Source organism: Puntigrus tetrazona, chromosome 9 (genome assembly GCF_018831695.1).
Source record: "Puntigrus tetrazona isolate hp1 chromosome 9, ASM1883169v1, whole genome shotgun sequence".
Lineage (NCBI taxonomy): Eukaryota > Metazoa > Chordata > Actinopteri > Cypriniformes > Cyprinidae > Puntigrus > Puntigrus tetrazona.
The window spans coordinates 24,963,996-25,108,174 of NC_056707.1; the positions used below are offsets into that span (position 1 = coordinate 24,963,996).

General features: G+C 36.9%; 1 protein-coding gene and 1 long non-coding RNA gene across 8 annotated transcripts; one reads left to right on the plus strand and one right to left on the minus strand.

Annotated features, from left to right (window-relative positions):
* Positions 1 to 6,097: 6,097 nt before the first annotated feature.
* Positions 6,098 to 66,974, plus strand: tns1b (tensin 1b). Of its 7 annotated transcripts, none has more exons than XM_043248924.1 (31): positions 6,098 to 6,312; positions 8,731 to 8,780; positions 11,556 to 11,727; positions 11,946 to 11,996; positions 12,096 to 12,218; positions 14,329 to 14,393; positions 14,790 to 14,873; positions 17,281 to 17,393; positions 18,440 to 18,500; positions 18,832 to 18,907; positions 21,443 to 21,572; positions 21,737 to 21,802; positions 21,904 to 22,020; positions 38,630 to 40,057; positions 41,697 to 41,780; positions 44,660 to 44,844; positions 44,941 to 45,016; positions 48,929 to 49,024; positions 50,626 to 50,643; positions 50,875 to 51,043; positions 51,594 to 52,636; positions 53,068 to 53,154; positions 54,583 to 54,711; positions 55,272 to 55,367; positions 57,527 to 57,604; positions 58,513 to 58,584; positions 59,398 to 59,424; positions 60,537 to 60,705; positions 60,810 to 60,878; positions 61,332 to 61,361; positions 63,590 to 66,974. In XM_043248924.1, the coding sequence occupies exons 1-31, from the start codon at positions 6,232 to 6,234 to the stop codon at positions 63,729 to 63,731; spliced, it is 5,187 nt and encodes a 1,728-aa protein (XP_043104859.1). In that variant the 5' UTR covers positions 6,098 to 6,231; the 3' UTR covers positions 63,732 to 66,974. The 7 variants fall into 7 exon arrangements, with proteins under 7 accessions (XP_043104859.1, XP_043104856.1, XP_043104858.1 ...); XM_043248921.1 differs by having other exon boundaries at positions 6,099 to 6,312; positions 44,941 to 45,079; XM_043248923.1 differs by lacking the exon at positions 59,398 to 59,424 and having other exon boundaries at positions 6,099 to 6,312; positions 44,941 to 45,079.
* A 61,666-nt stretch (positions 66,975 to 128,640) lies between these two features.
* LOC122351187 lies at positions 128,641 to 130,804 on the minus strand. Its single transcript, XR_006251708.1, has 3 exons — positions 130,719 to 130,804; positions 130,360 to 130,584; positions 128,641 to 129,165 (listed from the first exon to the last, which is right to left on the minus strand). It is a non-coding gene; the product is annotated as an uncharacterized LOC122351187 (long non-coding RNA).
* Positions 130,805 to 144,179: the final 13,375 nt, after the last annotated feature.

A 144,179-nucleotide genomic window follows, 5' to 3' on the forward strand; every position in this document is an offset into this window, starting at 1 on the left:
TCTGCTCTGTGTTGTTCTGCCAGCGGTTGGACTGTGTCTGATGGACTGACGTGTTTGTGTGACCGGCTGGAACCATAATGGGTTTGGTGGTGGTCATGCTGGATGGACATAACGAGGCTCTCAGAAGCACACAGAAAGTTGAGGTTGCCAAGCGTTCTCGCTCGGTGTCGGATGCGCTCTAGTTAGCGGTCGAGCCTCAGCTCTGGGAGGCCGTTTCGGGGGCTTCAGTAGTGCAAACTCTACAGCTGGGGTATAATTTCCCTCCAGGCTTGTTTTTTTCTTCAGGAATTGAGACAGACATGTAGGGTCTCTTATGGAACTCAGAGATTTGATGATTCACATTACATCACTGACCACTCGAACCTCAAAAACCTGAGGTTTCGCCTTACAGCGGAGGCTGTTTTGAATCTCCTTTAGGTTTTGAACAATTCCCAGGATGCCGGTCACATCTTTTTTATGCATTATATCAAAAAGCATAAATATTTTTAAATAAAAGCTTTTATATACACTGCCAGTCTAAAGTCCAAAGAATTATTACATATATATATATATATATATATATATATATATATATATATATATATATATATATATATATATATATATATATATATATTTTATATATATTAAGTCTTGCATATTCAACAAAGCAACATTTATTTGATTAAAAAAACAAACAAATCAATATTTAAAAGTAATATTTGAAAGTAATATGAAAAGTTAAACTTTTTTTAACTTAATTGATACTATTAATAAATGTATTTAAATATACATCCAACTGTTATTAATGTAAAATTATAAATTTAAATATAAAAAATTTTATGATTGAAAATAATTCTATTTTTATATATATATATATATATTTATGTACCTATGTATATGTGTGTGTGTGTGTGTGTGTGTATATATATATATATATATATATATATATATATATTGATTCCCTGGATGCCACTGACATCTTTTATACACATTATATGTCCTGACTTCTTTAACCTTGCCGTTGAGTTCAGCGGTAGTTCGGAGAACCGCAGAGTTGCCTGATACCGGAAAACTAAAGCAGGACATAGCGATCTCAACGCTGTCTTGCCATGTCTTGCCGTCTCTTCGTGGTGATTTCTTGTGTTCTTGTGCCATCCCAGACTTACATGGGTATTCTGAGGCTAGCCAGACTCGAGCTGGCCAATGACATCATGGATTCCTGGGGGCCAGAGGCCTCATAAATAAATGCCTTTCTCTGGCTCAGGATCGACGGGGAAATAAACTGAGCTGTGGATCCTGTGCTAAACTTCTGTATATGGTGCTTCTCGGCCACCAGGCAGATTCACAGTAACGCTGGAGCTATGCGCTCTTGTCTAAATATTTACCCAGGCTGTTTAGTGATGCACCTACACACTGGAGCCAGCCCATGTCTTCTCTTTCACTGTTTGATGCTGGTTGATCTACCTAACCAATAATGTGCATTTTGTATTTACATTTGTGCATTTGGTAGCAGCTTTCTTTGTTTTACTTTTGATTGTTCATGTAGTTATTATTAGTTTATTTGCATGAATAGGATTAAGATTATAGTGATTTTTATTGCACTTTTTGCTCTTGGATTATTATAAGACTACATTGTTACATTAATGAGCGATGTCCTACTGGAATGTAATGCGGATGGGTTGCAGGAAAGCAGACTTCCTGAAGCCTTTTCAGCTTGTCAGTGAATGAACTGTTTCCTTCTTGTCTGTTTCTTTCACCTCAGGCCCCCAGCAATGACCTCCCACTGAAACATATAGAGACAACAGTGAGTATTGCAATCAATCTTTTACAACTTTATTACACATTTTGAATACATGCATTGTATGTGTGAGTAAAATTACAAAAAAGTGTGTGTATGTGTGTGTATATATATATATATAAAATGCATCTGTGTGTGTGTGTGTGTGTGTGTATATATATATATATATATATATATTTTTTTTGCATTATTTGCATTTATATTTGAGAATTGTTAAAATAAAATGTTATTTTAAATGTATCATTTAAATACAATACAATACATACAATTTTATAGCAATAGTTTCATTTAATAGTTTCATTTAATAAAACAGTATTTAGTTTTAAAGACATTTATATTTCTATTTTATATTTTTTAAATGAAAATAATAGGCAATAAACACATATATACACATATGTACAGAAAGATAAAATGTATAATATTTATAATAGTTTAATTTATAATAAGTCATTTTATGTATGTTTTATTGTGTATGTGTGTGTGTGTAATTACTATTAATTTATGTATTATTTCTGTACATTTATAGATACAATTTTGAGAAATGAAATTACTTTAAGCTAAGGTTTCACCATCTTAAAAGCGAACACTGACAAGCCTGTTGGGTCAGTGTGAACATGATGGTTATGTTTCCAGTGTTCCGAGTACAACAGCCAAATGCAGAATGTTTGAAGTTCTGGCGTTTGTTGGGTCAGTGTGAACACAGTGTAAAGTCATTACTGACACTGCTGCAGAAATAACGGCTTTAAGATATAAATATTTAGGTCTTTAGAGAACACTGTTGCTATGCAGCTTCTGTAGTCTAAACTTCACTAGTCTAAACCTCACAGAGTGCTGAAGCTCAAATTATTGGTTGGATTAGCTAAACACAGCCTCACTGGGGCTAGAATGACCGCCCAGTGAATGTGCTTTAAAGGGGCGGTACACTAAAAACCCTCAAGATGTTTCAAACCAGTACAAGTTTGACACAAAAGAAGATATTTCTTCACAAAAAGTTGCTAGTAGCTATCGATTTCCATAGTCAATGGCTACCAGCAACTTCACGGTGTCCGACGTTCTTCTTTTGTGTTCAGCAGAAGAAAGAAACATTGGAACAACTGTAGTAAAGGATGTTCATTTCTGGGTGAACTGTAGCTTTAAATGATTAGCAGAGGAAGAGATGTCGTAGCTCGAGCATGTGTGTTCAGTTGTGCGGTCACCCCCCTCTCAGAAGCCCCTTCGTCCACCCCGTTCCTCACCCCCCTCATGCCTGGGTGAAGAACACTCACACCAGATGCAGCTGTGGATGACTAACTGCCTTGATCCAAATAAAATTCAGACTTTCGTTTGGAGCCGTCCATATGAGCACGAGTACGTTCAGAGATTTAGGGACAGAGAAACAGACTCTTATAATCCCCCTGAAACATCATTAGATCTTTTTATTGATACAATATTGAGCTGGAGTGTAGCCGAAGGAAGTGCTGTAAAAAGTAAAGCCCTGCATGTACCCAAGGGTGTATGAACCATCTGAGGAATTGGGGGACATTAGAAACCTTAACCAACTTGGTGATTTAGCAGTCACTGAGTAATCCAAAAGTTAAATGCGTTACTGGTAAGTCTGTGTCACTTAGAGTAGAATTACTTGATCACTTGACAACCAGTTGGTAGAGTATGTATATATATATATATATATATATATATATATATGGATTTTCTGCATGCATATGTTCTGTGTAAGACTGGCTGTGACTTTGTGATTTTCTACTGTATGTGTGAGTAGGAACTTTGCGTATAATGTCCTCTTTGAAATGAGTTTGCCACGGTCCAAACGCATCATCCACGCAGCTTATTCGGTGTAATGATTCACTTACATATCAGCATAAAATATTTGCCAGATACTCCTGGATCTTACTTAGCTTGAGAAAGGAAGCATCATTTTACAAATCAGGATTTTGGATAGAAAAAAAAAGTAGTCAAATCTTTGACTGATGAGTTTTCGCTATTTTGACTGGCATGTGCATAGCACTGATGTAAAGTTTGTAAAAATATTTACCTGGATATAGTTTTTTTGTACAACTGCAAGCAACCTACTTGTCTTTGAAATTCATGAACGTGGTGCTGTGTATAACCCCCTAATTCTCTCCATACACTTCTGGTTGTTGTTGCTGTGTTGGAGTGGAAGTCATTTTGGGTGGTTAACATGCCATATACAAATTGGTCGGCCCCTCTAAACAACTGGACAGAAATATGCCACCCAAAGCATTGTTTCAGAAACCTGCGCAGTTGTAGAAACCTTGAAATCACAACCATTTTCTCCTTATGAGGTTTAACAAAGCAACCTTAAACAGAACACGAATGCATTCATGTGTTGACTTGTTTGCATTTTTATTATTTTGACTGATTTTTTTATAGGCTCCTGACGCGAACCGCCGGATATTTCTGTGAATGAAAATATCTCGTTAGCCACTCATCATGCTACATTGTTCTTGGCATTTTGCATTTCTGTAAATAACGCGAAATATAGAGCTCTAGATGTTTAGAGCCATGTGTGTTTGCAGCTGTGTCAGGCATTATTACTCATTCTTGAGGCATCATGGGAGATGTGCACCACCCTCACCTCTAGGGTCTCTCACGATCAGTTGTGGTTCTATGGACGTCTTTGATTCACAATAACAAACCCTTTGAATCTGTAGATCAGTTTGTCATATGACTTCCTGTGGCATGCTTTTTCGTTTTAGTTTGATAACATGCTTGCCTTTTCCTATCGTTTAGACCATAATTCCTTTCTGCAGCAGTGACTGTGATAGAAATATTTTGAAAACGTCTTTGGTTTGAGTGTAGTCATTGGACTTCTAATTCCTTCTGGCTCTGATTTAGATGAGTCATATTATGAGGAATCACATTTTTCCTCATCTTTTGAGATAAAGGGTTCATTGTGCTGTGAAAGCGTACTGTTACTGTGAGAATTCAAAACTTTCTCCCTAGTACAAAAAGAGCATTTATTGAAGAAAAATTGGTCCTGAACTTATACAATATTATGACGTCAATCCGGTTATCACATTAGCATACAGCTGCCCACATTTACACGTCAACAACTTCTATTCAGGTTTTGTTGTTTTTGTGCATTTTGTCAACTTTTAAGTGTGCACTAGCATATAAGTGACTTTGAAGCTAATCAAAATGGGGTCTAATTGTGTGCACAGCACGTTTCGGTGCAGATGTGTTTTGCGAATATGTCTGTATGATGCAGGCTTTTGGAAAGACCGTTGTTGAAGGACAGGCAGTTAAAGGCAGTTAAAACCACTTCAGACTTGACAGAAAACGCGCAACCGAAGTGTAAGTGCAGAAAATCATGGACATTTTTTTTTTTTTTTTTTTTTTTTTACAGTAAGTTTCTGGAGTTCTTATAAGCGGAAGTCATCAGAATTGGTTTACTTCTGTGTTTTCTGTTCCCATTTACTTCAGTAGAAATAGTGCAATGGCGTTTTCCTTCAGCCGTTGCATTATAATCACTCACAAAGTAATTTAATGTCAAGGTAGAGTAACACAAAGTGTAATATTACAAATGTGCAATACTTTTTTTAAATGAAAATTTACAATACAAATTCACTCCATTTAATTTTAACTTGTCGTTCCTCTGTAATTATTTGTGAAATGTATAAGCAATTTCTAAAGTTAAAACTGTTTCCAAGTAAACCATAAACCGTTTTTTTCTTCAGCGTAGGAAAGTAAAATATTTTTTGCATTCAGTTCAACTTCAAATGAACAGACTGTAAAATACCATTATGTAATAACTGTGGAAACATCATCACATTCTGTAAAAGGGGTCCACTTCACATGCACATGAACGTTTACATAGAAATCTCTTTTAGACATTTCAGAAAGCAGCATAGCTTGCTTCAAGGTCAGCGAGAGGATGGAAAACGCTCATGAAAAACTAAATTACGGCTATTTTTAGCATCCTAAGTGGACCTCGGGGATAAAAACTATGCATAACAAAAAAAAAAAACAGCTTGACCACTTTAAATGAAAAAGAAAACCATAAGTTTGTATTCCAGTGAAAAAGGAGGTGATAGGTCGTGGTTTACTGGAGGTGACACAACTGTGAGTGGCTGAAACCGTTAAGTTGGGATGATCATCTCTTCCAGTCAGCTGCTGAGTGTGTGACCCGGAGAGAGAGCAAAGGCTAGACCGAAGATCCAAACAAACGCGGGTGGCAGCACACACACATATACACAGCATGGGAAAGAGGGAGGGAAGAGGTGCCGAGGAAAAGGGAGGGGCCGGAGAAGGAGGCGGGAGGGAACAAAACAAGGGAAAGAGTAACTCTGAAAGTGGGAGAAGGAAGAAAGCTGCGGTCCGCTTGAGTTTGACGCCAGGCATGTGGCATCCTCAGCACAGCGCAGAACCAAAATAGAGCCGGGAACTTCAGGAAAAGGGGACTGCAAGGAGAAGGGAAGCGTTAATTCCCAGCCATGAATCCCAGCGGCTCTCTACGGAGGCGTTTGTCCTCCATTCGCGATGCTTGGAGGTGGAGTACAGGTTACCTGTTCAAGGTAGGCCTTCGGGTTCCCGCCGAACTTTGGCTCCTTTCCCGATTGTAGGTCTCGTTGGCGACTTTTTACTCAAAGCTCTCCCTCGCTTTAGTCCCCGCACTCTCTGATCGTTCATTTGTCAGGCCCGCTCGAAAGCAGCGTTTCCAGCTGGTTTTGATCAAGCCTGGCTGAGACCCTCCAACCCCCCCACCCACCCTTTCTTGGCTGTCCTTCTGGGGTCGCAATTATCGGCTGATTAAGGGAATGTTTTTGGGCCGGGCACCGTGTGGCGAGAGATGGAAGGTGGACCTGCGGATGGATAGAGGGAGTTTGCAATGCCAGGGTGTTTTACTCGAGTGTGTCGCAATGGCTTTCTCCGGCTATGAGTGAGCAACTTTGGCAGTCTCTTAGTGTGGCTTATTTGTATTTCCGTGTGCTTTATGATGGTTCGTAACGGCCTGGCCCAGTAATCTATACACACAAAAGTGTGTTACACTACAAAATGTGTTAATGGTCTTTTACAGTCTGTTCATTGAAAGCTTGATTGGGCTCTAAACATATAATGCAAACAATATATTGGTGTATTTCACTGGATTCTTGGAAAGGAGAATTATGTATGACATTGAGCATTTTACTTTAATTAATACTCTTTAAGGGGACAGCTCACCCAACAGTTAAAATTCACCCTCATGTCGTTTCAAACCTGTATGACTTGCTTGCTTATGTGGAAAGACGATATTTTAAATTGGTGTTTTTGAGTGTACAACTGCAGTGTTTTGGACTTGAGTTTCACTGTATGGTAAAAGACACATTCTTAAAAATGTCATACAGGGTTGGAATGACTTGGTGATGAGAAAATAATGACATAATTTCATTTCTTAAAGTACTTAGAGAATTCATTTAATAAAATGATGAAGGTTTCTAATTTTTTAATTTCAAGACCTGGAAAATCCTAGTAATTGGGTGTGTGTTTTTGGATCTTAAGCATCGACCAATGGCAAGAGTTTGGAGTAGGACTGCTTGTTAACCAATGGCAAATTGGTTCAGGAAAACTGTTTAGAAACGGTCACGTTGCTATGCCCTTTGCATTTGTATTCTCAACCAAATGACATTCCAAATGGGTTTTGTTAAGACAGTATATTCTTTGTAATTTCTGTAGTAAATTAGTTTTATGTACTTCTTTCCTGGTTTCCAGCAAATTCCCCGGATTCAAACCTCAAACCTGTGTTGTTTTCTTATTGCCGACATTTGAACTTGAAATTTTCCCATCATTTCATTTCCTTTAAGTTGTTTTATACTATTCTAAGACTTCTACATATGGGAAACCACATGCGAAGTCCATACTGTTTCTAGAAACGGCCCCAGCACTGTGTGTAATTATACGTTGGATTCTGGGTTTTCTTAGTAAGCATTGTTCCTTTTTAGTCATGTCCATCATGTACTAGTATGTCATTTAGATGGTGAGTGTAAACCACGCATCTTTCCAGGCTTATCCTTCTTTTGTGAGAATATTAACACTTTGACTTTTCTTGGCATCTAAATGTGATTTTACAAGTGAAAAGTGTATTTTTGTTCCACAACCCACACCAAACCAATTATAGTGCAGAAATTGCCTTTGTTGTCATTTAAATTACACTACTGTATATACAGCTAAGAGGACGCGCTCAGTGTTAGATATTAGTTATTAGATATTAGACTCGCATTAACTCTCTGTATCAACAAAGTTTTACGTACAGATGAACACAAACTAAAAGTAACTGTCCAAACAAATGGCCTTTTCATTGGTGCAATCAGCAGAACAGCCTGAGCTCTGGAGATGAACAGTAAACCTCCCCTGAGGATAACCGGTTTACGGTCATTTTTAAACAGGAAATGGGCTACAAACATCTGGAAACTGTCTTATTTGTGCGATCGTTATTAGTGATAAACTACTTTATCAGCCAGGCTGAATAATTGGACATGAATTGGTCATTTCGAGATTATCTGCATAGGCTAAACACAGAGGTTGTCGACTGTTGTGTAATTTCCAAACCACACACACACACACACACACATATATATATATATATATATATATATATATATATATATATATATATATATATATATATATATATACACACACACAGCTTTTTATAGAATTTATAAAAATGATTGTTTTGAAAAATTTATGAAAAATTGTGTTTTGTACAACTTTATGGTCATTATATAGTCTAATCATTTAGTTTAAATCATTTAGCTCCCTTCAGGCGCTTTTTAAGATTATTTTAAAACATTGTTGCGCTTAACCAACAAAAAACAATGGGAAGTCTGCTCTGATGCCATACAACTTCTTTTTTTTATCTGACCATTTCCTTCAAGTAGCATAAATTAAGTTCATACGCTGGCTTTACTCGACCACATTTTTATGATCCTAACCACAATTTTCTTTTCTTTCAGGGCTCAACCAAATCCTCCAAGAGCATGGAGTCTCGACGTAGACCATCTAGGTAAGAGATGCCTTTGTCTTCATCAGAAATCAGTTCAGTCAACATCTCATGCGTTGCTGTGTGCTGCTATATTGAACATCTCAAGGGATCTTCACAGCATTCCTAAATCCAGCGCCGGTTGACATTTGACTCTGCATGGATCAGTCTCATTCTTTATTGCAGTTTATGAGTACGATGAATAAACATTCTTTAAAGCATCTACACAATCTCTAGAGATAAGTTATGATGTCCTAATAGGGCTTCTCTCCCACATACAGTATAGCAGATAAATAATGGCACGTTTATCTTGAGTGATCATTTGTTATAGATACAGGCAGTAAACAAAACCTTGTTACCATATTTACACGTTCATTTCTATAAGGAAAAAAAAGAAACCTTTGGTAAAAAACAAATCAAACAAACAAACAATAGAGATTTGTGCACATCTAAAAAGGGGTAAAATATTAATAAAACAACTTAAAATAAAATTAAACGATTCAACCAAAAGTTTTGGGTTGTTTATCTTTTTAAAAACGAGTAAATATATTTATTTTCATTTTGACTAGATAAATAAATCAGCGGTAAATTAGCTTGATTTGTTCGTACCCTTGTACACAATTGTAATCATTTATATCTTAGTATTTATGGCATAAAGTTGATACAGTATATTACATAAAAATGTGGTAATGACTACTTTTGGATTCTAACACAAGTTAAATGTACTTCATCTCAATTAATTATTCTGTTATTCGTTTTATTGGGAAAATCAAAAGATAAGAATATAAAAAAAAACAAAAACTTACAAAAGATTAATCTTGTGTTATGTAATGCTAAAGTTGATCTCTGATCCATTCCGATGGTCTTATGTTTCTCAGCTGTTGGGTGTGTTCATGCCGGGCTGTGAGAAGACGCTTTGTAAATTTCACCACTACAAATAGCTCCCATTTCAGCTACCAGGGGGAATTTTTGCTTTTTATTTACATGGGCTGCTATTTTATTTGTCTCTTGTTTTGTTTGGACGCAACCTTAAAAAGAGGTCCTTTGGGACTCTTTGTTTTTCCGCCAAAAAGCGCATTCCTGTTTTCATTGGTATGGAGTTTGTGCAGCAGATACTGTACTGTAGATCAGTTCTGGAGAATGAATTGCACCCGCTGATAGCCCCGTTTCATTTGCATGCGTTTTCTGTGTTGTTTCAGCTACCATTCAGCTCAGAAATTATGCAAATCAGATAACAGTGCAAATATGCCCACTGAAGCTATGAAAAGCATTTGAGATGCGCACAGTTGAAATCATTTATTCCTTTGCCGTTATTTGATTGACTAAAGGGTTAGTTCTCCTCAACATAAACATGTCCCTCATATCATTACAAAGACCTATGGAACACAAATTAAGATATTTTTGGATGAAATTGGAGATATCTGACCCTCCATAGATGAAATGTTCCCAGGTCCAGAACTGTAATTAAACGGTCCAACTTTCAAAATGAGGGAGAGCAATTAATGACAGAATTTTCATTTTGGGGTGAACTAACCCTTTAATAAATAACTACTTCCAATTTTAGTATGAAAGTAATAGACTTAGGACCTGATGAAGATGGATTATTTGTGCTTGTTGAAAGAGATGAATACGTTTGTTTAAAAGTCAACGAATGGACAAAACCTTTGGGCTTCCAAAATGATTGTGGGATAAGGGAAATCCTTGCCATTAAAAGATTGTTTAGGGGTTGCTACGCCTCGTATTTTCCACACACAGAGATCAGTCAGAATCTCCCGAGAGTTGTGCAATGTTGTGCATGTTTTCCCAAGCTGCGGTGCAAGTACAATGTTTATATGTCATGTACCACTCACAATCATGCGTTATTTACATTTATTTCTCCAACACGCAATGAATGCAAACCGCTTTTCAATTAAAATCAGCTGTAGAGAGATTTACATGATTTACTGTGGCTGCAATGCCTAGAAAACATGACGAAATCCAGATTTTCAAGGCTAAAAAAAGGCCTCACCAACAGTTATCTTTTCTAAAGCAGAACTGGCCGAGTTCAAATACTTTGTATGCTCTCCTCCAAAATATAGTGAGCTGCCTTACTATATTTATATGTATACATATAATATATATATATGTGTGTATATATATATAATATAAAATACATGACAGATGTAGTGTTTTGAGTTTTTGATTTCATATAAATAAATGTTTTTTTCTCTATTTTCTTTTAAGACATTCATTGCAGTAGAGCTTGTCACGATGCATTCTAACTTTTTGAACTGTTTTTGGGAGCACACTGAAGTGCTGCCTTCTTAGAATCTCACTAGCTTTTGGAACAAAGCCCTAGATTAAAAGATGGCTGTAGTTCTCTATGATTGTCTTGAAATCCAGACCTGAGGAGAGAGTGAGGTCACAGATGGTTGGGGTGGGGGGGCTGATTGTGGTTACATCCTTGGCTGGCTTAGGCCTCACCAGTGACCAAATTGTTTTCTTTGGTCTGCCCTGCTGCACACAGGGAATGCGGGATATTTTCATATCTCCTTTGTTTATCTCTGCGATCAATCTTTCCCCACTATATTTTATTCAAGCCATACTGAACATCAGATATGCTTTAATAGACTGTTCAGCGCTGACATGTTTGAGGTGAGGCGTCCTTCAGGAGATGTGATGATTTCGTGATGTCATGTGCTGAGATACAAGACTTGCTCGTGCTTGAGCGAATGATGCGAGTTGTGCATAGTTGTGCATAGCAAACTAAGGGTTGTAGACGTGAGTTGTAAGTGCTGAAAATCTTCTGTTCTTTTACAGGAGCTTGAGTTTGATCCAGGCCATGGAGGAAAACTATGAGGTGGACCTGGTCTACATCACAGAGCGCATCATTTCTGTGACCTTCCCCAGTAATGTAGAAGAGCCGAGCTACAGCGCTAACATAAAGGAGGTCGCCACCATGCTACGCTCCAAACATGGTGACAACTACTTGGTGAGACATCAGAACTCAATAGCCTCGGGCACTAAAATAAGCGTATTTGTGGTTGCAATGCTGTCAAGGACTTGTAAAACATAATTAAAACTAAAAAATATATATATTAATTTATTTATTATTAATATATTATTAGATATTTATTCATTATTAATATATATTATTTCCAGTTTTATTATTTTTATTAACTTAAAAAATATTATATTTTTTTTTTTTAGCTCTTCAACCTCAGTGAAAAGCGCTATGATATCTCCAAGCTAAATCCCAAAGTAAGTAGTATTTACTTTCACTTTTTTTACGTTATCTATTGTGGAGATGTTTGTTCTTTGCTCTTGCTCATGCTCCGGTGTGTTTTATTTCGGCATAAGGTGCTGGATTTTGGCTGGCCGGACCATCATGCTCCAGCCCTGGATAAGATCTGCAGCATCTGCAAAGCCATGGACACTTGGATGAACGCTGACAGTCACAATGTGGTGGTCTTACACAATAAGGTACTGTTTTATCCGTGCTTTTTCTGTTTTAGGAATGGGAGACATGTTAACACTAGCAACAAACATCACAGTGTCACACAGTATGTAAAAAAACCTAGTGAGATGGGATTTAAGATTTTATAAGTGCACTACTGATCCAAAGGCTGCTCCAAAAATCATATTCAATTATTATATGATATTATATAATGAAATTAATTTTATAAATAAAACATTTAACAGACAATCACATAATTACTTTGTATATAAATGTAAATATATTTTTACAATGCAGTTTATAGTAGGCCTATATATTTCATTTAATTAAAAAAAATCTGTAGTTTTTAAATGCTTATTAAAATATTGTATTGTTAGTTTAGCGACATGCTAACTCTGTTGAAATCAACTGTGATTCGAATCTTATGAGAGTTATGATGTTCCCTAGGTAGTATACAGCAGGACAGCTCACTAGGTTTGGAAACAGTCTTATGTTTGCCTTATACATTTTTCATCTGCACATTACAGTTACTGTAAATAGCAGCCATAGTGGTTTGTCAGTAGATGGCGTTCTCAGGCAATTCTTAATAACCCGGGGCGGTGTGGGGTCAGTAAAGGTCATGGTGGTCTGGGCAGTGTGATTTATGATGCAATTGCAGGCCCTTTGCGTAAGAAAACATGCCCGATTTTACTTTTTAAAGTTAATACTAAGGCCACTGTTTTGAAAGCCTTTGCCTGACCCTTTCTTGAGGTTCAAGCAAATCTGTTTTCTTAAACAATTCATTTGAATGTATCCTTCTGATCTGGTTAAGTCGCATAGCTGGTTCCCACTTACAAACATTAGAATGATGACAGCACGTTTTGAAGTTAGATTGTTAAATGTTTCTTGTTATTTTTGAGGATAGCGGTATCGTTAAGTGCCTCTCTAATGAAAGGGATTCTGTCTGAGAATACAAACGTCAGAAAAACAGCCTCTGGTGGAGTTTGCAGCTTACCTTCTCAATGGCTCGCAGGTCTGTCCTGAAATGGGTCTTGTGCTTTTAGAAATGCTTTTCGCTATATTTCCGCTTGATTTCAAACAGACCCGACTCTTTCCACACCCTCAAGATGCATCTTACCCATTACTAGCGCTCCGTGAGAGCTTTAAGAAGTGTAGTGCTGCCAAGAGAGGTTGTGATCTGGATTTATAAATGCCAGAAATGGCTTAAACCAAATATGCTGCCTTTTTAGCAGGAAACCATAAACATTGCATTGTTATGGCAACTTGTGTTGTTCTTTGTAACAGCAGAAACACGAGGTGATGGCTTGATGGTGGAAATGTTCACTCATTCAGAAAGAACACATCTTTAAAATGACTCAAACTATGCATGAAATAATTTGTTTTAAGTTCTTTGCTGACCCGATGGATAATAAAGTTTTGTTTATTCGTGCTCTAAAATACCTTTCGAACTTTGGAACAGTGTTGCATCAGTATTAGAACATAATGTAGCATTATAGTATTTATTAATGTTTTTATTTCAAATGTTTTTTTATGCATATTCCATTTACATTTTCATATTTAGTTTAGTTTCATTTTTGTTTTGTGTTTTAGTTTGTTTTATTACGCATACACAAAACTAATTAGCTTTTATTGTTAATATTTTTAAATGACAGTTTTAGTTTAGTTCTTTTCAGTTATAGCTTTAATAATTTTACTACTTTAATTAAAAAGTAGAAATGCTACCTTGGCGAGTAACTGAAATAAAACTAGTTTTTATTTCAATTTTTTTTTACACAGCCCAATTTAATGTTTTGAGAGGTAAAATCAATTGATACATATACTCATAACTTATCAAATTCTAATATTTGTGGGACGTTTATATGACTATATAATATTTAAAGGATTTAAATGCTAATTTATTAAATCTTTATTTTTGAGAATGTTTTTTATCCTTTCGGTTATAAGAAAGAAAAACAAACAGATAAATACATATTTTCTCGTTTAGTTTTTCATGTTAGAGGTTATCCTAATTGCAACATGTGTAAAAATAAACTAATATGATCTTGAATTTGAAAAACAGTTAAATAATAATAATAATGGGTACATGAAGTAATGTATTTCATTGACCGATAATCTCATCTTTCTCTCATCCTGCAGGGAAACAGAGGTCGAACAGGGGTGGTTGTGGCTGCGTACATGCATTACAGTAACATATCAGCGAGGTGAGACACGTAGACTGTGTACTTTCTGTGTTTATTGAATTAAAGATGCTCCTCTGAGCGCTTATTATGGAAAGACTTTAATCCCATATCACAAGACCGGCCACGCGTTAGGTAACACATGAGCGGGAAAAACAACTGCCAAATCTCATCATTTTACAAAGGCCGATTTGTCTCAAGACTCAAATTAAGTGCTGATCAAATTCGTCCCCGATTGCAAGTGTATTCATGCTATTTTTATGGATAAAATGCTTCCAGTAAATTCGACAAGCACATGTAAATGCTTCTCCTGGAAACCAAGACAAAGATGCTTATTATGAATATGATTTTGTTGTATTGGAGAAAACGACTTTTTTGTTTCTATTTTGACCTAACTAAGTGTTTCCTTCAACTCTGCAGTGCAGACCAGGCTTTGGACAGGTTTGCCATGAAGCGCTTTTATGAAGATAAAGTGCTTCCTGTAGGTCAACCCTCCCAGAGAAGGTCAGTGGTGCTTTGTTTTCTCCATCTGACCTCTTATCTTTGCGTTTTATGAGTTTGACCCTCATTGTTTAGATTTATGAGCTTCACCCTCCTGATAACAAAGCCCCAAACATTCAAACCACCCCTGTATAGTTTTGTTAGATTAAGTACGATTATGTGTTGTTTATATAACCTTACCCTATGGGAGTGTGTAAAATTGATCTCATGTTTATACGCAGGTATGAATATGTAACATTTACATTTTACTGATATTAAAACACACAGTTTAGATGCATTTCGTTGTTTAAAACATTAAAATCGCTACATATTTTTTGTTAAAAAAGTCAAATATTGGCATATCTTTTATATAAAATTAAGTTATTCGTATCAGTGCATTTTTACCGTTTTTATCGATAAGCGATTTAGATTTTTAAACCACTTAACCAACCCCCAAACCTAAACCTACCCATTTTATATCGAATATATATTTATACCTGCATAAATATGTGGTTATTTTACTTTAGTAAGTGGCAAGTAATAATTTGTACTATAATGTTTTCATCTCGCCAAATTTCTCCTAATTTCACAAAGGCTCAAATCTGCACGTACTAGCTGTGGAAGATATATACGTCGGGATTGCTAAAGAATGATAATTTCACAAATATGTGCTGGAGAGACTCTGGAAAGACATGTTTGTTATTTCCTGAGTTATAATTAGACATAAGTGGTTGTCAGTTTCATCTATCCTGCTGCTTAGCTTTAAATGTACAGTGGAGTCAAAAACTAAACCAAACTTTCTAAAGAAGGATAACTATGAATTGAATTATGTGCAAAAAATAATATTTTATACTCCATTATTAGGTCACTAACCAATAAGCAAAATAAATGGCATTGATCATATGACTCTTTGCTTGGACAGTCAGATGCTCCCACTTCCTTTGAACCAAGATTGCAATGGCAATTGGTAATGAAAATATATATTTGAACTCACAGTTTCACAGATTTTTGACCCCTATTGTAGAGCGTCATACCCAAAGGCTCTGATATAAGTGTATGCACGCTTTGTGCTTCAGTACACAACCCTACACACCCATTTATGCCTCATAAGGGAACACTTGGCCACGGATGTGCTGCTTTTACAGAATCAGGCATTCCATCCGTGTATGGAAGGACTGGCACTTCAGGCTTCATTAAAACTAGATTTCATTGGGGAACATACTTGCGCTTCATGGAAAATGGAAAGGCAGAGTCATGGTAAGAGCTTTGCTCCAGGAGGAAAGAAGCAGCGCATGATTTCTCTTGATAGAGGCCCAGGAACAACCGAATGTTCATGGGAAACCAGGCCTCGGGCGTTCAGCCAGGAAGATGCAGAAGTGCTGGCCACTGCTCCTCTCCGGGACACGGCATCAACCTTCAAGAAGAAACATGCTTTTTCCTGTTTATAAAAGCTAACATCTGGGCTTAGGATTGGACACGACTGCAGATCAGAACGTCCAATGACCCTAAATGGTCGTCACGACAGTGTAGATAGCATGTTATGTAAAATGACTTTCATGAATGTGTCTTTGCTTGAAACCCAAGACTTTCACACTCTCAGTGAGATTATGCTGTACAACAGGTGCATCTACGTATCCTAAATGGAATACCATAATAGCATACTTTAGCAACGTTTTCTACAGCAAAACAATTAGCTTATTAAAAAAACTTTACAAATATAAATATTCTTTAAATATAATTTTTATAAACGTACTGTAAGCATACACATGGTAACATTGCAGTATGATTCATATTGTTAACATTACGTTCATTTATACAATGTTAAATAAAAACAAAATGTATCAATATATGTAGAAATCAGCAATAACCTATAATAATACATATTATTATTGTGTTAGTTCTAATGCCTTAACAAATGCTAACAAAGTAAAACTTAATGTGAAGTTTTATTGTGTTATTGTCATAATTTTATTTTGCTGCACATTTTTATTATATTATAGTATATTTAGAAATTAAGATCAATCTAACTTTATACATTTTTTAACATTTTTAGTTCATGCATTAATGCCAATGTCTTAACGAACTTATGTTAAAAAATCAAAACGTATTGTAAAGTTTTGTATACACACACACACACACACACACAAACACCTGTTTACTTAGTTAGTTAGTCAATTAGCTAGTAGGTTAGTTATCACAAAAAAGAAGAAAATAGCCTAAGATGCTGTAATTAAATAAATATATACTACTACTTCTGCACTTTTGGTAATACCATCATATCCTTCTGATTGCTTATTTTTTTAATGACTAAATTTCCTATCCCTGTTACAGACTCCTATCTCCGTCCTCCCTAGCTGTTTCTAATCATGCGTGCAGTGTGGTCCGCTAATTTATTTTATGTTATTTATGATCATCTTTTGTTTCGCTATAGGTACGTGCAGTATTTCAGCGGTCTGCTCTCTGGTCACATCAAGATCAACAACAAGCCCCTGTTTCTGCACCACGTCATCATGCACGGGATCCCAAACTTCGAGTCCAAAGGAGGTGAGCTGACATGCTCTGACCGCTGGCTGTTCGTCAGCGACTGCTGGGGGCGTTGAAGGCAGGTTTCAGGGGTTTGTCTGGACTGCCGCCGCTTTTGACGCCTCTCTGTCAGACTGACAACATGCTGCTCTATTACACACGTCTCGGGTCAACGCTAAATACAGGTGTCGATGGGGTCCAGAATGTTTTGTGATCTGATCATTGAAACCAAAGTCAGAGGTAGTCAGAAACATGTGACCAAATCGCATTTGTAGTGTAAATGAATCCATCCTCCCAGTGGTCCTTAAAGGTGCTGTATGTAGGATTGAACCAGAGCGGTTGAACTAGGTATTGCAGTCCAAATTCAAAATATTGGAGACTTTTTTTTTTACCCGGCCCCTCCTACTCAGACTTGGCGCACACGAAGGTTGCCAGATTCCCTCTCAGACTCCTTTCGTTTGCCGGCTTCCACGACTGAAATGAAATCCGCTCTTTTTTCCACCAACTAGTATCTCCGAAAAATGATTGGGTGGGTTTCACAAACCAAAAGGCCGACATGCCGGAACGCACATTTTCAAAGGAGAACAACAAACTGTAGCGTTGTTTTTCAGATAAAAAAACTATGTTAACTTAGCATGTTTCTTAACTATCTGCAAAGTATTTTTTTATGCTTTAATAGAGTCATAATCCAACACACAGCGCCTTTAAAGGTTTCCAAGCGGTCCACAGAATAAAAAACAGAACAAGAAAAGATTACAAATAAATAAATAAAACCCTTGCGCTTCAGGTGTCCTGATCCCGCCCCCCTCTCTTTATTCCATTTCACTTCCTTTCTAATTCAGTAGGGTCTAAAACAACTCTGGTGTGATCTATTAATTAACCTATGTAATGGCAATATACTGACTTTACATTAACAATTTACATTGCAAAATATTTTAAGTCTTGGAGAAACATGTGAATACTGGGTATAAACAGGAATTAAAGAGACAGTTTTACTAGATACTCCACTTCTAGAGCTCTAGTAACACCTTCTTTGTTCTCTTTCACTTTCTCTCATGGTTTCTCAGGTTGCCGCCCTTTCCTCAAGATCTACCAGGCTATGCAGCCCGTCTACACATCTGGGATCTAGTAAGAAACGCCCCATGTTTTCCTACACGGTATTGCTCATGCTTCCCTGGCATGTAGCCCAGCCTTCAAAACGTCCAATCACAGGCGTCCCTCTGAGTCTGGGGGGTTTCTCAATCACACACATGTGCTTTTCCCATACATCACAGAACTAGGCCGCTGTAGCTTCCTGCATGCTCTCAGACTGCAGCTGTGTTGTTATCAGTAGGGATGACCCTTTCTGTTAAATGCAAGTACAATGTTTGGCAGCCATGCATCGATAAGTTTAGGATGTTTATGTTTAATGGGGTTTTTTGTTATGGTTAACGGTTGTGTGTCTGACTGATTTTTGCAGTAACGTCCAAGGAGACAGTCAGACCAGTATCTGCATCACCATTGAACCCGGCCTGCTTCTGAAAGGAGACATCCTGGTAAGAAGAAGGAATCTGTCACAAAAACATCAAAGTCATATTTCACCCCAATAAATTTAAATAGTTTCATTATTAGTTATTAATAATAATGAAAAAAAAACTTGATTACACTCATTTTCACTTATAAAGTCCTAAAATTGTCATACATACAAATATAATTTCTCATTGCTTTTCTTTGATTTTTGGTTAAATATGATCTGTTCAGTGTTGAATTAAGACCACAGAAAGTGGAGGAAAGCAGCTTGGCACATGTTCCTTCCTCCATTTATGGGCATTTCTCAGAGCAACACGGCAATAATAAAGCAGGATGTCTAGAGGGGCATCCATCAGACCTTCGTTCTCTGCATGGATTTATTTGCATTTTACCTCAGAAAGCTTTTTGGAAGAGAAAGCCAAAAAGAGCAGAGTGCTTTATCATCTGCCATAATGCTGCGCTTGTAGAGCGGCTCTTTCTCTGATGGGCTCGATTTCGGAAGTCCTTAGTAAGCAAAATCAATCAGAGCTGATCTATAGAGGACTCTAACCTGAACACGAACCACAACATCGCACTGCACTTCTGCCAAAGAATGTTGTAGATCAATACACCTCCCTTGAGGAACAAAGGGGTCCGAATGTTTAAAATAAAAACTGCGAAAATACTTTTTGAACATTTCTCAATATTTAGTACTGTATGCATCCATTTCCATCATGGTTTTATCTTCGTGGTCTAATAGCATAAACGTACCTTGGGGCACTTTTTAATGATACACGAAATACGTACCAACAAGTACATATCACTGCAGTTTCCGAAAGAAATGACAACTAGAGTTTCGATTACTGAAACATAATTTTCACACAATTACGTGAAGAATATCAAACAATATTAATGTGCTGGGAGATTTGAGAACATTAGCATCACACATATCCAGCTTCATATCTATGGGTTTTCATAGACGGTAGGTTTGGAGTTTGGTAGCTCACGGAGTACATAGGTGTACTTGAGAGACGAGGAGCTCTGGTTCGAATACTGTCGCGTCAACAAATGTGTTTTTATATCAGTTTTGCATTTGTTAACACTATCGGGTAGGTTTAGTGTTGGATTTGGTGTAGGGCATATTTCCAATATGACAGAGCATTAGCTTTTAGCAGTACAGCGATAAAAATGTATCGAAGCTGTGTTTTAGCGTCACTCGGTGGAAACCGCAGCGAAACGTTCTGTGAGGTACATAAAAACGGTGTCACATATTTTTTTATTACGCCAGGTTAGATTTATCTGTTTATTTATTTTTCATTCTCAGAGAAATGGCTTTTAAATCAAGCTTCATTTCGTTAATTGCGACTTTTCCCGAGGCGGACCCCCCATGAGTGTGGCTGAGCCTCTGCTGCAGTTTGGGAAAACCGCAGGATGCTCTGCCAGCCCCCGTCTTCCTCAGTTCGGTCGTGTTTGTTTTGTTTCACTCTTCGAACTGAAAGGCTGTACATTTTTTTTGTCCATCTGCCCCAAGTTAAGTAGGTTAATTATAGTTATTTTGGGCAACAGAAAGAGGGATACAGTTTCCTCGGTGGCCAGTGAGGACATTTTTATGTCCTTGTCTGGGTTTTGGAGAGGCTCTGTTGTTTTACATACTTTCACTATACTGACATCTCTGGCACCGCTGCACCATGGGAAGGCGAGGTGACCAGCATCCAAAACCTCTCAAACAATCCGTTCCAAGCCCATGAATAGACCTTTCTGTGCTCAATGTGCGTGTGTCGATGCGAGATTACGTTTGAATGATTTGCCATGCTCTAAAAGGAATGTTCTGGGTTCAATACAAGTTAAGATCTACTGACAGCGCCATTACCACAGAAAGTCATTTTAACTCACCCCTCAGCTGAAAACAAAGAAGCATAAATTGTGGTTACAAGTTTAAGTGAAGCAAACTCCTCTCACAGGAATTATACCAGCAATGCAAACCAGAAATTTGTCCTTTTAGAAAAGTGTTAAACAATCTTTTTCTGACTTCAGACAACTTATATCTAGCAAAATGATCTATTTTCGTTGTGTAAATATTTGAAAGTTTTGCTACATTTGTATTAAAGCTACTGTTGGTATAAATTTTATATATTCATTATTTATTATTTATTTTCATTATTTGTTGTTATTATATTATGTTATATTATATTATATTATATTATTATTACTTTTACTAATACATAAATGGTATGTATTATATGTATTGGATTCATTTATAGCTATAATATTGTTAAAAAAAAAAAAAAATACAACAGTTATTATTATTATTTGTTAGTGATTCCAAATTATTTGATTGTAATTGTTTATGAACTATTTATGTACGTATGTATGTATGCATTTGATTGATTTGTAACTGTTATTAATATTTTATTTCTTTTTTTTGGTAATCAATGCTATCATTAATCAAACTTAACATTTTAACCTGGAACATTTATGGTTGTTTGTAGCTGTAACGCTACGGTATGACCTTGACTTTTTTGCCTGGTTGAAAAGCAGCATATTTTCAGTTAGTGAAATGTGGTTTCTCGTGTGGTCCACAGCTCAAGTGTTATCACAAGCGCTTCCGCAGCCCATCCCGTGACGTCATCTTCAGAGTGCAGTTTCACACCTGTGCTGTCCACGATCTGGGCATCGTCTTCGGCAAAGATGAGCTTGATGAAACATTTAAAGGTATGCTAGATTCTCCTCAGTTTAGTCAGTCTTGTATATTCAGACGTTTGAATACGCTCTGCCATCTCAGACTACGTTTGGTTGGTTTTGTGCGTTCTTGCGTTCGTTTGAATGAAATGAGCTGCACCGATGACACTCGGGTGATCAGTCCTTGCTTTTTTCAGATGACAGATTTCCTGAATATGGAAAAGTGGAATTTGTCTTTTCTTTCGGCCCAGAAAAAATCCAAGGTAAAAACGTTATTCGTTGTCATTCGTGTTCAGATGTTAAAATAAATCCCCGAAATGTTGTAAATAGAACATAAACTGAACCTAGCAGCTTTCTGTCGTAGGAATGGACCACCTTGAGAACGGGCCCAGTGTTTCTGTGGACTACAATACCCAGGATCCTCTGATTCGCTGGGATTCTTACGAGAACTTCAACCAGCGCTGTGAAGATTCAGCGGAGGGTAAGTGACGCTGTTGTCTTATTATTAACAAATGACTGGAAATGACTAGACTTTCTGAAAAGTGGAGCCAGAATGATAGTAAAACACAAATAGTTTTACATTTCTGCTTGTATCCTCATAATTTTGTATTTTTTTATGTGTTTATTTTTGAATAAGAAATAAATTATCTATTTTTACTTTATTATAAAGAAATTGTAATTGAATAATATATATTATTTAAAATTAGTGCACTGAAACGGTTAATCACAGTAAATCAAGTCCAAAAAAAGTTTTTGTTGACATAAAATGTTTGTGTACTGTGTATATTTATTATTTATGTATAAATTCACATACATACAGTATATATTTTGAATATATTTACATGCATATACAATTATATATTTATATTCTTATATTTTAATATCATAAATATATTGAATATATAAAGTAACATATATATTTTTAAATATATATATATATGTATGTATGTATGTATGTATGTATATTATATAACCCACATTATATAAACAAAAACCTATTTTTGATGTGATTAATCACAATTAAATAATTTGACATAACTAGTTGTTATAAACACATTCTTTCTAAAGAAATAAATAAAATAAAATAAAATAAATAAATAGTGTTTTCTTTCTTTTTGTTATGTATTATAAATAAATAGATAAATAAATGATAATTTTATTTATATATATTTTTCATTATTATTTCATTATATGCTTTCCTAGTAAACATCTGCCCGGTCTTCTTGTTTTAATTAACTACTGATGGACTCTTAGAGTTCAAATACTGTAGAGTTTGTGTTCGGGTCGTCTGTCGGTCCGGCATCAAATCATCAGAATTAGTCAGAGTTTTGTGACAGGGCTGTTTGTGTACAGGTCTCTGATAATCTGTCTGTGCGATGCGACAGAGACTGATTTAATCAGATGAGTTTGTACTGCTGATCGCAGAGGTCGAGCTGAGTTCACACACACACACATACACACACACACACACAGCGCCGCGTCACTGGAATTGTCCTCACACCCTTGCGGTCTAAGCTGCAAGCCTCCTTATTTTAAGTTGTGGTGTGCTTCTGGTCTTCAGATATGTGATTTGTTGTCCTTTTTTGAGACATCCTCGTTTGGTGGGTCAGATCTCTGGAGAGCGAAAGTCAGAGTGAGGAATGCAAAGAGGAAATGTATGCAATTCTGTTGAGGTTAGGCAGTACTGTGTAAGTTTTAGTTTATGTACATTTCATCTTATTTGTGATTAAATATTTTTGTGACATATAATAAAGTCTGCTCCAACATTCTAATTTTGGACTACCAGTATTGTGCAAGATTCAACCGCTCGTAAAATACACTAGCCATTTGTAATGCAGAAAAAATTCCACTGATTTTTATAAAAGTTCTTATTACTATAAATCTTGGAAACAGTTTTGCTAATGAACATTTATGTGGAAACTATACATATATGTACACATACACTGTGTATACATACATCTGTGTATATATATATATATATATATATATATATATATATATATATATATATATATATATATATATATATGTGTGTGTGTGTGTGTGTGTGTGTGTGTATATATATATATATATATATATATATATATATATATATATATATGTATGTGTGTATATATATATATATATATATATATATATATATATATATATACATATTCACGTTTTTCTTTTTCTTTTTTCTTTGTCTTTACTGTCACTTTTGATAAATTTAATGTATCTTTGCTGAAGAAAAGTATTAATTTCTATCTTTTTTTATTCCTCAAACTTTTTTTTTAAATAACTGTTTTTAACATTGATAATAATAAGAAGAAATATTTCTTATTCAGCAGTATAATTGAATGATTTCTAAAGGACACTGAAGACTGGAGCAATGATGCTGAAAATTCAGCTTCGCATCACAAAAATAAGTTACTCAATTACTTAAAATATTTTAAAATCGAAAGTTAAGGGGTTTTACAATTGCTTTTTTTTTGTGATCAAATAAATGCAGCTCTGGTGAGTGTCTCAGGAAGATTAAAAAATCTTACTTTAAAATCTTCACTTTACTAAGACCGAGTCTAATCATGTATTATTATTATTATTACATGTTATATGTTGGAATATGTTTGGAGAACAATATAATCTGTTCACCAGCACCCATAAATCAGACCAAAAATGGTGATTTTAACCCTATTTTGTGTGTGCGGTATGCATCAGAAAGGACTGTGGGTAGTCTGGAGGTGGCCTGGAGGCTGGTACGATCCCAATAACAGAGCCCAGTTTCCCCGTGGGCATTTGACCACAGTCACTCCATCCCAAGCCTGCGTTTCCCTCTTCAGCTTCCAGTGGCATTTCACGAAATATTCTAGGCGTTGGCTGAGAATTGTGCAATTCATGCCGCGAGGAGACGGTCCGACCAATCCCGTCCAGTCACAATGTCCAAAACTGCAAATTATTTTGTCTCAGAAAACACCCAAGCGGCGTGTTTATGTTATCTGTTCAACAAGACTACGTTTTGATTGCTGCGATCCAAAAAATACTTTTAAAACTGTCGAGACTATATGGCCGTGTTATTTTTAACATCCCTGGGGTCGAATTTTAGGAGCTCCAGTCAGTTTAGCACACATTTAAATTCTACTCTGTTCTCTGTTGAAGACATTTGAGATGACGGGCTATAAAGGCTATAAAGTCTGCCACCCTCTTGACCAGTCCCTGCTTTAAATAGAGCGGGCAGAAATAGGAAGCCCTTGCCTTCCACCTTTAAGAGGGGTGTAAACTAATCTAAATCTCCGGTCAAGAGGCAAGACCCCAAACTGCCCCCTGGCAGTGTTTTATGAGATGCCCACATATATTTACCATTTCAAGGTTTGGGGTCAGTAACATTTTTAAATCTTTGAAAGAAGTCTCTTATGCATTTATTGGATTAAAATTTTTTTTATTATTGTGAAACAAGTTTATTTATGTTTTTTCAGGTTCATATATTTTAAAATATAATTTATTCTTGTGTGCTGAAGCTGAATCACTCCAGTCTTCAGTGTCACATGGTCCTTCGAAAATCGTTCTAATAAGCCGCGTTCGAAACAGCCTGTCTTCAGTCAGTAGGACTGCTGAATGAAAAGGGCACATTTGCAAATGAATTTAGATGCCTATCACACAGTCAAACATCTCCATTGAGTGACTGCAGCCAGAGGACCGACTCCAGAGACGTGATAAGCAGCCAGACATTATGCCTTTGTGCTGGAGTTCATGCGTTCCGTCTGCTGAGACTGAAGATAGACCAAGAACAGTGAACTCAAGCCATTCCTTCCATGACTCTTTGTTTGCCTCATCTGCTAAAGTCCGAAGGATTTTAAAGACTAGACGGTGAAAATGATTAATATGCAATTGTGGCAAATTCCCATATTCGTAAAGAAATAGTTTACCCACATCATTTTCTTTACAAATCCCCTATTGTGTCTTTTTTTTTGCGTGATATTCACGATTCTTGTTTCAATGCAATGAATGTAAGTGGTTAACAATTGGTTTAAACCAATGAACAGACATTTCTTTGTTCATTCATTAATTCAGTAAGACGCTAGAGGTGAATAGGCTAAAATGATAGATATCATACTTTCCTTATCGTTTAATTACAGACAAATGTTCTATTTTACTAATTTAATGATTAAAAATTTTATTTCAGATTTTAAATGTTCCAGACATTATGTTTGGGAAGTATCTTTAGGGCGCTCGGAGTCCAGTTTTCTCACACAAAGCTATTTCACGACTGTGATGAGAATCTGTAATTTGGAATTTTGGAGGTTGATTGTAATACATTGTAAACCATCATCCATGTTAATAAAGAAATAGTAATGATGAAAAACACATTTTTGGGTGAACGATCTTAATGCATCTTTTAAACTTGTAGCATTAAAGCCATTCAGCGTTCTTCCCATACAGTATTCGAGAAGCAAACCGCTATCTTAAAACTGGCTCGATTTGGACTGAGCGCCATAATTAGAGTGGCCCACAAATGAGAGGGCAGCATTTTAAGATAATAATGCTTTATCTCTTCTTGGATGTTAATAGCTCAGTAATTGATGTCTTATCTGTTTCATGCCGCGACCACAGATAGCACTTTACTGTTTAACAGGAGCTGCTGGCAAGGTTAGAGCAAAACAAGGCCAATCTTTGCTGGTCCACTGATATTTGTACACCTCAGAAACCACAGACACTGCATTGCCTGCTTCAGCGCTGGGCTGGAAGCCATCAAAAAAGCTTTCTGTGTCTTGTTTTCAAAGTTTTCTGTCATGAGCATTTAGAATAATATGCATTGTTTCGTTTAATACGTTCTGGAAGTCCATACAAATTGAATTGTGATAATGTGTTGTTTCTGAGTGAAATGGAAGGTCGAATTTTGAAAGGGAATGTGAAAAGTGAACATTTTCTCGCATAGCATTATTATTATAGGTCAGTATTAATAGATTTTTATTTTTTGGATTGTTCACACACACACATATATATATATATATATATATATATATATATATATATATATATATATATATAGATAGATAGATAGATAGAACAATGATATATATTATACACTGAAAAACATGATGCTAAATATTTATTATTATAAGATAAGTGGTTACAATCAATTTATTTTAGCTACTTAAATATACAAATTTAGTTGAAAGTTAGTCTACTAAATTTATTTAAATTGCATATAAAATAAAATATGCAACCACCTAAAAAAAGATGATTAATCAATAATATGTGTATAATATGACAAAATCATGCAGATTATAGACAGCATGTAAATATATACATTTTAACCTATAATTTCAAATAATTGTGGCCTAAAATTCACATGACTAATCCACAAACTCCATCTATTTGAATATTTGGACTTTGGATATTTTTTACAACAAAATCTTGTATGCTCACCATGGCTCACGATTACTATGTAGAAATATTTTTCGTCATTGCTAATGAAAAAAAAAAAAATATATATATATATATATATATATATATATATATATATATATATATATATATATATATATATATATATATATATATATATATATATATATATATATATATATATATATATATATATATATACATAATACATTTGAATCCAAACTTTTCATGTTGATTACAAAAAGCGAATTCAGTTCAGGAAGACAATAAAAATTGACATCGAATTGCAACATTCAGTAACCATCCAAACACAGTTCCATGGCAACATGAAACAAGTGAAAGGTGAGGACAGGCGTTAGGACTATAAAAACAATCCCTCTGTCCATCAGAGTCTTTGCGGTGGCTCTGACTCATGGGGTTCAGCTTGAAGCACTGGAGGGGAGTCAGGAGACAGAGCCGAGGCCTTGTTTACATGGCCTCCCCATATTTGGCCGGGGCCCTGCCCACAGCATTTTTGGGATGGTTGGGTAAGAAAAGTGTGACGACGGGGAGATGGGATTGGAGAGGCGCTGACAGAGATGGTGTGCGAAAAAGAGCCAACTCCTCCAGCCTGGATACCAAAAAGACTTTTTGTTATCAGTCACTAGAGGGAGAGTGACAGAGCGAAGAGTCTCTGTTCACTGCACACACACGGATCAGACTGGATCGTATTGTCACTGCGTTTTTTGGACCGTAAAAACCCAGAAGAGGTAGAAGAATTGTTTGGGGAGGACTGTTGAAGCTGATCTGCTCTAGGTAAAGCTGTGTGAATGATTTGTTCTTCACAACTTCATCGTCAGAAATGGATTCTTCAAGGAACGTTTCTGTAAGGTTTAGGGAAAAATACAAGTTTAAAACTCAATTTTTTGTTGTGTGTAAATGATAGGTTGTAATAGTTTGAAACTTTTATTGTAGTTAATTAATGTCTCCCTTTAACTATTTGTTGCAGGTGACATTTATCTATATATCCTCTATATTGATCCAATCAGAATGTTAGAAATTAGAAATATCACTTTTTGCATAATTTACAAATTATTTGGTTACATTATCATTTTGCTTTATTTTAGAATATTGCATTTCTTTGACTTTATTTTTTATTTAATTTGTGTATTTTGTTCATTTATTCATTTTATTTTATTTAATAATTGTATTTAAAATATTTTATATATTTCTTTTTTTCTTAAAAAAATAAGTCACGTATATATATATATATATATATATATATATATATATATATATATATATATATATATATATATATATATATATATATATAGGCACAGGCACCATGATCAGGTCTTTATTTTAGTGATATAATGTGACACATTCTTTAATATGCATGAAACAGATAACTTATTTTTCTAAATTTGAAGTCAAGATATTTAAGTCATAAGTGCAGATAATTGACAAATCATGTGCCAAAAGTACGATTACACCCTCACTATTTTTGTTAAAGAACAATGTGACGTTTTAAGACTGCTTAAATTCCAACAGTTTAAATGTGCTTTCAAGACTCTAATATACTTAGTTTGAATTAATAAGGACCCAACAGCTTTTGATTGTGCCTTTAGAAACATCGCAGAGATTCGAATGAATCTCACTGGCTGCATTTAATTTCATCAACCCGTATTAAGTATGTATTTTTTGTCCAAGGTTTTGCAGGCACAGCTGATTTCCTTATTACGAGTCTAAGTGCGGTTAGCGCATATTTAAGCTAAGCTCTTAAGCAGAGCGTCGACTGCAGTTTCATCACAGTTGTTGCAGAATTGGTGTTTGAATTGCGTTTTGGAGTTCAGCTGTGCAAAGCTGAACTTTATTATGGTCTATTTGTGCGGCTGGCAGTCTAACTATTATGTAATAAACGTGTCTACACATCAAGCTGGCTTCAATTAAACCTTCTTGTGATGGGAGGCTGGGCCTCTCCATTTTGAATGTCGTTTAATTTTGTGGCTATAAACCAGTAGCTTTGCCAGCAAAATGAGACGGTTAACCGTTTCAGCAGGCTGTAAGTTCAGTTCTCGGCTGTGTCGTCAACAATGCTAGGTTTTTACTGTCACCATCTGTTAACACATGACACCAGAGGTGCACTTTTCGTGTTTCCCCTCTGACGGATTTAACTACCTGAGGCTTGTTTGTTCACATGTGTGGTCTCCGGATGTTTTTGTCACGTTGTTTTGACACAGTGGCAGAAGCTTAGGTTTGTGCACAGATGAGTTGGAATTGGAAATATGGAAGTGTCTACTGCATATTATTCCCGATCACATTCTGAGTTTGTGGACAGTAGAAAGAGGACAGAGAGATGATGATGATGATGATGATGATGATGAAAAATGCTTGAACACCTGTCACCTGTAGGAATGTAATAAACACTTACTCCTGGTAAGTAATGCCTTAAAACCCTCAATGGGTCTCATAAAAACTCATAAAAAACTACAATAAATTAAACTTTGACTTGAAAAAGGGAGGCATGTTTTAAGGACCATTAAGATTTATTTTATAATGAATATTATTCTTATTACAGTAGTGCAATGATTTATGTTTATTTGTATATTTTGTATATTATTATTTGTATATTATGTATTTTATTATGTTTTTTTACTTTCTATTTTTGTACTTTGCAAATTTATCAGTACATTACATTTTCACTGCATTTCATTTCACATATACATATACATATATATATATATATATGTGTGTGTGTGTGTGTGTGTACTAAGTGTACTATTAATTTCATAAATTGTAGCATGATGCTCTAATGCAGCTGCAGAACAGGTGCAGTTCTCAATAATGACTTTTGTCATAATACTTCACGGAAGGTCACAAGAAAATGTTTTGTTGTATTTATGTAGAAATACGTTTGATAGTAGTTGGGTAAATGTTTACTGAGATTGAAGCTGTGTGAAATTTCTGTTCCTTGAAACATTTCTTTACAGGTAAATCAGTATTAGACAGTATTTTTTAGCTAAAAAAAAAAGTTTTTCATTTGAGGAGTAAAATGTTCTTGACTAGTTTTATCCAAACACAAAAGAAACACACTGTGCTGCGTCCGAACCGTGATGCACATCTGACGCCATTGCTCTCGTGTTTAATGAGAAGTGTTGCTGTTTTGTCTGCTTTTTTGCATACAGTACGGGTCCTTATCATGTCAACGGGGCTTTAGATTTGTCTCTCTGTATCTCAGGGATTAGACTGCTTTGACTCCAAACTCATTGCGTAATATATAGCAAATGTCAGAGCTTATGAAAGGCCCGTGTGCACACCATGCCCAGAATGCTCCTGAATCGCTCCTCCAGTTTTATGAACACAGAGGCTCAGTTGTTCAGCGCGGGTCCGCCGTAGGCTGTTTTGTCAGGCTGCGTCCAGGGCCTTCAGGAGGATTCACATTTAGCCAATCATAACATTTGACCTCTGCCTTCACACCCACGACATGCCCGCAGCTGCTGTCCAGACCCCTCTCGCTGGATCTGTGTTTGTCTTTAGGTTTAACTACCGTTCAGAGAAGAAACGCACTCTCGTGAAGATCAAAACTCCACCTCTCCTCTCCTCCGCTTTACAAGACAAGATTGTCCCGTTTCTCCTGCATTCCAGAGACCTACGCACATAGCTCAGCACGGGTCAGATATTCCCCCCTAAATAGCTCGCACTGACCTGTGACAGATGGCAGTGATGATATTTATGAGCCCCAGAGTCCAGTTATGTGCATCCGTCTCTCATTAACGCTGACTGAGAAACCCAGTGGGGTTTCCTCACACAGTCACTGGTTTGTTAGATATCTGGGGCCAGTTTTTACTTTAATTAAAAAATTTATAATAATTAATTACTTACTTTAGGCTAGTTTTTAAGACATAGAGGCATGGAGTCACAGGGCAGGAATCTGTACGTGAACATTTAATAGAATTATGTTTCCCAAAGGACATTAAATTACTGTAAAATTTACTCTTTGCCTGGAATCAGTTACAAGAAATATTACGCCTCACCCTATAAGAAATTATTTTTTGTTGTAAGGTTGTGCATAAAAAATATTGGCGCTTTGCTGAAGATTATTTCAATAAAATTCTGTTTCCAGTTCAAAATTGATATATAAAAAAAAAAATAATTCAAATGAATGTGGATTGTGAGCTGTCAGAGGCTTCATGTGAAGACAGATTTGGTTTATGATGGACGTTTGTCTAGTTTTTATTAAAAATGTACTTAATGAAGAAAGAATCCATGTTTCAGTATCAAAATCCTAAGATTCTGAGATGAAATATGACCCAGGCAGGTTCTTGGCAGGTTTTTCTGAGATTTAACCTAATACTTTAGATAACTAGCGACAAGCCTGGGCGTAAATGTTTTGTCTGGAGACGCCTAGAGCTTTTAAATGCAGTTGTAGTTTTCTTTAGCAGCTTTATTAATTATCCCTTAATGAATTGTGTCATCAGTTGCTTTAGAGACGGCTGTTTTCTCTAGCCACAGGTTTTAAGAAGTTAACTACAGAGATACTGAAAGGCCAGTTCTACACGCGATACCCTCAACAGGGCTACATGTGAGTGGAACCGCAACATGCAGTTTCAAAAGCGCCTCATTTAGTTTTGATTCGGTAATTCATTGTTTTGGTTCTCCAAAGCTCTCTGAGGACTAATGATGAAGTGTGTGATGAGGAGCTGGTGTGCGCGGTCTGTGTGCGTAAGCGTGTGGAGCAAATAGCCCGGGCCAGTTCTCGACCGCAGTCAGCCACTGCATGCCTATCAAAGAGCCGCCCTCGTTTCGCCCTCTCTGTTCCCAGCACTTTGAGAGGGGCGTGATTGCTTTTCCTTAAAGGCAACGTAAGCGCCAATAAAGCGTTACCAGTGAATGGCCTCTTGCTGGAGTCACGTGGAAAGCTTCGTGCATGAAGCTCACTGCCACTGAAAAACATAAGCGGCGTCTTTCTCCGATTGAGATATAGCAAAACGGGGGAAAATATGGCCAAAATCTCATCTTGATTCGTATTCGTTTTGAATGCATCCATTTTTTAATTTGGTTTTGAGATTCTTTCCATTTTAGTAATGACTCTCAAGTTTATTTGTTGAGACTGTTTAGTCTATATCCTACCTTGTCACATGGCATAAACGTACTTTTTAGTGAGACGTGAAATATGTATTAACAAGTACATATCACTGCAGTTTATAAATGAAATGAAGAATATTGTTTACAACTGGATTGTAAGAATGACATATTTCACACAGCTTTTTGGTGTTTAGGTTGAAAACTAACTAACAAATCATTTGAATAAGGTATTCCAAAAATCGTTGTTGCTGCCTGTCTGAACAAAGATATGATCTTGTTTTAGATATGATATTGTTTTAAGGTGCTAACTGCTTGAGGGACATTTAGTTGGAGTAGATGTGGTGAGGTTCTGCTCATTTTTTTTTTCTTTTCTCTGTGCTTTAATCACACATAGCTTTTCCAACTCTTTCATCTCTGCCTTTATATAAGAGGCCCATCAAAAGCATCTTTAATGCATATTTAATGTCCTGCACTTACCTTATACTGGCTCCATTACCAGAGGGCTCTTGTGATGAGCATCTGCGAAGTCAAACACAGCACTTTGTCTTCTTCTAAAGTGCTTACACAAGGTTTTCTCAGCAGCTCTTGACCAAAGTTACAGTGACCGCATTTCATTAAAACTTAAATCACATTCATATTGCTTTATTGGCATTGTACAAAACTTTATTTTTTTACTATTTTTTATTTTTAGCAAATAAATGCAGTCATAGTGAGGAAGTGCAAAAAAGCAGCATGAAAATATATATATAAGCACAAGCAATATAAGGTCTGTTGCTCAGTATGAATGTTTTTTAAGTTTGATGTCCTGTCTTTCACGTGTTAAAGCAATCACTGGTGATCTCTAAGGGTTTACATCACTTAAATTGTTCAAATATTGCCATCGTTTGGGGAAAAAAAACATTTAATTGCAGATGAGATCAGATGAATTACACAGCTGTGATGTAAACCACATTGGTTCGCGAGAGTACGATCCAGTCGTGGGAGTGTTTTAGGAGCAGGTGTTAAAGCGATGATCACATTGTATGTTTTGATTCATGGCAGCGGGTGTTTGTCATTTCATGGATATCAGTCGTGTCACATTGTCAGGATTTCTGTTTGCTGACTGCCGGTCTGTTTCTGACTGACTTACACAAACATATACAGTACATTCATTTCCTGCAGACGCACCATGTGAAGTTTGTACAGTCCTTCCGTTAACTTTTTTTTCTCTTTCCTCTTGGTTTGATCTCATTCCACGTCCTTGAAAGCTCAGACTATCACTCACAGAACAGCAGCCACAATTATTGATCTATTTAAGCACAAATGTTTAGATAAAAGATATAGAGAAATCATTAATTTTGACTATTAATGGACAGCTTAAGTAAAGAAAAAAACCTTGATTTAACACGTTACACATTTTTTGGCATTTTTTAAACATTACCTGCCCTTAATTAGTCCAAGTAAGCGGTTCATGTTTTGCTACTTGAATCGTCCATAAAAAAAAAAAAATAGCTTTTTCCGCCCACCATGAAACATAAGCCATGATGTCATGCTTGTCGTGCATAAAAGTCTATTATTATTATTATTATTATTATTATTATTATTTTTAAGCAATTAGCTATGCCTTAAGCCATTTACGTACAACATTAATGTATCAACCATTGACTGACCAAATGTCCACATCTGTGAAGTAATGTGAAATCAGATAGGCCTACTGTTTTCCTACTATTGGGAAACACTATAAAAACACACACACATACACTGAAAGCCCCCCAGCTGCCTGTGCTTGTAAATCTTAATAAGGTAAGGCTTCGTAAACAGTGTTGAATATAATATGCCAGTTTTCCATTTAGACAAAAACTAGTACCGTGAAATCATAATGTTCAAGCCAAAACCAGTAAGGGGTGTTCTAGGCGCAAAATAAAACTCTGGTAAAACCGCGGTAAAAACACTTGTATTAGAGTAGATTATTGCTTTTAGAAAACAAGTGGAAACAGAAAGCAGCTGACTAGGTTTTGGAACAGAGCTCCAGTGTTTATGGATGCACAGTGTTGACTTCTGGGCTAGTGAGAGCCCTAGAGTGTGTTTGAGAAGGGATGTGTTCCAAAACTGCTGCTCAGTTGTACACTGCCTACATAGACAGTTGACTTTTAAGGCTTCCTCATAAATGTATGAACCTTATAAGTCACCGATTACAATCAGAAAGTTGTACAGTTGATTTTGTTAGATAACATTACACATCAAAAAGAATAAAATAATGGTATTATTTAACTTTTTAGCATAATTTTTTGGCATTAAATTATTTTTGATAAGTCAATTTCAAAAATATTTCCTTGTAGCTATTTTTGTAATGGATTAATTATGATTGTTTTTATATTATGTTATATATTTTATATATTTGTATATTATATATTTACATTAATAATAATAATAATAATAAATGTTTTGAATTGTTAAACATTTTACCAATATTTTTTTAATCGATCGAATCATTATATAATTTCAAAAATACATTTTCTGAATAATATTTTTCCTACTGAATAAATTATAATGCTGCATAATTTGGATGAAAGAAGGCATCTCTCTATTAGAATAATCTTTGTGTCATTGAAATGATGCCTTTAAATGCTGCCTTTGTAGGCTTCTGACTGGGTTTTGGAGCAGAGCCAAGGAGTTAGTGAAGGATAACAAGCCTATCCGACAGAAAAAGCCCCAGTGATGTCACTCTAGTAGACACCAGACACACAGCTGGGCGAGGATAAATTCACACCCGCCTCACAAGGGGTGTTGTACATCCAACGAGAAGGAAAGAGTCGTGTCATCTTCAGCAGCACAGCTCAATCGGAGTTAAAACAGGAGGTGGAGAAAGAGGAGAGAGCTTTCTGATGCAAAACTACTCCCACTCGCTAGTGTTGAGCTGCTGGAGCTCGGGAGCAAGAAAACACGCAGACTTTTTACAACTTTGTTTCTTGTTGGACATTTACAGAGCTTTGCACTAAGGCAGGTAGGCACGTCTTCTTGTGGCTCTTTTTGTGCTTTGAAAAAAATCTGAAGCACTTTAGCTTGTGCTCACATCCTGCTATTTTTATGGGCGATGATTAGGGATGAACGCGATCTGGGCGTGATATCACCCGTGTCCGCAAACAGGTGATAAAAAGCGTGCCGAAATAGAAGATGATTGCTTTTTCAAGAAAGAGGCGTGTCTGATTCCACATCGAGATGGCAGATTTTAATGACAGCGACAGCTCCTCTGATGTCAGTATATTAAGTCATGAGGTGTTTTTAAGGTGCAAATAAAACATGAGATCTGGTCGGCTCATCTGAGATGAAGTTTTAACCTGCTGAGAGGATTATACAAGGTGCCGCTTTCCTCCGCGGTGCGGGGTGGGTGTTATTTTGAAGTACTAGAATGCTGGGAGATGTTTGAAACAGCTGAGGGATTGTTAGGGGAAACTCTGGAGGGAAAGAAAAGGGCAAGAATGGGGGAGAAATGCTCATTTTTTCCACACTATGCTGTAAAAGGCAAAATCTGGCTCTAGGCCTGGTCTCATATAGGAGAAACAAACAGTCATCTCAGTTTTGACATTAGGCCATATCATTAGAAAACATCTGAATTCACTCCTGCAAAGTTTGGTTTATGCGGATTTAGGGATGTCAGAAAGCAAGTGATGACCAGAGGTGAATTTATTCTTCAAAAAGTCTGTAAAAACAATACTTTTGTGAAATGTAATACGTTAAAATGCCCCTATTATGGTAATGAAAAGTTCACATTTTACTTTCGGTGGTCCCCAATAACAGGTTGACATGCATGGAAGGTTAATAAACACTTTCATTATCTTATAATAGGGATTTATTTTTAAACTTACTTCCCCAACAACTCCCATACGATTCACTAAATGATTATTTTTTCCAAAACCCTCCTTTGTGTGACGCTAATCTGCGATGATTGGTCTAATTTTCATTTCATCATGCCTGTTATTCCTTATAGAGCAGCATTTTTGAGAGCAGTACGGCTTTATGTACAGCGTTACTGGGGAAACAACTATTTTTACCGCTCTAAAAGCAGCATCTAGTGGCAATGAATGAATTTGGATTTTCATTAAGACCAACGCAAAAAGACCAAGAAGTGGACAGGCAATATGCTATCATGTTGGCATCAACATGAAACTGGATTTATTTTAAAAACGACTTTCTTTTGAGAGACGATAACTTTATACACAGTGCACTTTCAGATTTAAAACTTTGCAAGATGTTTTTATTCACTTTGTCACGCACTGCATGAAAGGTAATTTTCAAAAGTCCATAATAGGGGCACTTTAAAGTAAATCGATTTAATTTATTGCTGTGACGCAAAGCAAAATTTTATGCAGCCATTACTGCTGTCATCAATGTCACGGAAATTGTTCTTATATGCTGGATAATATGTTGCAGTTGGTAGTGTTACTTGTCGATGCACCATCTGATGTGCAAAAACGGACATCAAAGTCGGAAGCATTTGACAGACATCAGCTTGTGTACTCGTGTTTAAACTCCAGTCTAAGCAGTAGGTCACATAGCTGCATGTGACTCTGGGTCAAAGGTGATCATTGAATTTGTTGCAAGTAGACATCTACAACCTAAAGGTTAACAGGTCTTTTGAGGTAACCTGGGAAGTCTATTTTTAAGGATCTTGAGGAAGCTGTTAGTCTCAGATCTAGAGTTTGTTCACAGACCATATGATGTTCACTGGTCGCTGATTGAAAAGCAGTGGAAGAGTTTTGCAGATTAGAGTTTTTAATAGAAAATAAAAATAAAATCATAGTAAACTTGAGAATATCAGCATAAAATTTTCTTTGTAAGAACCCAAGGCTTAAAATTTAAATTGAAATTAAACTAAAAATGTGTTACTTTTCTGAAGACATTTTTATATATCATACTATATTAAAATTCATTGATTTCATTCATTTATTTTGTATTTAGAATTGTACAAAAATAGACTTTTAAAAGATCTTTTAGCAAACTGGAAAAAGCATTTCATAGAATGTACATACTGCTTTTTAGAGGATAGACGTTCTGATTACAAAATGTATGCAGATTATCACTGTTCAGTCATCGACCAATACTGCTGCAGCATTACATGAGTTTTCCCCCCACTGTATTTATTGTGATACCACCTGTTTCAGATAAAACAGCTCCAGTTGTCACTTAAAAATAAAACACAAACACATCTGAACAAGCTAATCAATGTCTTCTGCATTGCTAGATAGTTGCAGGCAGGTGAGTTCGATCAAAGTTGAAGCTAAACAATAAGCTAAAAGTGGACCTTGAGTGCCAGAGTTGAGAATTCACGCTTTATGTCACGACTTTTCATGACTAGGCAGCCACAGTCTCTCGTCTTCAGCTATTAGTGCTATAGAGTGTCAAAAAAAACAGCACAGCAGAGCGCAGAGCATTGTGTCCACTTTTCCCAGCTGTATTATCAGATTTGCGGCTCGACAGATCCTGCATTAAGACACCATGGGAAACTCAGTGTGAGTGTTTCTGGCTGGCTCAATCTGAATGAATGACATTTTGTCACAGTCTGTGGTTTTGAGGCAGTCTCATTCTCCCAAGCACACTGAACAGAACACTGCAATTTTTTTTTCTGGGATTGCAATGCATTGTTGATATCAAAAGGCCATTGCAGAGTGAACTGTCAAACAGTGGCCTAGTGGTTTTGGAAAGCCAGAAAACAGTTACAGTCTGTTATTAAAATGCGTGACCACAGGGAAACAAGATACTGATTGTTAAGTGCCAAAGATACACTGACACACAGCCACCCTTAAAATAGGTGTGTTGTGTTTTTGTGTAAGTGACGAACGTGTGTGTGTTAATGTGCGAGTATAGGAAATGATGCTACAATTCCAAGGAGAGAGGAAATGCCTCCAATCTTGTATGTGATGATTTTTCCACTGGTGAGTCACTGGCTTGGACTGGGAGCATGGTGCCTCTCATGAGAGGTGCAAACTGACTCATTGTACAAGGCGGAGCTGCCATTCGCTGCCATTCGTTACATGTGTGAGTACACGTGCATGTTTCAGGGAGAAAATCTGCCTGACTTTCCAAAAAATTGACATGGACTCTCCATAAGTGTTTAGGTGCTTAAAAACAATCAGAATTATCTCAGTAGTCCACTATAAAAAATCTTTTTCTCCAATAATTTTTTTTGTTGCCACTAAAAACCTAAAAAAGTATGTAGTTCCAAACCTATATGATGTTTGTGTGTGTATGTGTTTTTGCTCATACAATGGAAGTAAATGAGGTTCTAATCAACATTTTGTGTGGAGTATCCCTTTAAATGAAACATTTTAGTTCTCTTCGTGCTTTGTATGGGATTTCATGGGGAGAGCAAATGTTTAAATAGTTTTTTGTTTTTTTAAACTATAACAGTATTTAATATCCAGTTATTTTAGGATTTAGAATAGATTATCTCGTGTTCTGTTACCACTGAAGAGAGAAGTGTAGCTTTTGCTTAGTTTGAAACTTGTGCTGTGTTATGGTAGCACAAACAAGGACTTAATAATATAATTACAAAGTTAAGGTGTCATTCTTAGTCCTAACGTGAAGTTGGGACATTTATGTGTACATATGAAATAGCTGAATGTATTAACACATTCCTTTTTCATTTTTGTCTTCTACAGACGTTATTCACACACAAGGTCCACTTGATGGTAGTCTCTACGCTAAGGTTAGGAAGAAAGAGTCTCTCGACGGCGGGGTCACAACCAATGGTCTCCCAGCCACTGCTGATCACACTTTACCTGCTGTTGACCACACTCTACCACCAGTTGACCACGCCTTGTCTGTAAGCAGTGACTCGGGCAACTCTACCGCTTCCATAAAAACTGACCGCACGGATGAAGCCAGCCATCAGCCGGCCTTGGTGAGTCAGCCGTCCTCCCAGCCCCTGAGCCCAGAGGAAAAACAGGAGCTGGACCAGTTGCTCAGTGGTTTGGAAGCACCAATGCATCGAACAGGTTACCAAAGCAGCTCTGGCAGTGGGGGAGGCGGCGTCCTACACCTTGTCCCTGCCCAGGTTCATGTTAATGGACACAACAACATAGACCGTGAGACAGATATCCTTGACGATGACCTGCCCAACAGCCAGGAAGGGAACAGTGTGGACAGTCTCGGAACCCTCTCGTCTTTTGAGGGCAGAGCCACTCCAGCAGATCTCTACTACCAGTCAGAGACAGTCATTAATGGACAAGATACTCCCTACTTGGAGAAAAAGACAGAGCCTAAAGTCCACAGCTCCTCATCTGTCCAAGAGCACTTAGGATCTTCTAGTGGCTACTCAAAAAACCAAAATGGCAACATCTACCGTTCTCAATCATTAGGGGCAACTCCAACCACGGAGCAGAAGTGCATGCCCAAAGCTCCTACACGCACAACCAGCAGTAGGGATGCAGTACAAAGGGGACTGAATGTGTGGCAACAGTACGGTGTTCCTGAGGTCCCAGTCACAGATGGGGTCACTTTCAATCCTGTACTACAATCCCACAGCCTTCCAGAGTTTCCTCACATGGCATCTCAGAAAGAAATCGAGCAGTCCATTGAAGCCCTCAACATGCTGATGCTGGACCTGGATCCAGCACTTACTCAAGTCCCCAAGTCCCACAGTGCTCCATCTGGAGAAGGTGGAGTGGTCACCACCCAACCATCTTTCTCTCAAACCCAAGCACGGCCATCCTACCAAGCAGATGCAACCATTTATGACCGAGGTGGCATCTCTTCAGCGGGATACCCTTTGACCTTTCAACAGGTAGCCGCAGAGCCTCCACAGCCCTCCATGAACCAACAGAGACCAGCCATGTCCCAGCATACTGCATTCCCTTCTGAGACAGAAGGTCAGGCTCCTATGTCCCAGTCCACAGTGCCTTCCTCCACCTTTGGGGTTCTCCAGTTGAAACCTCTCAATATTTACCCTCCAAGTACCACGTCCCAGTCCCCTGAGCCTCAGGAGAGCCAGCGTAGCTATTCTGCCTCCTCATCCCCTTTGCCTAAAGAGACTGAACCAGAAGATGCCAACTACAAATTGGATGGTCTTGTAGCTCACCGTGTAGCTGGTAAGATCAACTCTTTCATAATTCTCAGTTTACTTGCTCAAAGGTGCAATAGCAATGGTACATTAGTCAATCCTTGGGTGATAACCAGCCAAGATATGTAACCTTTAGGTTACATTTGCTCCTGCATATACAGAATGTGAATTGAAACATGCTGTCAAAGGGAAATGTAGTAAAGGAAAACATCTCCATGCTTGTCTTGAGTGCATGAGTTAAGCTTTTCTTGAGAGCTTGCCTTTTATATTCAAGGCGGTGCCTTTTTTGGTGGAGTTTCTTTGTTGGCGTTGACATAAGCACTGTGAGATCACAAAGAAAGCTTTGTCCAAAAGTGCTTCTGGCTTAAGCCTCAATATCAGACTACGTTTCTTTTTTGTGCCAAGCCAAAACCGAACATTTGTACATTACATCTGGAGAAGTGCCCAAACAACTGAGGGCTGTTTTATGGCAGTGCACTTTTTTTCTGTGAACATTATCTGTTCAGCTTGAAAGTTTATAAGGACTTTCCTGGAAGTCTAGGTCTTCTTCTTGTCAATGATTTTAGAATGATGGTAGCACGTAAGAGTTGTTTGTTTACCCATTCTTGTTTTGTTGCAAGCTAAATTCTCTATCTTGTTTAGGTTGTTCCAATGTTGAGTTTCAATTACAGATGTTATTACCAAGTCTATAACATGCTGCTGATGGATCTTACAACTGAAAATGTCATAAACACACACACTCATATATATATATATATATAACCCTTGCTACATATCTGCCAAAAACATAAATGTAAAACATACTGCTACTTGAATTAGTGCTGATGCATTGGCTTTGGGCTCACTTTTGCCCTCTAGTGGTTGTGCAGTGCAGGTTTACAGTTAATGTATCTTATTTATCATTAATATCTTACAAAATTATTGTTTAAAAAGCATCATGAAGGTTGCAAGCTGATAGGAAGAGCTGATTTGTCAGAAGACCTGTGTTAGCTAAACCACAAATCAAGAACCTCAGGAAACCAGTGTAAACCTGACAGGAAACAACTTAGATAAGGCTTTCATGGATAAACCTAGTCAGCTATGTTTTTATTGCAGAACAACGCTTGTAGCAGTGTTATTGACTCAGCATAGATAAGTGTTCCTGTAATGAGAAGGACAGCATGAGGAGGAAGCCGCTCTCTTTCTTCAAAACCTTCCCTTGATTCCTTGCTCTTGCAACACTGATTGAAGAGCTCTCAGTATCAAGTACTGAGATTTGGTTATCAGAACCTTTACTATCTGGAATTAAGGGAACACTTTGTCTGCATTTAACATACAAAGCATCCCGCCACAGATAGAGTGGGTTAATCTTTACGACTGAAGTTAAGGCAAGTATATGCTATATGTTAGGACTAGGCAATATATTGGAAATTTACAACTTATTTTTAAAATCTATATCACCCCAACACATCTTTGAAGATTTTTGCCATTAACAGTATACACTAGCATATGCTAATGTTTTCTTTTCCTCCTCTTTCTCATTTCTCATGTTTATCCTGTCTGTGGAACACCCGTCTCATCCTTACCTCCGCCTTCCCTTCCTCTTCTTCACCTTCCTCCTTTACGTCCTGCCATGGTCAATCATTCCTACTTCTCTTCCTCCTCCTCTTCCTCCCGATGGTATGCAGAATACACTGCTCGTATACGAGGCATCAGTGACAGGCAGAACCTTCCTGAGCTCGGCCACCGCCGCCGCTCTTTCTCCTTCAGTGGTTGGTCTCTCTGATGCTCTGTGCCGCCTGCTGACATTAATTTATAACACCTGTGTGCATGTTGATTGGTTGTGTGCTATTTCTCTATTCTCTCTCACTTTTTTTGAATGACATGAGTGTATTAATGCAATAGTTACATTTTTTGTTTAATTGTAGGTTAGCTTAATTTTAAAAGAGTAAACTGTGGCAAGTCATAGTAATTAGGAAAATATTTGTCTCCCATTTCCTATTTCTTTCACTATTTGCTCTATCTTTATTTCTCTACTTTATTTCTCTACCTTATTCTTCCTTAACCACTAACCTGTGCTGGAATTTCACCTTGTTTGGGTGAAATAACAGTTAACAAGAGTATTACTTCAGTTTGCTCCTTTGTGCTGGGTGACCTCTACAAACAAATTGCATTTGTATTATGTGACGAGTTAAAGTTACACAGTTGCAGGACAAAGGCCAGTCTGTCTGGATCAACTGAGCCCATGTCACAAGATCCAGTCTACCAGACCTGGGGAACAATACCAAGGAGAGCAGACACTGGCTTCATTCAAGGACTCTCCTTTACTTCTGTTTTTGCATTTAGATGAAGGACAAAGGGTAATAAATCCTCCTTGAGTCTGGAGACCATTATACAATCCTTATCTGTCACAGGGGAGTAAACGTCTCGTACAACGACTGTCTTTGGTCCCGTTCGAGGGCCCATGCAGGCCGTGTTCAGTAGCCAGATACCAGGATGGATGTTTGTCCTGGACCTCTCCTGAGTCTGATCCAATCCAATACAGATTGAACAATGGCATAAATGAGACTATGGAGAGAGAAAGAGCAACATATCCTGCTCTTTTAGAATAGATATCTTATTTACCTCATGCTGGATTCTTGAAGTTTAAAAACGAGAAAGCTATGCCAGAAAAAGAATAAACTTTTCTCTTGTGCTTCTTAACTCATCAATGATTTTGCTAGTGGTTTAAAATGGAGTACCATTGTAAAAGCTTATAGGATTTTAATTTGCCAATTAAGACTCCTAGAGAGTAATTTTGCAATGCTTAATTTTGCCATTACATTTGTCATCTTATTATTTTTTTAAATTCAGCTTTATTTGAATTAACAAAAAAAAAACATTTTAATAGTTTTAGTTTTAGAAAAAAAATTACAGCATTGCATGTCAGTCAGTTTATTTCTTTGTAATCACTCAAAGTACTCACGCAGTTTCCTTCATAGCATTTTTCTTTTGTTAAAATGTAGAAATATTTCTAAAAAACATATTGCTGTTTATGTGATTGCATATTAATGAATATAATTAAATATCATTCTTCTTTTTCTTCATTTAGTGAATTAGAGTGCTTTATTGCAGCTAGTATTTTAGTATATTTAGTGTATTGAATCACCTAAGTTACAGCAGCTTGAATCTATTAGGACAGTGTGATCACTAAGGTAACAACACAGTTTGTCATGCACAGCTGTAGATCTGGCGCACTGCATCTGTTTTGCATGTTTCCTCTCCCAGCCTTGTCTGAAGGGACACTAAGGGGATATAGACCATGTGATATTCCAGCACATCCAAGCGCTGGATTCATCGCTTCCCAGACCAGTCAGTTTTGGAATCCGAATGTTTGACATTGTCGTAGAAACCGCACGAGGCTGATCCAGGAATGTGAATAGATTGCAGATGGAGTGTGAGAGCCCTTTTGAAGAACCTCCCTTTGTGACATCACTACCCTATTGTTCTGAACTGCTCGTTTTGTGGGCAGAACTCCAGAAATGGTTTAAATGCACCCTGGACGTTCAGCTAACGTACCGTTCAAGAGCAAGGGTGGCCACTTGTTCAAAAGTGGAAGTGGTCAATCTCTCTGAAGTTGTTTCCCAGCACACGTGAGGTTCTGGTGGTCTGAGCTGTGGTCTGACCGCAGATATCAATCGTAGGCTGCACTCAGGGAGCCAGTAAATATTTTGCTCAACTTGTTGCCCGGTTTCCATGATATTCCACTCACTCCCACCAGAATGTATTAATGCTTTGCTTGCTCTCAAACTGAGTCCAGTTGAAAATGCCTTAAACTGTGTGTGGCTGTACATGCTTTTACAAAACCCAAAAAAACACCTTTTTCTTATTTGTAAATTGACAGTGATAGCACACACCATAATACATTGCAGAGTGTTACCCTGCTCACATTGTAAGTCTCTAAGTCTATGGAAAGGTCATTAGTATCAAGAATTTCCAGTATCATTCATTTTATTGTTTTCATTTCATGCATTTCATGCTCCGTATTAGATGAATTAGATAAAAATACACAAATGTTGGGTAAAACCAATTAGATTTTAATAAAATATATTTTTACTGAAAATAGATTAATAAATTATAATGGTAATTATAGAAAAATCTTAGAAAACAACTTAATTGAGATGCATTCCATCTGTTTTCAGTTACCAAATTCATTTAGTTATCCTTTTCTGTTCTCTGTTTTCCCCTCCCTAGTAGAGAAGACTTACACAAATCCAGTTTTATTTACACCGTAAGCTTCTTGGTATCAAACAGAACGTGATGAAATAGGCTTCTGAGTCACTTTGAGGCTGTTCCAAAGCTTTATCCTGAAGTACACATTACCCCTTAAATCCACAGAGTTTCCCTAATATTCCAGCTTTTTGTAATCTAGGCTGTTTGAATGAGAACATTGTTTATAGTTCCAACCGGCTTTTATGTGGTGCGAATTGGACGTCAGTGCAGCTTTTGACAGAGAGTTCATTCTTAAGAGCTCATTGGCAGTTTTCCATGGATTTCTTCAAGGAATATTCTGACATTTGGATATTTTTATTTTTAAGTATGATGAATGTACTCCTGCAGGCCATAAAAGTTATCTGTTAGGCATGACGTCATATATTTATTTTCTTGGCAGGAGTTCAGTCTGGTGAAATGTCACCAGATGAGGCTTCGGTTCCTGGACGGTGCCGGACCCTCAGTGAAGGCCTTTCCCAAGATGACAGCCCAACCCGAGGAAGCTTGGTCCGGTCCCCCATCCGCTGTATCTCACCCGAACTGGCCAATACCATTGCTCTGAATCCTGGGGGGCGGCCCAAGGAGGTAAACCACTGGCATTAGTCCTACTATCTCAGAGGTCAATGTGGATGTAAATGTTTGTGCATTTGGATATGTGTCCACCTGTCCTTCTTTCTCCAGAGACACATGCACAGCTACAGAGAAGCGTTTGAGGAAATGGATGGGGGTCCTGTCAGCCCCCCTCCGATTGTTGGTGGTGAGGCCCTACCCCAAACCCCTGCCTTCCCTGTCTCGCCACAAACCCCTTACTTCAACCTGAGTAAGTTCCCCCACTGGAGGAGGAGGGCGCCAGAATAACTACCTCTGTGTCAACACTTTAAAATGGTCACAGGATTCTGTAATTTTAAAACTGTTTTAGCATAACAAGAATCTACAATGTTTACCTGTCAGCCATTTAAATATCATTGATATAGTTTTTAGAGTAATGCTCTAAAAACTATAGAAACATAGCAATAAGCTACAATGAAAAAGTGTCAATCATTTGGCTGTTATTGGTATCATAATGATTTAGTAGAGAGCACTGTTTCAAAACCTATTGAACTGCCTACATAGGCAACATCATAGGTGAGTTTCTAACACAAATGCTATTCAAGAACATAGCCAGCATGATTATGATCTTCTTTAAACCATATTCTGAGGCAGCATTTCTTATTCCCTTCACAGAGAAAATGCTTTGCAAAAAACTGAATACTACCATCAAAGATGGTGGAGAATGTGGGCAGTTGTTGATAACAAATAAAATTCACTAAAAGTTTAAAACAAAACAGCTTTGGGTTATTCAGTATTTATTTTGTTTGCATTCTAATTGTAATATTTTACTATTAGCTTAGCAACATGCTAACACAAATCTCAAGTGAAATCAATTGCGATTCACATTGCAGGTGTATGGTGCCACTTCCCATGTAGAGTGTTCCAAATTGCACACGTTTGACATTAGAGATCAGTTAAGATGCTGCTTTAGAAGGCAGCTGCCTATGTAGGTGATAGGTGGCAAGAAAGCTCACTAGGTTTTGGGACAGAGCCGTTGTGTTTCATAATTATCAGATCGGAATAGTGGTGTTTTTTTTTTTTTGCTTTTTTCTGTAAGAGAATCTTTAGGGCTAACATTACATTAACACACTGTCTATAAGCCAACGTGAGGTCTGGCTGCATTTAAATCCAACTCTACCTCGGGGTGTTTGCATGAGCCAGTAGATATCATTAACAGATGCTGTAGTTCATTCACATGTTCTCGACGTTAAAGATGTGTGGCCTCCGTTTGAGTGATAACACACACTTTGTGTTGGCTCATAGACATGCTTAAGTGCTCAGATCAGAAAGACCCCGGTCTCACTTGCTCCCCAGCAATTCCCAACGTCTGTGGGTCTGAGAAATGTTTTTCGTCAGCAGTTTTTCTGCCGCATGTTAACCTCTACAGTCATCGTATCTCAGTGCAAGAACAAGCACATTTGCGTTTCAGGTTTCATGTGCAGATGAATTTCTCCTGTACAGGTTTTTATAACCTATTGCTTCATCTTACCCTCCAGCATATTGTCCCTGCAGGTTTAATATAAAGCTTCTTGTAAAATTCTGTAGCCTCTTTACAAGGTTAGACGCACACAATGTTAAGCAGCTCTGTTTTCCTTGGACTTCCACAGCATTTCTTTTTACCAGACACCTAATTTGAAAGCCATTCAAGTCATTCTCTCGAGCTGACATCGTACCCTGAGGCCACTTCACGTTCAAAGCTCTTCAGACTAGTTCATCTACCACGAGCACCTAGATTTGGCTTCAGAGAACAAAACAGAGCTTCAGCCTGCAATAACACAAAACATAATCAATCAAGTCCTGTCTGTTTGTGTTACATTACCAAGGGATACTTGGGCCTGGGAGGTATATTGAATATTCATGATATATTAGCAGTTGTTTTGCTGGTGATTTAATGTGCTGTTCATTCAAGTTTCTAAATTAAAATAAAAATAATTAATTCCTGTGATTCAGTTCAGTATGCTTAAAAGTACAAAATCAAAACTCATTCATAAAATTCATGTAATTAAAACTTTAATAGCAAATGGAAAAATTACATTTGGTATAGGAATTTATGGGATTTATGCTCAATATGTAAAACATGTAATTAATATATTAAATATATTAAACATGGTTTGGAAAAAAAATAAAATAAATAAATATATATACCCAGCCCAGCCCTAACACATGGCTTAATCTCAAAAAATTTGAATGGTTCTGTTGGATTCCTGGGGAGCAGGTGACCTGTAGGGTCTCTTATTCTGTTTGGAGGTGGACAGACACTCACATGTATCCAGTAGCCACTTTCTAGTAGCACGTCTGTGTGGCTCCCTCCTCCTGCAGATAACGGGAGGCTGGAAAGCTTCTCTATACAACCCCCTTCCCTTCTCCTTGTGTCCAATGCTGAGGCACTTATTCTGCCAAACAAAGAATTGATTTGGATTCTTTGGTAAGTGGAGGATGCATGTGTGTCAGCAGTGATATCAACTTGGCCCTTCCAAAATGCAAGCATATGCTTGGCCTTTCTTAGAATGCATGTGGAGAGCAGCCCTGAAGAACACCATGATCCGACCTGACTGAAATAGCCATTTCTAAATTTCTAAGGTAAAACAGTGTGATTCGATCACTCCAACTACAATCAGAGGACCACCCACTCACTTGCCAGTCAACTATTGCGGTTTTTAGTGAACATCCAGGAATAACTGTCTGATAGAAGTAAATAAAAAAAGTTGTTTACAATTTTTTTCTGCATTTTTTTCCACTCACATTTCAAGTTAAGTGTGTATTGCATTAAGTATTATGCTCTGACACATTTCGGGATGCAATGGTGCAAAAATGTGTGCATCGTTTGTGCAATTTAGAGACATCTTCTAAACTTAAAACTCTCGCTGTCTTCAAGCGTGCTGCTTTCCACAGCTCTGCGTCCACGTCACCATTATTTTCCTCATTTGTGTGTTCACACCAGTCTCGTTTTGCTGGGCACCACTGTTTATGTGTTGTTTTTGAGTCACTCGTCCAGTTGTTCGTAGCAGTTCCTTGTGTAGCGAGGTCTTGAATGTTTTCAATGTGACGTTTTCGAGAGCTGTTCTGCTGAGGTGTATGCTGTCTGCATGATCTGTCTTGTTTTCGTTCTTTTGACTGGGCATCGTTACAGCGAGTGTTAATCACATCATTAACTCTTTTAAAGAGGCGCTTGCACGGCCTTGCCACAGAGCATGAGACATTAGCTCATTCCCCAGCCATGTCACATACTGAAATAGCCACCTCAGTCTGCTGTCTTTAAAAGCTCAACGCGTATCACGGTAGTCTCTCAAAGGCTCTTGATCTGAAAGTCAGTCTCTTTGATAAGATTGTCAAACACTGACGCCTTGAAGATGAAAGTGGTACATGCTGATCTGTATTATAAGGGCTAAGGACCAGAAAAACATACTTTGCACAAGTACGCAAACGCAGATGTGAATGCTTGGCCAATGGATTGCAAGTGCACCATCATACTGAACATTATTTGCTCCTGCCGTAACAAACCTCAGTTCTCAAGGGGGTGATAGAGTTACCTTCAAATGTCTGTGCCATTAAACCAGATGTGTGTTTGGCTTGCTAAAAACATATCAAGACCGCTATATACAGTAGCACCACTTATAGCATTACATAATGCATTATGAATTGCGGTCTGAAACATTTTGCAAATAGGACTGTTTAATTTAGCTCAGCTAATTGAGCAACTAGTGACTCATTAAAAATATTACAAATATTGGCATTTAATCATGCACTTAGAATGAATTTGTATATATTTTTGTTCAACTGGCATTCATTGATTTAAAAACTTTATTTTATTATTATTTTTTTCTGTGAAAAAGACAGAATTGAATCAGTTGTTTAAGCGGGATGCATTCTTGCATTCAAAATCCACTTGATGGAACTTAACAAAAATATTTCAGTTTTTTTTATTTTTTTTATCAACCCTATTCTGATCGCAGCAAATCAAGCCTGCCAAGCTACAAGCATTTGCCTTCATGTACTTGCTTTAAGTATGTTTTAAGTTATAAATAACAAGTAATAACACTCTAAATAAAACCTTTTTTTCTGTGCTTTATTGCTTTAGGTCGATCTCCTCCTGGACTGGCTAAAACACCACTGTCCTTCCTGGGCTTGAAGCCCCACAACCCTGCTGAGATACTGCTCAACCAGACCGGCTCAGGTGAGGCTTTACGCACATAATACAGAGTAATGCACTTTCAGGCACTCGTGGTCTTATGGCTTTGATTTGAGCCGCTCCGCGCTGTGCTCCATAAAGGGAGCTCAAATACATCTAGTGGGCCATATATCAAAATAACCTTTCATTTCTCCCTCTCAAATGTTTCCCCTTTTCCTTTTCTACTCTCTTGAGCTGTGAGCTCATACGTATCTTTAAATGGATTGGTGTTTTCTTTTCATATGCGGTTATATTGGGATTATTTTACTGTGGTCTTTTAAAGTGTTTGTATGTGTGTATCTGTGGGAGAGAGTGAACCCAGTGAGCTGCCTACCTAGATCGCATTTTAAGGGATCGTTTATACGAAAGGTCATATTGTTATTGCACTTTCAAAAAAAATCCCCATTGGTCAAATTCTCATAACTTAAGTTCGGAATGAGGATTTTTAAAAAATCTAATTCTGCATAAAAACCTTTATGCTCAACAAGGTTGCAATTCAATTGCAATTCAAACAAGGTAATCAATCACATATGAGGTTGTTGTCTTAGTAAATAGCTCCCTATACTGTATATGCAGTAGAAGACAGCTTACAAGTTTTTGGAACATAGACCTTTTTTAAGTTGATTTATTACACTCTCTTTGTCCCGAGGATATATTTAATGTTTGATGGGGTGGTGATTTTTAAGCTTGATATTAGCAAGCTCAGCAAAAATAGAGCCAAAAATAATTTATTAAATTGTTTCTTTTAATGCAGTTTTACAATGTGTCCAAGGGAGAACTCATGAAAACAAGTCCGCATTTCGTTTCTTGTTTTTTTCCTTTGATTTTCAGGATGATATATGACCTGGTCTTGTCTCGGCAGGTTCAGTGAGATTCACCGTCAGAGACCAGCGGGTGTAAACTATGTAGTTTTTGTAGACTCTGAAGTAACAGGATCCTATGAGGAGTTGCGGAGACTCTTTAGTTTGGAACAAGTTCTCATGCAGGGCTGATTTTAGCGTGGCTCCTCAGGGAGTTAATTTGAGTCCTGCCAAAACACAAGAGCCATACATACAGTGCACACACTAACATTATTACGAGATGATGTGTCACAGGGGCCTTTTTGTCTTACTATTGTTAGCTCAAATGATGTCATGAGCTTATTTGAAGATAAGGGAAGTAACTTTGGATATTTTAATCTGTACTGAGGCCTGCTGGTATTTCCAGCAGCATAAATGCGAATGAAGATTACATTGTGCTTTCTTGTGCTATTTTTATTCTCTTAAAAGTAATCATTTACACAAATGTGTCATTTCTCTAATTATGTCGTTCATGTCATTTTGAATTTTTTTTCTCTTGTGTAAAATACGAAAGGAAACAAAATGCAAGTCATAAGTACCACTTTTACATTTTTTAGTGGGTATTTTTGTCCTTTCTTAATAAATAACCTTCTGCTTAGCTTGAATGGAAAGCAAACAGAGGTTCCGTTTTTGTGATTATGGAAGAAAGCTGTTATTGTTAGTTATTTTTTCATGCTGATGTTGGCAGTTTTCCCTTGTTCTCCCAACCTCTTTGAACGTCTACTATTTCTGTCTTATAATTTTGTTCCTCTGCTGTCTGGAAAACAGAGAGTGAGGATGAGGAAGGTAAGAATGCACAAGATTTGAGTCTAGTGTTACATCCAAACCACCTCACCTTCTGGTCGATTTTTTGTCATTTACATCACAGTCGTCCAAATTCTTCATTACAACTCATTTTATCCTATATCAGGGTCAGATGTCACCTATTGGCCTTACAAAGTATTTATAAATCATCTTAGTTTTGGCGTTTTGTTTGACTTATCCACTCAGGTATTTCTCTCTTTGTTTCTTTGCCAGAGCCTCGTAGCTATGTCGAGTCTGTGGCCAAAGCAGCTGCAAGTGGTCCACCAGCTTCACCTGTGTCTTCAACATATGACAGCGACAGCTTAGCTCGTCCAACCGGGCCGTCCCATGCATACAACGCTCCTCTTTCTTCCAGCAGCCCCATTCAGATCCCAGATGCAGTGTAAGTTACCACTTCCCTCAGTTTCATAGCATTATTTGAGTGTAATTTACAGTATGTAGTATTATAAAATAGTAATACATTATTTATTTCAAATTAGCTTTATTCTTATATATTTTTAAATATATATTTTTAATTTAAGTTATTTATTTTTTGCATTTTTAATTAACTTTATTTTTAATTTCAGTTTTAAATTTACGAATTTTATTACTTTAACTTAAAAATATATGCATGCCAATTAGAGTGAAAAACAAAATTGTATTTTATTTTATAATCACTTTTTTAACATTTCTAAAAATTTAGTTTAGTTTTTTTATAAGCCATATTTACAAATCCATGTTACAAAAATTCACTGTCACATAAAAAAAAAAATAAGAAGAAGAAAGAGAAAAAAAAATAGCATTTTCATGAGTATGTGAGTGCAAATCTTTTTGATGACACAGTAACTGCTTTGAAATACAGAATGCAATCTGGCTATTAATGAATGTTAATGTCAGTCCTTATGAGCTTATGTTTTCTAATCAGTCTTGTTCTCTTTTTTTGCATCCTTCAGTGAAAGCACATTGACCGATAGCGGGGTGGGGTTGAATTCTCTTTCCCAGGCTGCTGTCGACTCCGTCCTTCACTCCCAGCCCTCCGAAAGCACATATCAAACACCCACACCCTCTTACCCCACTTCTAGCAGCATGTTGGGTGGCTACACTGCCCCTGATATCAGCCCGTCTCTACCAGAGGCTATGCAAACCACCATCCAGCCACTTGCTGGAAGCCCTGGCACAAGATACCAAGCCGTCCTGCCAGACGTGACGTCCGCTCCCAGCCTCCAGCACAGGCTACCTAATCAGGACGGCCCTGTTATGGGCCGACAGCCGACCTCCGCTAATGGTCATCTGCCTGGAATGCCTGGTAGTCCCCTGCAAGGAAGACAGGCAATGGTGTCCCAGGGAACTCAGAGCAGCCCCATGCTGTCCAGACAGTATCCTGTCACCCACGGGACTCAGAGCAGTCCGATTCTCAGCAGGCAACCTATGGGACAAGCCATCCAAAGCAGCCCGGTCCTCAACCGACAACCGTCCCTGAATCAACCAATCATTCTGCCAAACCAAAGCAGCCCGGTATTGAGCAGACAGCCATCTGTTACCCAACCCAACCAGAGTAGCCCGGTTCTGAGCAGGCAATCCTCACTTACACATCCCAGCCAGGGCAGTCCGGTTCTGGGACGTCATCCGTCCCTAACACAGGGTAGCCCCAGTCTGGACAGACACCCGATGTACAGTGGCTACACCACTCCTGAAGAGCGGCACGGGGCCCTTTCACGCCAAAGCAGTTCCTCTGGATACCAGCCGCCATCTACACCTTCTTTCCCAGTGTCTCCAGCGGGATACATAGATGGAGTGGGATATAGACAGGGCAGTCCTGCCCCTCAACCTCAGCTTCCCGAAAAGAGACGCATGTCCAACAGCGATCGCTCAAATGGTGGACTGTCCTACGGAACGCTCAACGGTAAGATGTCCTCACCGGTGTCCAGTGGCGGCAGCACACCAAGCGTCCATTTCTTCCACACGCTCCCTGACTTCTCCAAACTCAACATGTGTGGTAAGACTCTATGAAGATAAATTCTAGAATGCCTTCAAACTGAATTGGATTTAAAATGAATTGTCTTTGAAACAGTGAATAATTTGTAGATCATTTGTCAGTTGAAATTGTTGATGAGAATCTATTAAAAAAGCATTCTCTTCCTTGTCTTTTAAGATAGCATTTAAATTTATATTTTTTATTGCATACTAAGCATTTTCTCAGAGCAGTAAGACTGTATTACAGCAGTGCTGTTGTAGGATCTTGGGCTGTGAGAAACGTGTGCTTATTGTAAGTGTTGCTATCGATGATTTAATAAGATAATGATAATAATTTTTGACAGGTGTGTGTGTGTGTCTAGTTTTGAAAGAGTACTGCATTCATTAGCATTAGCATGTTAAACCAGTATCAATTTACAGACTGCTAATTAAAGTGCATATTTTATTTCCCAGATGGAAGTCCAGAGACCAGGATGAATGTGAAGTTTGTCCAGGACACTTCCAAATTCTGGTATAAACCAGACATCTCCAGAGACCAAGGTAAGGACACATTATATGTGTGTTCCAGGGTTAATTTATCTATATTTAGACCCCCGAATGAGGCTCATAACTCCCATAAAGAGTAAAATATGTCTCACGCCACCCTATATGAGGTCAATTGCTGTTGGTCTCCACATCTGGTTCTCCTCTGTGCTCTTATTGGATTAGATCATCTGCGCTGGAGTCTTGTCTAAACGCAAACACATGCAGTGACATCACACAGCAGTCGACATGTGTGCTAAGTTAAATCCAGTGAACATCTGCATCTGTTGCTTCATTAACTTGTCTTAACGATAACGAATAAACCTCCTTAGCAAGGTTTTATCCTCCACTCGCTCCCTATCTCTGTGTGTGTAAAACTGCAGGGTACATTACAGTAATTTGTTAACATATTATAGCCTTCACCTTCACATCTCCAACTGGTGAATAATGGGGGAAAAAAGTCATATGGTGAAAAAAGCATTCGCATTCATTTAGCAGACACTTATCCAAAGTGACTTACATAAAGTAATAATAAAAGAATAGTTAAAAAAATATTTTGAAAACAAAATCACCTGGTGAATATGGAAAAATAACAAAAACAACAAAAGCTTGGTGAATGTAATATACAAAAAATATACATTAGTATATACGTATATATTATAGAATAGAATAGATATTTTAAAAAACTTCTTATTTTAAATTCTTACATGTGCAGTTTAACAGCCTCTATCAGTGTTTATGGAATACGATTATTCATATAGAATAATGTAAAATGCTATATTAAAGGCACACATGTAGCATAGACATCATTGTCAAGCATTATTTATAGTCATATATATATATATATATATATATATATATATATATATATATATATATATATATATATATATATATATATATATATATACACATTGTTATTTATAATATATTTGCTAGAATAGAACTTTTCCCTTAATAAGTTCCTAATTAATAGTTAGTATGTAAGTAGTTATTTTGAATAGTTATTATTTGGGTAGGATTAAGGACGTAGAATAAGGCATTAATAGATGCTTAGTTACTACTAATAAATGGCTAATACTGTAGTAATATGCATGCCGATAGGCAACTGGTTAAAATACCATAAAACAAAGTGTTACCATATATTTATATATGAATACACTATATAATTGTATTTATATTAATGACTGAAAGTGCATTTTATTTTGTACTTATGCATATTTTGAGAAGGCTTTGTTAAAGTTATGGATATAGTCTTTATATTCTTTATGGTTATTATTAGTATTAGTATATAGTACAGCATTAAACAGAACCAGGGATGCCACACATTTTAGCTTGTCTGTATCATTTTGTCCCACAAAATAAGACTTTTTTACATTTTATAAGACTAAAGCTGGCGTTATGGTACAAATAAAACCTTTTTTATTTTTCTCCTTTTTGCTCTAGCGATCAGCATGCTGAAGGATCAAGATCCTGGAGCCTTTGTCATTCGGGACAGTCATTCTTTCAGAGGAGCCTACGGCTTGGCCATGAAAGTTGCCTCTCCACCTCCGACCGTGCAACCTACAAAGAAAGGTATTTCATGTGCCTCCTCCAGGCATGCGGCTAATGCAGATAATCATTTGCCAGATGTATTCCAGACAGGAGATCTGACCCGGCCTGGATCATAATCCTGTTGTGTCCGCAGCAGACAAAAACACATGGTTCATAAGGAAAACCAAAGACAGTATTTTTGCATAAATCGATATTTACTCAGTATTATTGCATAAATGGATTCTGTGGTAAGGTAGTTGCGGTACAGTCAAACATTGTGTTATGAAATAGTTTTAACCATTCAAAATGTAATTTACTTTTTTAGTAGATTTATTTATTTTTCATTTAATTAATAAATAAATTATATATAATTTTACTATAATAAATGAATGTAAATAAAATACCTTTTTTTGAGAAACACCAGTTTAGTCAATTGTGTATGAATATTTGAATAAATGTTGCATTGCTAAATTTATTTCAAGTATTGCAATGCAAATAATCAAGAACAAATAATGTAATTTAGAGGCAAATTACACTATTATTAGTTGTTTTTATTATGCTGTATTACTTAATTTTGAATTTTTATTCCATCATTATTTCAGCTGGAGACGTCACTAACGAGCTGGTGAGACATTTTCTGATCGAGACGAGTCCCAAAGGCGTGAGACTGAAGGGCTGTCCTAATGAACCGTACTTTGGTAAATCAAACGAATTTGTTCGAATTTGTTTAATTTCAATCGAAATTTGTTTTGACACCTTTCGACCTGTGTTTAGTATTAGCACATTGCAAACACGTTTAATTTTTAATTCGATTGAACCACTTTGGGTGAATTTTTCAATTTTCTCTGCAGGACCTTTGCCAACGTAGCCTCATTGCTCTTCTCGTAGCTTGCGAACACTGACGCGAGAATGATTTGTTGAATGTTCGCTAATGTGAAAGCTCAATCTGTCAAGCTTGTAGAACAAACGCTTGTGTGGTTTCTGCTCTTCAATACAAGTTAGCATGTGAATCCTTCCCTTTAAATCAAGCTGTCCGTGTAGCTTCCAGAAAGCTGTAGAACATATGTAGCCCAAACGACAGCATGGAAGCAGCTGACATTATTAAGTACAGCTTAAAAACAACCCCTCTCTAATTTACTGTCTGCTGACCACATTACACGGAGGCCTAGTCTGTTCAGTGGACGGTGCTGTCTTTTCCAATATGCCCTATTCCACATCAAATAAGGAGGTCTAAAAATTCAAGGCTGGGCAGCTTGCACAAGAACTCAAAGGTCCCGTTACGGTAAACGTGTGTTTAGTATGAAAAGCAGAACAGACAAAGGACAGCTCTGATTTGTGGGAATGAAAGCAGGTGTGGGTGAAATTTGGCAGGGTTCTGGTGTTGTCGGGAATAATACTCATGTTAATAAATGTACAAAAGTACCTAAGCTCCACTCCTCCAGCTGAATCTCTGCCAGGACGCCCAGAGGACGCAGTTCACACAAAAATGTTATCATCTTCATATCGTTCTAAACCCGTATGTTGTTCATTTTTCAGGTGAATTTCTAATTTTCATGCAGTGCGCAATGATTATGGCCATCAAAAGTTTAAAAGCTGTATAAACATATCGTAGAAGTTGACATATGATAGCTTTATGTGATGAAAAGATCAAAATTGTGGTTATTTTCCACTTAAAATCTTGTGACATGTCAGGTTTTTAGTCTTGTGAAAAAAACCATTGACATCAAACCTAACACAATGCTTTTAACATGCCATATTTGATTTTGTTACTGAATAGCAACTTATCTTTTAACTTTAAAACATACTTTTTTTTCTTACATGAAACTACCATATAGGTTTAGAAGGCACAGATGCATTATAATATGCATGCTACTTTTGTGATGCATTGTTAATTTCTGTTTTTGGAGCTTGAAAGCATCGGTCATTGTTTAATTCCAACCCAGGACCACAAAAAATTAATCAAAAGTGTCTGTTTTTACAAATTAAGATTTATACATCATCAAGCTGTAATATAAAATGCAATACATAAGCTTTCCATTGATGTTTGGTTTGTTAGGATATAAAGTTGTTCAAATGAAGGTCTTAGCAATCCATATTACCAATTAAAAAATACAATTTGATATATTTATGATACAAAATTTACTAAATAACTTAATGAAACTTAATGATCTTTGCTTAATATCCTAATGATTTTTGACATTAAGGAAAAATCTGTTATTTTCACCCATACAATGTATTTTGGGCTATTGCTACAAATACCTGTGCAACATATGACTGGTGTTGTGGTCTAGGGTCACAAATGTTTAAAAAAGACAAATTCAGTTTTTGTGCTCCAAATTAAAGGCCTGGAACAACATAAAGGTGAGCAGCTGTTTAGTAGCGAACAATTCCTGTAAAGGGGCCTTAAAGTAAACTGTCTTCATTTCCTGTTAGTTTAGATAAAATCTGATTGCTGAAGGAGGAGAGTTTAAAAGCTGATAATAACTTTTAAAATTGGCAACCAGGACTCCTTTCCACTATTAGCCTGGACTTTTTGCTTCCGCAGATCCGCTCTTTCTCATGAGCAGTAGGAAGCTTTCTGCCCAAACAAAGTCTCTCCAGAGTTTGTTTTTCCTAATATAGTCAAATATTTGAAGCGGGGGTTTAATAAATGAAGACTCTAGAGGTTGAAGCAAGTGTCGGTATGAGTGTCCCTTTCATCTACATCTAGTGTCCCTGGTCAACGGCATGAATTTATGGATTGTCAGTGCCGGGCATCAAATTTTGACCACTTCAGGGAACGTAATGTAGAGTATGCCTTCTTCTGATTTCGACTCGTAAATCTGACATCAACTTTGTTTTCATCTTCTGTGTTCAGGCTGCTTGTCTGCACTGGTCTACCAGCACTCCATCACTCCACTGGCTCTACCCTGCAAACTAGTCGTACCAACCAGAGGTGAGACGTCATATCTATAATGCAGTGGGGTCCAAAAATTTTTTTTAAATTTTTTTATTAAACCTTTTGGTTTATCACTTTATTTAGATTTTCCACTTTAGACATTCAACAGACTATAAGTAACTTTGTAACTAATTCTCGTTAATTTGCAGCTACATGTCTACTAACTCTCAGTGTAGACTGTCAAAATAAAGAGTCTAAAAAATGTCTAAAGTGGACTATTGAAAGCTATTTTTGCTATTACTATTCAAATAACTAATCAAATAAGCATGCGACATTGGCTGCAAGCTGCAAATACACTTTTATGTGAGAAATCAGAATATGACGAAAACAATTTGCATAATAAAGCTGTTATTTAACATATAAATGCACTTTTTCCCCACTACGTCCGCATTTTTTTAGGCAAAATTGCATAAAATTACAAGGATGGAAACCTAAGCATCTCCTTTTTCAAAAACCTGAAGTTTGAGTGATGCTGTTATTAAAGCAAAATGCGGTGTATAGAAATGCAAAAGTAAAGCCAGATGCATACGTCATTTTCATTGTGACTTTTTTATGCGTTCGTGTACATACTGTACATGCCCACTCAGCATGACCTTACTTAGCTGCGCTTTCTGTCAAGATGATGTATGTCCTGTTTGCCTGGTGTGAATAATTGCGAGCGCTTTCCGGGGTCTGCACGTTCAGCTGACCTCTGTCCTCAGCCAACTGCTATATGCCATCCAGGTGTCGGGGGGCACAGAACTACACACCTTTATATGCGCATCTCTGCCTTTCCAAACACTGTGTGACAGCGTTTTAGCCAGGAGCTTTGATTCCTAGCATAGCAAGAATTCTCGCAGCTCTATGACAGGTCAAATGGACAGGATGTGAAAGCCTAAACTTTGACCCGTTGTGATTTTTGACAGAACCTCTGGAGGAGTCGCCTGAGATCGCAACGCCAACAAACCCGGCGGCTGAGATGCTCAAACAGGGCGCAGGTGAGAATATTTACATCAGTGATTACTGTCATATCACAATTCTTTATTTGTATCTCTATTGCTCTAAAATCATAAAATGCGACGTTCCAGCTCTAAATTAAGATCTGGTGATTTGTGGCATAACGTTAACTACAACAGAAAACTACCTTTTAACTTTTTATTTTTATTTTATTTTTTTTTTATTTTAAAGCAATAATCAAAGTTACAGGCGGCGGTGAATAAACATTAAAACACACATTTAACAAAAATGCAAGCTGCACAGTCGGAAATGCTTGACTGTATATGTTTTGCCTTATATTATGCCATACATGTTGGCATTAATAAATGTTTGGAGTTAATATTAACAATGTTAAAAGATAAATGCATTAACAGAAATCCAGGTAATTTAAACGTATTTGTTAAAAAAAAAATATTTTCTTGCTTTCACTGAAGTGAAAAAATTAAATATTTCCATATATATCTGTCAAAAAGGCACTGTAATATCCATATATAACTATATTGTCAAAAAGAGTCTGGAACATTTGTTTTAATACAGTACTTTTGTTTTTTAAAGTTCATTCAGCAAAATCCCCTAAATAAGGTAGAATCTGTTCAGGTTTTTAAATTTAGCTGTCAATAATAGATGCGAATCTGTTAGCAATATTTATTCGTCATAGATGCTCTCCACATACATTTAATGAAGGTTTTATTTCATTAGTCTAATTGTTAATTCAATCACACTAGCTCTGTTACTTGTCTATGATCTGATTTCAACTCTGAACCAACTGCCATGTTCTTCCTCACCCTGGTGTCACTCCTGTGGAAATGATTTAGGGCAGAAGAGTCCAGCTGACTCCCATGGTAAACCCAGTGATGCTCTGCGTATTTTATTCATTTATCTTTCATTGTATTTAACCTGACTTCGACCGCTGTGTCTAAAGAAAGAACCGCACTCCTCTTTTACTTCTGTCTGTGCATGTGATGGTCCAGACCTCCAGAAGCACCTTTACCTGTCTGCTAAAAACTGTTCGGCTGCTATGTTTTCAGCTTTTTGTCAAGGCCTCGACTGTATTTCAAGAACACCTTTCTAAATGAATATGGCATGTTCTGTCATGACTGGTGTTAGATTACTATGCATGGATCTACTGATGGATGCCAGTGGTTCTCAATTTCTTTTTAGCGCCACCCTTGAGACACCCTTGGGCCCTCCATTTATGCTGTTGCCATATTTGAGTAAAGTACATACTGCTGTTTTTTGTAAAAAAATTGAAAAAAATTATTTAAAAATAAATAAATAAAAATATTTTTTATGTTTATTCTCTATAGTCTAAGGCTTCATTGCAATGAGAAAAAAGGCAGGTGCATCCCAAATTCCAAACGCCTAGAATATGCGTAGAAATCCTTAATGCATAGAATATTTCAAATATGTGTTTTGTAATTAAATATGAATGAATGAATAAATAAAACATTACAAATTTTCTGAAGCAGTGTGGAAGGGTAGTTTAACCTGAAAATAATATTAAGAAAAATATATAATGAAAATGAAAAATAAGTAGAATATATTTAATAATAATACAAATAATAATCTGCACACAAACTTCATTAGTTCATTTTGTGTTGTTACTGTTAACTAAAACTATAAAAAAAAAAATAATCAAATAAAAAAAATAATAAAAATACCAGTAAAAATTTAACAAATGTAGCATATTATAACCCTGATGAATTATCAGTGTGGCGTGTATAAGTATGTGGATATGAATATTTTAGCATTTTAGGCCTACCCACATGTTGAGAACCACTGGATTATGCATATGCAGAATATACTAATGATATGCGTGTGTTTGATGAAATCACTGTATGTTTGAACTTCATAGTTTATTAAGGCCTATGTATTACATAATGCAGCTGTAATTTAATTCTCTGCAGATGCCAGCATGATTATTGATCTATGCGTGTTTTCTTGTCTTTCCCAGCATGCAATGTCCTGTACATAAACTCTGTGGATATGGAATCTCTGACTGGGCCTCAGGCCATCGCCAAAGCCATCTCAGAAACCATGACAGCCAGTCCGACACCTTCAGCCACCATCGTTCACTTCAAGGTGTCGGCACAAGGCATCACGCTCACTGACAACCAGAGAAAGTCAGTTTCTTTCTTTCTTCCTTTTTTTCTATTTAAATCGTAACGTTCTCGAAAGCTACGTCCGAACATGTTTTAAAAGCACATACCTGTCGTTTCTTCAACAGGCTTTTCTTCAGACGCCATTATCCCATCAGCACAGTCACGTTCTGCGACATTGATCCACAGGAGAGGAAGTAAGCAAACCCTGAAACATTAGAGTTAACTTTAGCCACAGAGGTCAATGTCACAACATTTATATATTGATTAGTAGATCTGGTGACAGGATCAGAATTATATTTGTGCCTGTCAGGCTGTATCGCTGTTCATGTTGAGAAATATTACAATTCGAGGCTTTTTTTAAACCAGAGATTTTTTTCAGAAATATATACATGCATTTATATATACATAATAAATATACTCAGCACATATAAATACATTATGTAAACAAAAAATCTTTTGGATGCGATTAATTAATTAATTAATATATACTATGAACTAGTATTACTTATAATATGATTATTAATGCTGTGTTATCGTAAATCATCTGTGTTCCTTAAATACCAATATATAAATACAATGTATTACTATTTAGTTAATGCTGTAGTTGCTCAAAGTTAATGTGTTTCAATGTCAATTGCTCCTTCCAGGTGGAGCAAACCAGAGGGTGGCACTGCAAAGTAAGTTTTGATAACCGTGAACTTGATCTTTTATCTGAAAGCAGTTTAGATATTCATCAGTCTCGAGAGCTGTTCCCTCTCCCCAGTGCATCATGGGATAGAGTTCTTGTGCTCAGGGCTATAGTGATGAATGAGCGGGATTGTGATCACTGCTGTCTCAGCTAACGGCACAGAACATGACGCTAACCTGCTAACCCTCACACACGTGTGTCATGATTTACCCTCTGAGGCCACACACTACATACATGAAGGATAAACGCTTCTCAGATGCTTCATCATGCTCATAAAATCTGTCATTTATTCACCCAAGTTTTTCCATGCCTGTATAAGCTTATTATATTTCGAAAAATGTTGGTAACCAAACAGTTGCTGGTAGCCATTTACCATCAACAGACATTCTTCTCTTGGTATCTATAAGAAGGAAAAATCTATAAAGTGTTTCAGGAGGAGTTGACAGAATTTTCATTTTAGGTGAACGATCTTCTTAAAGAGACAAAAAAAGAGCCAGTTCTCATTCTAAGAATCACAGAGGCGATGTCTGGGCCAAAACGAAAAGTATGATATGATCCACTCACGGCCGATCTGATCAGATATCTTTACTAAGCACTTGAGTTTTCACACACAAGAAACTTTACGCTCCCGGAGCAATGAGGCATGTGACAGCCCTCACAGCTCGATCTGGGCCGCTTTTGAAAGAGATTGGACTGGAACTGTGTTTAGAGGAAGAACAGATCATTGGACTGGCCTGAGGATGAAAGCCCATGATGTTAGAGGCATTCAAGATGAACTTCTGCTGTTGTGGTTCAGGAGAAGCTCAGGTTTAATATCATGACAGAATGAAGAATGCTGCTGGGTTTATATGTTCGGATCATGTGAGGGCAGAGCAGGGTATTTATCATCTGATGCCAGCATAAGTGCCAGAGCTCACAATACAACTAGGGCAGTTTTGTTAAGAACGTGTTCAGGTCACATTTTGCCCCAATATGAAGAAGAAAAATCTGTGAAATAAGCCTGTTTTAGGAATATTTAGATTTTATATTTATTTGCATAGTGACATTATTTTCAGGAAAACTAAGCACATTTAGGACAATTCTTATTACTGTGCAGGTTTCCCAATGATGTTTCCAGTTTAATTAATATGTAAAATTGCAGAAATTTTAAATGCATTATATAAATTATAACTTTTTGTACGCATAACACTGGCACTACAGAGGATGAAAGTTTCCTAGCACAGGCAAAACAGTTGTAGCACAAGTTATAGGGGGGCCATACGGCAAAAATATCTAATCCTAATTTTATCAGCAATTTCACATTTCATGATTTTACCACGATTCTTTGTCATGTTGGTTTTACTATTTAGCATGTTTGTTATGAGCATTACAAACACATTTTCTTTTAAGGTAACAAAATATAACATGAAAAAGAATGGCAAACTTTTAGGTCAAAGTGGGCGAAGAAAAAAATCTTTGTCATTATTTTACCTTTGTTATTAGAAAATAAGAAATAAAGACATACATATACACATACTGTGTTTTTGTCAGGTTAGCAGTAACATTCAAGAAATTTAATGCTGAAATATTAAATAAAAAACTATGTTTGCATCAATTATACAATACATTTTATTTAAAGAAACTGCATTAAAGAACAGTTCACACAATCATCATTTACTCACTTTCAGGTTTCAAACCTGAATTAGTTTCCTTTCTTCTGTTGAAGTTATTTGATGATATTTTGAAGAGTGTTGGTAACCAAGCAGTTCCTTGGTATTTTTCATAGTCCATAGTAGTTTTCCCTTAAGTCAGCAAATGTTTGGCTACCCACATTCTGCAAAATATCTTCTTTTGTTTTCAGCAAGATAAATAAATTAATACAGGTTTGGGATAACATGTGAGTAAATAATGACAATTTTTTTATTTGTATTTTTTTTTTTTTGGTTGGACTATTCCTTTAATCCATTGATCTCAAACTCAATTCCTGGAGGGCCACAGCTCTGCAGAGTTTAGCTCCGAATCACACCTGCTTGGATAGTTTCTAGTGATCCTGAAGACCTTGATTAGCTGGATCAGTTGTGTTCGATTAGGGTTGGAGCTAAACTCTGCGGTGGTTTGATACCAACGCTCTAGTTTGAAGTCTTCACTAGGTTCTGCAGGCAGAATGCAAGAACGTGTTCTTTGTGAACTGTCCTTAATACACACAGCGCATTAAGATTATTTTCTACTTTCCCACAGGTTCTTTGGCTTTGTGGCCAGAAAGCAAGGCAGCACGACAGACAATGTCAGTCACCTGTTCGCCGAGATGGATGCCGATCAACCGGCCACGGCCATTGTCAACTTCGTCTCTAAAGTGATGATCAGCTCTCAGAAGCGGTGAACTCTTCCCGCAGCGCTGCTTTCTGGAGGACTTTCGTTGTTGTTGTGTTTGAATTCTTTTGAAGTTTCTGTTCTTTTTTTTTCGTTCTCTATGTTTGGGTGAGAGGCTGTGTGTATGTGTGAGGAAGGGTTATTCGGATGGCAGTGAGGAAGAGGGACAGAGGAAGTGCAGTGTGGGTGTAGAGGAGTGAAGTACAGAGGGGAGGTGATCATCATCTCGTGAGGGGACGTGGAAATGATGTTGGTGATTTCGTTGCTTTTTTTTTTTTTTTTTAAGAAAAAAGGAAAAGAAAAAGTAAAAAAAAAGGTTGACGAGGAGGCTGAAATGTGGGGCTGATGTACCAAAGATAAGAGAGCAGTCAGGACAAACCAATCATTATTCAAGCGTCCTTGTATATCTTGGTAAACGGCTGCTTCGTTAAAACTGTACATATGAACTGAAGCATCACCTCTTTTCCTTCTGAATGCGGCTCCTGTTTCTCACGCTACAAGTGCAAGACCTTTGCATAAGCCAAGAGTCCACTTTGGATAAACTCAAAAACGTTGAGGGGATGTTACAAGTCCCTTGCATGTAACAGACTGGCAGAAGATACAAGTAAGATTTAGAAATTCCCATCCTCAAAGATGCTCTTCTTAGAGAACATGGGACGCTGGAGTTTTTGTTTCAGTAATTCAGCGTCTCCATTCACAGGTCCATAAATGTCCAGCTGTTGCCATTAGGAAAGTCTTAATTTTCATATATCAACTGAGGAAAGTGCAATACGGTGGCTTTTGAAGTCAGACCGACGGGTGTAAAAAAAATGCAGGTATTAAAAAGATGCTCATCTTTGTCTGGGTGCAGCTGTTTCCATAACCACATATTTCGAGTTTCTGTAGCGCTTTATACAATACGGATTGATCGTTTTAAAGCAGCTGCACAGTAATGCACTGTGCAGGAAATTTCAGAATTAAATTGTCAAAATGAACTAATTATGGAAGAACCTACATTTTGGCTGTAAACCTACTTTAAAGAAGATAATAGATTGGCTCGGTTCAGTGCTGAAAAGTTCAGCAGTATTTAATATGAATTCAAAGGCAGCTCTAGAGAAGACAGTGATGTTATTAACCAGCTCAATTCAGGTCTCATCGGATAGTCAGTGCAGTCAAACTGATAATGGTTTTCGGCGACAGTGGCAAGGAACCAAAACTCCCATCATGAATCAAAACGTTGCATTCAGCTCCTTCCACTCGGAAAAAGTGGACAGTAATGGATGGCGTCTGATTCGAAATGCTGTTCTATTGCACTTTCCAAGCAGGTAGCTGTAACCTCAATAACACAATATCTTCTCGAGATCTTATCTCCCGGTCAGCAGTTGTTTAGCGTCCATGAGCCGCTGCTGTGCTCTCTTCTCTTCAGGTCTGAGTGTGTATCATTGTGTGGATCTGTCACTGTCGCTTCAAACACACTCACACCATCATTCTACCCCAAAGTAAGCTAAGTATATATATATATATATATATATATATATATATATATATATATATATATATATATATATATATATATATATATAAATACATCAGAAAGTGATTTTACTGAATATTTATTGTATTATTATGTTTTTGCTACTTTTTGTTTTGCTCCATGTTAACTCATTTACCCATAGATATATTGTATAGTCTACATAAAGATTAGCCTCCAAAAGAAATAATCTTTATTTTGGCTAATATTACAAAATCGTGAGATTTTGAGAAGCGTTCTTATGATATATGGTGTAAAGTGTATGTATTTGGAAAGCTTTGTCATTATTGGATATTTTCTCACGTCGCTTTCCTTTAGCTTTAGATCGACATAGACTTCGCTCGCGCGTACGTAAGGATTACGTCCTAAAGTTTCTTCGGATAAAGTGAGTTGGCCGATGCGTTTACTGCAAGAGGCTTTGTGTAAAGAGAAGTGAGGAAGCGTCTTTATTTTTGTATTATTGTTATTATTTTGGCGCCCTTTCCCTCCCAGTGTTTAGCCCTCGGTGAAACCCACTCGCGGTGACTCTCTCAGGCAGAATTCAGTATTGTTTTATACTGCCATCGTGAGGCGCTGTCGGGTATTGCCAGCGATATCGGCATCTATGCATCCTCTACAAACTCCCTTAAGATTCACGGAACCGTTCTGAACCCTCATTAAATTTAGATGAAAAGTAATACTGCAGTGTTTTAACTGTGATTCGCAGAAAAAGTACCCCCACTTCTTTAGGTTAAGTGCCACCCTGAAAACTGTCCTGCGTCTCCCCGATTAGGGCGTCTTGCTTTTGTGTATGTAAATACTTCATTTTTTTTATTTTGCCAAAGATTTTATTTCACGTTTGTACGCCTTAGTTTGAGAATTGATCACTGTCTGGTCGTGTGCGAACGGCGGTTTTTTAGCACGGGGGCGGGGGGGTCTGTTTTGACTCGAAGCACATGCTATACGGCGTGCTCCACTGTGTTTGGTCGCCATGTTTTCCCCGGTGTTTAGCCTTACAAAACTGCTCCAAAAGAATGCAAAGCACTTAATGATCAAGAGCTGAAAAAAGAGCAAAATATCAAATAAACATGACCGCTTCAGTTATCCTAAGAGCAAAACCATGTTTGCGCTGGAAGCGTCCAGCGACGTGAGGCTCGAGGCCGCGCTTCAATCCAAAGTGGAAAGTGATAAATAAGATGCAATTTTGCATTTGGTTAGATGGTTTAAAATTGACTTCGAGTCCAGTTATTTAACAGTTAGCTAATTCACGTGCATGAAATTTGCAATTGAAATGATCTGATTTCAGATTGAAGTCATCCACGTTGGTGGTGCTGGACGCGTCTGGTGTAAACAGGGTGTAAGAGTGATGATGCACACAAGAATATATATTTACTTGCTTTGCTTGACTTTCTGGATATTTCATTCGGTGCGCAGGCTTAGATAAACGACACGAACCACACAGAAATTACGAGGTTTTTACATTTACCTGAAAACATTTAGGCAGTCGGAGAAAAGAGACCTTTCATCAGAATCAACTCCCCACTCTTCCATGTATTAGTCAGCGGTGTTGTGTTATTATATTTTTTTATGTCCACTCGTTAACAGACTTAGAATGTGTGAATGAGCTACTATTGCTGTACAGAACCACGTCGTTTTATTTGCTTCATGTTTTACAGCCTCATTGTATTGTTTTGGCAAAAAAAATAAAAAATACATTAAAGAGCGATCCAAATCAGTTACATTAAAGTACACTGTTGCTAGAAAGCTTGTCTTGGTTTGTGCGTTTCTTGGAAGCTCTGTCTCTAGCTAATCATGTGAACGAGGTGGAGCTTTACACTTCATTACCGGATCTGAATGAAAGGTATTTGATTTTACTAAAGCAACTGTCACAGTACCAGTCACTTCAGAGGCCAAGACATTTTTTCCATAGCTCTTCAGTCACATACGGTGGAAAGTGAGACGGAAAAATAAACTCACATACAAAGGAACCTTGGAGGCAGGTCAAGCGCTGTAGATTGCCCGCGCAGTATTTCAAATTATCTTCTTCGTAGCAAAAATAAACATTTGTGATTTGACTCTTTTTTAACCCTGTGGTGCTGTTTTGTCATTTTTGACCCAAAAGTTTAGCAGTTTATGTTTTTTTTTTTTTACTTGGTGTTTGGCTATATGCACAGACACACGTAACATTAATAATGGGGATGATTTGAACAGGTTAAACGGTCCTGAAAAAAAAACAAAGTATATATGTGTATATAAAAATGATATTTCAAAAAATTATATTTTTATTCCTTTTTTTAATTTTTGGTCCTTTTATGGACTTTGTTCAGAGGACTTTGCTTCTTAAACATATATACATATATATATATATAGTGTGTATATATATATATATATATATATATATATATATATATATATATATATATATATATATATATATATATATATATATATATATATATATATATATATATATATATACATATATATATATATATATATATATATATATATATATATATATACTGTATATATATATATATATATATGTATATATATATACTGTATATATATATATATATATATATATATATATATATATATATATATATATATATATATATGTATATATGTTTAAGAAGCAAAGTCCATAAAAGGACCAAAAAATAAAAAAAAGGAATAAAAATATAAATTTTTGAAATATCATTTTTGAGGAAGAAAAAAAAAAGATTTTTCTAGCTAATCAAATCTAATTTCTAATTTTCTGAATTACAATAATCTTTATTCAAAACTCATATTTAATAAATGCTCATTTATTTGAAAATGCAGACTTTTGGAGCTGACTGTACATCCCCTGAACGTCGGCAGCATGATGTACACGCTTAGCTCATCCCAGACAACAGATGAGTTTTCGGCAGACTGCAGATCCAGTAGAGGAGACAGGCATGTGTTGATTTGCATTTCTCTCACTTTCAATAATTACATCTCTCCACGAGCGAGGTGGAGATGGTGATGTCATTTGGGAGTTATGGAGTTATGTAGCAGATCAGTAAGCGCAAAACCCTTTTCTCATTAACTGTGTTCAAAGTTGGGGCACTCCTACTTATTCACATTGCTAAAAGGTTACAAAAAACTTTGGCCCATTGTGTTGGGAGGGTCACTCAAAGCCCCGATAGATTATGGAGCAAAACAATAGCTCTTACAGCATTACTCAGAGTTTCCACTGATCAGTCAGACAAAGCCCTTCAAACTGACCTAAGACTGAGAGTCTGTTATTGGTTAGTATCATCTTGTTCTGCCTACATACACTCAGCGAATCACTTTAACTATTTCTATCTATAAAGGCAAGAACAATATAGTTATATTAATATTTTGGATGACAAGTTTCTTTAGATTTTAATGTAACTTTCATAAGATTTGGTAAAGAAGCACCACTTTTGACAAAGTTTGAAAATATAATTTCCGACCGCAATTGCTTTTTAATTAATGTGACTGAAAAATATCTTAAGCCTTTAGTAGCTATGCTGCAAAACACATGGAAATAACCTTTACCGTGACTTCTCATCACACTGCAAATAAAAGTGATGTTCTCTGTCTGGATATTTTATGTATATATATGTATATATATATTTCCTTTGGATATATATATATATATATATATATATATATGTATATATATATATATGTATATATATATGTATATGGTTTTTTTTTTTTTTTTTTTGGGTCATTCGTATTAGTTTTTGACTAATCAGCTATTGTAGTACATTGAGTAAAACTAAATTAAACAACTAGCTGAAAACATGTTATTTATTTTATTTCATTTTTTTTAAAGCATTGGAAATTAAGCATTGGAAATGTTTTAGTTTACCAAACTGAAAAATAAAATACAATTTTGTACAAAATTGCTAGTACACTTTTCAAATAATTACAAATACACTGCAAGTAACACATTTTAAAGAAGACTAACTGTAAAACATGCAATGATTTCAAATGCGGTATACAGAGGTTCAAAAATCAAACCTGATTGAGAATCACAGGCGAAAGTAAATATGAAACTATATTGCATTAAAATGTGCATCAATTAATGCATTTCTATCGTTGAATCCGAAAATATAGGTATAGCATAGATCTAAACAATTAAGATGCTTCACCTCGTGTTCTTTCCTCCATCCTTGTGATATTGCATGGCTGAATCAAAGGTCACTGGGGTCAAACAGGGCCCGTGGGTTCTTATTTGGCCATCTCTGATTTACTTTATTCACTCCTGGCACTATAAAGGTCAAATTGCGCTGCGATGCTGCACTTACAGCCTCCGGCCATTTGATGTCAGTGTTGACCCATCCTAAAACAAGCTGCAGCTGCCTTCTCTGTGTGTACATGGCATAGATGCAGGCCGGGGTGTGCTTATCTGTCCTTTACACAGTAACACTGCATTATTGATGCTGGTAGCGGGGCAGATAAGGCCCCAGAAGAATTTCAGACGCTCTCTGTTAGCTCGAGTCTGGCTTTGGCGATCTCACCGATGTGTGACTGGAAGAGCTGTCCGCCCCCGACACCCAAACAATGGAGCCAGCTCAGCCCCACAGTTTATACACACCGTATCGCTCCAGGAAAACATCTCTGTTTGACGTTACGGCCGATGGAAAAGTACAACACGGCGTTTGAAGCGTGCGTGTGGGCCGCCCCCGGCAAATGTCTTTGTGATTTTGGGAACGCTCTCGGCAGGGGGTCCAAATGACAAGATGGGAGGAATTAGGCGGTCCATTTGAGGCCGAGGAGAGGATAACCCTCTAATCCGAACTGGGGAGGAAAAGCTGAAAATCAATATTTCGTCTGGTTGCTGAGCAAAGTAATCTTTCTGGAGAACAGGTGTCCTATCGCCTGGCAAAGCCTCTTGTCCTTGCATCACACATCGAAATGGTGGCAGCTTTGGGAGGGAGACGCCCTTTCGTACCGAGGATTGGATGGCGCTCTCAAAGGAGCTGACCTGAAATCATACTCAAGTCTGATGAAAAACGTGATTCGCAAAAGGCCTATAGGTGAGTTTTCACACTCGCTTTGCAGCTTGTGGATGGGATTTGTGTTCGCTTGTCTGTGTAACTATGGTTTTAAATGAATGGAACTAGTAAATCTGAATCGAACGCTCTCCCGTTTTTTTTGTTTTTTTTTCCAGGGCTGGATTATGGCCTCCAAAACTGCCAGGGGAAGCTGAAGAGCAGGAGCTTCAGTGTATAAAGCATGAGCGGTGAGTCTCATGCTTCGTGACTTGCTTTTCAAGTATCAAAACGTCCTTCGAACAGGAAAAACTATTCTAAACTATAACTGTTTTACTGCACTGATGCTTTCACTTGATTTTAAACTGTTTATGCTTAAATCCGCCAGTGCCGTAACGCAAAATAAACATACATTTGAAGGATTTTCAGACATTTTGACTTGGCAAAGAAGCCATTTTTGCAGTGGAAATTTATCTAATGCTTGCCGATACTTAAATATTACAATTCAGCCAGGTATGGATGATTGTTAAATAAACTAAATGGATAAATGTAACTCGTTGTGAGTAAGAAATCGCAAAGGCTATTTGCAGTAAAATATTTTGACGGTCTTAAGTATTGTAGTTCTACAGCTGTAATGTTTAATGTAAAATAAAATACTATATACATTTTTTTCTTAAAAACATTCATTTTATTTTTTATTTTAGTAGTCCAAGAATGCAAAAAAAGAGATGTACACTCATCAAAAATAATCCAAAAAGGTAAATAAGGCAAAAATAAATTTATGTGATTTTTAGACAATTTTTGATGCAATAATTTTTTCATTCTTATATGTGACCCTGGGCCACAAAACCAGCCATAATTGCCTTTTTTTAAATTGAACTATACAACAATATCTGAAGGGGCAAAAAAAAAGGAAAAAAATCTAAATGTTGAGAATATTGCTTTTAAAGTTGTCCAAATGAAGTTCTTAGCAATGCATATTATTAATCAAAAGTTACGTTTTGACGTATTTAGGGTAGAACATTTAATAAATATCTTCATGAACATGATCTTTACTTAATATCCTGATAATCTTTGGCATACTATAATTTTGAGTCATACAATTTTGGCTATTGCTACAAATATACACTTTCTACTTAAGACCGGGTTACATCTACGCACCTAATGTATATGTTTTTAATTATTATTATTATTATTATTATTACTGTATTTATGACTTTCTCTGTGATTTGAAAATATTCATTTAGAAATATTATTAATACTGCTACTACAACTACAATTTTTTAGAGCTCTGTTCATGGACAATCACAAAATTTAGGCCAAATTGTGCAGAAAAAAAGCAATAATTTGTGTTTTTATCCACAATCACATTTTTCCTAACAGAAATATCGCAATTAGACTTTGTACTAACTTTGTACCTTACCTACGCTTAAAAATGCACATTCATAGTCATAATATGTATCCTAAATTTGCTACTATAAACTGTTTAGTCCCTTTAAATGTACTGTCCCTGAAGGTGTACTGTACACTGCATACAATTTTATTACATTTTTAAAATAGGAATAGGTGTCTGTATGTCCACTAGGGGTGCTGTGGGGGTCAGGCGTTTGAAGCGTGTGTCCAGGGGGCTTGTACGGGACCACGATCTGGCCCTGCCAGCACCCCATTGAGACAGCAAGGGCCAAAGCTTGCTTACTAAAAATACACGCTCCAGGATGTTATTGCTAAGCTGCACATGCGTGTCTGGCCAGCATTTTTCAGCCTTTGGGATGTTTCCTCTCTCTCTCTTTTCCCTCCATAAATTAAAGAGGTAAAATTCCTCAGTAACACATCGTAATAATGTTTCGCCTCTGACAGCACGTCCAGAATTGATGCGTGTTTCCCAGTAAGACACTGCACAGAATGTGTTTATTACAGTGTGTGTGTTAAAGGAGTCCTGGGACCTTCTATTGGCTCATAAAGCATTATCAAAGAGTGCCAGCCTCGGAGAACACACGTCACACCTTTCAGATCTCCAGCCTGATTTATTCTAGATGAGTATCGCTGTTGAGGAAGCTACAGACTAATTCAAAACTGTTTTAGGTAAAAAAAAGAAAAAAAGTTAACGTTTTTGTCTCTTGCTTATCAATGCATCATTTATTTGATTAAAAACTGGAATATTGTGATATATTATTACAATATAAAAAAGGAACTGTTACTCTTCAGTGTAACCTGATCCTTCAGAAGCATGTATTTCCTGTATGCATGTATTTTTTTATGCACTATACTGTGTTATTATTATTATTATTATTATTATTATTATTATTATTATTAATAGTGTGATTAGTCTGTTCAAAATTAAAATAAAAAAGGGTACAAAGGGCACTTCAGTTGCCCGGATGATGCACTTAAATAAGAAAAAACACAAAGTTATATGATGTTATATGCTGTTATATGCTTTATGCACTCAACTGTCGCAGCTTTAATTATGTATTAGTAAGAGACTCCTATGCTGGATGACAAAATAAGCTTCTGAGTACATAGTGCATTGAATAAGTGTCCAGTGCATTATTTGGGATGCAACTAGTTTGCTACGAATATAAAACGTCCCAAATAATGTCACAGTAGCAACATCACTTTTCTGTGCACTTTCCACATGCGTCATTTGGGACGCAACTACCTTGCTATGAAAAGAAAAAAAAAATCCAAATAAAGTCACCGTAAGGTCACTACTTTTTGATACGTGTGCACTTTCTAGACGTTCGCTTCCGAATTGCCCGTATATAAGCATTTAGCGCTGCCCTGTAACTATCCCCGGTGCCCTTATTAACTTAGTACACAGAGTTCTCTTCAGACCTCTCATCTGGATAGAGCTTAACCTCCCCCGCCCTCCTTTTCTTTAGCTGTCAGGTCAAGTACGCACCCATATAAATAGCCTGCAAAGTAAGGGTCAGAGGTCATAGCTGAGCCATGCCCGGAGGGGGGGGTGCTGAATGCGGAACCCCAAGAGGGATCAGGTGTCTCCTCTTTACGGGCGAGGGGGGTGGGACAACACCTGAATGATTGGAAAGGCGGGTGGGAACCATTAAGATGGAGAAAACACACCCGCCTCCCCGGACCCCTCCTTGGAGAATTCACTAAGACGGGCCACCATCCGGCTCCGTTTACCCAAACAGGTCAGGTGCTTTTTCCGTTTCAGTTTACAGGCCGCTCAGCTGGGGCTCTTAGCGGAGATTGCAGTCAGGCCCCCGAGAGCCTCGGCACATTCACACGCCGAGCACTTACGCTAATCTTTCAGGTGGTATCGCTCTCGTCTGCATTGTGCGGGTACGAGGCTCCCGTGCTTTGTCTTACCACGGGGGCCCTTCTGCGCTAATGGTGCCTTGCTCATCGGCAGGGATCTGCGCCTGCTGCAACAGATGGCACCGGGGTCGTCACGGGTCAGGGCGGTTTACAGCTGTGTGGGGTTGCGGTATTTAGGTGGAGGGCTGGAGGTGCACCGCTGGTCAGCCTCACATGTAATCATGCCTACTTTTCCACAAGAACGGCCTGACGTTTGCCGTCAGGTTTTCAGCAAACGTTCACGTGTAGGATTGTTCCAATACCTAACGGGCTGCCTAGCTAGACAGTATTTTAAGACATACATCCTTTATGTAAAGGTAGGTGATGCTGCTTTTAAAAAACGCTAAAGTGACATTAAAAATGCACTGCACTGAATGAATGTAATTTTATAATAATATACGGTAATGTACAATGTAAATACACTTCAGTAACTCTTTCCAATAAGGTTGCATTGGTTAACATTAGCTCAATACTATGTAATTAAAAAATACATTTCCAGAATGTATTAATTTGGGTTGCTTGCTAAATTAGTGAAATTGCTGTGAACACATTGTTCACTGTTACTCAATGTTACATAATGATTTAACTAATCATAACATGTTGCTGAAATATATTTAGAATTGACCTTTTAAAATCGTCCTCTTGCCTGGTCCTTCATCATAGATTTTGTTATTTCTCGATAGCTCTTTTAGTTCGGAAAACTTAAAATGTACAAAAGTTTGGTGTCAGCATTTTTTATAAATGTAAAAATTCTAAAACTTTTGTTTAGCAAGGATGTATTCGTTCAAAAGTGACAGTAAAGATAATCTTATAAAATGTTTCATTTCAAACAAATGCTCTTCCTTTGAACTTCATTCCAAAATCCTGCAAAAAAGAAAGAAAAAGTTTCCACATAAAAAACCCTTTTATTTATGTTTAAAAAATTATTTATTAATTAATTTGACATTTTTTTTATTTGTACATTTATTTAATTATTCATTCATTCATTCATTCATTCATTTTATTTATTTATTCATTTTTTTTGGAGCACAAGCCAGAACTGTACAAATATTTCTAAAGGATGTGACACTAAAGACTGGAGTAATGGCTGCTGAATATAAACTATACTTTAAAATATATGCAAACAAAAAAAAATTTTTTTTACTGTGTTTTGTGTACATAACACGTTTAAAAACATCAAAAGATATTTAAAAAATCTAAACACTGAGTCACCTTTGCAGAGCAGTATAATTGTGCTGCATTGATATCTTATATAAAGTGTTCTCAATAAGTCACTGAGGTTCCATTTCAGTTAAAAGCAGTTTTCTGTGACAGCAGGGCAGCTCACGAGGTTTTGGAACAGAGTCCTAGTGCCCCAAACATGTGCCTGTGTGGAAATTCCAACTTGCACTGAATCACGCTAAATGCTTTTTTTTTTTTTTTGGTCAGAGATTGATAAAACACTCTCTCTATATTTGTAATAATTCATTTTTGGTATATTCTTTCCCAGAGACAACATTTTACGAAAGGGAAAAACTGTCACAAGATTCTTGGCCTCTTTTTAGTTTTGCATGTGGGTTTGCATTCTCCACCCTCTCTAGATCAACACATTAAACATCCAGGACAAGTACAGTAAACAGACCCACGTGCTTGTGAAACAGCATGAGTCTCGTGTCAGTCACTGCCCCGGGACGATCCGCAGGTGTTGGGTGTCCACTGGCAGAAGGGGGAGGGTGGGCATCATTAATCATTCTATGATGGCTGGATGGGTCAGGTGTCCATCTCAGAGATATATGTTTAGAGCTGACCAGTACAGACAGCCAAGACTGAGCAGACTGTCTTTGCATGCATTCCATTTCAAAGGCAGCGTGTCAGTATGTTTTGGCTCAAATGCATGTGGTGCATGTTTAGGGCAGTTGCATTGTCTGTCTCATGCTTGTCTCAGCATGCTGCGGGAGTGTGGACTTTATGCATCGCTCTTAAAGGGATAGCTCACCCAAAAATGTAAACTGTCATTATTTACTCACCCACACTTTTTCCAAACTCCAAAGAATTTCTTTTAGCAATCGAAGGCGTAAGAAGATACTTTTGAAGAAATTTGGTGAAACAATGACCTCCATAGTCTGGAAAATATACTGCAGAAGTCAATGGCTACCAACTGCTTAGCATTCTCCAAAATATCTTCTATTGTGTTCAGCAGAAGAAAGAAACTTGTATGGGTTTGGGACAAGTGAAGGATAAGTACATGATGAAAGAATTTTCCAATTTTCTATAACTGTTTAGTAACACAATTTTGGGTGACACTTTATTTTGATGGTCGCTTATGAACATTCTGTTGACAATAAGTAACTATGTACCTAGAGTATAAGTAGATGGTCTGATTAATATCTGTTAACTCTTTATGGTGATGATCTGACATTCTGCTGTCTATAGATATTTTTTTCTAGAACATGTCAACTTATTCTAACCCTAACCCTACCAGTCTACTAATAATCTACCAACACCCTAATGAAAGTTAGTTGACATGTAGGTGCAAAGTTAACAAAATGTTCATAAGGGACCATCAAAATAAAGTGAAACCCAATTTTAGGGCTGTAAAATGTATTAAATTCAAATTAAAATGTGTAACAGTGTCATTATTAAGGGTCAATTACTGCTTGTACATTATTCTAGCAATGTAGTTTTGTTTACTGCACCTGCTCAGGTACAAAATACTTATTAATAATAATTTTGAAATAAGACAACAAAAATTTTACAGAAACATAAAAATAAAAACGCAATGATTCAAGTTATACGCTTCCGTCCATAAAGTACTCTGCCCATAAGGCCTATAAACCTGTAAGTTTTGCAAAACCTTTCTTATAACTTTAAAATGACGCTTAATCAAGCCAATATTTGAAGTGAAGCTTGACAAGCTGTCAAAATTACAGTCACACGAACACGGAGTATAACATTTTTAATCTGCTCCTATACATTCAAATTAAAATTGTAGTTCCACATCTGGCAAGTTACCTCAAGTTCATGTTCAGTTCGAAACATTTTAAATTCCGTCTGAATGATGCACATACTCTGACGCAGTGGCATATCATGTATGTTATGGCTCACATGCACATGTTTCACATACAGGAATGTTGTATTATACAGCACGTCTGCCGTTGATTTATGCATTGCTCTAAAGTTTCATAGGAGGCTAATATCAGAACGGCATGCCCTCAGCGAGCCTTTCCATGCCCGTGTTTAGCAGGTGTTAACGCCCATTCCTAGATTGCAATGACGACTGGGTGCCCATTCCTAATGCTCAGTGTAAGCAAACAGGACAGGACAGTCCGTACTATCAGGGTACAGTCAATGTTTGGATATCCCTTATATGTTAACACTCCCTGACCCTCGTTGCCATTGCAGACTCTTCCAGCCCATCCCAGGATCTCCTCCACAGTCCCAGAGAATGCCATTCATCCTGCCTGAACCTATCACAACTTTCATCGCGGCATTCTTTCCAGCGTCTGCAATGCCTGGAATGGGACGGGCCAGTGATTCTTTTACATGGGCGCAGGCTCTCGGCAGGGAACTCCCTGACACCAGAACCAGCCTGGGCCTCCTGAGAGTGTATGTGGAGGTAGAACAGTTCTCTCCCAGCCGACAACCTGACTGATCTGATTCTGACACACATCAGCTACTGGGCCAAAGATAACAAAAAAGCTGACAAATAAATTCAGGAAGACTAGACAGGTCTTTGCAGCGTACAAGGATGAGTTATATTTTGCCCCCAAGCAAGCATCTCGATGACAAAAAGTGTCCTAATTTACCTGCACGCTATCACGGGACTCGTTCTATTGAGTCGGAAGACGCAATGAGCCGTTTGTAGGACCCCCCTCCAAAATAAAATGCAATTATAACCCAATAAACCATGTAAACGCTATCAAAGTATGTTAATTCATCATGAAATTCAAACAATTAATTCACTTTTGACTCAAATCAAGCACCACTCGAAATGCACGTGAACTGATCATCTCTTTGGTTTTGACGCTAGCTATATCACGAAGAAAATACACGATTGAACGTCACGTATACTAAAAGATAAAATACAACACATCAAATGTATAGTCTCTCATTTACCTAGGGAAAAAGTTCAATGCCCACAGTGCTTTTGTTATCAATTTCAGGGCTTCCAACACATTTCTCACCGTCTTACACCACAAATCCATTTTCTCACGTAGCCAAAATCACTTTTATTTCAAACTGTAATAATACGATATTGGAAAAACAGATTTGTTAATGGCTCCAGATAGTGAGTATTTGCGTGTTTGTGCTCCGGAGATCACCAAAAAAATTCTATTTACAACATGTTTCGGCTGATAGAAAAATATAATTTTGCAAAACAGTTAATTTAAATGTGGTTGCAATTATTTAGTGTTATATAAGTAGCTAATGACTAGTAGCTAATGACTTAATGACTAGTAGTAGGTTTTCACTGTACATTGCTATTCTTGTTGTGGTAAAAAGTGAATAGTTTTGCAGCACTGCAGCAGTTATTTGACATGACTCTATGATAAAAATGCATGATATGTCCAGATGCCAGACAAAATGTGTGTGTATATTTACACACACAGACACACACACACATATATATATATATATATATATATATATATATATATATATATATATATATATATATATATATATATATATATAAAACCCGTTTGGGAATTCTCACTCCAAGCTGAACTCAAAAATTAAAAATTTGCAGCCCTGATGTCTATTTATGCAGTATATTATGCATATATTTTACTTAACCTGTTATCCTTGTTTAGTAGCTTACATACTTAAATTCAAATTTAAAAGAGCAGAACATTTAAATCTATTTTCATAAATGTTTTTATATGTTCATTCAGTGTATAAAAATCTAAATAAAAATCTAAATAATTCTGCATAACAAACCACTCAAAATGATGGAGCAGCTCACATGTTCAGACGTAAAACCATTCTCACTGGCCTGGTGTGCATCTGTGTATGTTAACTTGTCCGGGAGAGCGTGTGTTCACTGATATCTCTGGGAAAACACTCTTGCCCTGGCCGGATCTCTCCTCACAGATGCGACTGCCTCACGGGACTCTGGGATGGAGGGGCTTTGTGGTAATTGTGGTGATTCTTGTAAACAGGCATACGGTTTTAGAGCTCTTCCTCCCCCCACAGTCGACTTCCTTCCCTGCCAGGGCCCTTTGCACGACAGTAGTCTGTCTGGTTGACTTTCTTCAGACTTTTCTCACTAGACATGGCGCCAGTGTTTGATATTTTGCTGCAGTCTAACCAAGGACTGGACTGTTTGATCAAGGACTGTGCTGTCCTTTTTTTAGTTCAAAAAGTGGTGAAACAACAGGTTATTGCGTCACAGTTTGGCATTCATTTATCCAAACTTGAAATGCACAAAACAGATTTGTATATAATGCATTGAACTGTCCAACATTTAGATTTGATTCAAGAACGCCTAATATATTAAGATTTTAGTTCAGTTCAAATCATGAATTTAACATTGAATGAACATGAAAGCAACGTGCATTGGAAAATATGTGAATATATATATATTTTATGTAAAACATGCCACTCATGACATATATTCTTTGCATATTCTAGTGCATACAATTTATTACTGAATGTTTCTGCAAAGAAGCAAAGAAACAGTTGGCCTTTATAATATTTTATCAACGCGTAATGAAATGTTTCTCATCTGAAAAACTTCCTTTTTCAATTGACATCATGAATTCCTTTTATTTGTCAACCCTTCCCATCCAAACCTGGCGCCATTCTGATATATAACACCAGCTTTTCAAATTCCTAAAGAATAAAATCAAAATCCATCCTGCATTTTCATACCTTAGTGTCCTGTCTGATGCATTTCACTCAATTACAGAAGTCAAAATAAATGCTAACTTTTTGGTGAAATTTTATGTTGACTGTGATCTCAGGATAACGTTGTTTAAAACTAAAGCTTTAGATGCTCAAGCTGCTCGTTTATTTCATGCAAGCATGATGATGATGAAGCACTGCTCTGCATGAACCAATCTTGGCATTCGGCTCCGCAGCGCTGTAAAAATGCGCTGATCATAGAGTGTTTCATTAATTTAACGAGCCCTCTCGCTACATCGAGGGAGCTCTTCCAAAACCCCAGATCTCCTGCATGGAGTATTGGATGACAGAAGCCGGCTCTGGGACGCCCATCTAAGGCAGCCGTGAACTGTCAAGGTTGGGTTTGTGGGAAATCGCTTTCCCATGCGGTACCATGTGAGTGCAGCGGCTTTACCAAAACAAACAGTCCAGCCCAGAGATAAACCTACCGGGACTGATATGGGCCCAGAGGACAGTGGGTCAGGGAGGATCGTTTTTCCGTATAGGAAGCAAGTATATAATATTTGAGATAGCAAAGGGAGGAAACTCTGGTTTGAGTGACCACGTTAGAATGTGCAGCATGCGCTTCCGGGGTTGACGGACAGCAGCAGGTGGAGCAACAGAACGTGGCAACACCTGCCCTGTTGCCTCATCAACACAAACTAATGTTAGCCCCCCCTCCTCGGAATCCCCCAAAATCGCTTCTTCCCGCTCTGCAGATGCAGCCCTGATGGCTGTGCCGATTAGCCTGAGCTGCAGGCCAGAATTCAGTCGCTGCTGCCCAGTCACGAACAGTGTTGCTGCATTAATGTTGTCGTTTTAAACGCACGCTCCGCAGTGGACCGGCCCGCCGCTGCCAGGGGCTTGTCAATAAGTCTCCGCTGCCCTATTGATGCAGAGAGCCAGCATGTGGACTGCTGGGGTGGAAGTAGATGACTGTGGTACTGCGGTCTAGATGCTGGATGTCAGCGCAGGCCTGTGTTTCCTCTGGCTAGGCAGCAGGTTACTGTGGGCTGAGTAAGAGAGCGGTCAAGGACAGGGGAACTCAGAGGCCCGGAGAGAGAGAGAGAGTTGTGTGGTGGTTTAGAGAGGCGGGGGTTTGGGGTCAGAGGGGGCGATTAATGCTAGTACTGTGGTTCTGTTGTCCTCTGCTTAAGTTCATCTGACCCTTGACCTTGACCTCAGCCATCTTAATCTCAGCTGGCTAAGCAAAGGTGACACTGACTCTGTTTTGCCACTCACAGCTCTGGGCCTTTGGGGAGATGAGCTTTGACCTTTATTGCAGTTGATCTCAACTAATCAGTCTTTGAATATAATAATAATTTTTCTTTTCTATTTTCTGTGTTTTTTATTTATGTTATGTTTATCTATCCATTTACTTTTTATAAGCTATCTATCTATCTATCTATCTATCTATCTATCTATCTATCTATCTATCTATCTATCTATCTATCTATCTATCTATCTATCTATCATGTACCCATAATTTAAACTCATACTTTTTTTTCTTGGTAAATGTAGAAACTGCCAGGAACCACATGTACCATTTTTTCAAAAGTTAACCCCCAAAAGACCCTTTTCTTAGCGTGCATTTGAAATACTAAACAAAGTTCACTTGCTTTGAAATATATGTCACATACATTTAATGACTTTGGAAAATAAATAATAATAAAAAAATCTTTATATATTTTCTTCCTCCAGGAATTTAAATTGTGAACAGATTTTGCCTTTCGCGCAGCGAGAATGACCCAATATCTGGAATCAGCTCCAGGAAATAAACTACATACAATCAGAACACCCATAATTAAAAGTATTACTCACGTTGAAGCATGCAATGAAGTATCAACACACCAGCTCTCTGCAGCAAACCATACTGGCTGCCGCACAGGCCAAGTCGGAAGTCTTCCAGGGGTCTTGTTCGTGTGTGTGTGTGTGTGTTTGTGTTCCCACAGATGAGTGTGAATCCATTCTTTTGTGTGTGCGGATTTGTGGGTTTGATTATCAATGCCAGAGTGTCTAAGAATGTGTATATATGTGTTATCAGGCAGGCATTTGTTTCAGCTGGCCGAGGGGCTGTACCATCTGCGAATGCCAACGGCTTTGCTGTGTTCGACTTGCTTCTTGGCTGACCCCAGAGAACTGGGGCTCACTTTTATGAATCTGACATGAGCAGCCACTCAAACGCAGGGCACGGGAACACCAGCACGCACAAGGTGCTGTGAGGTAACACTCCTGACCTTCTCATAAACGTGTCCGGTCTTGCTTTCCTGGAGAGAGAGTGACCTAAGGTCTTGTCCTGTACTTTGCCAAAAAAATGCTAGCTTCCTTTTCCATTTCCATTTTTTTTGCAGGCCTTTTTGAGCGAAGTCCAATATGTATCAGTCTGTCATTTGCTTTTCCACACTTCCATATTTACATAATTGCAAAACTTTCAGTCATTTGTCTGGGAAAGGAACGACTGATGATGTGAAATATCTAGGTCATTTCTAAGTTGGATTCTAACTTATTGAAACCGATTCAGCCAATAGAATATATAGATGGTGCAAAAAGACTTTATCTCCTCTCTGAATGCATCACGGTTTGCGTACAAAATTAATGCTTTTATTCAGTGAAGAAGCATTAAATTGATCAAAAATTACAGTAAGGACCTTAACATTGTTATTTTATTTATAAAACATTGTTTTATTAATATTGATGAATAATAACAAATGCTTCTTTAGCATCATCATAGGATTTCTATTTCTAACACTGAAGACTGTTAAAGAATGATGCTGAAATTTCAGCTTTGGTCACAGGAATAAATTATTTTTTAATGCTATTAAAACATATATTCACATAGAAAACAATTAAAGTATAAAAACATATTTCAAAATATATGTTTTTTTCATCAAATAAATGACCATACAAGTCTTTGAAAAAAGTACTGTACGATAGTAATAATAAAAAATACCCCACTCTATTTTCAAATATGGAACCACAATTTGAAGTGATATATTATTGAGTATGTTCCAAAGGCTTAGTTCTCCCAATTTTTCCCATCAGGTGTGTATTAACAGTAATTAGGATCTATATTTATAAAAGAGCAAAGTTTCAATGGCTTTCCAATCTGCTTGCAATTACAATGAGAAAGACTGGCCTCATTATTTCTTCCAGAATACATAATTTCTCATTTGCAGGCGAGACTTAATAATTTTTTATTATCCAGTACGCCAGACACATATGAGCTGAACCATCTGAACCATCCGTGGAAATGATGAATAATTTTCCGTACAGATTTGACTCAGTCTATATATACTAGATCGTCCATATGCACACGAACACATGTAGCTCTCACTAAACCAATCCGCTTTCTCCATGGACACCAGATAGCCGATGGTCGTTGCGGATGAGAATCCTACACCATATGTGTTGGGTGACGTGATGCGGCTCGTGACATTGGGCCTGTTGGCTGTAATCAGTTAAGACTCAATGGCATTCCTTTCTCCAGCGGTCACTGCGGAGGAGCCCACCACCCGCCTCAGCGCTGTCAAGCAGATGTTGGTGAGTGCTGCGTGCGCTTCATGGCTGGGCTGGTGAGCTTGTCTCGAGCATGGGGCTCATGTGCTATGTGTGTGTTTGGAGACCGGTATGAAATGGGGCAGAAACAGTGTTAAAGAGGTGCTAAATAGCAGAAGAGGATAGAAAGATGGATGTTTTGGAGATCCGTGGTTGTGGGACATGGATTTGGGTGTAAAAGTTATTGGTTTGGTCTAAACTGATAAAAGATTGACTGCGTACCTCAGAACCACAACTGTAGTCAGCTTTCTTATGCATTTGGCCATATATATATATATATATATATATATATATATATATATATATATATATATATATATATATATATATATATATATACGATATATGATATATATACGTTAAAAAAAGTGCACAGAGGTACATATTTTTTTGTCAACTTGGTCTCAAAAATTATGTACCTCTGTGCACTTATTTTTATGTGGCTTACTGCATGTTTTGCTGCAGTTTCCAAGAGAAATGGAGCTACTAAAAAAGGTTGCTAAAAGTTTATGCTCTATCATGTTAAAAATATGCCCTACACCAAATCCAACCCTAAATCTACCTCATAGTGTTAACAAATGCAAAACTGATATCAAAATGCATTCGTTAACACAGCTGTCCCATTTCAACTTCCTTTTACACAGATCTGACCTGTTTTATAGCAGGATCCGAACCAGAGCTCCTCGTCTCTCAAGTACATCTCTGTACTCCATGAGCTATCGAACAAACCTACCGTCTTTGAAAACCGATATATATATATATATATACAGCTTGTGTGATGCTAACGTTCAAAAGCATAATTTTGAAATCTCCCAGCATAATAATATTCTTTTAAAGCCAAGAAACATGACATTCTTCAAGCAATTGTGTGAAAATTACACTTTATTAATCGAACCTCTGTAAAATTGTGTGAAAAAAAAATAAAAGGTGTCTGAGATTTACTAGCTCTAGTGTTCATATATTTTGAAAACATAAACTAATCATTTGGTGCAATGTACTTATTGTGGACATTTTTATTCTATACTATATGTGTGTGTTTGATTGAGTGTGTGAATCTATTATTCTTTGATAGGAATTTCAGACGAGAAAAGCCATCAAGTGCAGTTAAAAATTAACCATATGTTTATGAAAATATTAGAAAACTAATTTCATTCACTAGAGGCCGTCAAATTATATATACAAATTTAACCAGTAATTAAGGAATATTAATCCAGCAAAAATATTGGCAGGAAGGAGAGACACAGAGAGAGAGTGAGAGACTGTTTTTGGCTGGATATGTATAAATCTGAAATTAAACATTAAGACAATCTTAGACGTAAAAACAAACTGTACGGCTCGTTTTAGTAATAGGCCTGATCTCAGTTAAAAATTCCAGCAACATTAAATCACATTTATTTTAATGCATCATATTTAATAAAAATAAACTTGGTTGTCCTAGAACAAATGTAGCTTTACCTGAATTGTGTATTTTGTCAAGATGCAACACCCTTTATATTTATTTATTTGTTCATTTTTTTTGTCTCTCTGCATCTGAAAATAGAACATTATGAATATTTCCATCACTAGATTAAATTACTGCTAGGATAAATAGAAGTTGCATTGCTAGCATGATTTACTATATTTCTTCTACGCAGCAGGTCAGATTAAAAACTGTTAATTAATCAGAAGAAACGTGCGTCTGTTTGAGGTCAGTGCAACCACAGAATTCAACAGACATAAAATACCCCAAAGTTAGTCATGTTTCCTGTTCAGAATGTATATCTTCCTTGCAGTTTGGAGTAGAAACATGGAAAAGTTGCAATGCATATGATTTAGAAATGCAACTTGCAGGCAACGTCAATCCATGCTAAATCATTTCAGCACATGCGATGGGCGTATTGTGGTTTGGCTGTTGTGCACAAATGTATTTTTAGCTCAACTTCGTGTGGTTGGTGCACCGAGACGAGCCTAGCCATCATCCTGATAAAGAGACATGAAATATGAAGTATCTCTAATGCAAAACATGCAATGAGCAGCCCACATGCTCTATTTCTGGTCTTCGATTTTTAAGAAACGCTTGCATTGAAGATGTATTCATGAGTGAACTGCATAAAATAAAATGTAGGGTTCATTCAAAGGGCCTCTGAGTGTTTATTAATCCACATCTGGTCTTGTCATCAAGGCAGCATCAGAATAATGAGGTTAGCGAAAGGGAACAGTACATCAATGACAAGTACATGACGACACAACAGCGTGTTAGTACCAGTACGCTCTAACTGTGTTTTTATGATTGGGTTTTTTTTATGAGTTTATTGTTTGGGTCTAACAAACAATTGCAGCAACGACTGCATGACTAATGCTTAGATTGACTGCTTTAGTTTGTGGACATTGTGTGTTTGATTTGATGTGTGCGAAACTATGAGAGACGTGTTAATTAGTCAGCTGATAAAGATAAAACATTGCAAAGTGCAAGGAAAATAATTAATAATTCAAAAATAAAAATGTAATTTAAAAATATAACATTTATATAAATATAAAAATCCTAATACAAAATATATATATATATATATATATATAAAATTATCTACATATTTTTATTATTTTACAATTTTCAAAAATCAAGTTTTTTTCATTGTGCATTCCAATCAAATTGAAGTTGGGTTATTTTGATTAGGTAAAAAAAAATACAAATGCAACTAACACGATAAAAACAGTGTTTATTTATTTTAACACTTATTAAATTATTATAACACATTTATTAAATTATATTTAATTATATTAATTTAAATATTTAATTTCACTTAATGTATATATTATTTTTACTATTAATTAGAATATATGTTTATTTAATTTTATGCAAAGATCTATAATTATAGTCTAAAATTTACTTGGTACTTTTACTGGAATTTTTGTTTTTCCAAAAATCGTCGACAAACTCATTTTGATAAGATGGACTGGCATTTCTGCGTGCGTAATTCTGCGGATCACACATGCCGTCAGCCTCGATTTGGTCAGTGATGTTATGAAATCAGTACCATACCACAGCACAGCAGATATCAGGGTTTCTTCATCGCCTGATTCATTACCGTGACTGATCTTCAAATGTCTCGCTTGCGGTGCAGTAGCCTGGTCGGGCCTCTAGTCGTGCATCTGCTGTTTTCCCCTTTTATTCATTTGTGTTATGAACTGCCTGCAGTCACATGAAAGCAGGACAGAACCAGGGGTCCTCGAGACTTGGATCCGATTCAAGACCAGTAAGTATTTTCAAAAGAAAAGTCGAGAGGAAATGACTTCGTTGTTGAGAGAATAAAGGAAGCTGTCTACCCGGGGCATGTGTTGTTAATCCAACCTGCTCAGGCCTAGAGAAGCATTGAGTTATTCATGTGTACCGCACCACTGAAGGGCTACTGATAGGAAAATCCCGTAATTAAAGTTACAGCATGGTGGTTGCTGTATAGTGCTAAGCGTATAATTACCGTGACAGTCTTTACTGGCATTTAGCACTAAAAAAAGAGACATGCAAGACATCATTTATTTACTGCTGAGCTACATACATACAGCTTTCAGAGTTGCAAAAATGGATTTTCATAATTAGTAGTTTTGTCTCGTTTTCCAATACAAATATATAAATAGTCTCGAATCAAGATACATTGACGTAAGAAGCAAAATGACACGCCACCTCAAAACAAGAAAAATAAACTTCATTTTAAAGGAAAATATTAATTCATCTGACTCCAATGGCGGCTATCTTTTCTTGTTTTAAAAAACATTCTCTCAGAAAACAAGACATCATATTTAGACAGTCATCTTTGTTGATCAAGTAAATTTATCTTGATTTGAGAACGTTTTAATATTTGCGCTGGAGATATATGTCAGCTGAAAGCAAGGCAAGGCTCTCTCGAAGTTATGAACGATATTTCTTCCACTAATGTTTATTCATAGACCGTTCATTCAAAGTTACCTGGTCTTTAATAATGTTCTCAAAACGTTACCTCAAACATGTTATTCATGCATCATTAATGTTTCAGTTGCCTTTAAATTTTCGGAGAATATTCGAAAGTGACATCACCATGATGTTTGCAAAACTTTTAAATATAATGTTCCCTTAATAAAATTAAATAAAAATAAGCATTTTGAATGAGAACAACAGAAATAATATTTTCTTAACTTGTATGCTATCCTTAGAACATAGCTGAGGCTGCATTCAATTTACAAAACATACAGTAGAACCAGTAAAATTCTAAAATATTATTACAATTTCAAATAAATGTTTTCCATTTCTGCTAAATTTTATTTATTGTTGTGCTGCAAAGCTGAATTGCCGGCATCATTGATTTAAAGTTCAGAGTCAAATGAAATGATTAATCAGAAATCAAATAGTAGCAATTTTGACAGCGATCATGCTGAAATGGCGATATTTCATTCAAGGTTCTTCAACTAACAAAAAGTTCAAAGGAGCATAACTTGCTTGAACTCTACGGTTTGTCTAAATGATGGGTATGTTTAGGGTGGAGGTTAGATACAGTATAGGTCATTTGTACAAATTCATACGAATTGTCAATTCGTAAAATGCTCATGATTCAGCAAAAATCATACGAATTTGTACGATTGAGGTCTGTCAAGGATGGTACAGGACATCGCATGATTAGAGGCATCATTCACATCTACAGCGCAAACAGCATGGAGCGAGTTAGCAGTCAAAGTTCAGTTTTTAGAGTTAAGGGACCTACGCCAACAGTCACAGTTAGCCAACAGAACAATACTTAGCAAGCATGTCTAAAACTCACTGTCACTTGCAAATCACATCATCCAAAAAGTCTCGTGAGGAATATACAAGTATTCCGTTTCAGTCATGTAGCCGCTTAGAAAATAAAGCAATGTATAATAACAGGCTGGAAAGCGTCCGTTTGTACATAGGAATCAGTGCTTTTATTCCCTATCGTATCAATGAAAACACATCATTTGTGATCTAAGCATGCCATTGAAGTTGTCTAACCATAAATACGTCTACGCTGATCAGATTCATGCATTACTCACCATCCTGGATTCTCAGAACAGAGGTCTTGTTATGGTCCTTATGAATTCATCGGGGACCGTATCTCCAATTTCAAGTAGGAGCAGTCAGCGAAGTTTGGACGGGTAAAGGTCTTATTACCTTAGAGACCTTAGGATGGATTTGAGTTTTGACAGATAACACTTCCCACAACATAGGTGTGGGCCTCAGCCTGTTAACTAGAGCTCAGGACCCTGGACACTCAAACCTGTCACATTTGGATCCAGCAGCGGCAAACAACAGCCAATTTTCAACCGGCTTCACAAACAGTGGAGAAGACGGAGACCGACCTAAAGGCCTGAACACCGCCCCACGGAGAGACCGGTCCTGGACGTCTGCGTTTAAAGAGGCCTTAGGTGATGCACAGCTGATCTAATTGTTTCGGCTCCTAGAAATCCTGTGATATCAGCAACTCCCCTGGACTGACCGCAGGTTAACATCTCCACGGGTGAGTTGATGACACAATGAACTAGACTTCTGTTTACTATCTGCACGTGTGCATATTGCATGCAAAACTGGATAAAAATAAATAAATAAATAAACAAACCTTTACTTCTATGAATAAAATCATTACTTTATTTTTTATTACATAAAATAAACACATTTTAGCATTAAAAAACTCATTTTATTTAAGCTCATTTCCAAGGCAACAATGAAAGTAAAACTTTTAAAAATGTATTAGAATGAAAAATATGACAAAATATTAGAATGAAAAGAGAAAAACTAATTCACAATAACAAAAAATAATAAATGAATAATTATACAATAAAAATAGCACTAAATACGCTGCAATTAAAAAAAGTTATGTGGTAAGTTATCACAACTTACAATTCAGCAATAAGTGATAATGTGACATTTCTGCTCAATTTAAAATTATAGGCTCAGCTGGCTTTAGTTAAAAATTTTAACTTTGGTTGGCCTTAGTTTCCAATATTGGAAAATGTTTGAAATATATATATAAATATTGACTGAAGATATTTTCTGTCGCAATATCTTATGGACTTGTTTAATTATTTTTACTTGAAAACCAGTCAAAATATATTAGCATAATCTTGGGAATATGAAATACTTTGTAATATTTCTTTGTTTCGTTTTTAATATTCTCTCTCACACACACACACACACACACACACACACACACACACACACACAGATTAAATTCTATTTGTCAAAAGCCAACAAAAAAGATTTTTATACAATTTGTTACATTTCATGCAAATTACGTTAAATTGTGAAATAAATGTCGCAAGTCAAGCACATGAATATGCGTGACTACATCAGAGATTTTTGTGGCAAAGTGTCATTATTTGTGCTGTTCACGGGCTTCTTCTCCATCACTATGCTTATTATAGGTTGCAGACCACTGGCTTTCTGTGATCATTAACATCACAGCCGTTATGGAAATTCCACAAAGCTCTTTTTTTTATGGATGGCATCTGAGGGCTCACAGTGGGATGTGATATAGTTATCTGCAGAAGTGCGGGAAATGCGCTTGTATCTCATAATCACAATGCCTGAATCTATTTCAACATGGAGGTCCGCTATCTACAATGTGATCACATTTCCTTGCAAGTTCACTGGTAACTCTGTGGTCACTATCTATTGTTTTCCTTGGAATGGAAAACATACAGTCATCAGAGCCGGCAGCTGCTGGTCGTACGTAATCGCTCTGGTATATGAGGTGTCAAGTTTGTTTTTTTTAAATTCAAAATTAGATTAAATTGAACATCAAGGCGACCGGCATCACAATGAAGGCACCAGCATTGACTCAACGCCCAAAATTGCTAAACTGTATCACAACATGTTTTAAAAAAATGCGTAAAACAAGTTGCAATATGTTGTTTCTTTTTTGAAAAACTACAAAATAGGTACAAATGGTTATTATCGTTATATTACAATAACCGGGACCAATTAATGGTTTAGCGCTATGCATTTGTTTAATGAAGTTAGCACATTTTCTTAATTTGACATTACGAATCATCCACAACAGAATGAAACGATTATAAAGACTGATCGCAACTATTGTGACAACAAATCTGTAAACGATCGAAACATGCAATTTCATACCATAACATTTATAGTGTTTCGATTATATTTCATACTTGTTTGGCTTTGATAATTGAAATCAGCCATAGAAAGAGCGCTAATGACTTTCATTAGTTCCATCTGGAGTGCATTCATCAATAAATGTGTCATTAAAAAGAGTTCTCAGACGAGTTTCGGCATCATATACAGATTAACGGGAGTCCCGCTATGGGACTTTATGAATATTAAACCCGTACCTGTGAGAGAACCCTCGCAAATCACATTCTCACCAGTCGCCAGAGAATTAAGAAATGTCTCTAATGTTACATGCAAGTTTGAAAGGGTTTGTATTTTAGCTGCTGTGTGTGATTTCGTCTAAAAATAAAAAGTGTGACGAACCTGACTATGCAATGCGTTTTTTAAAGGAATAGTTGATTTAAAAATTAAAATTTGCTTCAAATTTCACACGCCATTCAAGATTTAGATGCTTTTATTTCTTCATTCGAACAGATTTGAATAAATCTAGCATTACATGACTTGCTCACAAACGCAACTGTAGCAAATGGGTGCCGTCAGAACGAGAGTCCAAACAGATGATAAAAACATCACAATAATCAAAACAATCATCCACACAACTTCCGTCTATCGATTAATGTCTGGAGAAGTGAAAAGCTGAATGTTTATAAGACACAAATCCATCGTTGCGGGGCAAAATACCAATCCATAATAATAATTTTCCTCTTCTGTCAAAATACACCTACATATTTAATTAGAAATTCTTGCAAATGTGCTCGATATCTGCATCTGCACCTGGATGCCAGGTTTTCACAATAAAACTCGCCCAATTGTCTGTTGAGGGGGGTCCTCCATTCCTGAAGGTAAAATACACGTTTTTTTAAGGGTTTCTGCTGGATAAAAATTAGCATTTTAGTGGCTAAATATCACATTATTGTGGTTTAACCTGTGGACATGAAAAACATTTTAAACAAGTATTTTAAAAATTGTGGACTTGGCAACCCTGGTCTGCATATTTCTCTCTTCTTTCAAACAAGATAACTTTATCACTGCAGAAAGCAATATTATGGATTAACTTCACCAGATGTTAATTGAGAAACTGGATATGTGTGGTTTACCGTGATGTTTTTATCAGCTGTGCTGTTTTGGCTCTCATTCTGGCGGCACCCATTTACTAGAGAATCCATTGCTCTGTAAGTGATGTAATACTGAAATTTCTCCAAATCTGTTTAGATGTAGAAACAAACTCCTCTACATCTTGGACGGCCACGCGGATGAGTACATTTAAAGCAAACTTTTATTTTTGGGTGAACTATTCCTTCAAAGCTTGCCTAAATCCTTGATAAAAAAAGACCTCCTCAGACGGCCGTTATTTCAACTGAAATTAGGTATAATGCATATTGGGTGTGTGGGTTTACTTAGCTAAATTATCCCCAGAAGTTAGCTAAATATGACAGCAGCTGCCTTTAGGGACATCTGGAAAAGTCCTCAATAAGAAAAAGCAGATTTTGTTTTCTAAACATATGAAAAAAAAATTATTTCGAGGTAACAATTAGTCTGCAGTAATTCTATAATTTACTAAAAACAAAATGGTCATGGGAATGTGCGGATAATAGCTATGAAAACATGCTAGCGTAAAAAAAGACTTTATTAACGGCTAAAACGTTCACTCGTCTGGTTTGTTCATTTACCTCTCAGTAGGCCACTTAAGGAAGGAGCGTTTAAGACGAGAAATGAAGGCATAAATCTCGGCCTTCGTAACATTTATCAAGCGATCCATCGTGTTTTGCTGGATTAGTAGATGTTAGGGCAGCATGTTTGTTTACTTTGGCCCGGTCGCCATGTTTGCTGGAGCAATCTGTGACCACAGCGCAATTGAACACCGTCCAACCAGAACCACCACGAGTAAAAACATAATTACGGTCGCTTTCATTTCAACCGAATCTGATCTCATGACCTTTCTCGAATTTCGGGTGGAATCTCAGTGCGTGATGCAATGACGGGCCGTAATTGGGAGACTTCTCAAGCCGTGCAGTGATGTCAAAGGACACACGATGGATATGGGTAAAGGAGCTCATTTAATGTGATACTTATTACCGCTGCATGCGATATCACGGCGGGACATCCTTTACTCGAAGGCCCAGCTGAGGTCAACGAGCGATAGTGCCCAAGACAAGCAAAGTCTAACCTTACGGTGTCATTCGGTATATTCATTAATTTCTTTCCGGAGTGTATAGAACTCAATGTATTACGGCCCACCACGAGACGTATTAACTGTTACAGAAGTTAATGTGTGTGTAATACATGGATTTAATGCAAACATTATACAACTCAAGAACGGTTAAGCTGCAAATAAAGTATAAAAATATAAATATAAATATGAAAATATAAAAATAAAGGCTCAATTAAAACATTAACAATAATACAGAAGTAATTTTATAATAGGAAAAAATTTGCACTTTTAATGCTGCAAATTGCTCTAATAATTACATTAATAATATATTATAAAACATTATAATATATTATTATAAAAACAATAATTAAAATAATAAAACCATCAATAAAGTTACATTTATATATATATTATATATTATATATTAAACTAATAAAAAATAAGAAGCAATTAAACAAAACAAGAAAATAAGAAGAAATTAAACATATATATATATATAATATATATATATATATATATATATATATATATATATATATATATATATATATATATATATAAACAAAATTTATACACATACATAAAAAAAGTTAGTTCAAATTATTAATGAGCATTATATTACATAATAATAATAATAATAATAATAATAATAATAATAATAATCAAGTAACTAATAAAAATAAAAAGGATTTAGCATCTGATTGTTTGGTGACTTCGGTCAGACTGAAGTTTAATTTCTCTGCTTGAACTTCTCACTGGACTCTCGCGGCCTACAAGACATATGAGAGACGGCCTTGTGCGGTAACAGATAGACTCGTGCCACTCACAGAACAACAAAGCCATTGTACGGCGTGCCAACCGGAGAGCACCTTCTCAAAGCAGCGCCGCTGAAAACAACACGGCGTGTGTGACGACAGCCGGCGTTATGAGCCGTGACATTACAGCCAGTGAAGGGTATGTTTGTGTCTGATAGGGAGCCGACGCACTGCGAGAAGGGGTGACACTCTTTGAGCATCACAGAACATAATACAGTCAAAAGTCAAATTCTACTGTTCTACTGTTACAGAAACTACCTGGCAGGAACGAGATCTGCTACCTTACATAGCAATAAAGCCTCTGCTTGTTTCGAGTCAACATTTTCACAGCACTGCCTGCTCTAGAGGTGTCCATGTTGGCTGGGCTGTTCCCTATCAGAAAAGTTCATAGAAGAAGCACCAGGTTAGTGGGCTATTAAGTATAATCCTTATCAAAAAGCAGTATACTTTATTTGCTGAAATATATGTTAATTCAGCCCTACTTGCATATATATATATATATATATATATATATATATATATATATATATATATATATATATATATATATATATATATATATATATATATATATATATATATATATATATATATATATATATATATATATATATATATATATATATTATATATATATATATATATATATATATATATATATATATATATATATATATATATATATATATATATATATATATATATATATATATATATATATATATATATATATAACATTTAAAGCACCTTTTTTCCAGATTTGCTTCTCGAGGTAAAACCATTATACATTTTTAAAATACATTTTTATATGTGTTATCATAACTCATTTATATAAATAATTGTTGATTTATTAAATAAAATCTTAAATAAAATAATAATTGTACTGACCGATAGTATAATTACAAAACGTATCAACAACAAATAAACAAAAATAAATATATTTCCTAATAAAGAAAGACCTGAAATGGTTAGATAAATATTTGCAAAAATGTATCATCATCCCTGCTAAATGTTGGCAAAAGCTTAAGGTGGAGACAAACATCCAATGTTGTCCACACCACGAGCACGATTTGGGACAGGGCCTGAAGTTTGGCCTTCGTCGTTTCCAGTCTACCAAGAACTTTGATTCTGTGGAAGCATTTCCACATCTTTTGTGTTCCAGTGATTACGTGCAGAACTTTCCTCACATTCAAGAGCCCCAGAAGACCTTTGCAAACACTGGAGCATTTCTCACACCCTCGCTGCTGCTGACCTCTGTCAATATGTTCTCATTGTGAGTTTACTACAGAGCAGACACTTGTCTGAAGCACTCACTTTATCTATAAAACAGAGCTATCCACCACATCTGCTTACTGTCGAAGCAAGAATTTGATTCATACGTTAACGGCCAATAACTCTTACACGCATCACGTTTATTGTGTCTGCAACAGAAATTACGTTTTCCTCCATCATGAGAGGCCACAGGGGTTCAGACTTGTGTTTACTTGGCACATACGTGACCCCGGTCCGGCTCTGCTCCGTCTAATTTATCAATCACCCGCTCCGGAGTTGCTCAGACTTGGTTTTCGGTGTTAACTTTCCCCATCCATCAGCGATATTTGAAATACTAATATAACACGGGTTCGACTCATTTCAAGCCACTTGTTTATTGGATATATCCAAGCCACTGCGTTTAGTAACTTTAAATGACAGGTTTCATTTTAAAAGCATGTGGGTTTATGTAAAGCGCTCGACCCGTTTGATAAACCCAGTTAGACAAGGATCGTAAATTTAGCTGTCTTACGGTCAGTTTGAGAGCCGTTTGCGAAAATGCGATGAGATCTTTGCCCAGTGTTTTCTCCAAAAATGTTCTCCCTAGATGATGCATTTCATAACTCCCTGGTTCTCCTGGTTAAAGATCAAAGAATCTACAGCATGACAAAACTTCAGCTGTCTGAACTCTGGCTATTGAGCACTACATTAACACTGCCGCCAGGAAGAGCTTTGTTAAAATGGTAAAATATTGTTAAGACGTTGTTGCAATTGTTGCAGTTTTGCTACTTTTGCAAAATAGCACAAGGATTCAAAATGCGGCTGCAGTGAAAGCTTTATCTCACAAAGCTAATGAATAATAATATTAATGAAAAAGTTCAATCGACAAAAAATGCAGGTTTTTCTCCAGTTTTTACATATTTAAAAAAGGTAAACAGACGTGAGTACAAGACATCAGAAGTGTCAGAATTCCATAAAATAAAAACACGGTTTAAGTAAAGGTATGTGACAGTTGCTGCTACTGGGTTATTTGATGAAATCTTAAAATTGTTACATTTTTTGAACTTTTTCCAGTGACAACTTTATTTCGCTAAGTTAATGGGGGAAACAGACACAAGAAAACAAAAGCAAAAAAAGAAAAAAACACGAGCAGGCCAGTAAAGGAGTCCACATGCTGTATGAATTTGGGGTAACAGGCAATAAACAATTTTACATAAACTGACCCTTACCCGATACAAGAACACTTAAGGCGTTTACGTGACCTTCAATGCTGTTGGGTCATTTGGCATATTCGGCATAAGATCGTGCGAGTAAACGCGTTCTATGTCAGTGTTTCCCAACCCTGTTCCTGGAGGCTCCCCAACAGAACATATTGTGGATGTCTTTCTAATCAAACGCACCTGATTCAACTCATTAGCCTGTTACTAAAGAACTCCAAGATCTAAAAAGGGTGTTTCTGATAAGGGAGACATTAAAAATGCGTAGCGTTGGGGGGCCTCCAGAAACAGGGTTGGGAAAGACTGGATTATATGACATACTGATGCAGAAATCCAGTCTGATAATTTCAAGATCAGCGCTCGTAATTTATTGAAAACATGCTGATTGGAAATACAATGCATAAAATAGCATAACGAGTGACAATATGTCAGCGTTTGAGTTCTTATTACACAGCGATTGATTGATTTAAAGTGTTCTAATGAAGTTTTGATTTGAACAAATGATAAACGCTATACTATTAATCACTAAAATGACGGCCAGATTGTAATACCACTAATGAAATGGAAACTTTATAATAAAAATTTAAATACAGCAAAACACTGGAGACAAAATTGGCTGTGGTGGTATATATGACACATATCTAGTTCAGTTATTAATCTCTAGATGGCACATAGATCCTTCATACGCAGTCTTCTAGTAATCATATCAGACTGAGATTGCTTGCTTTTTAAATAATTTGGTTTGATGTTCACTATATGCTGGTGCTGTAGTACACTATAAGAGTTCATTTGAAACCCTCAGTCCACTCTAGTCCACGAATACAATGAAGCAATTATAGGATATACTATAGCTGGGATATACTATAGCTGGAAAAAAAATTAAATAAATAAATAAATAAATAAATAAATAAATAAAAAAAAAATAAATAAAAAAATATATATATATATATATATATATATATATATATATATATATATATATATATATATATATATATATATATATTTTTTTTTTTTTTTTTATTTTTAAATTTTTTAAATTTTATTAGTTTCAGTTTTAGTTAACAATAATGAACCTTGTTGTTTTGGTGTACATTATTTGGCACTAAAATCTCTAGTAAAAACTTAAATTATATATGATCTTAGATTTTAAAATGAACAGCAAATGTGTCCAGGTTTTCAAAGGATAATGCCATTCACCATCACACAGTTCCAGATTGACAGGAACCACATCTGTAGTATGGAAAATAAATAATATTAAAGTGAATGTCAATATCTTCTTTTGTACTCAACACAAGAAAGAAACTAATTTAGGTTTGTGACACCATCAGGGTAAGTAAACACTTTTCTAAACTGACTTGGGGAAAACACATTTGTTTGGAAGGAATGCCTTTATTAGCTGCTACTCAAAACCATAATCTTCAGGATGGGAACATCTCACATAGTATGCAGTTTGAGGTGTGTGAGAACCATGTCTTGCAGTCTCATTTCTCTGTTCTCAAATAAAACGAGAAGTCACACTGGCGCAGCTGTATGGCTTTTCTCCCTGTCCCTGAGCAGTTAACGGCCCGTTCGCCTGGATTAACCCAAACCGTACAACGGGTCTCCTATGTTTCTGTCGTCTGGGCCGAGGTGCCACTGAGGCAGCTGATACTGGTTAGCGTCTCTCTCCATTACAGTTTGTCATCGGAGACCCGTGAACTTCAGTCATGGCACTGCCCGTAGTCCTTCTTCCTGTGTCTGGCTCTCCGTCTGCGGTATAGGAGTGAGTGCCGGTCCTGAAGTCGCTCGGAACACGCCCAGTTGCATGATTTACAGCCCTCGTTCGGCTGGCTCAACGGAGGCCTCGCTCCATCTGAACTTATTACCATTTGGTTTTGGTTTCCGCTCTCTGCCACTGTGCCACACCTATTGCATGTTTGAGTCAATGAGCGCAGTGTGGCTGCATGGTCAAGAACCCTTGAGTTTTCTCTCGCGCTTGGCCCCGATCTTTTATTTCATTACTTCTCCTCATCCATTCTTGCTTTTTTCCATGCATGCCATTGAGTGAAATGTTCCTTTTTACATTCTTGACTTTTGGCCAGAGATGAGGTTATGGCAACCCTGGACTTTCAGCTCAGTGGATGAACTACATCGGTGGTTTTGCTCTAGGACCGAGATTTTACATGGGAAACAAATGGCGACTCAACACGGTATATATAAAAGTAATAATGATAATTGTTTTATCCTGTATGACAAGGCATGGTATGCATTTTCACACAGGGTCAAAAAGGGTCAAAATACAGTATATTGCAAATTTAGATTTGAAAAGAAAAGAAGTAAGCTTTAGATACTTGCATTTCCTTGCATATTGCTGTTGGAAGTAATAATGCATATAGTAGTCATCATTTACTCACAAAATCTGAGCCACTGAAGACGCAGAGACGTTACTTTCATCTTGAAGGGAACGCACAATGTATAGCCAAGTCATTCATGATCCAGCTTCATTTACAGAAGAAGTGAGTATTTTACGAATCTCTGCAAATCTCCTAACCTAGTATGTTCTTGTTAGCAAGTTACACAACCCATAAGTCATAAGAATAGGTCAATACTCCACAATTGCTTTTGAATTGTTCTGTTTAATTACATTGATGATTCATGCTTCACATACCACTGGAAACATAATGTAATCAGCACAAACCACCAATGTAAGCGGTTTGGGTCACATTTCTTTTGTACACTTTTGTTTTTGGATTTTAGAGATGATGGGATGACGCACAATCTATCCAGATCAGCCTCTATCTAATTAAAAAGCGTAATGAAGCGCCTTTAACATCAGCAACAAAAGATATGGGCAGCATTTCTCATTCCTTTTAAAGGAGGATACACCTATTTACTTACCTCACAATTATATGGTTAGTTGCACAAATAGTTTCACGTATGTCTCCCTCTTTTAAATGTCAGTTGTTGTCAAGCAGAGCTTCCAGGCTCAAAGCAAAAGCTGCTTTGTTCTTTTCCCACTCAGTGTCTCTATTTCCAACATGTCCAATGACAATAAGTGGGACAAGGGACTATATGTAGACACTGCTTAGGATAAAACATGTGGTAAAGCTCACCAGTCACTATCTGTTTAGGGAAGAACACCCTCAAACCCGCAATTATCCAGCTGGAGCTGTGACAGGCCCTATTATGTCTTACCTGGGGCAGGATGCATGTGAAGAATTAATCAGCCACAGAAAAAGCTATCTGTATTTTTGGAAAGCCTTTATGTTTCTGGCTTTCCTCAGGCATCGGTAATTAGGCTGTAAATGTGCTTTTCCCCTGTATTTAAAACACAAATATGTTGCTATTTAGTACTTCAACACTATGGAATGTACACCGCATCAAGCAATATGAGAATACATTTTACAATAAAACTTAGTTCTTTAACATTAGTCAGTGCATTAAATATCATGAACATAAAACATAAAAATAAAATCTACTTTAACAAAGACTGTAATAGCATAAGGATTACACTAAAATACCTGCATGAGACCACCATTCAGAAGAAATCTCCAAAATCTTCAGAAGAGTCTCCAAAGTCTGCAATCAAAAGTCAGGAAATGAATCATTTCGAATCAATATTAAATCCTAAATCTGAACTACTGTAAATCTTTAAATCTCCATGTGTCAACATTTATTTTATTTACGTTTTTTTCATTACTTCTAAGAAAAGCAAGCTCATGAAAAAAATATACATGTTCTGAGATTTTTTTCTCTCCAAGACACATTTAACCGGACTTTGCAGCATACTTGCTAGGTAGCCCACCTAGTACACCATTGTGCTTGCAATTCAGAGTGCTCGGAGAAGAGTACAGTAAAACAGTTCAACAGAAGAGCTCAAAGCCATGTAGAAACATTTTTTTTTAAATGTTGGCTCAGCCAATGCATTTTCTTTAAACGTTTTCTTTTGCTTTCTTTACTGATTATGTTTAGGGTGGGTTAAATGTAGGAGGTTTGTTCTTTGCAAACATCATAGATCATTAATCTTGTTGTGACATTAAATATTGTGAACTAAAAATGCCACTGTGCCTTGTATTAACATGCCTTGACTTTTGTTGAACTGTACATTGTACCTGAACACTCTGCAATGGACGTACAATGCTATACCAGGTGAGCTACAGAGCAAGTTTACTACATCGGCAAAGCCATACTTATGGAGCTGATGATGCAAACGTTAATATGTTTTTAGTTTACAAACCAAGTGTTTTGTGGTCGGAACACAGTACTGTGCCATGCAAAAATTAGTTTTTAGTGATTGGTAATCAACTGTAACTGCCGCTAGTATTTATTTTACATGGCAACTGCAGAGAATTATACTGTGGGTACTTGCAAAAATGGCACATTTGGGTTGCAAAAGCCCTGTGATCAACTTGGTACAGTATATTTATGACAAAGTCTGATCATACAGTAGCAGAGCATAGGAAATCATGAGCCTGTACATGGCCTTCACAGGTCTTTGACTGATTCAAGTTGCGTTTTAACTGTATCTCGCCAACTTTGTCTTCTGAATTTTTTCGCTTGAGTTGTCATAGGATTGAGGAGCTCAGGAGGTGCTTATTTGCACTAATTAGTCTTCGGTGGTAGCAGCCTCTCATCTGCCTGCCAGCAAAGCCCCAACCCAGCCTGTCCAGGCGGATTTGCCTGACAGATGGTAAAATCGTCCCCAGCTTCCAGGACATTAACTCATTTTGGCTGAGTATCCTGACAAAGGTGGAGCACCTAAGTGGCGTTCTTTGGCCCTCCTCTGAAGCACTGAATGGTGACCGGGTTAATCCCAACACTTCATCTCATGGCCTGCAACAAGTTGTCAGATCCCAGTCCCAGAGCGACAATGTCCTGTTAATGTATTTGTGGATCGGTGTTCTCTTTCCACTAAACGGCAGCGCTGTATTCCCAGGAAGAACACATCATAGGCCCACCTCGTTTTAAAAGTTGGCTCTGTGCAGTTGCTAGTGGTTTCTGTTGAATCACAGTAGCGGCTTAATCGCATAGCAGATCTGGACTGTGAAATATCACACCTAAATGAATGGAGCATGTTTTATCAGATGCATGCAGAGTCATGTTGAACGAAAGGAGTTTATGTTTACAATGTCCATAACATGCTGACCTTTACCAGACTCTGTGTGTGGATGGTACTGTCTGGGTGGGTGGGTGTGGGAGCTAATTTTTTTCTTTACTTTTTTTTTTCTTCCAACCACAGGAAAGTTTTAATCTGGGAGGAACTTTTTGAAAAGAGACAGGCAGGAATGTTAGTAATCCCACTGGACATTTTGTGCATGTAACATTTGTGTCTATGTATGTGCACTCATGCAGTGCACTTTTTCCTGCGGCAGAATCAATCAATTGATCATTTTTATTTATATAGCGCTTTTGAATCTTCTGGTATTTGCCATAACTGTAACTTTGCTATAACTGCAAATTCCAGTAAAATCACAATTCAAAATACAAACAAGAACAACCTCACTTCAATACCCATTCACTCATTTACAGCTGCAGTTTTGGATAAAATAGGCATTCAACCGATTCCTGTTAGATTGTACTGACTATATTGATGCTGACTAGCTAGGGATGTCATAAGCATGCGTAAAACTTTCCCTAACATTAATGCTGAACTGTACTTGCGAAAAAAAAAATCACACGAACCAAAATCATTTAAAATGTCTAATTTACAGACTTTTTTTACTTTTGAGAAAACAACTTGTGACCCTGGACCACAAGCCCAAGTCTTAAGCCGCTGAGGTATACAGGTAGCAAAAATACATTTTATGGGTCAAAATTATCTATTTTTCTTTTATGCCAAAAAATCGTTAGGATATTAAGTAAAGATCATGTTCTGTGAAGATATTTTGTAAATTTTCTAACGTAAATATATTAAAACTTCATTTGGACAACTTTAAAGGTGATTTGCTCAGTATTTAGATTATTTTGCCACCCTCAGATTCCATATTTTCAAATGGTTGTATCTAGGCCAAATATTATCCTGTCATAGCCAACCATACATCAATAGAAAGCTTTTATTCAGGTGAATACAATTCGAATAATTGACACTTATGACTGTTTTTGTGATGCAGTGTGATATTTTTGTCTAATCAAAATGCTCTCTAGAACAGCAACATCCTTAATTATCTTCTAATGGCTTTTTGGCAAGTTCATTTTGCCCCACCAAGACTGTTCCAATAGAAAACCTGTCAATAAAGGGGAAAAAACATGATTCCATGGGGTATTCAAAAACCCAGTACGCATTCTCAGTCCAAGTTTCAAAACCAAAATCGCACATTTTTGCCATTCTTGAGAAAACATGATTCTAGGGGGTCTTCAGAAACAGATTTTTCTCTAATCTCAGCCCATGTTTCAAAACCAAAATCACACATTCACCCAGTCTCTGTCTTTGATCTGGTCTGACAGATTCCTGTCCATCATCATAATCACTTGAAGAAAGAACCATAAAATACAGTGTCCATGCAGACTGAAGCAATGTCAACACAGTGTCAGCATTCCAGTATCAATAAAACAGCCTTTGGAAAAGACAACATTGGTTGTGAAATGTTCTAGCATAATGTGTTAATGGAATAAAAAAACGTACTTTCTAAAAATAATCACACACCAAAACACTTAAGTTCCCAACGCATGACCGGCCTGCTCAAAGTTTGACCGCAATTACACAAAATGACTATTTTCTCTCTGTCTTCATAATTTCCAGTGAAGTTGTAATTCATCAGTTCGTGTCAGCATCAAACAGGCCGGCAGGAAAGAGGGTAACGCCTCGCTCTATTTTAAGAACAAAGTATTCCAGGTACACTTCCAAACTTGGCTTTCGATGCCGGGCCAAACGTTTACCAAAAGTCCCGGCAGTGGACACCTGAGATCGAGTCACGCCAACTTCTGGGCTGAAGTCAGACAGACTCTTCAGAATGGATGCAAGAGCTCAGCAGGCTCGCACTCTATAATCAAACTCAATTTAAACTAAGGTGAATATAGATTGGAATGCGAAGGGCTGTAAATAAAGTTTTATGTCCTTCCAACATTAATAATGTTGTTGGATAATGATTACTAAAATAAAAAATAAATGACCTGTTAGACGTGTAATAAGGTCACTAAACTGCCGAGCAAACATGACTCACCCTGCTGCGTGTGGGGTCTCCGTTTCTGGGATGTCGTATGAACACTCATTTACTTGTTCAAAGGATCCATTTTTACATCGCCCTAATGGCTGCTGAGTGCTACGACTTGGAAACCGTGCATTTGGGGTTTTCTTCCTCCAGTCCTGGTTTAGCTCTCTCTTTTGATGGCTACAGATGATGACTGTAGCTAAATAACCGTAGTGTGCATGGGAGAGAAAAAAAAAAACAATGTTATACACAATTTCTTATTCAAACTATAAAGAAAAGCAAATCTCAAAAGAAGGGCACAACAAGCGATGGCGCACATGCATGTATTTAATGCCACAAAGAACAGCAGCATTCCACTTTTGGCCACGGTTTTTCTAAAATAATGATATAAATCTCAGAACACAGCTGCAGAGGAAGGAGGCAGGCAGTGATGGATGATGCTGGGGCAGTTTTACAGTTGAGGCCGATTTCACACAAAAACAGAGCAAAGTTTTTTTCACTGTGGCAAACATCAGCTTTAATATTGCTCATGCTCGTGATCTAAAAAAACTTTAGCTTGTAATTTGTCATGCACTGTTTGTGCTACAGACATGAACTATTGCTCAAATCACGAAGCTTGCTGAGGAGAGGTGTGCTGTTATTTTTTTAAGAGATCAGACTGGCGATTTTCATCTGACGGACGTGAAAAAAAAATCCCTTAGACTTAAAGTAAACTGAAGGAGGGACCTGAGTCATAAAGATTAGAATGAGACCTGTAGGTGGGCTTTTTGAGACTTGAAGGTGGACCAACTGGTAAATACTTGCAGACACAGAATTGACATGGTAAAGAAACAGTTCACCCAAAAATGAAAATTCTGTCATCATTTACTCACTCTCAAGTAGTTCCAAACCTGTATGATTTTTGCCTAATACAAAGATATTTTCAAAAAAAGCAACTGGGCTGTTTTAGGTCGCCGTTGACTTCCATAGAATTTTTTTTCACACTATGGAAGTCAATAGTGACTTTTTTCAAAATATCTTCCAATGTGTTTGGACTGATTGAAAGCCTAAACTTCACGAAAACTTTAAAATAGTTCTTTAAATGCGACTGGCCAATCACAGTGTTTTTCCAGGGTCAACAAAAATGTTAACCCCGGAAAACATAGGACTCTGCCAGCCACATGCACAGATAGAGGTTAACCTGTGCAGAGCACATGCCCTTTTTTATATGAATGGATTTCATAGCACAGGGTATTCCACATCCTGTGTGAAAGGGCCTAGTGTGTGTTTGAGACAGAGACAGAGTCAATCGTGGCTTGTGTATTGAAAAAATACACATGTGCTGTGTCTGTCATGCGACTCTGTTCCTCTTTCGGGCTTGAACTGTTAATAAAGCTAAGGACATTGTTAACTATCTTAGCATTTGTTTTGAAAGCTGAACTCGTAATTATAGAAAGGGGTTTTACTTTTTTGATGCATGTGGTGTTTCGGTCAATCACAATGCACTGGGCCAGCTGGCCAATCAGAGCAGTGATGCTCTTACCTGTAAAATGGAAAGGGATCACTATACACAAATCCATCAGAAGTCTAAAAATGTACAAATGTACATATTTAGAACTAATTGAATAATTCTAATTTTTTTATTTTTAAATCCATATTCTTCAGAAAAAATGACATTTTCTGTAAAGGTTTCACTACATTACTCAATCAGGAGCATGATGATTCAAAAATAATACAGTTTTGCTATTTCTTACAGTAAGAAATGAATACTCTTATACAGCAAGGATGCATTACATTGATCAAAAGTGACATTTATAATGCCACAAAAGCAGGAATAATAGGATTTTTAAATATAACAAAAATGTATCGATTTTTCTACAGGAGGCCTTTATTCACCCCCTGCAGCCGTGTGATGTGCATTTTAATAAGGACGTGTGCACTTTATTTGCCTTGTTTTGGACTGTTGAACAGAAAACACATGCCCACCCATGCTATTATGGGGCTTGAAACAGCCAGGGCAGTTTTTTATATAACTCTCACTGGATTTGTCTGAAAGAAAAAAAGACATATACACCTTGGATGCTTAGAGGGTGAGAAAATCATGAAATCATTTTTATTTATTTATTTTGGGTGAACACTTTAAAGCAAACTTGTTACAACTTACTTTAATTTAAACTTTTTTTTTAAATGTATTTATTTATTTTTGGCTCAAGTCCTATTTGTTTACAAGGAGAGGGTGGGGTTTACAAAACTGCCTGTACTGCTGCCAGCCACCAGGTGGCGATCAAAATGTTTTGGCTTCACTTTTCAGGATGCGTGTGGCAGGCTTGGCCTGTGTCATAATGTGCATACTATCCATCCCAAATTTTGTGTTATACTCATTATTTTCAATACTATTTAGGGCAGATAAAGTGTATGTGTATGCACATTGGGACGCAGGGTTGGTTTGCTTTTTTCTCCATACAAATGTGCGTACGTAAGTGATCTGATTTGTTTGTGACAGCAATATCAAGTCCAATATACCATACTTTTAGGTGTTACTTGGCTTGTCATGTCCAATTTTACTGACTTGTAATGCTGCACAAGAAAGCTAATTTAATACTGCCATTTGATTGGACGTAATGTACATGTTGCCACCTCTGCTACCACATCTCTCAGCCAGCTTTGGGAAATTTTGCCGTAGTCCAGCACAGGTGGTTCACATTTAGAGGTGAGACTATATATAGACTGCGAAAACACAATCCAGGTGGATTTTCCAGTGAACAAAGCAGCTAATGCAGAGCCATGCGGCTGCCCCCTCCCAGGGTTTGTTTAATGAACAGGATCTCTGGAGTACAGAGGAAAGATACAGAGCTGCCAACTGGGCACAGACCTCTGATAATTCAAGCCTATTGGTCAGAGGCACAGAGGGCAGTAAATGACACCAATCAAAGCTTCTGGTTACACTGTTGGGGAAGCTGCTTTGAAACTGTACCTTCCCAAGCTACAAACCACTCATAATTTAAAGCAGTTAAAGTACAGTTATGCTGCCCTTTTAAACCAGTAGCTACCACAGACATATTTGATGAGGGCGATTTTTTTTTAAACTACTAATAAACTATTTAATTCTACAATTTACTTAGCAACAAATACAGTTTTTATTGAAGACAAACATGAGGATCAATAAATGCTTATTCAAAGGCTTCATTGATTCAGTTGGTTCAGCTTTACTGTTATGAAAACAGAGGTAATGCTACTGAAAAATGTGGCATCACTACTTTTAGATATTAAATTACATAATAAAATGCATTTATCCTTCGTGGAGAAGCGATCTTATAGTACATAGCAACAAGCTACCATCCCATAAAAATAAAATAAAATACGTTTTTAATGTTTGCACTTTTCTGTGTTTATTTTCATTTTACGCTCTAAAAATGCTGGGTTAAACACAACCGAGTGCTTGGTGGAATATGAACAAACCCAGCAATTCTTTAGTTTTTTTTACTTTTAACCCAGTCACTGGGTTTGTCTATCTTTAAGCCAGTATTTTTTTGAGTGCATTGAAAGCTTAGTTGTAGTTAACTAAAATAACCCTGATATAGAGCAGTAAACATTCTCTCAAAAGTGGCCATTTTAGACTAGCCAAGTGGACATATTTGTTTTTTGTTTTTGTTTTTGAATTGCATTTCTTATCATATATTAGGCATGCCTCTTTTATGACAGACTTACACAACAAGGCCAGGAATGCATTGCATTTTCGAGATTTATAAGTCAGGTGCCTTCAAGGTTATTGCGACATGCATATCTCTACAGCATCAACATCCTTCAAATATTTGAATAGTGCTGTTATTCCTGGGAACTGCAGCACAAGAGACAAACGCTCCCAGTGAAACATGTTTTGGATAATTTAGCCGGCTGCTGCCTTTGGTCTGAGGAGACATTTGGGCAATGCCACAGTGGCCACAGAGGCCGTTCTGTTGGCTGCTCACGAAGGAAGCGTCTTTGCGCCAGGCCACTCTGCCCACTTCCACCCTCCACCTCGTTCTTAAAACTAATCCTGCAGGCGGGCTGCGAGCAGACGGATCTGTCTCCATCACAGTCTGCAGCGATCCTTCCCCCACATTTCTAGGCTGGGCTAGTCTGACAGACACAGGGGTCTCTGAAAGGCACAAAGGAACTTTTTAGGAATCTCCTCTCTTTTTTTTGTTCCTAGAGAATCTATGTCAGGATTTGATTTTATTGCAGGGTGCAGCCTTCCCCGTGCTGCCGTCTGGATTTCATGTCAACCACATGCCTGATCCACGTCCAGACGGCTGAAAATACATCTCACATTTAAGGCACTGTTATTTTCCTCAAACACCGTCCATAAAAGACAGATAGATTCGATCGAATTGCAGTTTCACAAAATTATTGTCTTCCTTTATTCTGTGTACCTTTCCACACTTTATTTTACCTGATAATATTATCCAGGTGTGCTGAAGTCTCAGATATTAAAGAAACATTCTGTCGACTTTTATGCACTCTAATTTGTTGCAAATCCATATGCTCTCCTCTTTTTCTGCAGAAAACACAGAAGAAATGTTTTGTAAGATATTTCCCATGCAACAACATATGGAAAATAAGGACTCAACAGCTATATAAAAACACCATGCATGTTAAATAAACACATAAATAATGGACAGTTACAGTTACATAACTGATAAGAGTGCAGTAGGTGATGTTATGTTTATATTAAAATAGTTATTTTCTGTCTTTCTAAAGATCCAACACAAAATTAGTTTGGGTTAAAGATTGATTCCTTCAAAAATACAGATACATTTGAAAACTCTAAAATAACTGTGCAATTAGGATCATTCATTGAAGCGATTTGTTGAAAAATCGCTGATTCGTTTAAAAACACTGAATCATTCAGGAATTTAACAACAATTCTCTGTTTAGCAATGGATCTGTACTGAATGGAACAGTTTTAGTACGCAATATTGTGTTTAAAAAATTAATAACCTTCCATTGTGCAAAACAATATTATGTAATCACACTTTTACACAGTTACATTTCTGAGTTGTCGATATTTCTAACTAGATATTTCTATATTAATAGAGGGGTAGTGGGCACATCTTTAGAATTAGAAATGCAGAACCTCAATGCAAGGTATAACAACGTATTGATAATTGTGAATATATTTAACTGTAAGTAGGAATTTCTTTTGGTGGTGATTATTGTAGTAAAAGTCTGCTTTCAAAATCATTGGGTGGTCTGAAAGATTGACTATATGGTTCCACATAAGATTAGTTGATCTTTATTTTTATGTGTGTGTGTTGCTGAAGATTCCCATGTGAAAGCAGTACCTGTTCACAGTCTCTTTCTCCCTCATAACTGTTCTGCAGGTGCCAGATGTTCAGGGTCGGAAGGCTAAGCTAGCCTGGTTGGGATGAAAAGTAGCCAATGAAATACAGGTGGACACCTTAAGCTTTGTTAGTCATGCACATCGAGCCTCTTAAGCACTTCTTTTAAGTCATAATACTTCTAAAACGAAAGTCCTGCAGGCTAGGTGATAAACAACGTGGATCTGTCAAAGTTTAGCCAATTCATTCACTGAATAGCTTTTCAGCTGTCTGTCAACCTAGATTTACGGTCCAATTCATTCTATCCTAAAACATACTATGCTGCTGCCCATGTAGGAAGCATCGTAAGGGTATTCCCCGATATTCATTTGCATTTGTGGTTTAAGTAGATAATTAAAGCAGACCCCAAGTGGATGAGTATATAGACTTATTCACAAAATTCTGATTCATTTTTTTTTTATTTGTTGAATAGTTTCTCACTAATTTGCCACAATTCAAGTGTAGCTCACTAAAGAGCCTGTCACCTTCCTTTCAGAAGCAGAGAACATCCAGACAGACGGAACTGCCAGACTCCTTTGTGATTTGCCCTAAAGATTAAAATAACTGGGTGTTCACAACTTCACTGGAAACAAATAATTCGAATATCCGTGAACAATGCCAGAGCTTTAATTGGAACACATTGTCCGCAGTTGAGAACTTTGGAACAAAGGAGCTGTCTGCATTCGTGTGTCTGATGCTTTGCAGGATGAATCTCATGAATTTCGCTCCGACAAAGGCACAAAAAGACAATATTATTGTATAAAACATTTGACAGTTGGACGCTTCCATGGTGCATTTTTCCATTCTCAAGGTTCTACCTGACCTAGATTTCTGTAAAACTGAAGCGAAGAGTGAGGAAACGTTGTCAGATCTTGTAGAAATCACAGTACTTTTTGCGGTTAACTATTAAAAAGAAACTACTCGGATCTGACAATTCAATAAGAAAAGATTTTGTTTTAATTTCAGGGTATGTCTCTTGTCAAATGTTTCCTGTCTTTACTGGTGTTCAGCTTAGATTCAGTCAGTCATTAACTGACACCTCAATTAATATCTTGTGAGATGATTCTGGTAAAGACAAGGATGAGGAATGAGAGGAAGCGCTACATGACAGGCCTCTTTTGCATTACATTCTCCCTTTGCACCAAAATGAATGCTGTCATAGGAGCTGCAAACTTGCAAACCATAGGAAAGTCATTTCAAACATGGTGCACTGTCAGATTTTAAACTTTGCAGGATGGTTGCTTTACTGTGTTACACACTGCATGAAAGGTAATTAAAAAAAAAAAAAGAATTATTAATCAGTACCTAAGATCATCACGTCAAAGTTTAGTTCCAGTCAGAACAGAAACCGCTTCAAAACTAGAATCCTGTGTTGTTTATTTAAATCACTGTCGCAGCAGGCTGGGACAAAAAACTCTGGTTATTATGGAAAACATACCTGTTTTTGCTCATTAAGGCGCATCTGTTTTGTGTGTGGACAAAAGTTTTAAGAAGGACATCCCCTTCTAATGAACATGTTTTACTATTTTAGTTATTTGTTTAAGCATGTAATGATATTCTAGGGAATTGTGTTTCTAGGGAATTTTAAAGCAATAGTTTGGACAGGACCCTTTACTATTTTAACATGACAATGCTTCTATGTAAGGCAAGCTTCAAAAGGAAATGATTGATTTAGTCAGTGTGCATGGAAGAACTTGACTCGTCTGCAGAAAGCAAAGTACTAATCCTGCTGAACACCTCTGCTGGGACTCTAAATGCAGACCTTCAGCCAAAAAGTCATCATCAAACACCAATGACTTGTGCAGTCATTTTAGACACTTCCAAAACTGTTGCAACATAGATGGAAATACAGTTTTTGAATACATGAATTATGTTTCCATCTTTGTTTCCACAGTTTTGGAAGTGTTTTTTTCTGTTCTAAAGAAGTCAGTTTGGACCTGGCACAGTGCTCTTTCATAAACGCACAGCTAAACAGATAAGTTTTGAGTCTGGATATAAATATGGCTATTTTTTTAGCCCATCTGATCTCTTCTGGAAGCTGGTTTCCACTGATAATAGCTAAAAGCAGACTTTATAACTGACTCAATCATAATGATTTGGGTGCTCTTTTAGGTTTATATTCCAGTGAGCATATCTTCAATGTAAGGTCCTAGGCCATTGAGTGATTTATACATAAAAAGTAAAAGTAAAAGTACTTTAAAATCGATTCTAAATGTTACTGGAAGCCATTGCAAAGATCTGTGCACTGGTGTGATATGCTCATATTTTCTAGTTCTAGTCAGAATCATGATAGCAGCGTTCTGGATGAGCTTCAGCTATCTAAGTGTTTTCTTGTGAAGGCTGATAAGAAGAACATTACAATAATCCACCCTGCTGATGATAAAGGCAAGAACAAGCTCCAAGTCTTGATTGGAAACAAAACATCTAATTCTTGCAATGTTTTTGAGATGATAGTATGCTGATTTAGTTACTGCTTTTACTGCCCAGAGATGTTCACCCAGTTTTCCAGTTTTTCTAATAGTATGTCATGATTGAGAGTGTCAAACGCAGCACTAAGATTTAGCAGCACCAGCACAGATATTTTGCCAAAATTTAAACAAATATCATTTGTTATCAAAATGTTGCTGACAATTGCTTAAAAAACATAGTTTTTTTGGAGGTTGTGGTAAAGTTTTTCTGACCTCTTTATAGCTTGGGGTTGTATTAAATCCCTTCTAATATTACAGATTTTTTCAGAAATGAATCAAACATATTGCATTTTCTGTCTGAGAGCATTTCAATGGGAATCTGACTTGAGGGGTTTGTCATTCTATCAAGATCTGTCTCGTTGTGGCTAGTTCCGCTTTGAAAGCGTGAAACTATATTGAATACATCTTTTTCTGACAGAGACAGGTCTAGATTCACCAGTAACAGAGATCAATATATCAAAGAAAATACAGAAGTAATCGGTCATAATCTGAGGAAATCATTGATAACAGTTCTGTAAACTGTATTTTGGAGGCCTGCAAATAATGATAAACAGTATGCATGGAGCACCTTTCAGCACAGTTCCAGTACTGACCTAATGGCACTTGCTTGAATCGATAAACATCTTTAAAAAGAGCAGCTACACCTGCACCTCTCCTATCAGTTCTGCAAACATTAATGAAAGTAAATTAGGAAGGGCTGTTTCACTGAGAACTGTTGCATTGCAGCTATCTTCTAACCAAGTTTAATTCAAAAACATAAAATCTAATTTGTTTGTGGTGATCAAGTCATTGATTTCAAATTATTTATATTTTTTACTCAACTGTTTAAAAATGCTAAGTGCACCAGGGGTGTCCAAACTCGGTCCTGGAGGGCCGGTGTCCTGCAGAGTTTAGATTCAACCCTGCTAAAACACATATACTATGCATGTCTAAAGTACTTGATTAGCTGGATCAGGTGTGTTTAATTAGGGTTGCATCTAAACTCTGCAGGACACCGGCCCTCCAGGACCGAGTTTGGACACCCCTGCCTGAGACGTTCTATCACATTCTAAAACAGAAATAGAGAAAGCTACAGGCACACTGGGTTCATGCTTGTTCTGTAAATATTTGTGAATGTTACCCTTGGGAGATATTATCAGGACACATGGTGTTAGCTTTTACTGTTACTGATGCTCTATATTTTGCGGCCCGGTGAAACACACCAAATTGAGATAGTAAGAGAATATATAGTCGATATAAAAAACTGGATGATGAGTCTTTTCTAACTGCTAAATTCTGAAAAAAAAACAGGTGTTAATTATTAGACCTAACAACCCATGCATGTAACAACCTATAACCTTGTCTAACACTTGAGGGCTGCTCTGTCAGTTCTTCTTCACCTAGTGGTGCTGTTTGATAGCAATCTTTCCTTTGAAAACCCTAACCTTGTTTTTACATCTGAAAAACAACATGCAACCTATGCTCTCAACGTCAAATGCAGAAATGTTAATTCATGCGAATATGACCTTGAGGTTGGACTATTGTAATGCTCTATTAGGTGGTTGTTCTGCACATTTGATAAACAAACTCCATCTGGTCCACAACGCAGCAGCTAGAAACCTTACTAGAACCAGGAATTATGACCATATTAGCCCGGTTCAGTCAACACGGCACTGGCTCCCTATCAAAAATGAAATGAAAATGAAAAACTTGTTAATTACTTATAAAGCCCTGATTGGCTTAGCTCCTCATTATTTAAGCAAGCTCTTATCACATTACAGTCCTCAATGCCCGCTGCATTCTCAAAACTATGGCCATTTGATAATACCTAGAATACCTAAATCGACTGCGGGTGGCAGATCCTTTTCCTTTTTAGCACCCAAACTCTGGAACAATCTCTCTAACACTGTTCGGGAGGCAGACACATTCTGTCAGTTTAAATATAGATTAAAGACCCATCCCTTTAACCTGTCTTACTATGCTTCTATTATTCAAATCCGGGAACCAGGAACACTCCCCGTAACATACAATGTACTCATTACATTATAAAAATTATGGCATCTACTATTAGTCTGTTTCTCAGTCCGTATCCAGATCAGATGGTGGATCAACACAAAGAGATGATGTCTACAGTGGGGACCAGAACACATGAATCAGACAGACACACACACTCTTTCTCTCTCTCACACAGACACACAATAAGTCCTTTACACAATCTGACATAGCTGTGTTTAAAATTTAACTGGAAATTAAGTGCTGGGCTCATCTGGACCCAACTGAACGTGGCTTCTCCCAAGGTTTTCTTTCCTCCATTTTGTCACAGAAGGAGTTTTGGTTTCTTGCTTTCTTGCTCACCTCTGGCTTGCTTTGTTGGGAACACTTAATTTCTAGCAATTATTTTCAATTTAAAATATCATTTTGAAACTGAGCTGATCTAGACAACAAAGTCTCTGCATTCAGTAACCTTTAGCTGAAGATTGATTGCTTAATCTTGTCATTATACATTACTGACACTCTATTCTCCAAATGAGATACCGTTCAGTGCATTGACACAATATGTATTGTTAAAAGCTCTATTTAAATAAAAATGATTGATTGATTGATTGATTGATTGATTGATTCTGGCTCTGGTGTTTCCGGTGGCTGTAGCATGTTGTCCTGGCTTCCCTGTGCTTAGTCTTGGAGCTGTTGTAGTTTGTCTGTGAAGCGCTCCGTGGGCAGGGCTCAGCCAGGATAGTGTCCATGAGCAGTGGTTGTTTTGGCTGAGTGGTCTTATCAGTGTCCTTGTGGACATAATCTCCCACATCTTGTGACATTAGTCTCCAGAGCATCCCTGTTCTGGATTTGTGCAATTTATGGGCCATGTGCACGGTTTGTCTCTGGGATATGTTAATAAATTGAGGATGTCACAGGAACATGACCTTTCAGTTGTCCCGCTTATTGGATCTCTGTTCTCACAATTAATGTGTGAGTGGGTCTGTTCCACCTTGACAAAGTTCTTTGGCAGCATTTTCATTCATCTTAATAGCAGTTGGCAGTCTATGCTCAGGCTTTCTGAGCCAATCATCAGAGCTGGAGGACGTTGTGACAACATTGACCCAAACCTTCAACCTATCCTGAGTTGTGATGAGAACAACAAAAGGTAACAAATATAAATCCATGGCACACATTTAATGAGATCAACTGAAATCAAACATTAAAGTTTTCAGACTTTTAGTCCATGTTCCATGATTTCAGTCAGTAAAATTTTATCAGGCTTAATACATTTAAACAAAATTCAGAAAAACATTGTTTTTAAATTTGGGTAAAAAATTAAAATGGAATTTTGGAAAAATAAGTTAATTCGTGCCATACATATCAATGAACTGAGACTACTGTTTCCTATAATGTATTTATATGTATATATATTATTCTTACATTCATATATCTCACACTTTATATTTATGGGAACAACAAAAATCTTTCAAGACCTTTTGTGCTCAGACACAACTGACTCCAAGGCACTTTTAAGAAAAGGTAAAGGGCTACTTGCCATCGCAGAGCGGCTCGTAAGAACCCAGAGCATTTATTGCATCTGACAGTAATGATGTTGACACTGTCAGTGCCTGGTGGCACTGCACCAACGAGAGCCAGCCCTTAGGGCGGTTTGGCTGGTCACCTTGCAAGAAGTCCAAAACCCTCTACTGTGTTTACATCCATTTCACTGCGCAGCATGTGTGGCCTTTGCGAAGCTTTGAGCCCACCACTCCACAAAGAGCCACAGTCCTGCTGGAAATTAACGCGTCAGTCTGAAAATACCCAGCCCCGGTCGCCAGCCTTTAATAAGGCTCTAACAGGTCTCACTCAGGGTGTCCTGGCCCAGCAGTGCTCTCTGACTGTGGCCGCTGCCTACGCTCTGCGGTGGATGGGCTGTCCCTATTTGGGGCGAATCCCACGGCTCATTATCGGCTTTCACTTCATGCAGGTGAAGCTTTACACAGAGTCCTAACCAGGCCTGACACTACAACCCCACATTCATTTTCCTGTCCAAGCAACGAAAATAAAATGCACAACGATGCAACAGTAATATTGTAAAATGTGTGTGTATATATATATATATATATATATATATATATATATATATATATATATATATATATATATATATATATATATATTTCATTTGCTAATGTTTTTTTAATTATGGAAAGTATTTTGAAAAAAATCACATTGATGTTGTGAAATGTACTTTTCAGCATTACTCCAGGCTACAAACAATTTTATTATTATCAGTAATGAAAACTTTTGTGCTTCATATTTTTTTTTAAGATTTTTACATCAAAAACATAATTTACAAGTAATACATATCTTTTATATCCTGGTTTTTAACCTTTAACCTTTAGACTCGTAAGTAAAGGCCTTCTGTTATGATTGGCTAATAGTTGTGCATGTTTGACAGTCTACATCCTTCACAGACGGGCATTGGTGTGATTTAAGTTTAAAATGAATACATACTCATAGCAAAGGATTTGTTTAACAAGGCAACAGTGATCATGTAATCATGTTACTCACACTTGTGTTGCGAAATTACTGTTGGATCTGATATAGCCGGCACTATATTCCCAGCGTCCGAGAAAAATGGCACATATGGTCATTCTACATTAAATCATATTCCACAACATGTAATTTTGGCAGACAGTATAATTTGTTTTAAGACTAATGCGAAAGTTTTGGGTTCTGAATATTTTTTTGGAGTACAGTGATCTGTATGCTAAAAGAAAATTTTGGAGGAGAACTGATTTTGAGGAGAATTGACTTTATCTATCCATAAAAAAAGCTCTGTTCAAATATGAATGCATTTGGATTTCAATTTGCAGTTCACAGTTCATCAGTTTTTCAATGTGAGCTTGTGACAACCCATTCATTGCGTAGGCACCCTTAAAAAAAGAACAGGCCACCGGTTGAAGACACTGCTGTCGCTATAAAACAAGCCAGAATGCATGTGAGCCAACACTAATAAAACCTTTTCAGTCTTTTTAACTCTCAGTTCTTTCCTTTGCTGCTCTGATACACAATTGAACAATGCCACACAAGTAGAGATGCATTACTTATTTCTTTCCATCTCATTCTGATCTGCACAAAAAAAAAAACTCAATCAGGAATTTAACCTTTGAGTTTAATTACTAGAGCCGATTTCTGCTGACTTAGGCAATCCGGGCTTTAACAACCGACGTCATTCGCTAACTGCCCCGGGCCGCAATGCTCTATATTTAACAAGTGTCATACAGGCCAACACGCAGAGAGAAAAGCAGGGTGAGATATAGGAACATGTGGCGTCATGCAGAAGCACATGGTGGCTAGATGTTTGTTGCACGGCTTTAGGAGCGAGTTCTCTTGTGAACTTGCTGACTGAGCACAAATCCCGTTCTTCTGCTTCTCACTTTCAGCCACGTTCGGTGGTCTAACGAATGATCGTCTTAGACGTTACGATTGATTTAGCAGACACATATTTAAATGAGCAGGCAGGGAACATCCGCATAATAAATGAGATCGATTACTTGGCCCTGACGCAGTCAGCTCGGTCCAGTTCCCGTCGTGCGATTGCCACGTGACTAGAGGGAAACGAGTTTGAGGCCACCTCCGTTTTTCATGCCGCATGTTCGGATCCTCTGAAAGGTCTGTTTGCTGAGTTGTTCTGCTTCCAGTAACTCCGCTAGTGTTGCCGGAGCTCCCAGAAGCGATACCTCATCGCGAGCCAACGTGATTAATCGCAGCCTAATGAAGAGGCAGAGACTTCAGACGTAAACTGTAGGACGCCCCACTGGCAGCGCTCATTAAACCAGAGATGCTGATCCATGTGCCGGGGTGGCTTTGTCTTGGCAGGGATGCGTCTGAGTCACTGCTAAGTCGCTCTTCGGCGCAGCATGGGCGGAAGTGCTAACGACGCGCTGGTGTTTCAGATGGAGCCTGCTCAATTTTCCCTCTGTGTTTCAAGTGCGCTTGACAGAACGTCTGGGTAGCCGCTGTTTTCTTTAAGATAACAGCTGTCAGAAGGGACTAATTAGGGAGGGACGGACTCGGCGAGGCCTTTGCTGATTCGGAAAAAGTCCTTTTGCTCCTTGAACTCTGAGCTTGTTTCCTGCTGAGCATTTCTCTATCACCACACCCGACTTACTCCATCCCCGTTTCAAGGAGCAGTTCACCCACAAATGAAAATTCTTTCATCGTTTACTCACCCTTGTGTCGTTCCAGCCCTCTATTATTTTAGTTTTTCCATGCGACTCAAAATGAAAAAGGCAGAGTGTGAGAGAGACCCTGGGGCCAAATATTGTATTAGTTGTAGCCACAGCATTAGTATCTTCAAGTGGCAGGATTTGCACTTAAATTGCAAAGGAATTTTATACGTTTGTCAAAGTGCTTTTAAAAATGTGATTGTAAATGCTGAAATCCAATCAGTGGTTTGAAAAATAAGGTAAATTCAGAGTGATAAATATGAATATGGACTTTTAAGATTTTAATTAGTATGTGCACAAGTCAAATTTATCTTGTTTCAAGGAGTTTTTAAATTTTACCTATAAATAACTGTTTTTTTTCTTTCTAACACTTTTTTGAGCATGTAGCTTTTTGTATTTTTTGAAAAAGGCTAACTGTTGCCAAAGATGTCCAAAGTCTGGTGTCAGTATAATATATTTTTTTATGAAATTTGAACTTTTATTCAGCAATGATGCATTGAAAAATATCAAATAAGACAAAATTAATCAGCATGACATTATCAACATCGATAAGAGGAAATAGCAAATCAGCAAATAGAATGATTTCTGAAGGATCAAGACTGGAGTAATGGTGCTTAAAATTCAGAAACTTCAGAACATCATGGCGTGAATTAACATTACATTTACATGTACATTTTTCTATGACTTTAATGCAATTCAGACACATTCTTTGAGCATTTGTGTCTCTCAGTCATCAAATCTAGACGTCCTCAAAGTCAGCCTAGTACTCCTTCTTGCATTTGATGTGGTCTGCACTATTTGGGGAGGACTAGCAGGAAATCTATGTCTACATACCACACACTCACACACACACACACATGTGAAATGTCCTGTGTTTAGTCTTAGAGCTGTGAGCCAGCAGGGCCCGGGTGTATTAAAACCATAAGAGGGCAGCGGGATCTGACATGAGGACCAACTCCGTTCACACAATCCTGTCTTTGGGTGAGTTTTTCAAAGTAAATGGTTTTAAAACCCTTAAGAGCAGGAATAAGACTGAAATATAAATAATATTTTTCTGCATTTATTTAAAAAATAATATTGTGAAATATTATTACAATTTTAAATAAAAATGAAAAAATATCTATATTTTATAATGTAATTTATTTTTGAGTTTTCAACATCTTTACATGTCTTCAGAGTCACATGAGTCTTCAGAAATTATTCTAATAAGCTGGTTTCAAGAAATATTTATTTCTATTATAAATGATGAAAACCTTTTGTGTTGTTTATTATTGTTTGGAAAGAATTTAAATGAACAGCATTTATTTGAAATCAAAAATTCTGTAACTCTATAAATGTAACTTATGGGCACACACTTGTTAAATATTAAATTAACAACATCATATATATATATATATATATATATATATATATATATATATATATATATATATATATATATATATATATATATATAAATACACACACACACACACACACACACACACATATATACAGTGTATATATATATATATATATATATATATATATATATATATATATATATATATATATATATATATATACTGTAATTATATAAGTATGTATTATGAAGCAGCAATAAATAATATACTACAAAAATTTATAAATGAACATTGTCTATTATATTTTGTGTGTGATTCATAATGCATTGACTAATGTTAAGAAATCAAACTTTATTTTAAGTATTTTTTAGTCACATTACAAAGCTTTAGTGCTCATGAGAAAGCGCCTCAAAACGATCTGCAGCTCAGCAGGGAGGAATCAGTGTGCATCTCCCACGCAGTCTGAGCATTTCTCTCGAGTGACTTGTTTAAAAAGAAAACGGCATGCGGATAAGCGGATGGCAGATGTCCACTCTCTGCATGATGGGAATGCATGTTAAAAACACGCCACTCCTTCACTTCAGTTCATTTCGTCAGTGAGACAGGAGAACAGTAGCTTTGGTTGCCGGTTATCACACAAGACACGTAACCTCTAGCAGAAAAGTTTATCAGCATTACACCTCTTAAAATGACAGATCTGAAAAAAATGATCATTCCTGACAACAGCGTCAACAAAACGACTCCTTCGTGCTGTTTATTTACAGAGTCGCCACCCTGATAATGGCCTGTCAGAGTCCTTATATAAAATATGAGCAAGGAAAGTATTTTAGGAATTAAATGCAAGCTGTAGAATGTAGCGCTGAGAAGTCCGAGGCACGACTGTCTGTGTTTAATGACTGGGTTTTAACGTGGTATTTGTGGGAATTATTAATCACAGTAACGAGAGGAAGGAATGTTAAGTGAAGTGAGGGTGGAGACAGATTAATCTCTTGTGGTTAATTGTGTTGACTTTTCTAAACACTCGCTGAAGTTTGACATGCAACCTGCACTTCCAAAAATGTAGCGCTCGCTCCAGCAAACTGTTTCCGAGTGACAAATGAGGGGGTATTAGAACCCAATACATCACTGTAAAAGTTCACTGTGGAACTGTTGAGCGCGTCCGTCACTCAAACGCCAGGTCAACGCTATGTCAATGTGTCTATTTCTGTCCTGTGAAAATGCAACAAATAGTTGCTGTTATTGTGAACATTGTGGAATTAGTTCCACACACTGTTATGCAATCTTGAAGGTAACTGATACTCTACTCAACTGTTGGATTTTACCATAACAACATAATTAATATATCGTATCCATGATTCAAATTTGTACAGATATTAGTAAACATGACTTTGGACCTACACAAATAAGTTAAACCATGCTTGCCTAAAATGCTCATGCAGTCATTATATGAACCCTCAGAATATGATGATTTGCTGTTCGGAAAACATTTCTTCATTATTCTTCATCATGATCAATGTTGACAATGGTTATAGGGCTTAATATTTCAGTAAAAATAGTAATATTTTTGGGGCCCATTTTTTGTATTTAGCACAAATTGTGCTACAGTATGCAAGCAAGATGGATGTACGTTTCCTTTTCAACTTTCTTTTCATCCAAAAAGTCCTGGAAAAGGGTATTATGTTTTTTGCAATCAATCAATCAATCAATCAATCAATCAATCAATCAATCAATTAATAATAATAATAAATTAATTACTTAAGCTGCAAATTTATAACAATGATATTGACAGGGGAAATTAATAATAACTGAAAAATAATGGATGATAATTAGGCAGCAAATCAGTATATTAGAATGATTTCTGAAATAAATATTTTGTATATGTATATCTTTAAAAAAGAAATCACAGAAATTCAAGGTAATTATTATTATTATTATTATTATTACTATATAATTGTATTATGTAGTGTCTGTATAAACTATTATACAATAATATATTACATTTGTATTATATACTGTTATTATAGAAGCTATTTGATTTTTTTTGTACTTTCTTTTGTATAATGCAAGGCTAAACACATTTAGTGAAAGGTTGATCCCTTGCATCACATTGAGGTGACATTATGAGTTCTCAACTCTTCATTCAAAGACCTCTGTCAAATAGGCCTGATTTTTAGCAAGTTCAAGATAAATGATTTCAAAATACCTTCAAATAATTCATGCAACCTGAAAGCAAAGCTTTAACAATGAGCTCCATTACACATTCAGGATGATTAATTCCCAGCCATTTCATCTCCAAGGGTGTGTCTCTTACATTTCTGAGGATATTGCCACCTAGTGCTATGCTAGTTTGTGTTTCCCTGGTTACCCAGTCTCCAAGGTAACAGGTGCTTAGAAATAGGCTAAATAAGAACCTCTCCTCTGCTGGAATGCAGCCTTGAGCAAGAGAGCAATTGTTGGCAAAAGAACATTGTGGGGTTTGCATCCCAAGTCTTACAAGATCTGAAGAGCGGCTCTTCGCAAGCATTTCAAATGACTTGCAGGGTGGAAAAATAATAATGGCAGATGAATGATGAATGATTCCTTTTTTTACTGCTTCAAAGCAAAAGTAACTTGATGGAACATTCAATGGTCACAAACCCGCTGCAAAGCTTTGGGAAGGACTTTAAATGCAGGCGTGAATTTACTAAATTGTTGTTTGGTATGTACAAAATACAGAAGTCACTCCCAAAATTGAATTGGTTGATATAGTGATAATTAATTTTCCTAGTGTTTTAATGATAGAGTGATATCTGCGATTTTTTAAAAAAATGTATGGACTACTAGGAGTACCAGTTCAAAATAAAGTTCAAATAAAAAAATCCATTTATATATCTATTTATATATTGCTTTTCTTTATCAGTTTGCCAACTATCCAGATGGTAGTTGCATAACTACATAATCTTTTCCTTTCCGTTAAGAAAAATGCGCATTGCCTGTTTTGCTTCTTTTTAAAACGAGTTCTTGTTCTTTCAAAACTTTGTGACAATGCCCAATGGGAGCTGTGACATTTAATATCTTGCAACACAAAGTTATTGTAAAAAAGGAATTGGGAGTTTGCTGTCTCTATAGGGTCTTCAGTTAACATGGCAAAACTAAAAAAATTTACATTCCATTCATAACTGGACAGGGCTGAGGCCGTGTGGGAACATGAAGCTTTTATATATTTAGTATCTATCATTTTTATAGCATCATTAATAAAAGTTCTTAGGAGGGCTACAAGGAAGAGGAATCTTAGGGATGTATTAGTTGCATCATAGAGAGGCGGAGCCTTATCTAGAAGTAGTTTGATTGGTGTAGGTGAGAATGAAGCTGAGACTGAGGAGCTTGAAAAGGGTGGGTAGGAAAATTAAGTAGGATGGTAGTATGCTTTTCCAACTTTAGTCTCAGTATTTGGATATAGCATGATCACTTGTTGAAGGTAAAGGAGAAAAAAAGTCTCCAAAGTCCAAACTGCACCAACAACTAGATTTTTACTTTTTTTTTTAATTTGAAGAAATGATTGGTGCTTGCCTGTGTAAAACTTGCCGCTTTCATATCAGGGTTGCCAGGGTGGTGCTTTCAACCTACAGACAAAATTAAAGAATGAACTAATTTAGAAATCGCTATTAAATTTACAGAGAAATGTGTGTATAAAAATATAACTGTGATCAGAAGCTCTGTCCTTACAACTGTGACTCTTCCACAGACGTTACTCAGAAAAACAAAACGTTCTGGGACATGTTCATAGCACAAAAGAGTTTCTTGACAAAGTTTAATACATATTAAACAGGGTAAGGGATTTGTTCTGAATTTTCCCACATCAAGTGTTTCTTGAAACGACACAACCAGGAGAGGGATGCTAAGATCAGAGAAAAGAAATCTGGCAAACCGCTATGGAAAAAAAGAGCATGCTGTTTCAAGTTCTTCACGGGATACAGAGGATATCGAGTGAGAAATGGAGGGAAAAGCAGTGAGATTGTAAAAAGACCAAATGTTCTCTATATGACACATCTGGAGGGTCCACGGGCCAAGTTCAATCTGCTCTTTGCTGGGTTTTTGGCCCTAGTCAGGGTGTCTAAAAGGGTGGGGCCATAATTTGCTTTGCTGTCCCCTTTGTCAAAGGAGATGGACTAAATTATCATCAAATTTTATTGGAGAAACTATCCTCGCTTCACAACCAAACATAATAGCCGGTCGGAATCAAGTACAGCTGACCTCACTGTGGGGAGCACGGTCCCTAGTGAAGTGTTTTTTGGAGACGGCTGGTTTGTGTTGGAAAAGAGGTGTCGTTGAACAACTGTAGTGGGGGTTCAGAACATTCTCCACCATGAAATGAATTACTGTAGATCACAGGCTTTGGATAGGCCTACGGTCAAAAGATTTCTTTTCCCCTTTATTAAAAACTTCCTCGCTTAACTTGCTGAATCTTGTCATAATATTGCATAACCTCCTTCTCTGCCATACTGTATTATGGAGTTATATTTGGAGGCTGTGTTTGGATTAGTGCTGTACTCACTAATTCACCTTAAAGGGGTGGATTGAATCAAAAGTCTGCCATGGTTTACTCCCCCTCACTTTAAACCTGTATGTAATGTAGTGGTATTTTTTTTCCATGCAGTTGGAATGAATGTGGATTAAAACTTTATATTCAAAAAAAAAAAAGAATCATAAAGGCATCAAAAGGTAGTTTTTGACTAGCATGCCATATTCTGAGGTCATAGGATAGATTTTAGTGAGAAATAAACATGCTCTCATTTACTGATAATCATCCTCTCCAGTGAGCTGCTAACTGCTGTTGAACTCAAGAACCAAATCATTTTGATTCATAACCCAACAAATCGTACTAGTTTTCTAAAAGAGAAAATGATCAGAGTCAAAAAAGTGATTTATTTCCATATTACACAATACCACTTTCCTAATAAAAGCATCAAGGCATCTGTTAAAAGTAATTTCTGAAACATAAACTTCACATGGAAGATTTGGAATATGAACTACTTTTACTTTTTATTTCTTTTTCTTCCGGCCAGTGCTCGATTTCATAAATATTCCACTAAAATGAATCTTTTGTTATGAAATTGTGATACAAAAGTAAAACAACCTTTATAAAAAAACACTTAAGTATATTTTTCAGCTAATATAAATATTCTAATAGAATACTTCAAAGTACTATTTCAATACTACTTAGGACTACTTAGGACTGAATTGGCCCACTTTTTAGTTTACAGTATACTTCAATCATAAGAGTAGTAAACTTTGACTTTGAAGTGCAAAAAATATATTTCTGAGAAATACATAAAAAGAAGCCTCCTGTATCTGGGATCTCATCCTTTCGTTCATGACCCAAAGCTCATGACCATAGGTGAGAATAGGAGCGTAGATTGACCGATGATTCAAGAGCTTTGCCTTGCAGCTCAGCTCCTTCTTCACCAAGACAGTCAAACCAGACCCCCTCCAACCCTTCGCTGCACCTAGAAATCCTGTCCATAAAGATAATGATCCGGACCAATGACAAAGTGCAGTTCTCCCAGAGTCCAACACGCAACAAATCTGACTTGCTGCTGGCAATGCAAGCCAAGCTCCTGCTCCGGTCATACAGGGACCGGACAGCCATTAGCAAAGAGCCCCAGGACCCATACTCCCAGAGCACCTCCCAGAGGACACAGTCGAATGTCTCTTCCAAAGCACTTGTGGACCGGTTGACCAATTTCCCATGGACCCTCCAGTACCTTGAAGAGGATATAGAGTTGCTCCAGTGTTCCACAACCAGGGTTGTTTCTCCTGCATCCGTGGTTAGTCTATCAGAAGAATTCTCCTCTCCAGTACACTGGCATAGAATTTCCAGGGTGGCTGAGAATGCTGCAGATGCGTGTCAGCCAAGATAGCCCCACGACATCCAGAGATTTCATTCTCCCCCAGGTAGCCAAAATGAGCTTCCTCTGCAGGGTTAGGGGCTCGGTCACTCGGGAGGAGCTCGGAGTAGACCCATTGCTCCTCCACATTGAGAGGAGCCAGCTGAGGTGGCTCGGGCCAGATGCCCCTGGAATGTCTGGGAAGAGGGAAGTCTGCTGCCCCCTGATCCGGCCCCCGATAAGCGGAAGAAGATGGATGGATGAAAATAAAAAGCAGATTGAAAGTACTTATTTTAGTATAGTTGAATAAACTCATTAAATTTATTTAAAGAACCAATTACCACTAGCATGCATAGTTCTAGCATATTGTCTGTTTATAAGCACTTATATAGTGCATATTAATGCCATATTACATTTCCTTTCATGCAGTGTGTAACACAGCTGTTAGTGAATGAAAACATCCTAAAAAATTTTAAATCTGAAATTGTATAAAGTTATAGTGCCTCAAAAAAAGAGTCAACTCTGAATCATTGAAATCACTGAATCACTGAGTCATTTTAAAACAAATCCTAAGGCGTTTCATGTTGACGTCAACATGGAACATTAGCATATTGTCGCCCAGTTGTTGGTCTTTTCTCATTGGTCTGAATGAAAATGCTAATGCATTCTTTGCCACTAGGTGCCGCTTTTGGAGAGATAAAAATAGATGTTTCCAGGTAACGCTTTACACAAAACAACACTCACAAATGCTGCTTTTTAGGCATTGCAGGCATGATGAAATAAAAACATACCAATTGGACCAAATCACGGCAGATTAGCATCAAGCAGATGAGGGGTTTGGAAAAATAAATAGCTGAGTGAATTGTTTGGGAGTCTTTGAGCAAGCAAGGTAAAAATAAATCCATATCACAAAACAATGAAATGTTTTCTGACTTTGCGTGCATGTTACTCTGTTGTTGGGGACTCCCAAAACCTAAATATGAAACTTTACCATAATAGGGGCAATTTAACTATCTTGCTAACTATTAATAAACAGCACACTTTACTGAGACGAAAGCACTAGTCAATAGCTGTGAAAATTAGACCGTAAAATAAAGTGTGACCCTTCTTTCTAGTAAGCACAACTATTCCCTAAAGCCATTCAAAATAATAATAAAAAAGGTGTGATATTTACTATCATTGTGTGTCACTCTGGCAACAGACATTATCTGTGAGTTACCTGTCCATACAGACATTATTCCATCCTACAGAACAGAGTCACACCTGTCAGTAAATACGTTCACCAGTCCAGAACTCAGATTGAATGAACATAGCCAACATGTGGGAGTGTGAATCACAGCAGATCTTCTCCAAACGCGTGTTCACAAGCTCGTGTTCCCAGGTGACTGCAGGGAAACTGCACAAGGATGTTGGAATTCCATTAGAGCAGAGCATTAGAGCTTTTTTTCCTTTTTCTAAGTAAACAAGTGACTTTGTCCTTGGTTAGATGTTTGTGTATGTCGCTTAGAAACATGCTATTCAAAACAAAATGCCGTAATCTTTAGGGATGCAAAGCTTGTAGGCTAAAAAAACAGTCTGATACCAGGAAATTAGAAATAGAAATGTTTACACAATGATGAGAGAGTGTACTTACAATGATAATGATCAACAGACATTCATTCAAAGTTACAGAAATACAGTATCCAATGTCTAACACTGTATGATTATGAGACTCAGAGCTCCTGTCAGTGCCAACCGAGAATGTAAGTTATTATATTGATTGCATGCAGGCCTATGGATCTCGAGATAACACAAAACACTTGTTTCGTTATATTAAAAGTGATATGCAGACCTATTTTAAAGGAGTAATGTTTTATACACATGCATGCAGTTATGATAAATGAATATTACCAGGCAACAAGCTAAATTTTGTTATTTCCTTTACAATTATAAGGAGTTTGTTGAGTTTGTGTTATCATTAGAGATCTATGTCCCTAAGACTTTATAGCTACAAGTGCTAAATCTGGTGTATGAAATCATGGAATAATACAACTAAAGGGTGCTTTTTTATGTGCCAAACCAAACTGAAAAATTAGTCGTTTTTTAACAGCTTCTTAAATTCCCTGATATATGCTGCAATTTTGAAGCAATCAACAAGGTAACATGTTTGTGTGGAATTGGTTAGAGAAAAAGCATGATTAAACATCTATACTCTACTTCTACATCTATCTTTACTATATATATATATATATATATATATATATATCTTTATATACTATATATATATATATATATATATATATATATATATATATATATATATATATATATATATATATATATATATATATATATATATATATATATCTATTTTTTACTATCAATTATATCATTCAATTATTATATTAGCATTCTAGCACAGCTTATCAACTTTCCATTTTTTGTATATTTGCACAGTTTATTTTCCCTCTGGGATCAATGAAGTATTCATCATCATCACCATAATCATGTACAAGCAGTACTGCGTACTTGTACTACTTGGAGCTAAATTGGCCCACTTTTAAGTTTATAAAGGTACGCTTTTAAGTTTGCTTGTGAAAGAAGTTGAAAGAAGGCATTTGAAAAAAATGTTGGTCATCAAATACTTTTGGTTTCATTGCATTATTTATTTATTCTCTACATAATGGAAATCAGTGGGAATCAAAATAGTTTTGTATTAAATAATCCACAAATTGGATTACTCGCTTCTCACATTTGCACGACACTAAGGATTGTGGAGAAAAAAAAAAGTTGACTTTAAGACTTGTTTGTATTGAAATAAGGTACACAAAAGGTATTTCAAAATAATAATAATACAGTAATAACTCTAAAAAGACAAACAAAGCCGATTTTCTTATTAACTTATCTCTTCAGGCCAAAACTGTACTCAGTCATGCATTATAAATAATTATTTTTCTTTTCTGTGTTTTTTTCCCTTCTCTTTTCATGTTTTCCAAAGGAAAACTCGCCTTCCCAGAATTATACTGGCAATAGGGTCCAAAATCCTCATATTTCATAATAATATTCATCCATTATTTTCCCCTTCCCCTCTATATAGTTGGTCTCACTCGTTTAAATTTGTCTCGTTTCTTCCTCTGTCCATACCAGTTCGTATACTCACGTCCTGCCAGGCTTGAGCCGTGCTCGGGATTATGAGCCGTCACTCATAAACCTCTAGGTTCATCTGACAGCGGCTGCCTATTTAGTTTCATTTACTGACAGAGACACTTATTGATCCATTTAATGTCTGGACGCGTGTCAGATTCTCAGCCAGACCAGTCTGCACAGCTCCACATCTCTCTGGTCATGTCACACCCCTCTTTCATATGTATATTTAGGTAAGTAATTAAATATATTGCAGGGTTGAGATGAAAGGACCGAGAGCCGGTCCAAGCCAGCTCTTTTTGCATGAGAGCTCTGTGAATCTGGCACGGAGGACCGTGAAAGGAAGGGCTGGCCAACATTCGCTCTGCCGAAGGCATTTTTCCTTGTAGAAGGTGTAGCTGTCTTTTTTTAATTTTTCTATGAAGTTAGTATGTAATACATGAAAGGAGCATGATGAATTAGGGAAAGTCTACCACACCACTCCCAAAAAAGAACAGGCGCCAAGTTTTTGCTTTCTTCCTCTTCTTTTTTGACAATCCTTATGAATTTGAATTTAAAGGAAAGAGCATCGCTCAGGCTCTGAGCGTATTACACTGAATAATTATGAATCTCAGAGCTATTAAAAAAGAGCTGGGGGTTACAATTAATGAGCACGGTAGTAATAACTCAAAAACATAATGAAAGTTATACTTTGATGAGGTGAGTGATCGGAGCTGGCCGAGTCAACAGTGAGTTACAAAGTGTGAGGTCTGGCAGCAATTCTGGGAGGAGGGGAAAATATGAGCTAGCAAGTTTGCCATCCTGTATGGATTTTGAACAAATATGCTGTAATTGTTGATGTAAGCAGAGCATAAACAGAAAGAGGTATAGCCATAATAACCGGCCAAGAACGTTTGCTTATAAGCTTTGTCATAGTTTTCTCCACAGCTTGACTGCTGGAAATTTCAGAAGCATATCCAAAACTGCTCTTTCTGAATGCTAAATGCTGAAGAGGCACATTAGGGGAGTGTATATAAAAATCAATTTGCGCAAGCCATTACGCTGCCCTTTAATTTAATACTTCAGCAAAAAAGAAAGGAGATGACATTCATGTGTAAGTACGTAAATACAGACGTGCATACGTAAATACATATAGGATAGATTGTGCGTTGTCCAGGTTTAAAAAGGTTATGACATGAAGCAGCAATAGACAACATAATATTTATAATTATTAAATATAACAACATATTGTTATAGTAATATAGTACTGCTACTATTGCTACTACTACTACACATTTTTTTAAATAGTGACAAAAAGGTATTTTCTTTTTTCATACAAATAATAATGATAATAATAATAATTATTATTATTAATCAATCATTCAAGAACAATGCATGTATAAATCATTAAATAAATAAAATTAGTACTACTACAAATTTTTTAATTAGTGACAAATATGTATTTTCTTGTTTATTAATAATAATAATAATAATAATTATTATTATTATTATTATTATTATTATTATTATTATTTATTAATAATAATACATCAAGAACAATGTATGTATAAATCATTAAAAATACTAATAAATAATAATCAAAGTTCAAATTAAGTAATTAATAATTATAAGTATTCTACATTATAAGTAACTAGATTATTTACTAACGCAAAACAGCATAATATTACCTCAAAATTTTAAAACCTTAGAATTTAGAGTTGGCACTATCTATTATATAATACTGATTTACTGTCATTCGAAAAAAATTCTGACAATGCGAACATCGGCCCATTTAATTTTAAAGTTATTATGACTGAATGTTTTTTAATCTTTTAGGCCTTGGTTCCCGTAACTCAACTGGTGGAGCGTTGTGGTAGCAAGAGCAAGGTTGTGGGATTGATTTCCTATGGACACAAAAAACGATAATGCGTACATTAAATCTACTACAAACCGCTTTAAAGGCTATGCCAAATGCATAAAAGTAGTCATAAAAATACTTTATCAAATACATTTTCAGTTTTAAGGTGGGTGAAGTGCTTATTTATTCTTTTGAAGTGAGAACGGGAACCTGTGCAGGCTGAGGTGAAAATCTAAACCCAGAACAGTATGTGCAGTGAGATGAATGAGAGGGGTGTTTCTGTGAGTGCTTCCAAATCCCCTCTGGCTAAAGGCCACCTGTTCTGTTCTCCTCCACGTGTTGATGGAGGGATCCCTTGCACTGGATCCACATGATACCACACAGCTCGCTCCGTCTGCAATGCATTTGATTTGCAAGTTATTACAGTGCTCGCAAAGCAGCACTTTATTGTTATTCCTCAGACATTAGGTCAGGGTTTGTTCTGAATCTGCTGTGATTAATACTGCCTGAAGCATCGGTGTGCAGACTACAGTCACACTGCGCTGTGGGCTACCTGATTTTGGCATTTATAAACTTTTTACTGATTTCAAATTAGTTTGTAACTATTACTATCCTAACCTCGATGCTGGATGAGTTACGTGAAAGTTTTGTTATATAAAATACTTACATTGGTCTTTTTTTTGGGGTTTGAAGATTCAAACTAAAAGTATGAATAATGGTAGTGATGTTTGTCTCAATTATCAGCATTACTTATACAGTGAAAGTGATAATGTAATTAAAATTAGAATGATTTCTTAAAGTCGTTTCTTACATGCATCCATTTAGTAATCAATTTAGCAAAGTTTATTTTGTGAAGACAATGTTGCACTGTTTTTGATAATTACAGTAAACATTTGAGCATGATCAAAATTCATTAATCATAGATATGAATCAATGGAAACATTTGGTCCAATTATTGAAATAATTGGTCCATATTTAAGTGAGGTTTGACCTTTAGGAGACGATGCCACTTTTTATTTCTGCAGGACTGAAGCATAAAATAAAATAAAATAAAATAAAATAAAATAAAATAAAAAATAAAATAAAATAAAATAAAATAAAATAAAAACCTTTCAAGTTTCAGTAAATGGAAATTGAATTTTTATACAAAGCAAAAGTTTTTTTATTTATTAATTGATTGATTGATTGATTCATTCATTCATACAACCTGCTTTTTAAGTGCTCTATCAATCATTTAACCAAATAAAACAAAATGTCTTAAAATATTATAAATTGTGTATTTAACTTAATTAACATTAAAGTATATGCCTAGTAAACCATTTGCAAATGCAATTAGATTAAATGTCCTTTACTATGTTAAAAAATCATTTAAAAAAAAAACACAGCCTCTCAGGGTGTATTGTTTATACAAAACGTAACGGCAACAGCAATGTGACAAAAAGCCCAAAAACATAACATACAAGTATAAATCTATAATCTACACATAAAAATATTGCAGCTTTATGGCCCTGGTCTCTTACCCATGTGTAATTGAGGCTCCAGAGCCCATGCCACAACTCATAAAGCAAATGCTAAATCACTGACTCACCTGCCGTAGAAACTGGTACAAATCCAGCGCTTTCCTGTTTGGTCTCCAAACTTGTTTTCCTTGGAGTGCCATTAATAGACTCATGGCTCAGCAAAGAAGGGTCCAGAAGACAGACTCTTTGTGCCAGACGCATTTAGATTTGATGAGGATTGAGCTAAGTGAAGTGTGTTAAAAGTTTCCCTCCAGGTGTTATTTAGCTTGATAAGAGAGGTCCAGCTTCACGACCTGCCAGGAAAAAAAAAAGAACATCCAATAAAAAGAAGAACAAATCAGCAATGCGGTAAATGTGCTTCTCATTATGCAACAAGCATGTTTTATAAAAAAAAGGAGAAGAAAAGCAGTTTATCTGGAAAGGACACCTGTTTCAAATCTCTGATTAAGGAAGCAGAAAGATCTGGAAATGTAGAGTGGGAAAGTAACAGAACTCAACCTCATCCTGCCCTAGTTTGCTTCTGACGAATCTGATTTTTCACGGTCACCTTGCCAAAGAGGAGCGATATGACTAATGCGACCACAGTGATAAAATGAGCAAATGAAAGATCATAATCAACATCGAGTGCTCAAGAGAGCGCTTCTGTACTCCCAACACTCCCGACAGAATCTGCTCCCTTTACTGGTAAACCACGGATGCATGCCTTGAATTGTACTCATCAAAACCAACAAAAAAATTACCATTATTTACCCACCCTCGTGTTGTTGCAAATCCACAAACAGTACTGTTCTTTACTCATATAGCAAGTTTATACTGCCCTCTATGCTGAATTGAATTCAGATTTTTCTTTCTTGTTTTTTCCCGAATTAATTCATACATTTTAATATGAGGATAAACTAGCAATTGAAATAAGAAAACTGTTATTATAAGTGCATAAAGATAGATAGATAGATAGATAGATAGATAGATAGATAGATAGATAGATAGATGTAACATGACTCTGGAGATTTACACTGAATGGGTTTAATTTCTGATTAATACATAATGTTAATACATAATCTATCTATCCATCCATCCATCCATCCATCCATCCATCCATCCATCCATCCATCCATCTATCTATCTATCTATCTATCTATCACCATAGCAACTTCAATGCTTTTTAAAACAACTAGATAGATAGATAGATAGATAGTTTACCATTTAGAAGAGTAAAACCAGGGGCCGAATGAAGAAGCCAAACACATTTCTGCATTTCTTCCGCAAAGAACAAAAAGACCTGCATTTCAGCTGTCGCATTGATTATACAGTCAGTACGCCTCAATGTTTGTGTTTGCAGTGCTGTGTGTCAAAGATCGGATCAAACTTCACTGAGAGGTCCAATAACTCTTATCTGCGTCTGTGCACAGCTTACATTGTGGAAATAAAAACATTTCCCAACAGGATAAGATGATTCTGACTCTCAGATGGCTCTCGTTCAAGAGAAATGCGTTTCATGTGTTTCCTTTGAATGGCATCACATTAAACATTAAAGATGACATAAACTGAAGCACTTTAAATCTTGGCTGGCCCTAAAAGTGTCCCCACCTCTTGTTCTGATAATACAACACCACCCAGAGAAGTATTTTCACGCTGCTTGACTTCAGGCAGGACGAGCAACTCCCTTCCTAATGGACTGGGAGTGACGGCACCCCGAGAAGCTCGGCATGGTTCCGGGGCAGGATGTGGGCAGCTGTCGGACAAAAGTGTGAAGTGCAAGGTAACCATGAAACCACAACGTTCTCAGCGATTGGGACCGTTTGAGAGCAGAACATCCCATTGAGAGTACAGCGTGTCACAGAGAACATCTTTTGTTCAGTACGAGGGCAGGTCTAATGCCAGACTAATAAAACAACAAACAACTTTTTTGGGAGTCATTTGTTATCGACTGTGCAGAAATTCGATCGATCGATCGTTCTGTCACCATTTTCCAATACATTTACTGAATTATAAACAACACTAGTTTTGCTTCAGGATGCACTTTTTACATTAAACATATTAGGAATTTATATATTAGTTCTGGAGAATGAGTTTAACGTCCATATTAGTGAGAAGAATTTGCTGCAAAATGCTGTAAAGTTTGATTAAACATGCAATAACAAAACTATGGCAATAGAAGCACTGTGCATATCTATTCTAATTACAGCACAGGGGAAAAAGGATGACTGATGGATATATTATGGATATATAAGGTTAATGGAACGGCAGTATCTTTTTAGAAAGCCAGCTTATGGCTGAAAGGCCAGTATATGGGTAAGATGAAAGAACGAGGTGAAGACATGGTGTCATTAGTGCATCTCTTTCCCTCCTAGTATTGATTTAATCTTTACATATACACAGCTGTTGTCAAGGAATTTGGGCGACACCAAACATGTGAGCTGTGTGAGTTGATGTATGACAGGCATTGGCCCACCCTCTCAGAAGCATACGGTGTGATGGTGCGAGGTAAATGGATTATCATTGCTGGCTCTCTAATTTCAGACATTGCCAGCAGACAGAGGCGGCAGTGAAATATTCATATTCCTCGAGTCCTCAACATGGCACCTCAACTAACACATCCAAGCGACCATCTGGAGTCAGATATTACAAAGTGAGAAAAGCTTTAAAGCAATAATTCAACCCCAAAAAATACATTTACTCACCATTATGTGGAACAAAATCCTTAGGAAGATGGACTGAGTGACATAAGATTTATAGTTTAAAGCTAAAACAAAAGTAACAAAAACAAAAAGTATCAAAAAGTATCATTAAATAGTCTACAATGTATATGCAATTCATACTAAAATGATAATGTGAAAATTCTAAACATCTGGATAAAATAAAATATTAAAGAAAATAAAATAATGTTAGATGAAAAACTTAATATTAGTGCTAAAATGACTAAAACTAAAAATTCATGATATATTTTTAAAAGAAAATGCAAAAAAAATATTATAAAATAATAATAAAAGCTAATTGAAAACATAAAGAAATATTAATAAATACTACACTAGTACAGAATATGATCAGTATTGATCAGTTCAAGTTAACAGCATTTAAATAACAGCATTTAATCAACTTTATAATGGGTTGTCAACAATTGGTGAATGATGAAAGATTACATTTTTACTCTTTACAAACTTATCAGATTGATTTGTCACTTTAATAGTCATATGATTCAAAGGCCTTTTCCAGTTCATCAGAAAGTCAGAGTGGTTTGCAGCGTTTTCCACACTCATATCAAGGCGGAGGGCAAGGTGTTTTCTCAAGGACTATCAGTCTTCTGAAGCTGTGGGGAAACAACGCATGAGTTTGCATAGTTAAAGAAAGCCAAACACCAAAACAAACCCTGACTCAAGTGTCCAGGCCGGATAAATTGTACACAAAGAAAGCGAGACGAGGCAGGCGTTGAATGTCACGTTCAGCACTTGAAACACATACTGTTTATTTAACATTTGCACTAGAGTCTTTTGTATGCCGCTTCACGTTGTTTGTTAACCGAAGAGCTTGGCCGTGGCTCTGTAACAGCTGAGAACAGCCAACATTTCCTGGAAAGGGGATGAAGTGACATATGATGTCGAACCTCTTGTAATCTCAAATTTGTTATGATGGCTTCGGATGAAACCATCGTGATCTGACAGGAAGTCTATACTTTCAGTCGGTAAATGGAGCTGTTAAAATCCCCCCTTTGTTCCTTCCAACAAACTTTCACCATCGCAAGAGTAAATATAACAAAGAAAAAATGCTCAGTTCCATAATCACTCTGACAACATGGAAAATAAACAGGGGTTCTTCTAACACTGGAAGATTGGGAAAATTTGGCCTTTTTAAAGTGGAACGCCAATTCTGTGTAAGCTGTTTATTCCTTCCTTCACTTTCATGTGAAAATGCAAGCTGAGACAGAGTCATCTATCTATCTATCTATCTAAAAAGCATTCAAGTTGCTATGGTGATAGATAGATAGATAGATAGATAGATAGATAGATAGATAGATAGATAGATAGATAGATAGATAGATAGATAGATAGATAGATATTACTTTTCTTATTTGCATCCTGCAGAAATATGAATGTGGAAAAAGTATTAGATTCACAAACACACAAAGCTACAATAACATTATATATAAATCAGAAATGAAACCCATTCATTGTAAATCTCCAGAGTCATGTCACATACCACTGGTTTGAAAACCACTAATCTAAGACTTTTCAAGAACATGCATTGCATCCGTACCCGACATTCTGTTCTGAGGCAGTGCAAGAAGCCGTCCAAATGTCAGCCCCCAGCCTGGGATTCCACCCTGACCATGCCTTTCCATTCCAGGCAAGTTCAGCACTTGGAAAAGGAAGGAGCTCTCTCTATTTTCTCTCCTCCCGCCAGATGTGCTGCTGTCATTGCCGTCCAAATGTTGCTTGTCTCAAGGCCCTGCTTATTATAAAACGTCATGTAAATCAGAGTGGTACAGATGGAGAAGGAAAAAAAAAAAAAAATCACATGTCCAGTTGTGGTTCTGCTAAAGTCTTGATAAGCTCAGTCAGATTTCAGATTGGACCTGCTCCAGGGAAGTGGGTCGCTATCACAGCTGACATCTATATAGCCAAAATCAAACATCTTACTTCTGGCCATCTCACATGTCTATGCATATATATATGCACCATTATTTCTATGCCCATCACTCACCAGTCTCTTTGTAATGCTCTACTAAGGGCCATATTTTTGCTACAGGGCTTCACCAGCTATAGCGAGAAGGGCAAGAAAACCAGTGCATCTGTTGGAGGTTTAGGACTCTGAGCAGACGGTATTGTTTGGGATGAATGCTCTCTTGATTTATGCTTGTGCTTCTCTTGGGTGCATCCAGGCCCTCTGATCCCCAGAAAGTTTCAGTTACTTCTCAGAGTCGTTGGACTCTCCGTGGCTCTGACTAATCATTGACGCCATGACTCTGACTCATGTTTGAAGGCCCGAGAACTGAATCGCATGCTTCTTTTAAATGGGCCGAACCTTCACACATGGGTTATGGCCTGGGTTACAGTTCAAAGGTCTGTACTCTAGGTAGAAGAGGCCAAACATAAATAAATTCGATTAAAGGGGACATGAAGTGGGATATTTTCTGAGGTCCATTTATAATGTTATCAAGATTTGTACATTAAAAAGGCAGTAATTTAGAAATAATAAGCTTTTCTCCATCCTGTTTGTGGTCCACTTTTTCAGAACACTCTGTTTGAATAGGCGTGGAGGATTGTAGTAAACGCCCAGTGCTGTGATTGCCTAATAGTTGTGTATATATTAACAATATTGTGATTAATCAATCAGATTTGAAGAACCAGTTTATAGTTTTTGTTTAGGCATACAATCAGTGTTTGGTGCCTCTGATTTTAGACATTACTCATGGGTAAGGCTAGGTTTAGGTGTAGAGATATGGTCAAGACAAAATTTTTGGGATTAAAATCGAACTCAGAAAAATCTTAGCCTGAAACTGAAATTGTTGGGATCAGAAGGAAGGCAAAGCAAAGACTTCAGTGTAGACCTGTGTGTTCACCTCTCTTGTAAGCAGGGCTAAACAGGCAGTGATGTCAATCTTTTCCCATGGGGTTGGTGCTTATCCACACTATAACATCAAAGACTGTTTTGGTGGACTGGCTTCAGTATAAGCTAGTATCAGCTATATTAGACTAACGACAAAGATTTGAATTTTGAAACTTACAGGATAGTTTTATAATAAACCAAAACTCTTCTTGGCGGAATTGAGCTAAGCAGGTGCATTTTCTCTCACATATGGGATTAAAGAGACTCCAAGTTAAATGCTAAATTTACAACATCCTGAAATGTTGAGGAATTGGGAACATGCCATGCTTTATATATGTACCACATGCTTTGACAAGGGTAGCATTTGGAGATCTGGAGATTTGTTGCATAAAGAGGGAATGTATGTATTTATTTTAGTTCATTTAATAATGTTTTTTATAATGCATTATTTGTTTATTAAGGGTAAAGTCTTTTAGTTTTGCTCTGCAAATATATTTTCAACCTGTGCTCCATCTAGACCACACTCACCAAGTTCATGAGTTTTGGGGGAATGTCTAACCACTGGCACATACAGGAGGGGGTCATTTGCTAGTTAGTGTCCCAAAAATCACACACTAATGCATTTTCATGGTGCACTTTTTACATTTGTAAAACTTCGATGTGCCAAACTTAGGCTGAAACTGATATAAGCAAATTTATGAAAGCCTGTAATCTACCATGATCAGGACGCAACGCATCCAGAATGTAATAAAGACCCCTGTTTTCATTTTTAGGCCATTGTCCCACAACCACACAGTGTTATAATCTCATGGTCGACAGCTCTGACCGCTGTAAGACACACAGTGGAAAGTCATCCAAACCAAACTTGAAAGAAAACATCATTCCCAAAGTGACCTGAGGAGCAATATGTCCTCTTAAAATAAACGTTTGGGGAAATAACCTTTTCTTCTCCCCCTTTTGTTCTGCCAAATTTGTCTATTGCCTTGTTTCTGTCTCATTCTCTCGTCGGTTTGACCCTCAATAGCGGCCTCCCGTTGGGAGACACCGTGGTGACGTCACCGTGTGAAGCAGAGAACGCGCTGCATGCAACAGGAAGTCACTCCCAGGATTCCAGTCCACAGTCGGGCCAGCGTGTGATGTCACTCTCTGACATCTCGGAGCGTTACAAAGCACTGACTTGTCTTTGGGAAAAGAACAGAGGTGTGGGTAGGGCTTGCTTTGTTAACCTTCTCTTGAACTCCACTCCAGTTACTCAACGCTCAGGCCCATCAAAGCAGCGGGTAGCTGACCAATGCCGTATCATAGTTTCAATTTTGAAAGGCCTTGTCGAAATGGTCTGACATGGTTCAGCCTGGAAACACATATGAAAAGAAATACACAACTACTGTACTATACATAGTCTAAATGGCTCAGTAAAAGTCCATTTCAGTCCAACGTTTTGAGTGAAAAGAATAGTTTACCCCCAAAAATTAAATGTTCAAAATGAAGAATGGTGGTAACGAAACACTTGGCCAAACTACAAAACTACAAATGATCCACAGTTAAAATGGTCCATATGATTGCTCTTATATTATTCTGAAGCTATGCAATAGCAAGAACAGACTCAAATGATTAATCCTAACATTCACAGCACCTCTCAAATTAGACTAGTTGCAACACAATTTGTCATCTGGCAGCCATATTTTGGTCGAGATCCGCAATGAACTGGTTTAAGAAAACTGTTAAATAAGCAACTTAATCAGTTACTTCCTTTCATTACCTACATTTTACTTAGCACCAGCTAGAATAGCACCAAAACAAACACTAGCCAGTGCAAACTGTCAAAGCCAGCATGTAAATTCAAGCACGACTAAGCCAACCTTTTCAGTAGGAATAGATCTCCTTTTGTTTAAAAACACATTTTCAACAAAATCATATATTCAGAGACAACCGCTGATTTATGGTCTTGAGCAGATGCAGTTTCAGTAGGTTTAGCTGTTTGTTCCAAAAAAACTGCTGCTCTTTCTAAGCTCACCATCTTCACTGATTTGTACAGAATGGCAGAAAGGATTAAAAATCAAAATGTGAACAAATTCTTGGCTATGCTTTGCTTTCACAATGCATCATAGTAATCAAGACTGACTCCTGCCTTACATGGATTAAGTTTTGGGGATTATCAGTGCATTCTGAAACACCACCACCCGTCTGGAAATGGGTGTTAACTACGCAAATACAACCTCAACAGTTCAAAGCCAGAACACATGGTTTCTTTATTTCTTCTCTTTTTTTTCAGCTCTTGACTTTCTCAGCTTCTCCATTTCTCTGTTCAGTTAAGTGGTCTTCCTAACCAGATGTCCATTCAGTGTCTCAGGCCAAATCGTATGTGTCAGGCAAACAACAGAAAGTGTGTGCTCCTAATGTCCTCAAAGGATAGCCATTGTGCTGCTGGAATGCATAAACCAAACACACCCCTGTGACAATGCGAGTTCAGCTCCCTGTCTTCATATTAGACGGATCCTGTCTGTGACCCCATGGTGACATGCCTCCGTGATTTTTTTTCAGACTCCCGTCCCCACGCTATGCAGACAGAGAAAAGGCCTACAACACTAAAAATGCTCTAAAATTGGACCTGTTATCTGAAAGTAAGCACTGAGCCTTGTGTTCTGCCCACTTCTTCAGAGAAAAGTAGAATATTACTCTCCGGTCTGTCAGTATTGCAAACTCTTATTTTTTCCACCACTGTGATTCGTTATAAGGAATAGCTCACCCAAAAATAAAAACTGCGTCATTATTTGCTCACTTTTATGCTGTTTCAAGCTTGTAGAGGCTTTCTCCTGTAGAAAACACAAATAGAGATAACAAGCATTAAAAAGGATGCAAAACCTCCCTAACAGTGTCATATATTTTAGGCTATTGAGTAGCTTTAACTAAGCAACAGTAGAAAATTTGCATTTGTCATTTATGAATCAGTCTAATTTGTAAATAAATAATAATTGGTCAAACTGATTCGCTCAAAGGCAATCATGGTTTCCATAAAAATATTAATCAGCACAATTGTTTTGTTTTCAACACCGATGAGTAGAAGAAACGTTTCTTGCAACATATTACATTGATTTTTGAGGAGGCATGTTATACTGAAGACTGGATTATGGCTGCTAAAAATTCTATATTTAACTTATTTTCTGTTTCAATAATGTCACACACACATACGGACAGGCATAAGCTCAGTACTCCCAGTTACAGCTCTTTACAGCTCATTGCATGCTACGTTATTGTCATGGTTGTATTTAAGACACCATGTCCTATTTTCAACTAGGGTGATCTTTTATGTGTTGGGCTGTAAGGACCATCCCCCTTTAAGGGCTTTTGGAAAGGCCTTGAATGACTTCCATGTGTGCTGTGTACCATGACAGCATATGCATTGCCTACCAAGAGCACTTCTTTGAAGTAAAGTTTCGGTAGATGGAACTTAAACCAGAAGAGCAGCAAGTATGTGACATTATTTGGCTATTTCAACTTATTACAATAATTCTGACACATTTAGTTCCAAAAACACACAACACAGCTGCAACAGTGTAGAAAATTGGAGTTAAAACAAAGGGAGGTTAAATTATAACAATTTATGAGTGTGAATAGTTTTTCTGAGTGGCAGCTGAAAGAGCTTTGAAGTGAGGAGGCCACCGACTGACAGGTTGTGATGTCATGACATGGCAATAACTTGTTTCATGAATATTAATTAGGTCACACTGATGTTGCTAGGTAGCCTTACTGAAGCATCCATTCACATAACCTAATTAATATTCAATAGGCAAACCTCGGCCATAGTAGGATTTGTTGATTCAGGGTCTGTCTAGATATGTTTTAAAAGGGCTTCTCGCACCAAACCAAAAAACATTAATATGAATAAACCATCTTTGAATTAACAGTCAAATTTAAAGACCCATTCTTTATTATTATTTTAATTATTATTACTATCATCATTATTATTTTACACTTTACACATATAGATGTGTTTTTTTTGCTTTCTGCAACAAGAATTAAATAAAATACATTGAAGAATGAATGAATGGATAAATTTCTATGAGGTAGAACTATTGAAATCACAGCATTTAGAGGAAAAACAACTGGAAATGCACGTTCTATTCTGTATTTGTTTTGTTTCTTTTAAAGTGTCATTGATTATCTGTCAGTTTACACGGCCAGCAGCATCATCATCAGCTTGATGCACTGAAACAGGTCTCACTGATCATTTCTTGTCTTTTTGGATCAGCGTGTTCCCCCCGAAAATGCCTGTAGAGACCACATTAGATTTTGATAAATACTGTATGCAGAGTCCTTGGGAATCAGCCTGTTTTCACTGTCTATAACTCTAGTAGATTGTTCCTCTGTTGGATTAGACTGAAGGCGCGGTCACTCTCTACAGTTTAAGTATGCAAACTTGCTAAAGATCCATCAATAAATACAGAATCTCCAAATACCGATTTATCATGGAACAAATAATCATGGAAACATATTGTGGAAGTGAATGGAACCAATAGTGCAGGCATTATGTGTCCTTGTGGTTTTACACAAAAGGCCTTAATTGCATCCCTGTTTATTTGCTCTAGCTTCTCATAATGCATCACAAATGTCCCCTTAAGAGAAGTGAATCACAAAAAGATGTGGAATTGAGTCCCACATAAACCGACCTTTCTCTTCACATGACGAACTGGTGATCCAGTCTCTGACGTGGCCAAGATACAGGCGCTGAAATTTGAGCAATGGAGGTCAACGGGGAGGTTGTCGTCTCCTAAAGCTAACTGTTCTGTTAAAGACATAAAATTATACATTGCTACATTACGTTTTTTAACATTTTTAAAAGACAAAAACTGATCTGAAATAAAACAACGAACTTGCATCTTAAAGTGGTAGGTTCATAAGAAAGGTTCATATTTTGGTTTTGGGAGTTCTCAATAACAGGCTGACATGCATGGACCCCCTCAGTTTGTACAGTAACCTCATGTTGACTTTGTCTGCTGTAGGCTACACATGAACAATCCATCCGAATATTGGCCACGTGCCACTACGCTTTAAGAAACAAATCAATTCCCTGAACAGGGGAAATTGTCTCTGGCCCTAAAAAGGTTTTGAACACTTAAACGTAACAGGAAACGTGTGACGCCACGTCCACTGACACCTCAAGTGCCGGATAATCTGTTTGATTAAGTTACTCCAGAAATAGAAGGTCAGCTAAGAATAGAAACTCTCACGTTCAACAGGTTCAGGTTAACCTTTCTACAATTTTAATGAACTTATCACTTTGCGTGTCACTCTATATTCTTGCTTCCTTTAACGAGCAGTTGAAATGCACGTACACAAACCATGAGGTTATGTCTTGTATTTATTAACAAATCACTGTAAGTATTGTTTACAATTTCAACTTTGTTTCTCATTATAATTAAGCAAATTCTCATAATGTGACTTGGCTTCTTATTTAAAACTTGACAAAAAAAAGACTTTTGATAGTTTAATCCGCAAAAACTGGGTCAGATAAGGCCTAGTCATTTTGGAATGCCATTTATATACAAACAAATTATCATTAATATCCACACATCGTAAAATCATATAGTACTGTTATATTATTTTATAATATTATTAAAAGACTATTTTAGCTTACGTAATTGTTTTTTAACTAAATGCTTTTATTCAGCAAGGATGCATTGCATTGTAGTTGCATTAATCAAAAGGAACAGTGAATGCATTTATAATGTACCTAAAAATAACAAACATTAATAATGATAACAACAATTTTCGAAACTTCATATTAAAGGACTGCGCAACCTTGTAAAAATTCAGCTTCGTCACCAAATGAATAAACTGCATTTTTAAATACATTCAAATAGATAACAGTTGATTTAAATTGTATAATATTATACACAGTTTGTGTTTTTACTGTATTTTTATCAAGCCTTGGTGAGCATTAGAGTCTTCTTTTTAACTCAAACAACTTCTGCACACATAAGTGTATATGTTTTTTTTTTGCATATGCTCCACTATACTGTACTGAAACATACAAAATATATTGCGATAGTTGTAACGGAATCATAATCTGCCAGCGTGGTTGATTTAGCCAGAGGCTCTATGAAAAACTGGCTTTAAGACAGGATAGAGATTGTAAATAAGTGAGAGTTTTAAACAGGCATCAGCTGAGGATCGTTTTGGCACTAAATCCTGGGAATGGCTGTGTCCGTGTTGCGCTGCCGCCCGCAGTGGGGAGAGATCCTGGAGTGTGTTGGGCTGAGTCAGGCTTTCAGCTCAAAGACGCAGGGTTACGAGCTCAGGTGTGGCCCATTACCCTCCATCTGGAGGCCATAACATTGTACCCTTGTCCCAGTAGGGGCGGGGCACTGGGGCCCGAATGCACAGAGCTTAAATTAGCGTGAGGACGGCATACTGCAGGTCCTCTCATGATCCTGTCACCAATTAGGCAGCCAGAATTTTATACTGTCCTCGGTCTGCGTGTAACTATTTCAGCTTTTAACAGCCCTTACGAAGCTAAATATGCTTCTGGTCTGATTACTCAGCCCACGGGAGTCTGAATCCTAACCAGCGTTTGGCTATAGTGCGATGTTGACGGTAAGAGTCTCTTTGTTCACAATGCAAACTGAAAGCCAATTCTCAGTTAATCTATAGTACAATAGCTGCTTTACTACACAAGGCTAAGAAACTCTCTTATAAAACAACAGTTGCAGATTTAAGATATAAAATTCAAAGATTTTTTTGCTTTTACCATGGGAAGACAGATTTGGAAAATTGTGTGAAAAATGTCTGTCACGACATCTTGCCTCAGTGATGAATTTATGAAGCAAATGAAAGCAAAAATTATTTCTTTTTTGTTGTTGCTTTTTATTTTTTATTTTACAGGTTATTTATAAATTAAACCCAGACAGAAAATTTAACAAAATTAAAATCATTTACTCATTTACCCCAGTAAAGTGAAATTGAATTATCATTGATACATACAGCCTAGAAAGGACTGCCTATTTACTACATACAATAAAAATAAAACACATGTTTAACATTTTCTTTAAAATAGTAAAAAAATAAAATAAAATAAATAATAATAATAATAATAAAAATAGCAAATATTATGATCCTTGTCATTTTCATTTATAATAGATTTTTTTTTTTTTTTTTGCAGATTTTGCAAGGTCTTTGTAAACTTTTGCTGTATATTCTTTTGCCTATATATATATATATATATATATATATATATATATATATATATATATATATATATATATATATATATATATATATATATATATGTGTGTGTGCATACACACAGACTCTAATTATTTATGTATTATTAATTAGAATATGTCAATGAAATGCATTAATATAAAGTAATACACATTCTACATTCATAATTATAATTATAGATCTTTACATTACAAGTGTGAACAACACAAACTGCTAATAATATATAAAATATACAAAAGTATTTTTACTAAAGACAGATATATATATATATATATATATAATTTTAATTTTATGCATATGTTGAGCGTTTCTTGTCTTTGGATTTTGAACCTCAAGCCTCTTCTGTCTTTAAAGTTACAATTGATGTGCTGTGCAGATTTTACATTATTTGTAATTTGCCACATCTTGGAATCAACAAACCCGACAGCAATAACTTTTTTCTTCTTTATTAAATAACCACTCTCACAATGATTGAAGGGCACCGTGTACATGGATAATGTATTTCTGAACAGTTATGTAAACTAACAGCCTCCAAGGCTGAAAATAGAACGAGGGTGAAATTCAGGATTCTGGGAAACGGTTACACTGGTTGAAATCTAACCAGACATAAACATGCTTAGAGGCATCAGGTTTCCAAAACCGTCCATTGTTGTTTAAGCTGCCGACGCCCCAGCGCACACGTTCACACCCACACGCAAGTGCCATTCTGTCCCTACTTCTTTTTCAGGTGAGTGCACGAGAGCTATGGTGTTAGTCTAGACAAAATGTACCAGGTGGAAATACTTCAGGCGGCTTTAGCCCCAAGACACATCTAGCCTCCTCCCAGGCGCAGCCTTTTTGTAATCAAACCTTGAATTCCTGCGAGTTGACTAAAAAAACTTGGCAAAATGCATTCCACTTAAACTGGTGTTCCACAAACAGTATTCCCGAGCCAATATGCCAGACATCATCACCTGCTGGAAGTCGAACGCAGCTGTGCCGAACGTACTGACATAGCATGCAACCATATCCTGCTGTTTAAAGAGGTCATAATCATACAACTTTTCATCATTTTATTTTATTCCCCGAAGTCCACTTATAATGTTACTAAAGCTTTTTGGGCCAAAACGGTCATAATATAGTT

Coding starts and splice junctions, on each gene's coding strand:
- tns1b (XM_043248921.1), top strand. CDS start 6,232: ATGAATCCCAGCGGCTCTCTACGGAGGCGTTTGTCCTCCATTCGCGAT. Junction 18,501..18,831: donor GTCTACACATCTGGGATCTA/GTAAGAAACGCC, acceptor TGATTTTTGCAG/TAACGTCCAAGGAGACAGTC. Junction 41,781..44,659: donor CCGCTCTTTCTCCTTCAGTG/GTTGGTCTCTCT, acceptor TTTTCTTGGCAG/GAGTTCAGTCTGGTGAAATG.